The 144,179-nt window shown below is 39.5% G+C and overlaps 1 protein-coding gene across 1 annotated transcript; it reads right to left on the bottom strand.

Annotated features, from left to right (window-relative positions):
- Positions 1–27,984: 27,984 nt before the first annotated feature.
- LOC128666088 (vomeronasal type-2 receptor 26-like) lies at positions 27,985–127,118 on the bottom strand. The gene is made up of 4 exons (XM_053720484.1): positions 127,101–127,118; positions 107,801–108,019; positions 87,790–87,913; positions 27,985–28,892 (listed from the first exon to the last, which is right to left on the bottom strand). Exons 1-4 carry the CDS (start codon positions 127,116–127,118, stop codon positions 27,985–27,987), a joined length of 1,269 nt encoding a protein of 422 aa, XP_053576459.1.
- Positions 127,119–144,179: the final 17,061 nt, after the last annotated feature.

The following is a 144,179-nucleotide window of genomic DNA, read 5'->3' as shown; positions in this document are numbered from 1 at the left end:
AATGAAAAGCCTAATCAAGGGATACGGAAGAGAAAAAAGTTTGGAAACCGCTGCTCTACAGAATTAACAATTATATTAACAAATTTATTTGCAAAGGATATTAAAAATACTTAGACACATTGTGTAATATCTTCCAACTGGCTACATGTAAATAGGATTATTGTGAACTGGTGCTAGTATGAAAATACATGCATCTCTTAGCTCAACCTATCCTAATATTGGCCTGGTCTGGAATTGAAAGGGGAGAAAGACTCCCACAGATGCACTTTTTGTCTGTATTGGGGGGGCAGTTAGAACAAGTGGACAACTTCAAAACTAGCATTTAAGCTTTTGGGATAGATACAGTCCAAATGAAATATCCATTTAGATTCTGTCCTAAGCATTTTGAGTTCCATATCTCCCCCTCTCCAATCATTGGGTACTTTGCTAACACTTTTTGAAGCTGGTGTCACTGCCTCCATGTACATCTCTAAAGTGTTTGTAAATGTGTAGGTCTGCTTTCTTCCATTTAATTTGCAACAGATGTTCTCTGATTCTATCTCTGAGTCTTCATGTGGTCTGCCCAACGTATTGCAGTCCACACCCATACTCAATGAGATATATAACGCATTTATCTGTGCAACAGATGGTATTTCTGACTCTGAATGTTTCATTTGTGGTTTTAGATTTAAACATTCCAGTCTTATTATCGTGTTTTTAACCTGTAATACCCAAACTGTATGGATGAACCTTGCTAATGGCAATACTAAGAGCTAAGATATTCTTAAGATTATTCACTTTTCTGTAAATTAACCTATAGTTCACCTATAGTATCATCTTCTTTGAGTAGGTGCAAATGTTGTTTTATGATATTTTCTATAGTACTCCTTTTTTCATTGTACTCTATGATGAAAGGTACTCTCAACTCTTTCTCGTTAATGGTAGCTGTTTTGGGTTTGTAGGTCAAATATGATTTCCTTTCTATGCCACTCACTTCAATAATGGTATTATCTATAGAAGTTGCATTGTAGCCTCTCTCTAGGAATATTTCTTTCAACACTAGAGATTTTTCTTGCTAAGCTTTTTTCACTGGAGCAATTTTTCTTGATCCGTAAAAGTTGTCCTTTGGGAATGTTGGTAATCCATTTTTGTGATGACAACTAGTCTGGTGTATGTAGTTATTACAATTGACCTCTTTAAAGTAGGTCGATGTCTCAATAATCCAATTTTGTACACGTATGTCGAAATCCAAGAAAGTGTATGCTCTTTGCTTATTTGATGGATAAATTTGAGATTCACTTGGTTTTGATTCATGACCTCTTGAATATGTGCCAGGTCTTCTAAATTCCCCTTCCAAATAATAAGTATATCATCTATGTATCTTTTATATAGGACCAGGGCCGCGTTCCACTGACTCAATGCCATCTTTGTGGAAAATACAGGTGTACAGTGATGTTACATCACAGGTTACCAGTGTGTAACTATCATTCCATTCTATATTGTTCAGAAAATTCAAAACTTCAGTAGAATATCTTAGGAATGAGGATAATTCCATTATAAACTTCTGCAAATTCTTATCAATATATTCAGATAAGTTACTAGACAGAGAGTAAATTTTACATTTTTGGTATTTTTTGAATTTTGAATTTTATATATTTTTATTTTTATTTTTCATGTGTACACGTTCACTTATTTGGCATAACCTATATTATCCCTGCTGGAGGATAAATAATAATTGTATACCTCAAGTTATTATTGTTTTTATCTCCAATAATTGTTTTTATCTTCTATAATTATTTATAATTATATCTATCATTCACTATATTTGGATTGGGATTTTTATCCCAATCTGTTTGTAAATAAACTTGTTTTTAATAACACATATATGTTTAAATTGTGATAAACCCCCCTTTTCAACATAGGTTTTCCATTAGCCATTTTGGCGCTCCTATATTGCTTCTATTTGCCTTGATAACACTGCCATCCTAAGTGGTTTCAAGCGCCAAGGTGTGAAACTCGATGGCGAATTGTGCACAGTTCTATTGTCCTGGCGGAGATCCAGGAGAGAATATTAAGAGGTACGGCCAGAAGTCCCAAACACAGAAGATAAAGCAGAAATTAATTAATCAGCATCATGCAGGAGTGGAACGTTCTGTTCCAAAAGGGGAGAGATCCAGGATAGGGCCTTGTCTTTCAGTAAGGAAATGATACAGGTGACCCTTGACTGGTGAGACTGAAAGGTGTGAGGATCATTGCAGAAGTGCAGCCTGCATTGGTTAAGAAAGCCCCTGCAATCAGTAGTACCTTCATACTTGTCAGGCAACGGTATCCGGGGTATACTTCCAGAAGCAGAGGAAGAAGTCACAGTACCAGGAGTAGGGACTGGTGGTGAAACAACAGGAGCAGTATTCCTCTCTGTAACTAGTAAGGAGAGTTGAGCGGTAATAGCCTCTAGCTTGGAATCCATATTCTGCAACTGTGTGGTATGGGTTACCAACATCTGTCACTGAAGATAAACAGCTCGTGCTAACCTCTGCTGGCTCCATGGCCCAATTATAATGTAATGATCGTGGGATACTCCTCTATCAAACCAAACTCGGCCAGTAGTCTTGTTATCCCAGCGTCAAGCCGGAATGATAGGGAATATCCCAGAGGAGAGAAAGTTGGTAAGATGAGGAAGGCGGCACTCACCACAGGCAGGACAGTCCCCAGCGGCAACAGTAGAGCAGTCCAAGGACAAACCACTAGAATTGCCAGGCAGGGTTTGGCAATAGTAAAGTAGTCCAAGGGCACACCACTATAATTGTCAGGCAGGCAGGGTTCGGCAACAAAGAGGCAATCCAGAACAACAGGGGTTAATAAGCAGATTAGTCAGACAGGCAGGGTTCAGCAGCAGTATATTAGTCCAGCAATTTAGGGGTTAAACATGCAGAGTAGTCAGACAGGCAGAGTTTAGCAGCAGTATATCAATCCAGCAATTTAGGGGTATAACAGGCAGAGTAGTCTGACAGGCAGGGTTTAAACACATTAAGGCAAAACTGTAGTAATGATCTATCATACCCAGGAGCAGACAAAGTAGCACCTATACTTGGGCAGTGATAGATCGCTATTGAGGGACTTACATAGGTGCAGGATTTGCGCCACAGGAATCCAGACCGGCATCTGAGAGAGAGGAGCGTGCAGCGATGATGTCAGTGCCGCACAGCCCCTGGCAAAGAGCAGGGAAGGAGATGCAATGGCTAGAGCAGTGCAGCGTAACAATTATGCAATATACATGCATAACTGTTTAAATATTGAATATCAATGCAAGGCCTGGCTACCTTATATCTACAATCTTTGAAATACAATTTGAAATAAAACTTAAATTCTAATTATCCTTTTCTATTGGATGATTAGAATTTAAAAAAATAAATTCTGCCACTCTCGAGATTGTTTTGCTACAAGTCATGATTTGTCATGATGTAAGTTGGTTGTGTAATGACACTACAACATGATTGGCCAATAGATTTTATTTATATAGCAAGTATTCCATATCTAACTCACAGCCTGATGAAACGGCAATTATACAAAAACCGCAAATGAGAGGGTGCTAAAAGCCAAGATAAACCAACACACTTAATCAGCATTAATTAAGCATTCATAATAAAGAAAACATTACACCAAGTAATTTGAAAAGTTTACTATCAAAGATAAATTGTACAATACACGGGACGTCTCCCTGCAAAGATATATACTACAAGTAAAATAAATTAAAAGGAAAGTACTATATGGAATACCACCCTAAAAAATTAAAAAATATATAAAAATGAAAAATATCAAAAAATCAAAAAATTATGTTGCTGGGTAAGAGAATATTCAATCAAGGGAAACGTCAGATGTTCCTCTTTATTGCTGTGGGATCCAGTATGTATCAGTATTGGAAAGCAAATGTTGCTAGTTGGAAATTGTCGATGTAATAGTTACTCCATATATTTGTGTCAACTCTTCAAGTGTTAGTAACACATATTGCAATTATTTCCCATAATCTTATATGTAAGGCAAAACACTGCTTCAATATATACAGAATGTGCAGTAAGTGAAACTTTGTTTGTCAGAAGATATATTTGTATCACTTCAGATAAATGAGTATTGACTCTGTGAGCCTTGTTTGTCAGTCACTGGTTATTTGTATTGTGCACACTTCTCACCTTAACAGCCTGCTATATATCAGTTTACTCAGCAAAACAACTTATACTTTTTACCGGAACTTTTCCTCACCAAGCGCGATGACACTCTTGAACGGCTGTGTATCAGATGGTCACACTTTACAGGCAGCTTGGGGTAATACCGGAATCTTTTCCTCGCCAGGTGCGATGATACTCTTAAACGGCTGTGTACCAGATGATCTCACTTGACAGGCAGCTGGGGTAATACCGGAATATTTTCTTCGCCGAAACCGTTACCTCTCCAGTCAGCGTCTTTCTGAGATTTTCACCTCTGTTGGTTATATGCAGCTGTAGCAAAAGGGTAATCAGCTGTGCTGATAATATGAAGCAACCTCCGCTCTTAGCGTATTTCACGCGCAGGTAATCGGCTAGGTACCTAGTTACAAGTTCTTGACAGGGTCAGCAACTCTCTTTCTTCTACGCGTTTCACCCGTGTGGTTGGGCTTTCTCAAGATCTTCTGATACACAGCCGTTCAAGAGTGTCATCGCGCTTGGTGAGGAAAAGTTCCGGTAAAAAGTATAAGTTGTTTTGCTGAGTAAACTGATATATAGCAGGCTGTTAAGGTGAGAAGTGTGCACAATACAAATAACCAGTGACTGACAAACAAGGCTCACGGAGTCAATACTCATTTATCTGAAGTGATACAAATATATCTTCTGACAAACAAAGTTTCACTTACTGCACATTCTGTATATATTGAAGCAGTGTTTTGCCTTACATATAAGATTATGGGAAATAATTGCAATATGTGTTACTAACACTTGAAGAGTTGACACAAATATATGGAGTAACTATTACATCGACAATTTCCAACTAGCAACATTTGCTTTCCAATACTGATACATACTGGATCCCACAGCAATAAAGAGGAACATCTGACGTTTCCCTTGATTGAATATTCTCTTAGCCAGCAACATCATTTTTTGATTTTTTGATATTTTTCATTTTTATATATTTTTTAATTTTTTAGGGTGGTATTCCATATAGTACTTTCCTTTTAATTTATTTTACTTGTATTATATATCTTTGCAGGGAGACGTCCCGTGTATTGTACAATTTATCTTTGATAGTAAACTTTTCAAATTACTTGGTGTAATGTTTTCTTTATTATGAATGCTTAATTAATGCTGATTAAGTGTGTTGGTTTATCTTGGCTTTTAGCGCCCTCTCATTTGCGGTTTTTGTTTAGTTTTATCTTTTTGCCATCTAGGGGAGGTGGCAGGAGAGTTGCTTAGATAAACCTTCAGATTTTAGCGCTGTATTATTCTTTTTTATTATTGAAATGGCAATTATCTATGCTGAGAAACACGTTGCTGTAATCATAGTGTGTTTAATAAAGTTCTCACTTTTTAATATTACTTGCCCTTTTGGCCCGGGATACTCAGGTGTTGTTTGGCCTCTCCTCTTATCTGGTTGGTTGGACAACTGCGATACTCCGAGGGAGCCCCGCTGTGGCGGCTGGTGCTCCTATCCACGTACTCTGACGTTGGCGTGTGGGCGTTCCGCCTTAGTCCTTTGGGCGAGTCTTTGGTCCCGTACCGCTCTGTGAGGCACTCCGGCTGTGCCGCTGCGTATGTGAGTACTGGAGGGGGCTACTTGCTACAGGCATTATTGTCTCCTACATTATCACCCTATGTGGCGCCACTTCTATTTCCATTTTTCCTACAGGATCCATTCTCCACATTTACTTCTAAGAGTGCTGCCGGATCTTGTTCATCTTCTTCTCCTTCTACACACTAGCGCACCTCCTGAGAATTGACAGTTTCTAATTTCATTTGACTTGCTTGCTGTTGTTTTGGCCTTGAGGATTGCTGCTTTGTTGACTCCTATTCGATCTGGCATCTACACACTCCAACAAATGTATGGCATATACTTTAATGGGACTCTGGTAATGGTCTGATGCATTTATCTATTATTGGTTAATTCTATTTTCATTGTCAGCCTTTTTATGCACGTCTATATGCACTTCTTTATTATTAGCACAGTCAATTAGTGACAATTTGTTATTATGTTGCACTATTAATATGAAGTAACAATATCGATATGAACATTAATATGAAGTAACAATATCAACATCATCTGTTTGTTCTTTAACAACTTTTGTAGTTATACACTTTTACATTTTTTAGAAGCCTAGTATTTTCACGTTGTTTTTTTCCACGTTGGTATCTTCATTAACGAAGTCTGGCCTCGACCTTTTAGGTATAATTGCAATTTATTTTAATACCGTACCACCCATTCTCACTTTTTGTCTATCTAATTAGCACACCTTAGGGTAGATATATTAAGTTTTGATTACATATTATAAATATTTAGTCTAATTATGAGACTAATCTTATCATGATCATCATAATATTATTATTTTAATTTACACTGGTTGTCATCAATCATACCTTAATTCTTTTTTTTTCTTTTTTTTAACATGTTATCTATGAATGAAAGAAACAATAAATGACTATTATTGGTCTCCTATATTACACCTATAACTGTAAAACCTAATGAGGAATATTCTATTGAGAATCTCTCCATCCGTTACTTTAAGGATGATTTGAATCTCATTTCTTAATGGGAAAATGCACTTAATGAGCGCTCACAAACGCTCATGAAGATCTTAATAGCCCATAAGAAAATTCTGGTAGAGAAAACAGCTAAGAAGATTGATTTAATCCAAACTAGTTTAGACAAATTTAGAACTTTACAACTTTATGACGATTTGAATAAAATGGTCCTTCAAAAGACAGACTCTTATCAGGGTGAACTGATGGAGATTAAAAACCATAAAATTGCCAGGGATGAGGAGGATTATGTGAAAGGAGAGGTTTACACATTTAATAAAAACTACCCAGCTTATATATATTTGTGGCACAGGAAAATAGCAATCATAATAGTCGATTTACTCCCACCATAGAGGGTCCGATGAATAATGAATGGATCGTAGTTAACCATCATAGAAATAAAAATAAATTTTTTTTTAGGAAAAACCATAAAAACTCTTATATTACTAATCACAATACTTTATATCAAGAAAGGAAATACCAGCCTTACCCTAAGCAGTATGAGGGCACTAATGATAGGTATTTGGAATATCCTTATAATTCCCTCCCCAATTTGAAAGATGCAAGTCTGATGTAGGTCAAAATTATCCATCAAGACGTGAGTCGGAGGCAGGTTATTACTATCACCAGAGAAATAATACCCCTAGACAATTTAATCCTGCCCATAGGAACAAACAATACCACTCATTTAATAGGATTAATTATAAGTCAGGATACAGAGATATAACTTCATGTGATTATTTCCAACCTAGAGGCCCACAAAACCCTAATAAAATACCTGTAGCACATGAATCAAATCATGACTTCAATACTAACCACAAGACCTCTAATAGGTCGGCACCAGCAACTATTAGTGGCGAACGGTATTCTGAAAATAATATACCATCTAATCCTGGTTTGGGGCCATCAAATTCCAATGGGATTCATGCACATCCTTTTTTAGAGCTAGGTCCACGCCAACAATTGTGGAAACAGAAAACTATATCCAATTATCTGGAGCCTGTAGTCTCTCTGACAACCCCTCAAAAAGGAAAAAAGGCCTTACGGCCACGAGGGTGTAGAGGATGGCAAACAGTCATCAAAAAGGATAGACTACAGACACTAAATAAGGGGATTATCAATTTATTCTCACACATCTTAACAAATGATGAGGTAAGGATTTTGGGCAAAGGACTTTCTTTCAGCCCCACTAATAACCATAGTATGTTTTCCTTATTTGTAGATCTGAAACGTTTCTCTCAAAAAGTATCAATGCAAAAGCATTTTGCGGAAAAACAACTAAAGGATAAAACCACATTTCCAATTTTGACTGACAGTATGGATATTAGATTAAATCAAAATGAGGTTCCCGTTTTTGAACCCGATTCTCTGGCCGAACAGCTTTGTGAGGGTTATATCCATACTAACTTTAGAAATAAATCCAACTTTGTACCTAGGCTAACTAACAATGCACATATTGAAATTTTTAAACAGTTAGTTGGCGAGGAGTTTGATCGGATTCCTAAAAATAACAGGCTTGTTAGAGATAAATTATATACCAATGAGAAGAGAGCCTTGAAGAGTCTCAGAGGAGATAAGTCCCTTGTCATCAGACAAGCCGATAAGGGTAGTGGGATAGTGCTTCAGAATTTAGAGGATTATCTAATAGAAGCAAAAAAAATACTTCATGATACATCCTATTACATTCATTTGGGGCACGATACTACCACCCAATATAAGGCTATTTTAAAAAGTCTTGAGGCTGATGCCTTTGATGAAGGAATTATCCTTAAATAAGAAAAATAATTTTTGATTCCAGATAAACCTAATTTGGCATTTTATTATAATTTGCCAAAGGTTCATAAGAACGCTATTTGTCCTCCGGGTCGCCCAATTATAGCCGGCATAGGTAGTCTCACTGACAATGTGTCCTCTTATGTCGATAGTTTTTTGCAAAAATACGTGTTAGGGCTCGAATCATATATTTGTGACTCTTCTGATCTGATTAAGAAATTAGATTCAGAGCCTGAAAGCATAAATCAAGCTGTGACAGTCCCCAAAGCACTTTTGGATTTGCTGCCCTCAAAAAAGGACTTCTCTTCCCTAATACAACAGGTCAGAGATTGCATCCGCGAAGAAATTGCAGATATTAAGAAAGACCTCACTGAGGTGGGGGAAAGGGTAGTCAAATTGGAGGAGTTTACAGCAGCCCAACACACAGTTGCTTCCAACTTTTCAAGCAAATTCTCCCAACAAGATTCTACAATTCTTCAACTAGAAAACAAAATAGATGATTTGGAGAATAGGAGACGCAGGCATAATCTTAGGATGAGAGGGATACCAGAGGAGGTGTCCCCTCAGGACTTGGAGCCGTATGTTCAAAGTCTATTTGCCTTCTTATCAGATGAGGGCGATGATTCCTCTTATGCCCTGGACAGAGTACTTAGGTCATGGAAAACAAGGACCTCAGAGAACCAACCTCCACGGGACGTAATTGTAAAAGTTACAAGCTATCCAATTAAGGAAACACTGATGAAAAAGGCTAGATTAAAACACCCAATCAAGTTTAAAGGAACGGAGCTGCAACTTTTTGAAGATCTGTCTACAAGAACACTTCAAAAAAGAAGGGATATGATACCTCTAACAAATATGCTGCGCCAACAGAATATTCCCTACGGATGGGGCCATCCTTTTAACTTACAGATACAGTGGAAGGGTAGACGTATTCTATGTGATAATCCAGATGACATCCCATCAGTGTGTAAGGAGCTTCACTTAGAACCACCTTCATTGTCAGATACCATCAGGCCACAATTGAACAGACCCCTGCAAAAGGACCCGCCTCTACCTCAAAGGCCAGAATGGCAAAGAGTTTCATCAAAAAAGAACGATAATCCTTCTAAGCCTTTTGTGAGAGAGACAGCCACAAGAGAAGCTACTTGAAATGGACTTGAGTGTAATTTCTGTTTCTCCCTTTTTCTCGGGTAGTTTTGAAGTTGTGGCCATGTGAGTGTGCTATAGAGGGCCACATCTCTACCTTGATATAACTGGGGAAGGTGACTCCCTATCTCATTTCAGGTTGAAGATGAATAGATGGAGAGACACCGCTCTCAATATTCGATGTGGGTAAGAGGTTTGTGACTATGTATTTTTCTGCCGTAGGAAAATACAATGGGATGTAATTCAGTTTAAGTTTTATTAATATATATAGCTCCTAAATTATGTTCACCCCCAACTATTCGAAGCTTTATGCTTCTATGCTGTTGTAATGTTATTGTTATGTGTTTTTCGTTTTTATTTTGCCTATGGTGTGTCCACAAAAGCCTTTCAGACATGTTATACCTATTATACCGAGAGGGTAAGTTAACATATGCCATCTGATGCTGAATTATAGTAGTGTTCAGCAACTACGTATAGTCACTCAGAATGTTCAAGGTTTTATTTAAACAAATTTTTTATTAACGTTTCCATGGCACATTACAGCAAGGTAGAATGTATACACTCTGAGACATAGAAACTTATACAGTGTATTAATTAAGAAAAACCAGAACGGTACAACATGTACAACATAAAACAGAAAATGCACAAATTCTGCACGCTTCAATAATTTCCCTCGAGTGCCCAGATCAAATATTCATACTAGTGTTTATTACTGAGACTAATACTAATATTAATACCCCCCTCCACGCTCCCTCTTTGCAACCAGATTACCCTTTATAGTGCAAACTCTTTCCTATGGTGACCGAACTCTAATGATGCTCATCCCCGAGGTGTCAGCATCTAAGTCATACAGATCATACAAATAGTACCCCTTCTTCGGTCAGTCAGTCCTCCCACTTGGTAGCTAGACATGTGCAATGTATGTGTCCCACATAGTCTTCATCTGTATGAAAGTGTCCCCTCTACCATTTTTTAAGTATGCATATTCCTCGAGTGACAATATGAAATGAAATTGGGAACACCAGGTAGCGATATTCGGAACTCCCTGAGATTTCCAATTTGTAACAATCAATCTTTTTGTGCTGTTACTAGCTATAAAGAGCATCTTTTTCTTATGTGTTGGAAGTTTGTTAGGTATAATATTAAGCAGCCAGATACGAGGGTCTAGGGGTAAATTGAGTTCTAGCATAGAATTCGTTGCGTTAGCTATGGAGGACCATGCCGGGGCTAATATCGGACAGGACCACCAAATGTGTATCATGGACCCTCGCTCGTTTCCGCATCTCCAACACCTGTGAGACACAGAGGGGAATAATTTGTTTATCCTAACGGGGGTTAGGTACCATCTTTGGATTATTTTAAAATTTAACTCTACGAGCTTGCTAGATATGGAGACTGAATGTTCAAGGTTTTAACTGCCCGAATAAAAGATCGATGGCATTAGGGGATATATACAGGAGAGGAGGGCAGATTATCCTTTTGCAGGAAACCCATGTCAAAGCAGATAGAATCCCAAAGTATTTATCTTCGCAATATACACAATATTTTCATAGCACTAACTCTCAAAAAAAAATAATGGTGTGAGTATTCTTATACACAAGTCCATTCCCTTTAAAGCTCTGCAAACCAATAAGGACAAAGAGGGTAGATATTTGGGGATAATGGGTTTGTTATATGGTAAACCTGTCACTATTATAATTTTTATGCACTTAATAGACACCAAGGTGTCTTTGTTAACAAAGTAACTACAAACATTTTAGAAATCCTGAAGGGCCCTCTAATAGTAGGGGGGTTTAAACACCCCACTTGACCCTAGAGTACATTGCTCAAGCGCTAAAACTTGTATTCCACAGAAAGCCCTCCAATCGTTGTGGAGGTATTTTAAGTCATTAGCCTTGCATGATACGTGGAGATATCTCCATCCAGATAAAAAGGACTTTACTTTTTTTTCTGATCCGCATAATACCTATTCTAGGTTAGATTACATATTGGTAGACCATAGTGCCCTCTTTTATATTACACAGTGTCATATAAAACATACTACTTGGTCTGACCATTCTATGGTGGAATGTCTATTGAGGTGGCCATCTATGCTTGTTAGACCATTCTGCTGGAGATTGGAAGACACTTTATTATTAGACCCAAAAAATCTAGAGAATTATACTGAACACTTAAATACATATTTTAAAATAAATAATACAAAGGACACTAATCCAGATATGCTATGGGAAGCGCATAAGGAGAATTTATAAAAACTAGGGCGGTTAGACAAAGGGAAAGTAGATAAGCTTACTCGACTTTGGCTAAAGAAATCTCAGAATTAGACTATTTGGTAAAATTGAACCCAGAGAACAGCCACCAACAGCAATTACTTTCTGAAAAAAAGAAGTATATTAAATGAGCTACTACACATTGAAACCCAAAGAAAGCAATTGTTTTTAAAACAGAGGTTTTATGGGGAGGGTAACAAGACGGGGACATTTTTAGCGAAAGCCTTGAAGAAACAACAGTTGAAGTCCTATATAAACTCACTAGAATCCCCTTCGGGTAAACGGGTGGAAGATATGGTGGGTATAGCTAAGTTTTTTCACGACTTTTATCACAGACTCTATAATATCTACCATGATAGACCATCTAATTCGCATAAAGCTGCATGTGACAATTACTTGCAAAACATAGACCTCCAACACATTTCAGATGAGGAAGTGACCTTATTAGAATCACCTATACATGTAGAAGAAGTTATGGCAGCTATAGTAGACATTAAACAAAACAAAGCACCTGGCCCAGATGGCTTTACAACTCTGTACTACAAAACCTTTGAATCCCTGTTAAGCCCACACCTAGCGGCTCTATTTTCTCACATAGCTAGTGGTCATGTATTTCCTGATACTATGCTTCAGGCACATATAACGATACTTCTGAAACCTGGAAAGCCAGCCTCTACGCCGGTGAATTTTAGGCCAATATCTCTACTAAATGTAGATATCAAAATTTATGCTAAAATTCTAGCTGGTAGAGTGAATACGTTATTACCTAGTCTACTGGATGGAGATCAGGTGGGTTTTGTACAAAATCGAGAAGCCAGAGACAATATAAGTAAAGTTATTACTCTCATAGACTATATTAAATCCGTAGGGGTGCCGTCAGTCTTTCTGTTGATGGATGCTGAGAAAGCATTCAACAGATTAGATTGGACCTTTCTACATTCCACTTTGACCAAATTCGGCCTACCTTCCAAATTTATTTCTCATGTTTTTGCCCTTTATTCTGGTCCCTCAGCTCAGATTAGAGTGAATGGACATTTGTCTGAAGCGTTTGAGATCCGCAAAGGTTCAAGGCAGGGCTGCCCATTGTCACCCCTATTGTTTGTTTTTTCCCTGGAACATCTATCAGCTAGGTTGCGATGTAACCCCAATATAAAAGGGATAGAAGTCCTAGATCACTCGTATAAATTGGCTATGTTCGCGGACGACGTATTATTAACGTTATCGTCCCCCGTAGAATCCCTACATTATGTCCAGAAAGAACTTTGAGCTTATGGTGAAGTATCAAATTTTTTAGTTAACCCTTCTAAATCAGAACTATATCCAATAAACATTGCCACTGATACACTAGATGTGATAAAGGAGCAGTGTCCCTTTAAAATTAACCTTAAAGCCTTGAAATACCTTGGGGTATATTTGACCTCAGATGATGAACAATTGCGTAGCTTAAATTACGGGAAACTACTAGATGAGTTTCAACTTTTAACATCCAGATGGATGCCTAAATAGAATATATCATGGCTAGGGAAAATTGCAGCAGCAAAAATGACTCTCTTACTTAAGGCACTTTATATAATGCAGGCCCTTCCAATATCTGGAGTATCCAAATATATTCAAAGATTACAAAAGGTGCTAAATTTGTACATTTGGCAAGGGAGAAAACCCAGAATGTCACAGTATACTATATATACTCCTAGAGAAGGCGAGGGTTTGGGAGTTCCTAATTTGAATTAGTACAAATCGGCCATCTTCCTGGGTAGAGTAGTAGATTGGTGTGGTCAGGGTAAGCATGCATTCAAAAAAGTACCATTTTTGGAATCACAACTATTAAAGGTCGTACATATGAGGGGTTTGTGTTGGACGCCCATAGAGTTGGTTAAAATTAGGGAAGGTAAACCCTATACTAGACATGTGCGATTCATTTCGGATCGATTTGGAAAATTCAGAGATTCGGATCGATTCGAATTTCCGAATTAAAATACTGCCGAATCTACCGAATACATCCGAATTGAATCGAATACATCCGAATCGATTATAATACATCCAAATTGATTCGGATGTATTCGGTAGATTCGGATGGCCGTGTATTACACTAGTATTGTACAGTATATTAGGTTTTATCACTCTGCTATGGGTTAAACCTAATATACAGTACATAATACTAGTGTAATACACAGCACATCCCACCTAACACTTACCGAAATTCCGAATTTCCGAATCGATTCAAACTGAATCGAATCAAACCGAATTGAACCAAAATTTTTCCGAATCCGAAACGAATTCATTCGAATTTTTCAGAATTCGAATAGAACCGAACTGAAATTCGAATCGATCCGAATCGATCCGAACCGAAACAAATTTTTCGAAGCTGCACAAGTCTACCCTATACTATATTTAGTGAAACCTGGAATACTTTGAAGTCTCTCAGGGACAAGTTTCCTAAACTGTCTACTGCTTACTTGCCACTGACTACATTGACAGATAACAAAGAGATTGGTGCAAACTGGCTTCATGCTAGACCCATATCTGGAAAAAAGAGTGAGTTTCATGAATTGATCCCTATTTGTGCCTTGGTGGAAGGTGGAAAGATTAGTGATAGACAGAAAATGTTAGATCAGGGGTATGACGGCTTTTCCAATTGGTTTGCTCTGCACCAAGTTATATTTCAACCCATAGACACAGGGGTAATTTTTTACGTAACCTTACAGTTTTTGAAAACTTATGTTTAAAGGGTAAAACAGCAAAAAGGAGCATCATGTCCTCTATATACAAGCAACTTTTGATGTTATACCTACCGGCTAAACCAGGTTATGGATGGAAGTGGGAGGAGAAGTTGAATATACAGATCACTCCCCAACAATGGAAAAAGTGGGCTATGTATACAGCCAGATCCGCGTGTTCGTCTCTTTATTTGGAGACGAATATGAAGGTACTTACAAGGTGGTATCTCACACCCCATAAATTAAAATTTATGTTCCAGAATGCAAGCAATAAATGCTGGAGAGGATGTGGGCAGGTAGGGACATTAACTCATATATGGTGGGAGGGTCCACAACTCACCCCTTTTTGGAGGGATTTATTTGACGCAGTTAGACTTGCCACAGGGCTGGATTTGAAATTTTCCCCAACACTCCCCCTGTTTAATGATTTATCTAGCATTCCATGTAAGATAAGGCACTGTATTACTCAGATTATGTTTAATGCAGCAAAGAAGTTGGTCCCCACATTCTGGAAATCAGTAGAGGTTCCCACCATGAGTAGGTGGAGACAACAGGTTGATCATGTCATTGCTATGGAAAGATATTTTTACCTATCTAAGGGGCGATTACATTTCTATTATGATATAGTGTTTCTGTGGGAACAATATAAGTATGCAGGGAATGGGTAAAGATGAGGTTTACATCTGAGTCAATTAGGCATAACGTAAAAATGTTTGGTATACTTTTTGTTGTTTGGAGATTATACCACAGATAATATTGGTATATGGTATGTCCGATTTTGTATAGATTCAAGGCAGTGGGCACACCTTGGGGTTTTTGGTTAGATATTTGTCTCAGGTTTGGAACTGTTTTATTGTTTAATTTTCTGACAATATGGTAAATTTAGCATTTTATTGTTACTTAACAAGTGTCTGCTGACAACCAATATATTCTTCTGGTCTGCATTCTTAGAACTTTGCTGGACATTCGCTCACATGGTGAGTAGGAATCAGACTTGTATTCTTCTATATAAGAGAGTCTTGAAAAAAAATTGTTGATTGAAGTCATCCTTATATGTTGTACATTCAGATTATTATACTATACAACCTTTCTTCTCTTATGAAGTTGTTATGTATTGGAACAGACACTGATGTTTTGCTATATGTTTGTCAATATTTCAAATAAAAAATAAAATATAAAAAAAAGAAATTAGAGGGTCTGGACATCACTTCGGACATATTATGGATCACTTGTACAGGCCCTTTATTCAAATATACCTCATCATTTGGGCCTTCAAGCTATCTCATATTACCTTGAACTGGACCAATATCTACCTATCAATCAACGTGACTTTCTATTGTCACTAATTTCTTTTATTTTGAGATACAATTATTTTTTATTTCAAGATTTTATTTGCAGACCAGGGGGACGGCCATGAGCACCAGGTTCGCCCCCAGTTATGCCAATTTATATATGGGGTCATTTGAACAATATTTTGTTTACGACCCTATGTATTGGGTGAACCTGGTGCTGTATGGCCGTTATATTGATGATCTGATTTTTGTTTGGAGGCGTGACATTATTTCCGCCAATCTTTTTGTTGAACACCTAAACATGAATGATAGGGGCCTCATTTTTACAAGCACAATAGACCCCAGAACCGTGGTCTTTCTTGATCTGAAGCTTGAGTTTGTTAATGGTAGGGTTGCTAGTACTACTCACTTTAAGACAGTGGACTGTAATAGTCACCTTGATTTTACTAGCAACCATTACCTCCCATGTAAAGGGAATGTCCCGTATGATCAATTCAAGCGGGTGCGCCGCAATTTCAGCACACTTGCTGATTATGGAACTCAAAGTCTAATCCTTAAGGAGAGGTTTATTGGAAAGAAATACCCTACACACATTATTAATAGTGGTTACATGAGAGCAAGATTGGATGATAGGGAGGGTTATTTTCAGAATTCATCTAAAAAAGGAAAAATAAAGTCAAATATGACCGATAAGTGCCCGCTCTTCATTTCTCAATACAATTGTAACAATCAACAAATATGAAACATTGTTACCAAATATTGGAGTATTCTTACAAAGGATCCTATTTTGGGTGGAATGATTGGATCTAAACTTAAGATTGTCTATAAAATGGCCCCTAACCTGAGAACTATCCTGGCACCTAGGAAAGTCATTAAACACCAAAAGATAAGTGTCCCTACAGATACTAGGCTAAGATCACAATCTCATGGCTCTTTTAAATGTAGAGCAAGATATGTAAGTTGCGTGATTATATCACACATAAGAATAAGACTTTCAAATCTAATGTGACCGGCCATATTTATTCTATAATCGGTCATGTTTCATGTGCTTCCCATTACGTAGTTTATCTTCTATCTTGCATATGTGGGCTACAATACGTTGGGCGCACCTGCAGAAAATTTAGCATTAGATGGTCGGAAAATCAACGTAACATTACAAATAATTACAGGAAACATACGGCCAGATTACAAGTTTTTCGTTATGAGCTGTGCGGTGCTAACGAGCAGTTTTTTCTCAGCGCTCAATTACCTGCAGCGTTGGTATTATGGGTTTTTACAAACCCGGCGTTAACAGGCAAGAAGTGAGCGTAGAGCGAAGTTGTGCTCCGTACCACACTTCAATATCGGCGCTGCTTAAGTCAGCGGTGAGCTGGTCGTATGTGCTCGTTCACGATTTCCCCATAGACATCAGTGGGGAGAGACGGCTGAAAAAAAGTCTAAAGATGAATTCCTTTGGTAAACGCTTCTGTCAGAAATGTGTGTGCACTCACCCAGCGTGCCGCGCTGTCTTCACTGCTATCTCAGCAGCACCGCTCTGCTCTGTGTCTCCTCTTCAGCGCTCCCCACGGGAGCTAAGGCCGGGAAGGAAGGTTCCGGTTCAACAGGTGCAAACGGATAGTACAGGGAAATTTCACTGGATTCCCTGAGAAATCAACAAGGTAAGGAGTAGCCAGAATCCTTGCACTCAAATGGATCGGTCAGGGTGAAATGCCAAAAAACGAACCGGCACCAATGAGCTATAATAAAAAGCTTCTTTTATTGGATAGATAGCACATAAAAAGGCATACACGCCAGCACAAATTACAGGTCAAACGCGTTTCGTAGTTCTCACTTCTTCAGTGACCTAAAACCTGCAATAAAGCAGCATAAAGCTCCGTAACGCAGCCCCATTAATTCCTATGGGGAAACAAATTTTATGTTTACACCTAACACCCTAACATGAACCCTAAGTCTAAACACCCCTAATCTTACACTTATTAACCCTTAATCTGCTGCCCACGACATCGCAGACACCTATATTATATTTATTAACCCCTAATCTGCCGCTCCGGACATCGCCGACACCTACATTATACTTATTAACCCCTAATCTGCTGGCCCCATCGCCGACACCTACATTATATTTATTAACCCTGAATCTCCCACTCCCAATGTCGCCGCAACCTACCTACATTTATTAACCCATAATCTGCCGCCCCAACGTCGCCTACACTATATTAAATGTATTAAATATAAGTCTAACCCTAACCCCCTAACTTAAATATAATTGAAATAAATCTAAATAAAATTCCTATCATTAACTAAATTATTCCTATTTAAAACTAAATACTTACATGTAAAATAAACCCTAAGATAGCTACAATATAACTAATAGTTACATTGTAGCTAGCTTAGGGTTTATTTCTATTTTACAGGCAAATTTGTATTTATTTTAGCTAAGTAGAATAGTTACTAAATAGTTATTAACTATTTAATAACTACCTAGCTAACATAAATACAAATTGACCTGTAAAATAAAACCTAACCTAAGTTACACTAACACCTAACACTACACTACAATGAAATAAATTACCTACATTAAATACAATTAAATAAATTATATTAAATTAGCTAAATCACAAAAAACAAACACTAAATTACAAAAAAAATAAAAAAATACAGATCTTTAAACTAATTACACCTAATCTGAGAGCCTTATCAAATGAATAAAGCCCCCCCAAATAAAAACCCCTCTAGCCTAAACTAAACTACCAATAGCCCTTAAAGGGGCCTTTTGCAGGGCATTGCCCCAAATAAATCAGCTCTTTTACCTGTAAAAAATACAAACAATCCCCCAACAGTAAACCCCCCACCCACACAACCATCCCCCCAAATAAAACCCTAACTAAAAAAACCTAAGCTCCCCATTGCCCTGAAAAGGGCATTTGGATGGGCATTGCCCTTAAAAGGGCATTTAGCTCTATTGCTGCCCAAAGCCCTAACCTAAAAAATAAACCCACCCAATACACCCTTAAAAAATCCTAACACTAACCCCCGAAGATTCATCTACTGGGAAAAATCTTCATCTAAGCGGCAAGATGTCCTCAACGAAGCTGGCAGAAGTGGTCCTCCAGATGGGCAGAAGTGGTCCTCCCGACAGGCAGAAGTCTTCATCCAGACGGCATCTTCTATCTTCATCTTTCCGACTCGGAGCGGCTCCATCTTCAAGACATCCAATGCAGAGCATCCTCTTTAAACAAAGCCTTCTTCAGAATGAATATCACTTTAAGCGACGTCATCCAAGATGGCGTCCCTTAGAATCCTATTGGCTGATAGAATTCTATCAGCCAATTGGAATTAAGGTTGAAAAAGTCCTATTAGCTGATGCAATCAGCCAATAGGATTGAGCTGGCATTCTATTGGCTGTTCCAATCAGCCAATAGAATGTGAGCTCAATCCTATTGGCAGATTGGATCAGCCAACAGGATTGAAGTTCAATCCTATTGGCTGATTACATCAGCCAATAGGATTTTTTTTACCTTTATTCTGATTGGCTGATAGAATTCTATCAGCCAATTGGAATCTAAGGGATGCCATCTTGGATGACGTCACTTAAAGTAATATTCATTCAGAAGAAGACGTCGTTTGAAGAGGATGCTCCGCGCCGGATGTCTTGAAGGTGGAGCTACTCCGCGAGTCGGAAGGATGAAGATAGAAGATGCCGTCTGGATGAAGACTTCTGCCCATCTGGAAGACCACTTCTGCCGGCTTCGTTAAGGACATCTTGCCGCTTGGATGGAGACTTCTCCTGGTAAGTGAATCTTTGGGGGTTAGTGTTAGGATTTTTTAAGGGTGTATTGGGTGGGTTTTATTTTTAGGTTAGGGCTTTGGGCAGCAATAGAGCTAATTGCCCTTTTAAGGGCAATGCCCATCCAAATGCCCTTTTCAGGGCAATAGGGAGCTTAGGTTTTTTTAGTTAGGGTTTTATTTGTGGGGTTGGTTGTGTGGGTGGTGGGTTTTACTGTTGGGGGGGTTGTTTGTATTTTTTTTACAGGTAAAAGAGCTGATTTCTTTGGGGCAATACCCCGCAAAAGGCCCTTTTAAGGGCTATTAGTAGTTTATTATAGGCTAGGTTTTTTTTTTATTTGGGGGGGGGGGGCTTTTTATTTTGATAGGGCTCTTAGATTAGGTGTAATTAGTTTAAAGATCTGTAATTTGTTTTTTATTTTCTATAATTTAGTGTTTGTTTGTTTTTGTGATTTAGCTAATTTATTTTAATTTATTTAATTGTATTTAATGTAGGTAATTTATTTAATTTGAGTGTAAGGTTAGGTGTTAGTGTAACTTAGGTTACATTTTATTTTACAGGTCAATTTGTATTTATTTTAGCTAGGTAGTTATTAAATAGTTAATAACTATTAAGTAACTATTCTAACTAGTTAAAATAAATACAAACTTGCCTGTAAAATAGAAATAAACCCTAAGCTAACTACAATGTAACTATTAGTTATATTGTAGCTAGCTTAGGGTTTATTTTATAAGTAAGTATTTAGTTTTAAATAGGAATAATTTAGTTAATGATAGGAATTGTATTTAGAGTTATTTAAATTATATTTAAGTTAAGCCTTTTTATAGCTCTTGACTCCCACCTGAAAAATATATATCTGTAATCACTCATATTATATTAGGTCATTTTCTATATCAGGTTTATCTCTATATATTTACACTGGTAATCTGATTATCTTATTTTTACACCTAAATCCCTCCCTTGGTCAATGTTCATCTGTGACTTGTTACCACTTATGCAGATTAGTTTCCCTAGACTCACACATACTGCTAATATGATTAGCTCCTATACATTTACACATTTTTACAATCTCCTAATAACATAGATGTCAAGTGATGGTTACTAGGGACCAGTATATTCCTGCGTGCCACCGTAGCTAGCTGCCTGTTTGATGACGTCAGTGGGTTATCCTCGCTTTGTCACTGTATTAACAGTATGAGTTACCTTCAAGGTGACATCTATGTGTTCATTTTCTTTATTACCTAGAGATCTATAATTTAAGGGAATTACGATGCCACTTATCTTCAGAGACATCACAACTCTCTCTAATATTGTTAATAGACATGCTCATTTATTCTCACACGGGCTATTTGTAATTCCGTTCGGGGTGTTTAGTCTCTTTTAGAACACATGTTGAGTCTGTCTTTTTCCCTAGCATAGCAATGGGATTTCCAATAAGTTATTAGGTCTGATGTACAGGAGTCATCTTTTTTTTTTAATTGCTCTATGTGGTCAATGTATATTAATTTATACTCCTGTATCATCATCTTTGTATTGTCTCTTTTTATCGTTTTTATTGACATTTTTTGTTTTATGTACTGTGATCATGATTCTTTTCAATGTATCATGTACTTTTAATTTGTATTTTTTATTATGCATCTTATTTGTAGTTAGTCCCATCATAGTCAGGGTCTCATAACACACACATTGCCCTTTTTTTCTCCGCCACTCACAAGAGTGTTTCGCAACAAGTCATGATTTTTCATGATGCAAGAGGGGTGTGTAATGACACTACATGATTGGCCAATAGGTTTTATTTATAGAGCAAGTAGTCCATATCTAACTCACAGCCTGATGAAACAGCAATTATCTATGCTGAGAAACGCGTTGCTGTAATCATAGTGTGTTTAATAATGTTCACACTTTTTAATATTACTTGCTCTGTTCTTTTAATGGTCTGACCCTTTTGTCCCTGGTATACTTGGGCATTATTTGGCCTCTCCTCTCATCTCGTTGGTTGGGCGACTGCGATCCTCCGAGGGAACCCCGCTGTGGCGGCTGGTGCTCCTATCCACGTAATCTGATGTTGGCGTGTGGGCGTTCCGCCTGAGTTTTTCGGGCGACTCTTTGGTCCTGTACCGCTCTGTGAGGCACTCCGGTTGTGCCGCTGCATATATGAGTAGCCATCTGGAGGGGGTTCTATTTGTTACAGGCATTATTGTCTCCTATGTTATCACCCTATGTGGTGCCTCTTCTATTTCCTTGTTCCTACAGGATCCATTCTTCATGTTTACCATTAAGAGTGCTGCCGGATCTTGTTCATCTTCATCTCCTTCTACACACTAGCGCACCTCCTTAGAATCAACAGGTTCTAATTTAATTTACCTAATATCTAGAATCTTTGAAATAAAATCTGAAATAAAATTTTAATTTTAATTATCCTTTTCTATTGGATTAGAATTTAAATTTAAAAATGTTTTTGCTATTGGCTGATTCAAATCAGCCAACAGGGATTGACTGATTTTAAATCAGCAAATTGGAATTAAGTGGTACTTCTATATATTGGGGTTCCGCTCTTCCAGGTTTTTAGTGTGCAATGAAGTACATGAAGGGGAGGGCTCCCCAAAGAGAGCATAAGAAATGAAGATTGCAAAGCGGAGTCGGTGGAAGAGGCGGCATAAATACGCCTCTGCAAAGATGTCCTCTGGTGAATGGAACTTGGTTGAACAGGGCCCTGTCATTGATGAATATTGCGGAGTGGAGGCAGTGGAAGAGGCAGCAGAAGATGGGCCCTGGCTCCTAGACATTAGATGAATAGGGCCCAACATCAGATCAAGAGGAACCTGAGTCCCCATCAACTGTGAGTAACACCTTTGCGGTTAGAAAAGGTTTTTTTTGGAATGGGTTTTTTATTTTTATTTTACTTTCTGGGCTAGTTTTTTTACAGTTAGATTTTGTTATTTTGGGGGGTTACTTTAACGTAAGTGGGTGATTTGCAACATTGTTTCCAAGATCACTTTAGGGCAATGCCATACAAAAGGTCCATTTTAAGGGCTATTGTAATTTATTTTAGTTTTAACATTTAGGTTTTTTTATTTGGGAGGGTTATTTTATGGGACATGCAGTTTATTGTTAGGTATAATTTTTTTTTATTTTGGATAATGGAGTTTTTTTTTATTATTTTTGTATCTTAGATTTTTTTTGTAACTTAATGGGGTTAGTTTATAGGGTGGGCTTAGTTTAGATGTGGTTAGGTGTTAGGTAGAGTAGGGTTAGATTTCATTGGGGTTTGGCTGTTTAGTTTTTTTTTTCTTCATTTTTTACTTAGTTTTTTAAAATATTTCTTTATTTTTAAAGTGGGTTAGGCTTTAAGTTAATTTGTTATACAAATAACAATAAGGGTAGATGGCGCTAAAAAGCAATTGGGTAACTAAATAGTGGTATATAGTGAGGGATAATTCTCAAACCTCTCTTCTAAATTTAGACTATATCTAGATAGTCACAATTTTCCAACAAACTGATTCCCAATCTGTAGTTCAATCAAATCTATAACAACTTTTATTATCAGTATTTTTGAACAATTTTGCTCTAATAGACCAACTTGTACAGTAAAATTTCTTCAAGCTTTCATAATGCAAATAAATCTAAAATCATATATATTAACTGACTGTCAGCTTTAAAACATCTTAAAAAACGTTTGATAGACACAATATCTCTAAAATTCTTGCTACAGTGACTGCTTCGTTTCTATGCAGTTAGAAAATACAGCTCTAATGCTTCAAATGTAAAACATATTCACAGTGATAAATGACAGCGGTATCTCTTTAAATTTTTTTTTTATTATTTTTTTTTTGCCTGCAGGCTGTAACGTTTTTTCAGATAGTACAGTCTTTCCTTTGTATGCTGTACGCAGAGTTTCTCCTTTCAAGTGTCTTCAGAAAGTGTCTTCAGAAAGACACTTGAAAGGAGAAACTCTGCGTACTTGGTACTTAAGAGCAGAGCAACTTTTGCATCTTCATTCCTTGGATGGGAGTCTGATTGTGGTAAGTAAGGCTTGCGCAAGTGAAGAACCACACAAAGTTTTCCAGCAGACTGAGACGCGCAGTGCACAGCGTGTCTCAGCGGGAGAAGACCAGCCGGAAGGAAAAGCCAAAAGCAGGTGAGAGTGTATATACACCTAAAGTTTCCTGCAGACAGCAGCCAAAGAGGTGAGAAATCATCTGAACACAAAGAGGCTGAAATAGATTAAGCGTAAGGGAGCTACCTCCCATAAATCACAAGAACCAATATTTTATTATACTCTGAACTGTATAATCACCTTGTCTCAGAGCACAAAGTTTTTTAAAGAAATACACCCACACCAATTGCTAATAGAAGCAGAGACTGTAATTTGCAACTTAAAAGCACCTGCATCAATTGTCTGTGAAAACAGCATACAAAGGAAAGACTGTACTATCTGAAAAAACGTTACAGCCTGCAGGCAAAAAAAAAAAAAAAAAAAAAAATTAAAGAGATACCGCTGTCATTTATCACTGTGAATATGTTTTACATTTGAAGCATTAGAGCTGTATTTTCTAACTGCATAGAAACGAAGCAGTCACTGTAGCAAGAATTTTAGAGATATTGTGTCTATCAAACGTTTTTTAAGATGTTTTAAAGCTGACAGTCAGTTAATATATATGATTTTAGATTTATTTGCATTATGAAAGCTTGAAGAAATTTTACTGTACAAGTTGGTCTATTAGAGCAAAATTGTTCAAAAATACTGATAATAAAAGTTGTTATAGATTTGATTGAACTACAGATTGGGAATCAGTTTGTTGGAAAATTGTGACTATCTAGATATAGTCTAAATTTAGAAGAGAGGTTTGAGAATTATCCCTCACTATATACCACTATTTAGTTACCCAATTGCTTTTTAGCGCCATCTACCCTTATTGTTATTTGTATACCATATTTGAACTATCTAGGAAGGAGGTAGTATATTAAGATTGGCTAGTTGGGAGAGCAAAGCGCATCACTTCACACTAAATCTATAAAATTTAAGTCAATTTGTGTTTGGGGTTTATGGTGCCATAGGGGTAATTAGTTAGTTGACTGAGGTGGGCATAGAGGATAATAGTTAGTGACATAGGGGATTATAGTTAGTTAATTGTTGTGGTTATATGGCAGCATAGGGGTTAATAGTTAGTTGATTTTGGTGGGTATATAGTGGCATAGGGGTTAAAAGTTAGTTGATTGCGGTGGTTATATGGCGGCATAGGGGTTAACAGTTAGATACTTGTGGCAGGTATATGGCGGCATAGGGGTTTATAGTTAGTGACATAGGGGTTATTAGTTAGTGGATTGCGGTGTATGTGGAGGTTAAGAGGTTAATAGTGACTTGCGGTGGGTATGTGGTAGTTTAAATCTTTATTATTTCAGTGTTAGTTTGCGATTGTGGGGTACTTCGGTTTAGGGGTATTAGGATTAGAAGTTAGGCTGACAGCAGTTATATTCAAGGGATCCTATAACTATACATCGCCAATATGGTCAACGATGCTGGGTGTTATCTAAGCCAGCGTCGCGGACCAATGGCGTGTACAGTAAATGCCCCTCAGCAATGCTGCTATGTCAGGATCTTGGAATATTCCAACAGGCTCGCTCGACATCCCTTAGAATATTTTGATGTCTTGTGGCACTTGATCATCGCGGCCTATCTCTATTTTGTATCTGTCTTTCTCTCAATATTTATCTCTCTCTCAATATCTCACGCTAGCTAGGTTTTATTTCTCTTTCTCTCTTTTTCTCTCTTTCTATACATTTTTCTAAATTTCTTTCTCTCTCTCTCCATCTCTATCTCAGCATTTCTCTCTCCCTCTCTATCTTACTCTATCTATATTTCTCACTCTCTATTTTATATCTGTCTTTCTCTCTCTCTTTTTCTCTCTTTCTCAATATTTATCTCTCTCACTCTTGCTCACTCTCTCTTTTTCTCTCTTTCTCCCTTTCTCTCTCAATAGAAATATAAAGATAGGTAGAGAGAGAGAGAGAGATCACTATCTCTCTCTCTCTCTACCTATCTTTATATTTCTATCTATTTCTTTGTATCTCTCTCTTGCTCTTTCTCAATGTCTCTATTTTGTTTTCTCTCCCCCTCTCTAAAGAAAATAAAAAATTTCAAGTTGAAAATCAAAAATGTTCGCACGAGCACTAACCAGACACATGTAAAAAAAAAAAGTTTGAATATCGTGACCACGCTAACGTATTCCCACATAGACCTCAATAGAATGTGAAAAGTGGAAAAAGCCTAAAACTCTTATTTTATCAAATTGATTACCACTGAAAAGAATAAAGGAACAGCTCAAGATGTTACCTATTAATGGTTGAGATTGCCAGATAATACAACGTTGCCTGGGCAAGCATCCTCCTGGAACAATAAAATTTGTGCCAAGTTGTCTTTTCTTCAATTCTGCTATTGGAGATTTACAATTTGAAGATGCTGTAAAAGGTAAAAGTTTTAATAAATGTTGTAGATAGCTTTAAAAAACAATATATATTCTTTTCCTTTACTATATCTCCAAAGGATGGCTGTATGAAAAACATCCTCTATAGTTTGTTCTGACATTTCTGGTGAGTTATTTGGATAAAATAACAGCGAATGATCATTTTTTTAAACACAAAAGAGTTGTCCTCATAAAATTCTTCCAAGCAGTAATGCTAGATAGACTGATGATCCTGGATGCATAGGGGAAATATTACTAATTGTGGTATACTTATTGGAGATAAGGATGACAGTTTTTAAGATTTGCCTATAAACCAGCATGCACTTCAAAGTAATAATTATTTGTCTGTTAATGTAATAAATTAGATGGGAAAGAGGAAGGCCACTAAGTAGTTTATTGCATTAGTCAAGTTGGGAAATTACAAGGGAGTGGATTATTTGCTTTGTGATTTCAGCGCTTAGAAATGGGCAAATATTGGAAATAATACGTAGGGGGATGTGACAGGATGAAGAAAGGGAATGCATGTGGGGGGGTGAAGGAAAATTTGAGTTACGTTTAACTCCAAGGCAGTGGACTTGGACTGATTGGGAGATGGTGATGCCTCTGCCAGTGATAGAAAAGTCAGTAGTTGGGTAGAGCTAGAGGCAGAGTTAAAAAGAGCTCTGCCTTGAACATGTTTAAGTTTAGGTGATGAGAGGCCACCCAGGAAGAAATGCCAGGTAAGCAGCCACTCATGTGAGAAAGGACAGAGGGAGAGAGCAGGGGTGGAGAGGTACCGGGTATTGGATTAAAGAGCCCAGGAACACCACTATTACTTGTGGTTATTTGGAAATCTACAGGAGCGAAAGCGAAAATATCCGGTGTAAGCATCTAATTACACCATTTTGTCAACTGTTTTACTGCCTGTAAAGAGACCTTTCCTGTCTCTTTGGGCCTCTAGACATCACCAGCTCTGGAAGCATTTATTCCTGAACTTTAATTTTGAAGACTCGTTATAGAGTACTTGGCTCTATTAAGAGACATTTTATGTATGCATATCTTTTACCAAGCATTCTTCATGAAATGTTACTTCTATGTTATTAACCATCTATTTTACTCATGTTCTGTTTTATTTAACCAAATCTTTGAATGTTTTGTATTTGTTTTGATTTTTTAATAATTAAAATTGTCTTGATAAAATTTTTAGCATATGCATTTGCATTTACAATTTATTTGTGATACTGCAATTTTTAAGTTTATTAAAGGGATACTGGCTAGCAGGTTCATGGTCAGGGGAATTTTATAAACCTATTTGTGTACCAGTGCTTCCTTTTCATTGTTAAAATAGCTGTTTGTTTTTTTATCTTTTCTCTGGATCAATTATAAAGGTAGCACTGTATCTCAAAATTGCGCTAGACCCTAACCTTTTGTTTTGCTTCCCAAACACTGGCTCTCCCCCCTCCAATCTATTATGAATGCTTCAGCAAGACTCATCCACCTAAGTCGTCAAACCACATCAGCTGCTCCACTCTGCCAATCTCTACACTGGCTATCCATACAATTTAGAATGCAATTTAAAGTATTAACTCTAACCAATAAAGCACTCAACAACCTCGCTCCCAACTATATTTCCTCTCTCATATCCAAATACTCTGTCTTCTTCGATAAACCTCTGACCTATGTCCCTCAATAACCATTTGTAACATTCTAATTCTTAAAGGCTCCTGAAATTATTTGGTATGTTTATTTATTGCAAAACTTTAAAAAGGTATTTTATTTGCAAGATGTCCATTCAATAAAAAAACATTATTCAGTTTTACTTAGATTGCTTCTTAACATTAATTTGTGCTCGGCTATTTAGCTGAGGCTTCAGTATTATAATATAACATTTAGGTGCAAATATACATAACAAAACACCAGAAGTGGAGGCTAGAATGCTAAATATTTCTACAGCTATAACATATTTGCCTTTAGTACTAAGGTATGATGGGATAAAGGAGACCCAGATACTGCAAAACACTAACATGCTAAAGGTAATGTATTTCGACTCATTGAAGCTGTCTGGCAATTTCCGTGCTAAAAAGGCAATAATGAAGCTAAATAACGCTAATATTCCAACGTATGAAACCACCAGAAAGAATGCAATGACGTGACCTTCATTACACAGCAGGATTATTGATCCAGGTGAAGTCTTTATATCAATATCCACAAATGGTGGGTAACATGATAACCAAGTAAAACATATCACAAGTTCCCCCAAGGAGCAGACAAAAACCAGTGCAGTTGACATCTTAGATCCCATCAGTTTCTTTAATTTACTTCCAGGCTTTGTGGCATTAAAGGCAATTACAACTGTCATTGTTTTCCCAAGAATAGCAGAAATTGCAACAGTGGAAACAAATCCAAAGGTCGGTTGTCTCAGACGACACAATAGCTGCACAGGTTTTCCAATAAACAAAAATGTACAGACATAAGATAAAATAAGGGCCACAAGCAGGATGTAGGTGAGGTTACGATTATTAACTCTAACTATGGGAGTGTCCCTGTGTTTAATAAAAATCCACAACACTACAATTGTGATCAGAAGAAAAAGGGAAGCAAAGCACGCTAAACTCATGCCCAATGTATCTTCATAGGATAGAAAGTCTATAGTGCGTCTGATGCATTCATTTCTTGCGGGATTAGACCAGTGATCTTCAGGGCACTTCTCACAGTTCTCCATACCTGAAAGTAATTGGCATTATTTTATTATCACTCTAAAGAACATTGTCTCAAGTAAAAAACAAACTAACGCCTAGATTTAGAGTTTTGCAGCCAAAGGGGTGCGTTAGCTACGCGTGCTTTTTTCTGGCCGCACCTTTTAAATACCTCTGGTATTGAGAGTTCACAGAATGGCTGCGTTAGGCTCCAAAAAAGGAGCGTAGAGCATATTTAACGCAACTTCAACTCTCGATACCAACGGTGCTTACGGATGCGGCCAGCTTCAAAAAAACGTGCTCGTGCACGATTCCCCCATAGGAAACAATGGGGCTGTTTGAGCTGAAAAAAAAACTAACACCTGCAAAAAAGCCGCGTTCAGCTCCTAACGCAGCCCCATTGTTTGCTATGGGGAAACACTTCCTACGTCTGCACCTAACACTCTAACATGAACCCCGAGTCTAAACACCCCTAACCTTACACTTATTAACCCCTATTCTGCCGCCCCCGCTATCGCTGACCCCTGCATATTATTATTAACCCCTAATCTGCCGCTCCGTAAACCGCCGCTAATTACATTATCCCTATGTACCCCTAATCTGCTGCCTCTAACACCGCTGAACCCTATATTATATTTATTAACCCCAAATCTGCCCCCCACAACGTCGCCTCCACCTGCCTACACTTATTAACCCCTAATCTGCCGAGCGGACCGCACCGCTATTATAATAAAGTTATTAACCCCTAATCCGCCTCACTAACCCTATAATAAATAGTATTAACCCCTAATCTGCCCTCCCTAACATCGCCGACACCTAACTTCAAACATTAACCCCTAATCTGCCGACTGGAGCTCACCGCTATTCTAATAAATGTATTAACCCCTAAAGCTAAGTCTAACCCTAACACCCCCCTAAGTTAAATATAATTTAAATCTAACGAAATTAATTAACTCTTATTAAATAAATTATTCCTATTTAAAGCTAAATACTTATCTGTAAAATAAATCCTAATATAGCTACAATATAAATTATATTTATATTATAGCTATTTTAGGATTTATATTTATTTTACAGGTAACTTTGTATTTATTTTAACCAGGTACAATAGCTATTAAATAGTTAAGAACAATTTAATAGCTAAAATAGTTAAAATAATTACAAAATTACCTGTAAAATAAATCCTAACCTAAGTTACAATTAAACCTAACACTACACTATCAATAAATTAATTAAATAAAATACCTACAATTACCTACAATTAAACCTAACACTACACTATCAATAAATTAATTAAATACAATATCTACAAATAAATACAATGAAATAAACTAACTAAAGTACAAAAAATAAAAAAGAACTAAGTTACAAAAAATAAAAAAATATTTACAAACATTAGAAAAATATTACAACACCGATCGATCCAGAGCTCTTCTGGATCGATCGGTGAACCTGGTATGGTGAAGATAAGGTAGGAAGATCTTCAGGGGCTTAGTGTTAGGTTTATTTAAGGGGGGTTTGGGTTAGATTAGGGGTATGTGGGTGGTGGGTTGTAATGTTGGGGGGGGGGGTATTGTATGTGTTTTTTTTACAGGCAAAAGAGCTGAATTCTTTGGGGCATGCCCCGCAAAGGGACCTGTTCAGGGCTGTTAAGGTAAAAGGGCATTTTTTTTATTTTGGGGGTCTTTGTTATTTTATTAGGGGGCTTAGATTAGGTGTAATTAGTTTAAAATTGTTGTAATATTTTTCTGATGTTTGTAAATATTTTTTTATTTTTTGTAACTTAGTTCTTTTTTATTTTTTGTACTTTAGTTAGTTTATTTCATTGTAGTTATTTGTAGATATTGTATTTAATTAATTTATTGATAGTGCAGTGTTAGGTTTAATTGTAACTTAGGTTAGGATTTATTTTACAGGTAATTTTGTAATTATTTTAACTATTTTAGCTATTAAATAGTTCTTAACTATTTAATAGCTATTGTACCTGGTTAAAATAAATACAAAGTTACCTGTAAAATAAATATAAATCCTAAAATAGCTATAATATAATTATAATTTATATTGTAGCTATATTAGGATTTATTTTACAGGTAAGTATTTAGCTTTAAATAGGAATCATTTATTTAATAAGAATTAATTTATTTTGTTAGATTTAAATTATATTTAATTTAGGGGGGTGTTAGGGTTAGATTTAGCTTTAGGGGTTAATACATTTATTAGAATAGAGGTGAGCTCCAGTCGGCAGATTAGGGGTTAATGTTTGAAGTTAGGTGTCGGCGATGTTAGGGAGGGCCGATTAGGGGTTAATACTATTTATTATAGGGTTATTGAGGCGGGAGTGAGGCGGATTAGGGGTTAATAACTTTATTATAATAGCGGTGCGGTCCGTTCGGCAGATTAGGGGTTAATAAGTGTAGGCAGGTGGAGGCGACGTTGAGGGGGGCAGGTTAGGGGTTAATAAATATAATGTAGGGGTCGGCGGTGTTAGGGGCAGCAGATTAGGGGTACATAAGTATAACGTAGGTGGCGGTCAGCAGATTAGGGGTTAATTATTGTAGGTAGCTGGCGGCGACGTTGTGGGGGGCAGGTTAGGGATTAATAAATATAATATAGGGTTCGGCGGTGTTAGGGGCAGCAGATTATGGGTACATAAGGATAACGTAGGTGGCGTTCGGCAGATTAGGGGTTAATTATTGTAGGTAGCTGGCGGCGACGTTGTGGAGGGCAGGTTGGGGTTAATAAATATAATATAGGGGTCGGCGGTGTTAGGGGCAGCAGATTAGGGGTACATAAGGATAACGTAGGTGGCGGTCGGCAGATTAGGGGTTAAAAAAATTTAATCGAGTGGCGGCGATGTGGGGGGACCTCGGTTTAGGGGTACATAGGTAGTTTATGGGTGTTAGTGTACTTTAGAGCACAGTAGTTAAGAGCTTTATAAACCGGCGTTAGCCCAGAAAGCTCTTAACTACTGACTTTTTTCTGCGGCTGGAGTCTTGTCGTTAGATTTCTAACGCTCACTTCAGCCACGACTCTAAATACCGGAGTTAGAAAGATCCCATTGAAAAGATAGGATACGCAATTGACGTAAGGGGATCTGCGGTATGGAAAAGTCGTGGCTGGAAAGTGAGCGTTAGACCCTTTCCTGACTGACTCCAAATACCGGCGGTAGCCTAAAACCAGCGTTAGGAGCCTCTAACGCTGGTTTTGACGGCTACCGCCAAACTCTAAATCTAGGCCTAAGTAAATGAAAATATTGCACAATCCAAACAATACAATACATATTAAAGAAATAATAATAATTATGAGGAAAAAAAATAACTATCTGTGGGTTTATCAATATCTATCAGTTGAGGCTTTTTCAGCTCTTTTTTCAGAAAAAAAGGCCATGTTTCTATTTGACATGATCACAGTAGCGTGTTTTGTCCTATTTCCTAAATCTAAGTTTGCATGTTCAGCAACTTGATAAAAGCTGTATTTTTACTATGGGGCCGGAATCTTCTTGATGATCACAATTCCTTTTCAAAAGACTTTTCAACACCTTTTTGAAACCAATGTTGGCTTTTCAAGTTTAACACTTTAAGGCACTTGATAAAGCCCCCAAATTGTATTTCAACACTAGTTAGATTGATTATATTGTGATGCACATGTGCAAGACACTCCAAAATGGCAAAAGAAGACATTTTAGAGGTGTATTATCATACATTGTATTGATTCATTAAAGATCTATTCATCACTATTGTACAATACTTCACAAAAGTGTGCATGAGTGAAAGATTTGGTCCGGCCAAATGTTTTGTACCGAATATTCAACAAACTTTTTGAATATTCGGCTACTGTGCAATTTTGTATTTGCGTGATCTAAAAACAATATGAAGACTAACGGCTAGATTACGAGTTTTTCGTTAGAGGCTATGCAGTGCTAACAAGCAGTTTATTCTCACCGCTCACTTACATACAGCGCTGGTATTACAGGTTTTTACAAACCCGGCGTTAAAAGACAAAAAGTGAGCGTAGAGCAAAATTTAGCTCCACACTTCAATTCAATACCAGCGCTGCTTAAGTCAGCGGTGAGCTGGTCGTACGTGCTCGTGCACGATTTCCCAATAGGGATCAACGGGGAGAGCTGGCTGAGAAAAAATCTAACACCTGCAAAAAAGCAGAGTGAAATTCAGTAACGCAGCCCTATTGGTTCCTATGGGGAAATTAAAATTTATGTCTACACCTAACACCCTAACATGAACCCCGAGTCTAAACACCCCTAATTTTACACTTATTAACCCCTAATCTACCCCCCCCCGAAATCGCCGCCACCTACATTATACTAATTAACTATTAATCTGCCGCTCCGGACATCGCCGCCACCTATATTTTACTTATGAACCTCTAATCTGCTGCCCCCAACATCGCCGACACCTACATTATTTTTATTAACCCCTAATCTGCCGCCCCCGAGATCGTCGCCACCTACCTACACTTATTAACCCCTAATCTACTGCCCCAATGTCGCTGCCACTATTATAAATTTATTAACCCCTAAACCTAAGTCTAACCCTAAAGCTAACACCACCTAACTTAAATATAATTTAAATATAATTTAAATAAATCTAAATAAAATTCCTATCATTAACTAAATAATTCCTATTTAAAACTAAATACTAATAGTTACATTGTATCTATCTTAGGGTTTATTTTTATTTTACAGGCAAGTTTGTATTTATTTTAACTAGGTAGAATAGTTATTAACTATTTAATAACTACATAGCTAAAATAAAGACAAATTTACCTGTAAAATAAAACCTAACCTAAGTTATACTAACACCTAACACTACCCTACAATTAAATAAATTAACTAAATTAAAAACAATTAAATAAATTAAATTAGCTAATTCACAAAAAAACCCCACTAAATTACAGAAAATAATAAACAAATTACAGATCTTTAAACTAATTACACCTAATCTAAGAGCCCTATCAAAATAAAAAAAGACCCCCAAAATAAAAAAAAAACCTTGCCTAAACTAAATTATCAATAGCCCTTAAATGTGCCTTTTGCAAGGCATTGTCCCATCAGCTCTTTTACCTGTAAAAAAAAAATACAAACACCCCCCCAACAGTAAAGCCCACCACCCACACAACCAACCCCCCAAATAAAATACTATATACTAAAAAAAACTAAGCTCCCCATTGCCCTGAAAAGGGCATTTGGATGGGCATTGCCCTGAAAAGGCAGAACCCTAATCAAAAAAATAAAACCCACCCAATACACCCAGTCAATAGGATTGAGCTCGCATTCTATTGGCTGATTGGATCAGCCAAAAGGATTGAAGTTAAATCCTATTGACTGATTGCATCAGCCAAAAGGATTTTTCTACCTTAATTCTGATTGGCTGATAGAATTCTCTCAGCCAATTGGAATCTAAGGGACGCCATCTTGGATGATGTGACTTAAAGGAACCGTCACTCAGTAAGAAGACTCCGGATGAAGAGGATGCTCCGCGTCGTATGTCTTGAAGATGGAGCCGCTCTGCGTCGGATGGATAAAGATAGAAGATGCAGTCTGGATAAATAGTAAACTATTGGGTGACATCCCCTTTTTAAGGTCCCAGTACAGGGGAGGGAATGGTCTCTGATGAAGCGCATTTACGCATGCGCGAAACACGTCAGGTATTAGGGAGCACCGTATTGTCCATCACTGGCTCTGTTCCAATAAACCTTTGGATCTACGTTACATCGGGACTCAGTGTTTGATTTTTTCCTCACTACATGTGCAACTAGTGCTTTGAAGCGCCGCTTTATGCTGAGTCCCCTCTATTACTCTAGTTCTAAGTACTCACAGTTTCATCCACATATGGTTCTGGTCTATAAGTAACAGCCGGGGGTTTCCTAGGAGCCATGTACCAGCACGAACGTGACAGACGTGATTGGAGATTTGGCTTAGACTTAGAGATGCTGGCGCATACTGATGGCATCAACCACCAATGCCTAACCTCACTGTCAGTACAGGAGAGCGAACACCGACCAGCCATTACTTCACAGAGGATGACTGAACTGCTTGAAATCTACAGGGGGTCCTACTCTGGATCAGAAGCATCAGTCATCCACCTCAGCACCAATACAAGATAAGTGGCGTAGTGACACCGTCAGCTCCATAATCGGTACCCCACAACTAAGGCTGACTACGGACACCACCATAAGACCACCAACTGTTAGTACTATCTTGCACATAAAGGTCACTATAGAGACCCAAAACATATGTACTGCTCTCCCTGTGACATACAGAGGAGTTTCCCATAAAAACTAATTTCAGCGTTTTAGACTACCAATGACCAGGCAGTGTGAAAAACACACCAAGCACTGAGTTTAACATCAAATGCACCTATATGACAAATGGACATTGTTCCTAATACACTGAACTGTAATGAGATGGGACAGTAATTGAACACAAAACACTGGTCTAAAGGATTGTGGGTACATTGTGAAATACAACTCACCTGAGGGAGTAACCAGACCTCTTCTCTCATATGGACTACAAAACTAACTTCAACTACCAATAGTTATATACTATTTACTGTTTCATTGTGCATTATAACACAATTTTTTTTCTTTGTGCATTATAACACAATTTTTTTTCTTTGTGCATTATAACACTGATTTTCATATGTTGCATATGCTATTACACAATACATGATTTAACAACATATGCTAGCGTTAGCTAATAGAAGGAAGTTTTTCATATTTTGAGAGTAATTAAAATTCTTCTTTTCCCTCTACTTTGCTTTGAGACTATACTACTTTTATAATATATCACTTTACATTTTTTGTTTCTTGACTTTAATGGGGTATTTATACCCTATCTTAAATATATTTTTAGGAAAAGTAGTTTCTAGCTGCATTGTGATCATTATGGCTGAAAGTAACAATCCCACTGGGGTATTAGATATTGATAGAAGAAAGTACATAATTAATGTAGCCTTTAAAGGTGACTCCCTTCCAACAGATAATATAGCAGAAGGGGATTTGACATCTATATTCTCTAATTCAGAGAATAAAAATGATAAGGAAACTAATCTTTGGTGGGACATTGAGTTCCTAGATCTATACATTCAAGAAAATAAAGTTCCTAGAGAACTTAGGAGGAAGAAGTACCCATCAATTGTACTACATATCCCGGAATTCATGGAAGAGTGGAATGATAATCTTACTAGTTGCTCCATTATCCTCATGATAATGGACATAACGAAGAAGAAAGGGAAAACATTTTAGTGCAGATTGATGCCTTACTTACCACCCTTAAGCCCTTTCAAAATACCAAAAAAGTGCAACACTTATACAGATTCCTAGTGATCTGATAGTTGTATGGCAACAACCCTTTTGAATATATAATAGTTTCGTGTAGCTACTATGTATTAAATACAGTTCACACTGAGAACTATGGAAAGCTACTATGCAGCACAAATAAATAAATAAATAAATATATATATATATATATATATATATATATATATATATATATATAGTGGGGCAAAAAAGTATTTAGTCAGCCACCAATTGTGCAAGTTCTCCCACTTAAGAAGATGTGAAAGGTTAGAATTTTCATCATAGGTATATCTCAACTATGAGAGACAAAATGTGGAAACAAATCCAGACAGTCACATTGTCTGATTTGGAAATAATTTATTTGCAAATTATGGTGGAAAATAAGTATTTGGTCAATATCAAAAGTTCATCTCAGTACTTTGTTATATATCCTTTGTTGGCAATGACAGAGGTCAAACGTTTTCTGTAAGTCTTCACAAGGTTGTCACACACTGTTGCTGGTATGTTGGCCCATTCCTGCATGCAGATCTTCTCTAGAGCAGTGATGTTTTGGGGCTGTCGCTGGGCAACACAGACTTTCAACTCCCTCCAAAGGTTTTCTATGGGGTTGAGATCTGGAGACTGGCTGGGTCACTCCAGGACCTTGAAATGCTTATTACGAAGCCATTCCTTCATTGCCCGGGCGGTGTGTTTGGGATCATTGTCATGCTGAAAGACCCAGCCACGTTTCATCTTCAATGTCCTTGCTGATGGAAGGAGGTTTGCACTCAAAATCTCTCAATACATGGTTCCATTCATTCTTTCATGTACACGGATCAGTTGTCCTGTTCCCTTTGCAGAGAAACAGCCCCAAAGCATGATGTTGCCACCTCCATGCTTCACAGTAGGTATGGTGTTCTTTGGTTGCAACTCAGCATTTTCTCTCCTCCAAACACGACAAGTTGTGTTTCTACCAAACAGTTCTACTTTGGTTTCATCTGACCATATGACATTCTCCCAATCCGCTTCTGGATCATCCAAATGTTCTCTAGCATACTTCAGATGGACCCGGACATGTACTGGCTTAAGCAGGATCACATCTGGCACTGTAGGATCTGAGTCCCTGGCGGCGTAGTGTGTTACTGATGGTAGCCTTTGTTACATTGGTCCCAGCTCTCTGCAGGTCATTCAATAGGTCCCCCGTGTGGTTCTGGGATGTTTGCTCACTGTTCTTGTGATGATTTTGACTCCACGGGTTGAGATCCTGCATGGAGCCCCAGATCGATGGAGATTATCAGTGATCTTGTATGTCTTCCATTTTCTAATTATTGCTCCCACAGTTGATTTCTTCACACTAAGCTTCTTGCCTATTGCAGATTCAGTCTTCCCAGCCTGGTGCAGGTCTACAATTTTGTTTCTGGTGTCCTTCGACAGCTCTTTGGTCTTCACCATAGTGGAGTTTGGAGTGTAACTGTTTGAGATTGTGGACAGGTGTCTTTTATACTGATAACAAGTTCAAACAGGTTCCATTAATACAGGTAATGAGTGGAAGACAGAGGAGCCTGTTAAAGAAGAAGATACAGGTCTGTGAGAGCTAGAAATCTTGCTTGTTTGTAGGTGACCAAATACTTATTTTCCACCATAATATGCAAATAAATTCTTTCCAAATCAGACAATGTGATTGTCTGGATTTGTTTCTACATTTTGTCTATCATAGTTGAGGTATACCTATGATGAAGATTACAGGCCTCTCTCTCTTCTTCTTAAGTGGGAGAACTTGCACAATTGGTGGCTGACTAAATACTTTTTTGCCCCACTGTATATATATATATATATATATATATATATAAAATAAATTCACTTTTAGGAAAAAAAAACTAATTTCCTTAATGCAATAATGACTTGTACACTAAGGAAAAAAGTAAATAAACCATAATGCAATAATGACTTGCACATTAAAGGGAAAAGTAAAATAATCCTTTATACTAGCAAAAAGATTTTAGGCAGAGGTTTGAATGATACTTGAAGTTTTAGTTGAATTTCTCTGAATTCTGTGCTACTGTAAAAAAGGGTTAAGATTCTTGTGCAGCTGCATTCTGAATGAAAGCTGGAGGAGGGATCTCTGGATTGCATTTCAGGAGTGATTGAAGAGATTTAAAAGATATCCTTGTGCAGCATGCAAAAATAGTCCCAAAGGCTGTGTACTGTTATCAAGAAACAGAGCATTCCCAGACTGGCAGTTGTTTTTCTCACTGTAGCAATGGATCAGAATATAACTCAATAAAGTTATACCAAAACGTACATGAAATTAACATACAATCCTACAGAGAAATATAAAACATAACCCACTTGATACATCGGTAGAAGAGGGCTTACTTACAAAGGAATTAGCAGAGTTTTGCCTTATTGATTATCCCACTATACCCACCTTTCACCTAGTCCCTAAGATTCACAATACCTTGCTGAACGTACCTGGCAGACCCATTGTGGCCCGTAGAGGGTCACTATGCGAAAGAGTGGGAGACTGGTTGGATAATGTTCTCCAACCAATAGTGAAGTCCTTACCAGGATACATTCGAGACAGAACACACATAGGGGCCTAGTTATCAAGCCGTCAACCTCAAATACGCTGGAATTCCACAGCGTATTTGTGGCGAGGCTGATTCGCCTTAGTTATCAAAGGCTCGAGACCGGCAAAAGTAGAATTTTGTGACGTAAACTTCGATCCGCCGGACTCAGTCTGACACAGATCGATTCTTACGTCACTCCAGATGTTCCGCACACAAGTGCGGCACAATCTCACTAATTTTGCTAGTTATCAAAAAACTAGCAGGTACGCTCGGCACTTTTACGGCCCAGCGTACCTGGTTTTCAAAGCGCCAGCCTGGAGGCAGCGGATCCCATAGGAATCAATGGGAGTCTGACCATAGCGAAAGTACAAGTTCGCTGCTGACAGACATCCCATTGATTCCTATGGGAGCTGTCTACACCTAACACCCTTACATGTACCCCGAGTCTAAACACCACTAATCTGTCCCCCCTACACCGCCGCAACTAAATAAAGTTATTACCCCCTAAACCGCCGCTCCCGGAGCCCACCGCAACTATAATAAATGTATTAACCCCTAAACCGCCGCTCCCGGAGCCCACCGCAACTATAATAAATGTATTAACCCCTAAACCGCCGCTCCCGGAGCCCACCGCCACCTACATTATACCTATTAACCCCTATCCTGCCCACCTATACCGCCGCCCTCTATAATAACGTTATTAACCCCTAAACCTAAGTCTAACACTAACCCTAATGCCCCCTTTACTTAAATATTAATTAAATAAATCTAAATAATATTTCTATTATTAACTAAATTAATCCTATTTAAAACTAAATGCTTACCTGTAAAATAAACCCTAATATAGCTACAATATAAATAATAATTATATTGTAGCTATCTTAGGATTTATTTTTATTTTACAGGCAACTTTCAATTTATTTTAACTAGGTCCAATAGCTATTAAATAGTTATTAACTATTTAATAGCTTACCTAGCTAAAATAAAGAGAAATTTACCTGTAAAATAAAAACTAACCTAAGTTACAATTACACCTAACACTACACTATACTTTAATATATTAATCCTATTTAAAACTAAATACTTACCTATAAAATAAACCCTAAGATAGCTGCAATATAATTAATAATTACATTGTAGCTTGGAATTACATCTTGGAATCAGCCAATCAGATTGAGCTCGCATTCTATTGGCTGTTCCGATCAGCCAATAGAATGCGAGCTCAATCTGATTGGCTGATTGGATCAGCCAATCGGATTGAACTTGAATCTGATTGGCTGATTCCATCAGCCAATCAGATTTTTCCTTCCTTAATTCCGATTGGCTGATAGAATCCTATCAGCCAATCGGAATTGAGGGGACGCCATCTTGGATGACGTCCCTTAAAGGAGCCTTCATTCATCGTAGTCCGTCGGTGAAGAAGGAGGTTCCGCGTCGGCGGAAGGAAGATTCAAGACCCGGCTTGGAAGATGACATCGCCCGGATCGAAGACTTCTTCAGCGCCGCCTGGATGATGACTTCATCGGATGGAAGATTTCTTCAGCGCCCCTTGGATGATCACTTCTGCCGGTCCGGATGTCCACTTGGGTTCCATCGCTGCTCGGCTGAGTGAAGACGACTCAAGGTAGGATGATCTTCAGGGGATTAGTGTCAGGTTTTTGTAAGGGGGGTTTGGGTTAGATTAGGGGTATGTGGGTGGTGGGTTTTAATGTTGGGGGGGTTGTATTTTTCATTTACAGGCAAAAGAGCTGAACTTTTGGGGGCATGCCCCCACAAATGGCCATTTTAAGGGCTGGTAAGGTAAAAGAGCTTTGAACTTTATTTAATTTACAATAGGGTAGGGCATTTTTTTTATTTTGGGGGGGTTTGTTATTTTATTAGGGGGCTTAGATTAGGTGTAAGTAGCTTAAAATTGTTGTAATATTTGTAAAATGTTTGTAACTTATTTTTTTATTTTCTGTAACTTAGCTTTTTTTATTTTTTGTACTTTAGTTAGTTTATGTAATTGTATTTAATTGTAGTTATTTGTAGGTAGTTTATTTAATTAATTTAATGATAGTGTAGTGTTAGGTTTAATTGTAACTTAGGTTAGGATTTATTTTACAGGTAATTTTGTATTTCTTTTAGCTAGGTAGCTATTAAATAGTTAATAACTATTTAATAACTATTCTAACTAGCTAAAATAAATACAAAGTTACCTGTAAAATAAATATAAATCCTAAGATAGCTACAATATAATTATTATTTATATTGTAGCTATCTTAGGGTTTATTTTACAGGTAAGTATTTAGTTTTAAATAGGAATAATTTATTTAATGATAGTGTAGTGTTAGGTGTAATTGTAACTTAGGTTAGTTGTTATTTTACAGGTTAATTTCTCTTTATTTTAGATAGGTAAGCTATTAAATAGTTAATAACTATTTAATAACTATTGTACCTAGTTAAAATAAATTGAAAGTTGCCTGTTAAATAAAAATAAATCCTAAGATAGCTACAATATAATTATTATTTATATTGTAGCTATATTAGGGTTTATTTTAAAGGTAAGTATTTCGTTTTAAATAGGATTAATTTAGTTCATAATATAAATATTATTTAGATTTATTTAATTAATATTTAAGTTAGGGGGCGTTAGGGTTAGTGTTAGACATCAGTTTAGGGGTTAATAAATTTATTACAGTGGTGGCGTCGTAGTGGGGGGCAGGATAGGGTTTAATAAATTTATTATAGGTGGCGACGGTGTAGGGGGGCAGGATAGGGGTTAATAGGTTTAATATAGGTTGCGGCGGGTTCAGGGAGCGGCGGTTTAGGGGTTAAACTATTTATTTAGTTGTGGCGAGGTGCGGGATCAGCAGGATAGGGGTTAATAATTTTATTATAGAGGGCGACGGTATAGGGGGGGCAGGATAGGGGTTACTAGGTATATTGTAGGTGGCGGTGGGCTCCGGGAGCGGCGGTTTAGGGGTTAATACATTTATAAGAGTTGTGGCAGGGTCTAGGAGCGGCGGTTTAGGGGTTAGTAACTATATTGAGTTGCGGGAGGCTCCTGGGGCGCCGGTATAGGGGGTAGAACAGTGCAGTTTAGTGTGGGTGCTTAGTGACAGGCTAGCAATAGCTGGGAAAAAGCCGAAGAGCAGCGAGATTGGATGAGTGATAACTCTCACAGTCCGCTGCTCATCGCCCCGCGGCTTTTTGACAGCTTTATTTGATAACTTAGGCGAACGTATTCAAGGTCCGCGGCGGCGAAGGTAGGCGAGCTTAGGCGGATGTATTGGGCCGGCGAAGCCAGAAAAGTAGACGGCTTGATAACTACCCCCATAATTCAACAACTGAGTGAAGTCAAATGGCATAGTAATTACAAATGGCTTGCCATAGACGTATCCGCATTATATTCAAATATACCTCATGAGGAAGGACTGAAAGCACTTGAACACATGCTCAAACTTTACACCAGTTTCCCAGACACATTTATAATCTTTCTTGTACAATTAACACAGTTTCTGCTTACCCATAACTACTTTGTCTTCAAGGGCCATTATTACCTTCAACAATGTGGTACGGCGATGGGGGCTAAATTTGCCCCTCATATGCCAAGATATATATGGGATACTTTGAAACCCTATATGTGTTTGGTGGCTGCCTAGCCCTAGAAGACAAAGTAGTTATACATGGTTGATTCATTGATGAGCTCATACTTATCTACAAAGATGATGGTAACTTATCCATAGAAGATATGATACAATATTTTAATAACAATGAGCTCAAATTAGAGTTCACATTTAAGATGAGTGACACATCAATAAAATGTTTGGACTTAAGATTGGATCATGATCAAAAGGACAAAATCATTACCAGTACATTCAGGAAGCCCCTAGCTAGAAATACCATACTAAGAGCTGACTCCTACCATGCCCCTAATATGAGAAGAGACATTCCTAAGGTACAATAGTTTCGCATTTGGGGAAACTGCACTACCTTAACACGATATATTAAACAAGCAGACGAGTTAACAAAAAGATTAATAGCTAGAGGCTATAATAAAAACACACTCAATAACATCAAACTGCAAGTAGCTAGGCTTGATAGACAAACTCTTCTTAATAACACTACCAGAAGAAACAAAAATAAAACAAAACACACCCAGATACCAAGATGAGAGACATGACAAAAGATAACATATATTTGTTTATGAAATATAGCAACCAATTTTATGCCATTTCCAATCTTATCAGAAACTATTTACTAGTTCTCAATAGGGACATTTCCCTAAAAAACATACTTGAAAATGGTATAAAACATGTGGCAAAAAGAGCTCCTACTATAGGTGACATGTCACTAAAAAATTCCATAAAAAGGTGAACATCACCACCAACAGATTGTCATTTATTAAGGGCAACTATAGGTGTATGCGAGTTCCATGCAGAATCTGTTCCCATACAAAGAAGAGCCTTACATTCACCTCTACACAAACTAACAAAACATATTACATCAAACAGAGAATAGACTGCACGTCTAAGTATGTGATATACCTGATTACATGTAAACATTGTCTAAAACAGTATGTAGGCATCACAACTCGACCTCTCAAAGACAGAATTAGAGAGCACTTGAACTAAATTAAAGACACACCCAGAACTCCAGTAGTGAAACACTTTCACTTACATGAACAAGGTATATCCAACTTTTCTTACATTAAACTCCCTCCTTGACCCACTGCAATCTGGATTTCACCCCATCACTCCATAGAGACAGCAATTGTTAAGGTTGTCAACAACCTACTTACAGCAAAATCCAAAGGCCACTTCTCTCTGCTTATCCTCCTTGATCTGTCTGCAGCCTTTGATACTGTCAACCACCCTCTTTTGCTGCAAACCCTCCAATCCTATCTGTCTTACCGTACCTTTAGTGTAGCCTTCTCTGGGGCATTCTCTTTTCAATTATCACTTTCTGTTGAGGTACCGCAAGGCTCTGTCCTCAGTCCCCTACTCTTATAAATCTACACATCATCATTAGGTTCCTTAATAAAGTCCCACAGGTTTCAATATAATTTTTATGCTGATGACACCAAAATCTACCTCTCTGCACCAGACCTATCTCCTTCCTTGCTAACCCGTGTCAATAACTGTCTTTCTCAAATCTCATCTTGGATATCCTCTCACTACCTTAAGCTAAATCTCTCCAAAACTGAGCTCCTTATTTTGCCTCCTTCTTCCAAAATCTCCACCACCCATTTCTCTATAACTGTCAATAACTCCATCTTTACGCTACCCTACATGCCCAATGTCTTAGGGTCACACTTGACTCAGATCTTTTTTTTTACTCCTCACATTCCACCTTAAAAACATCTCTAAAATTAGACATTTCCTTACACAAGACACAACTAAGATTTTAAACCACTCTCTCATCCTTTTCCGCCTCAACTACTGCAACTCCATCCTCTCTGCCACCTAGCTCCTTTACAATCCATTATAAATGCCTCTGCCAGGCTCATCTTCCTTACACATTGCTCTTTATCTGCTGCACCTCTCTATCAATCCCTTCACTGGCTTTCTCTTTTCTCCAGATTTAAACACAAAATTCTCACTCTGACATACAAAGCCCTCAACTACCCTGCCCACCACCTACCTTGTCTCCAGTCCTCTTCTCTTGTTACCTCCTAAAATTTTCGTTTACAAGACTTCTCCAGACTGACTCCCATCTTATGGAACTCTCTACCTCGCTATTGCTCCCACTAGTTTTGAAAACTTCAGTTCCCTAGAGATTCTACTATTCAGAGGTGCATACAACCTACACTAACCTTTCTTAACTCCATCGCTATCCCATCAGTGGCGTATTCTGCTGTCCACCCCCCACCCCAAATATTTTTTGGGGTCAGCGTGTATTTTTTTTTCTTTCTTAACTATTCAAAAGAAAATGGTCTAGCAAAAAAAAAGCATACAGGTGGGTTGAACTGCATGCATCTCATACCATTTTCTCCCTGAGAGAAAAGAAAGGGAGGGGAGAAAATGGAGGGAAAGGAAAGAAGGAAGGGAGGGAGAGAAGAGAAAAATGGTGAGGGAGAGGAGAAAAGGGGGAGGGAAAAAAGGGAGATAAAGAAAGAAAGAAAGAAAGAAAGAAAGGAGTGAAAAAAGGGAGCAAGGGAGGGAGTTGAGAGACAGAAGGAAGTGAGAGAGTTGAGGCAGGGAGTTGAGGGAGGGAGAAAGGGAAAGAAAGGAGAGAGGAAGGGAGGGAAATAAGAAAACACTTTCAAACAATCACTTGCAACAGCATACAGTAATTACCACTATTTAAGTAATGAAACTTTTTAAGTGTCAATTTACTATTTACTCCGTGGGTTCATGAATGCAGAGAAAGCTAGCTATTAGTAGCTAATATACATTAGCATTGAGAGTTTCATCACAAACTGATCTAAGCAGTGCACAGACGCATCCAGTCTGTTAGTTACTAAGACCTGCAATAAGCAGTACGCTCACAGACCCACCACAACTGACAAGAGAAGGCAGCATATTGGCACAAGGTCTTCTCATCCAGCCTTACCTTGTAATCATATCAAGTTTCTCACCAAGAACGCTTCCACTGCAAAAATGCTGGCTGCTCTAAATGAAGCAACTGTTTAAAGGAGCACTGCCTGTGAAGAGCGACCTTAGTCAGCACACATGCCTTGTCTTTTCTGTAAAAGCCTCCACTTTATCGCTCACTGTACTGTGTGCTGGCTTTTAGAGAGAGGATGGGGCAGATGTGCTGCCCCTCCCAAATCTGCTGCCCTAGGCACCGGCCTTGTTGGTCTAGGCCATCATACACCCTTGCCATAATCCCCTTGAACCCTTAGTATGTAAGCCTATGAGCCCAGCTGTTTGTAGAACACCTTCATAAAAGCTGACTACAGCAGTGCAACTCTCGGCAGGGCCCTTTACCTATTTGATCCCTATAAATGTTATCTTGTATACCAACCTATGTTTATAGCGCTGCAGAATCTGTTGGTGCTCTACAAATATCTGATAATAATAAATAATAATATAACAGGTACCTTGGTTTTACAAGTAATTTTAAGGATATTTATCAGAAACATTAAATAACTTTACATAATACAAAAGTGTGAAGGGAGTTGGAAATACTACTGGTGGATTATGAGAGAAGCAATGGCGGTTTTTATGACCCCAATCTGAAAGACTGTGTATGTAGTTATAGAAGTGTGGTCCTAGACAGTGAATGCATACTAAACTTTTCATCACATCTTATAAGCTACCTTAGTAGCGTGACCAACTAGAAATACCATCTTGTGCTCTTTTCAGTCTAAGATCAGTTTGGTAGGGTTATCTACCTTTAGGGTTGGAGGCCCATCCCATTGGGGGAGAAACAGAAAGAGAGAAAAAATTATATAGAAAGGAAGGGGGGGGGATTTATTTGCCTAAGAAATCCTTTGTAGTGTCCACTTTGGGTTTGATCTTATCTAATGGGTTCCAAGCTAGCTTGCCTAGTAGAGTGTAGTGTAGGGCATTCCATCGTTCCCAGGGATCTTGCAATGGAGGTCTGGGTTTCCCCTATTTAGAAATACACTTTTCTCCATGGATTTGATGTAGTCAATAATTTCTCGTACATTAAGCATTGCTGGGGCTGAATTATGTTTCCAATATCTAGCTAGGGATAGCTTTGCTGCTATCATTATGTATATAAATAAGTATTTCTTGGGTTTGACCATTTTTGAAAGATTTAGGGGCAGGGGATATTGGTCTGAGCTAAAGCTAGTCAGGATGCCTAATATCATGCAGAGAGTCACTATCTGGAACCAAAGGCTTCTTAATTGAGGACACTCCCACCAAATATGGAGGTCTGTGCCTTTGGCTATACAATTTCTGCAACAAGTAGGAGGATGGTTTTTAGAGATCTTGTGCAACCTGGAAGGGATACAGTGTCAATGGGTTAGTCTTTTTAAGTATAACTCATACAGCGTAATGCAGTGTTTCACATTTTTAAAGGTATTAATGGATATGCTCCATTGTTTACCATCGATTTCTCTTCCTAAATCCCTTTCCCATGCTAATAAATTATGATTCTTTTGTACGTTTGGACAGTCTAAGAGACACTGGTAATGTGTTGAGAGAGGTCTCCCACCCTTCACTCCCACGTGCCAATGGGCATCACAGATAGAGAGTGGTCTTGGGTTGTCCTTAAACTTTCCCCAGCTGTTTAATAGCACCTTGAAGTGGGGGGCCTTGAAATGAAGCCAGGGGTGCATGTTATAGGTGTGTTAGATCTTAGTGTGGGAGAGCCAAGTAGATCCTCTATAGAGATATGAGATGAGGTTGCAATCAACATTTTCCCAAGCCTTTGGATTCAATTCCGGGAGGCCTATTAATGGTCCTCTAATACCATGGATTGGTGAAGGATGGTGATTAACTAATTGAGAATGGTGTAATTTATGCCAAGAGTCTAGACCATCATTAATGATTGTATTTGTGATGAACAGAGAGGGAATGCATTGCTTTGGGATCCAGATCAAGTCTTTGAGGTAGATACTATGTGGGAGTGAGGCCTGTTCTAGCTTGTACCATTTGGGTTTCTCTTTTGAGGTTCACCAATTGGATACATATGTTAACATAGCTGCTTCATAGTAGAGCTTGATGATCGGGAGCCCTAACCCTCCTTTGCTAATTGATTTTTTTAGAATGAATCTAAATATTGTAGGTTTATGGTCCGCCCAGACATAGTTGTTGAGTAGGGACTGATAAGAGTCTAAAAAAAACATGGGGAGTTTAAAGTGAATGTAAATTTTGATGCTAAAGTGCCCGGTTTTTAAAAATTTGATTAAAAACAGGGGCATTTTAAAGGGACATTAACCCCTTAACGACCGAGGACGTGCAGGGTACGTCCTCAAAAAAAAGGCAGTTAACGCCTGAGGACTTACCCTGCACGTCCTCGGTGTGGAAAGCAGCTGGAAGCGATCCTGCTTGCTTCCAGCTGCTTTCCGGTTATTGCAGTGATGCCTCGATATGGAGGCATCCTGCAATAACTCTAGATGGCCACCCGATGCAGAGAGAGCCACTCTGTGGCCCTCTCTGCACCGGAGATCGGTGACTTACTCCGTTGGTGGGTGGGAGCAGGACCGGGAGGCGGGTGGCGGCCATCGATGGCCCTGGTTGATGCGGAGGGGGCGGGATCGTGGGCGGCGATGTCAGGGCGCGCGCACAGACGCGCGCACGTGCACGGGGAGGCGGGGGCGGGAGCGTGCACGGGGAGGGAGCGGGTGGGAACCGCTACACTACAGAAATATTTTATGTAGAAGTGGGGGAAAAGGGGGATATTATTTAAAATTTAGCAAGATCGGGTAGCAAGATCGGTATGGTGGGGTGTTAGTCTGTGGGGGGGAAGCTACACTACAGAAAAAAATTAAATAAAAATAATAAAACCCTTTTTTTTGTTGCAAACTGGGTACTGGCAGACAGCTGCCAGTACCCAAGATGGCCCCCAATAAGGCAGAGAGGGGGGGTTAGAGAGCTGTTTTGGGGGGGATCAGGGAGGTTGGGGCTAAGGGGGGATCCTACATAGCAGCATATGTAAATATGCTCAATTTTTTTAAAAGAATATTCAAAGATGCCTTTTATTTTAGTACTGGCAGACTTTCTGCCAGTACTTAAGATGGCGGGGACAATTGTGGGGTGGGGGAGGGAAGGGAGCTGTTTGGGAGGGATCAGGGGGTGTGATGTGTCAGGTGGGAGGCTGATCTCTACACTAAAACTAAAATTAACCCTGCAAGCTCCCTACAAACTACCTAATTAACCCCTTCACTGCTAGCCATAATACACGTGTGATGTGCAGCAGCATTTAACGGCCTTCTTATTACCAAAAAGCAACGCCAAAGCCATGTATGTCTGCTATTTCTGAACAAAGGGGATCCCAGAGAAGCATTTACAAACATTTGTGCCATAATTGCACAAGCTGTTTGTAAATAATTTCAGTGAGAAACCTAAAATTGTGAAAAAAGCAGCTGTCAAGTTTAAAAGGTAAGTATTTTTTCACAACACAAGTGAAATGTAAATTTTGATTAATTAAAGTGCCCCTGTTTTTAATCAAATTTTTACGAACCGGGCACTTTAGCATAAAAAATTACATTCACTTTAAGTGGGAGTCATCTGAAAAGATAAGTGATCTTGGATAGCAATATCATCTTAAGGCCGATATTCTACCCATCCAAGAGACTTCTCTAAAAGTGGATAACGAGATACGACTCCTAAGTACAGTTAGCAGCGCTGCATAGTTTTTCTCAATTATCCATTTGCAATCATGTGAGAGTGCAACCCCTAAGTGTTTAATACTGTATCAGCTCCATTTAAAGGAATAGAAGGCATTTAGGCTCTGCAATTGACTTTCAGTGAAACTTATTGTGAAAATCTCAATCTTCTCTATATTTAAATTATAATGTGAAAGAGTACTGAAGAAGTGAAATAGTTTAAAAAGGGCTGGGAGGGATTTATTTGGATTAATGAGAAATACTTTGAGGTAATCTGCACATAAACTTAGCTTTTGGTACATGCCATGTATGTGTATTCCTCTAATTCTCTGACTATTGCAGATTGCTGTAGATAAGGGTTCAATAGAAAGAGCAAACAGTAATGGATAGAGGGGGCAACCCTGTTGGGTTCCATTACTGATAGAGAATGGCTAGCAGCAGAATCCCACAGCTCTAACTCTAGCAGTAGGGTTAGAATATAAAGCTCCAACTGCTCTACGGAAGTTCTCTGGGAGGCCAAAGGCCTCCATGGTCACATGCATGTAGTCCTATCTAACTCTGTCAAAAGCCTTTGGACAATATATTGATCCAAGCCCGGTCCTTTTCTCTAGCATCCTCTAATACTGAAAAGGTAATTTCCTCCCTTCATGATCAGGGATGGAACATCAATGTTCATAAGAGTTCTTTATCCCCAGCTACAAAGGTAGTCTTTCTGGGAATGATAACGGACAAAGTACCTATTGCTCAGTTTCATCTTCGATCCCTTCTGCTATCCATGCTTCATCAGTTGTCAAAATATTACTTTCATCTAGAACAGGAAATAGAGCTCAGTTCATGAGGCAAGGTTACCTATTAGAAATTTGTATGATCCTTCAGGCTCTTCATTCTTGGCCCCTTCTCAGGCAGGAAAAATTCAATTATTTTGAGTCAGATGTTACTGTTGAAGCATACATGAATCTTCAGGGAGGAATTCGGAGGTCTGCTTGCCATGCAAAAAGTTTCTCTCATTCTGTCTTGGGCAGGGGAGTGAATCTGCTATTCACATTCTGGGAGTGAACAACTGTGAAACAGACTTCTTAAACCATCAGTCAATACATCCAGGAGAATGGTCTCTTCATTAGGATATGTTCGATCAGCTAGTCCTAAAATGGGGTCTTCCAGAAATTGACCCTTTGGCATCCAAACTGAACCAAAAACTTCTGGTTTATTGTGCAAGTTCAAGAGATCCAAGAGCTTAAATGATTGGAGCTCTAGAATGATCGATGCTCTAATCTCTCCTTTCAAATTTCAATTGACTTATATATTTCCCCTGTTTTTTCTTGTTCCAAGAGTCATTGTGAGAATCAAACAGGAATTGGCTTCAGTAATTCTCATAGCTCTGGCTTGGACATGCAGAACTTGGAATGCGGATCTCATCCAGATGTCATCCTCCCCTCCTTGAATTATTCCTCCCAGGGAAGATCTGTTGTCTCAATGTCCATTATATCATCATGACCTTAGATCTCTGCATTTGATGGCATGGAGGTTGAATGCCTAGTTCTCAAGAGTAGAGGTTTCTCAGATTCTGTAATCTCTACTCTTTTGCAAGACAGGAAACCAGTCACACAGAAGATTTACCATAACATTTGGAAATCTTATTTTTTGGGGTGTTTTTGTAGAGTTTTGTTTGGAAATCATTTCAAATATTTCTTCAGTTTCTCCAGGATGGTCAGGACAAAGGTTTATCAGCTAGCTGTTTAAAAAGTCAGATTTTCAGCCTAGTCTGTTTTGTTTCATAAAAAGTTGGCTTGCCTGATGTTCAAACTTTTGTCTAAGCCTTGGTGAGAATTCACCCTCTTATTAGGCCTATTTCTCCACCTTGGAATCTTAATCTTGTTCTATCTGTTATGCAAGACCCTCCCTTTGAAACTATGCAAAATTTGGACCTACAATTTTTGTCTTGGAAGGTTCTTTTTCTACTAGCCATCTCTTCAGGTAGTCAAGTTTCTGAACTCGCAGCCCTTTTTCTGACCCCCTTTTAAGGTTTTTCATCAAGATAAATTGGTCCTTAGAACTAAGTATGATTTTCTTACGAAGGTTGTGTCTTCTGCAAAAAATAATCAGGAAATTGTTGTTCCCTCTTTGTGCCCAAATCCTTCTTATTCTAAGTAACGTCTACTACACAATTTGAATGTTGTTAGAGCTTTACAATGTTATATTCAGGCTACTAAAGTTTTAGACAGGCCTCTAGCTTGTTTGTCCACTTTTCAGGTAACAGAAAGGGTCACAAGGCTACAGTAGTGACTTTAGCATCATGGATGCAGCAAATTTGTAAAACTTACTTAGTTGTGCAAAACCACCTCCAAAATGAGTTACTGCACACTCTACTGGAACTGTAGTAGTATCTAGATTGTAAGTTCCCATTGCAACAGGGCCCCCAGTTCCCCCTGTATTTGTTTGCTAAATTTTGTCTGGTGTCTCATATTATAATGTACTTTTATCTTTTTTACCTATGGACAGCGCTGCAGAATCTGTTGGATCTTTATAAATAAAGAATAATAATAATAAATAATTACTCTATCTACTTCTTGGGCCTTAAAGAATTATGCTACCTTGGAACAGATTTGCAAGGCAGCTACTTGGTCTTCTCGTCTAAATTTTAACATTTTGATTTTTTATGCTTCTTCTGAAGCTGCTTTTGGCAGGAAAGTCCTTCAAGTCGCAGTGTCCAGCAAATAGGAACTGTCTTTTCTTTGTCTCACCCATCCTTGACATGGACTCTCAGCTTGGATATTTTATCCCACTTGTTTTGGACACCTGGGACTCTCCTCATCTTAGGAAGAAAAACAGAATTTATACTTACCGATACATTTCTTTTGGGATAAGGAGAGTCCATAGGACCCATCCTATTTTTTGTTGAATCTAAAGTGTGACTGTTTTTATTTGCACCTCTAAACCCTGCTTTTGGTTTTTCATTCCATTTTTTTCTTCCTCTCTCCTTTGCTCTTTTATTCTTTAACTGGAGAGGAAGTGGAGCTGGGAGGGATTGAAAGCTATTGTGAGGTTTATTGACCTTTACCTAGTGGTGGTAAGTATATCCCACATGTTATGTACACCTATGGAATTCTCATCCCGAAGGAAATTTATCGGTAAGTATAAATCCTGCTTTTTTCCCTTTTACTTGTAATACCAGACTGTGTGATTATTGGTGCTCCAATTTCAATCTGGGTTTATGCTATTCTATTAAATATAATTTTGATTGTCCTAGATTTGTGTTGGAATAATCTCAATTTTATTAAAGACACATAAACAAATATGTTGCTTACTTTTATGTACTACTCAATGCAGCTTTTTAAAGCTTTTTTTTTGTTTTTATATAACATTACAATAAGATACATATTACAAAAATAAATGCAAGAAAACGGTGACCAATGAAAACGGTGACCAATTACAGTACAAGTGAGCAGATGACAGCGGCCAATTAGTATTTTTGTAGTGACCATAAACTGTCCATATCTGGGTATATCCTTAGTGAGAAAAGTAAAAATATCTTTAACCCAGTAGTTGTTATGATGACTGTTAGACATAGCAAAATAATCAATCATGTGAGGCTGGAAAATATAAAATAAGTTATTTATGAAAAATAATAGAGCATTTTTTTCTGGGTTATGGATTTAGTCATTAATTTCCCACATAGTTGGCCTCCTAACATTATTTTTCTCAAACTGCTTTCTGTTAAACTTTCTACTTTTCTCTATTTTTTTTGTATAGTTTTTGATGTTAAGGCCATAGATTAAAATTCCAAAATAGTTTCTTCCTTTGGTGTCACTTTTGTTAGTAAAGTATAACAATGTATATCCCATTTTATATCCTTACTTTTCTGACCTGTCTAATCCCTGTGTGGTTAACTAACTTAAAAAATATGAATGTGGAACTGAGAACATTCAACTGTCTTGCCATATTATTATCACAATACATGAGTATTGAGAATTTTAAAGTCAGTGATTAACCATTATTTTTTAGCACCAATCCACTTTATACACACATATATACAAACAAACACACACAGGGACACACACAGAAGGACATGCAGTAATAGCCTTGTCTTGCTTTTGTGACTGCTGCCTCTTTTAAGTCTGAGATCCAGCTCACTTGGTATGGACTCCTGCTCAATCACAGTTACAGTGGAAGCCAGATGGCTGAGGGAGGAAGAATAAGGAACCTATCTCTCCCTGGTGCCAGTGGAGCGTGCAAACAATTCCTTTTTTTTTTTATTTCCACCACTTTACAGCTAGGCCAGTTGTTAAAACTTACACCAGCACCACTGCTTCACTGCCAGATGGCATTGTCTCTCCTTAGAGCTGGTAAACCCATAGTTAAATCACTCCCATCCTCTACCAGAAGTCTGCATGTTGTACTTGGTTATAGTCTCTGTGCAGGCAACTTTTAAAGGGACAGTAAAGTAAAAATTAAACATTTATGATTCAGATAGAGCTTGCAATTTAAAAAAAACCCTTTTCAATTCACTTTTATTGTGAAATGTATTTTATTCCCTTGGTTTCCTTGTTAAAGAGTAAACCTAGGGAGGCGTATAGCAGCTAAGAAGCATGCACAACCGTGTCTTTAGCATTCTATGGCAGCAATGTTTGCAATTATGTATAACATTGCTATAAACACTGTTGCAAACACTGCTGACAGATAGCTAAAGACATATGCACACTCCTGAGCTCACCAATAACACTGTATTACAATTATTATTTCTGAAATACCATTTGGAAAAACGTGTATTTTTAATCAATGCATTGGCCTCTAGTTATCAACGTGTCTACTTACCTGCCTTTGCCGGCCCAATACGAAGCTCGCCTACCATCGTCGCCACGGACCTGAAAAATCTTGCCAAAGTTATCAATAAATCTGTCAAAAATCCGTGCACAAAGTACGGGGCGATGAGCAGCGGACTGTGATAGTTATCACTCATCCGATCTCGCTGCTCTTCGACTTTTTGACAGCTTTATTGACAAGCTTTCACTAAGCACCCACACTAAACTACACTGTTCTACCCCCTATACCGGCGCCCCCAGAGCCCCCTGAACTAAAAAAAGTTATTAACCCCTAAACCGCCGCTCCCGGACACCGCCGCAACTATAATAAATGTATTAACCCCTAAACTGCCACTCCCAGAGCCCACCGCCACCTACATTATACCTAGTAACCCCTATCCTGTCCCCCTATACCGCCGCCACTTATAATAAATTTATTAACCCCTATCCTGCCAATCCCGGACCCCGCCGCAACTAAATAAATTGTTTAACCCCTAAACCGCCGCTCCCGGACCCCGCTGCCACCTATATTAAACTTATTAACCCCTATCCTGCCCCCCCTACACCGTCGCCACCTATAATACATTTATTAACCCCTATCCTGCCCCCCTACACCGCCGCCACTATAATAAAATTATTAACCCCTAAACCTAAGTCTAACCCTAGCACCCCCCTAACTTAAATATTAATTAAATACATCTAAATAAAGTTAACTCTTATTAAATTAATTATTCCTATTTAAAACTAAATACTTACCTTTAAAATAAACCCTAATATAGCTACAATATAAATAATAATTTTATTGTAGCTATCTTAGGATTTATTTTTATTTAACAGGCAAATTTCAATTTATTTTAACTAGGTACAATAGCTATTAAATAGTTATTAACTATTTAATAGCTACCTAGTTAAAATAAAGAGAAATTAACCTGTAAAATAAAAACTAACCTAAGTTACAATTACACCTAACACTACACTATACTTAACTAAATTATTCCTATTTAAAACTAAATACTTACCTGTAAAATAAACCCTAAGATAGCTACAATGTAATTAATAATTACATTGTAGCTATTTTAGGATTTATATTTATTTTACAGGTAACTTTGTATTTATTTTAGCTAGTTAGAATAGTTATTAAATAGTTATTAACTATTTAATAACTACCTAGCTAAAATAAATACAAAATTACCTGTAAAACAAATCCTAACCTAAATTATAATTAAACCTAACACTAAACTATCATTAAATGAATTAAATAAATTACCTACAAATAACTACAATTAAATACAATTAAATAAACTAACTAAAGTACAAAAAATAAAAAAGCTAAGTTACAAAAAAGAAAAAAAATAAGTTACAAACATTTAAAAAATATTACAACAATTTTAAGCTACTTACACCTAATCTTAGCTCCATAATAAAATAACAAAGCCCCCCAAAATAAAAAAATGCCCTACCCTATTCTACATTAAAAAGTTAACAGCTCAATTACCCTACCAGCCCTTAAAAGGGACAGCCAATAGAATGCAAGCTCAATCTGATTGGCTGATTGGATCAGCCAATCAGATTTTTCCTACCTTAATTCCGATTGGCTGATAGAATCCTATCAGCCAATCGGAATTCGAGGGACGCCATCTTGGATGAGGTCACTTAAAGGAACCGTCATTCATCGTTCAGTCGTCGGTGGAAGAAGATGGCTCCGTGTAGGCTCGTCTGAAGATGGCTCCGCTCCGGATGGATGAAGATTGAAGACACCGCCTGGATGATGGCTTCAATCGGATGGAAGACTTCTTCAGCGCCCCTTGTATGATGACTTCTGCCGCTCCGGATCTCCTCTTCGGTTCCATCGGTGATGGGCTGGCTGAAGACGGCTAAAGGTAGGATGATCTTCAGGGGGGTAGTGTTAGGTTTATTTAAGGGGGGTTTGGGTTAGAGTAGGGGTATGTGGGCGATGGGTTTTAATGTTGGGGGGGTTGTATTTTTATTTTACAGGCAAAAGAGCTGTTTTCTTTGGGGCATGCCCCGCAAAAGGCCCTTTTAAGGGCTGGTAAGGTAATTGAGCTGTTAACTTTTTAATGTAGAATAGGGTAGGGCATTTTTTTTTATTTGGGGGGGGCTTTGTTATTTTATTAGGGGGCTTAGATTAGGTTAAGTAGTTTAAAATTGTTGTAATATTTTTAAAATGTTTGTAACTTATTTTTTTTATTTTTTTTTACTTAGCTATTTTTATTTTTTGTACTTTAGTTAGTTTATTTAATTGTATTTAATTGTAGTTATTTGTAGGTAATTTATTTAATTCATTTAATGATAGTGTAGTGTTAGGTTTAATTGTAACTTAGGTTAGGATTTATTTTACAGGTAATTTTGTATTTATTTTAGCTAGGTAGTTATTAAATAGTTAATAACTTTTTAATAACTATTCTAACTAGCTAAAATAAATACAAAGTTACCTGTAAAATAAACATAAATCCTAAGATAGCTACAATATAATTATTATTTATATTGTAGCTATATTAGGGTTTATTTTAAAGGTAAGCATTTAGTTTTAAATAGGATTAATTTAGTTAATAAGAGTTATAATATTTAGATTGATTTAATTAATATTTAAGTTAGGCTGGTGTTAGGGTTACGGTTAGACTTAGGTTTAGGGGTTAATAATTTTATTATAGTTGCGGCGGTGTGGGGGGGGCAGGATAGGGGTTAATAAATGTATTATAGGTTGCGGCGGTGTAGGGGGCCAGGATAGGGGTTAATAAATGTATTATAGGTGGCGATGGTGTAGGGGGGGCAGATTAGGGGTTAATAAGTTTAATATAGGTGGCGGCTGGGTCCGGGAGTGACGGTTTAGGGGTTAATACATTTATTATAGTTGCGGCGGTGTCCGGGAGCTGCGGTTTAGGGGTTAATAACTTTATTTAGTTGCGGCGGTGTAGGGGGGGACAGATTAGGGGTTAATATGTATAATGTAGCTTGCGGTGGGCTCCGGGAGTGGCGGTTTAGGGGGTAATAAATTTATTTAGTTGCAGCGGTATAGGGGGGGCAGATTAGGGGTGTTTAGACTCGGGGTACATTTTAGGGTGTTAGGTGTAGACAGCTCCCATAGGAATCAATGGGATGTCGGGCAGCAGCGAACATGCACTTTCGCTATGTTCAGACTACCATTGATTCTTATGGGATCCGCCGCCTCCAGGGCGGCGGTTTGAAAACCAGGTACGCTGGGCCGGAAAAGTGCAGAGCGTACCTGCTAGTCATTTGATAACTAGCAAAAGTAGTCAGATTGTGCCGAACTTGTGTGCGGAACATCTGGAGTGACGTAAGAATCGATCTGTGTCGGACTGAGTCCGGCGGATCGAAGCTTACGTCACAAAATTCTACTTTTGCCGGTGTAAAGGGCTTGATTACTTAGGCGAATCAGCCTCGCCACAAATACGCTGCGGAATTTCAGCATATTTGAGGTTGACGGCTTGATAACTAGGGGTTATTGTATCTGATATGCTATTGTATTACATATATCTGTCTAATGACAGTAGCCTCATCTCTATGTCCCTCCCATGCCCTTGTAGACGCTCACTCTTCTCTCTATAGTGTGTATAGTCCAGTTATTGGTGCCCTGGTTTGTCTGTATGTCTCCTTGCAATAGGTGTCTTAGGAATTCTATGTGCTACAATGTAAAATTTATCCATGTAGGATGCATATTTCCAGTCAAGATTTTGGTTGAGATCTAAATCATTATAATGATCTCCATACTGCAGCAAGTCACACACGGCTAGATTACGAGTTGTGCATTAGGGTTAAAAAGCAGCGTTGAGAGGTCCCAATGCTGCTTTTTAATGCCCGCTGGTATTATGAGTCTTGAAATGACAGGCTCAACGCTTACTTTTTTGGCCAGACTCGAAAATACAGCAAATCCACTTAAGTAAATTGCGTATCCTATATTTTCAATGGGACTTGCACAACGGCGGTATTACGAGTCTAACCAAAAGTGAGCGGTACGCCCTCTCCTGTCAAGACTGATACCGCATTTAAAAGTCAGTAGTTACAAGTTTTACACTACAACGCCATAGCATAAAACTCTTAACTAAAGTGCTAAAAAGTACACTAACACCCATAAACTACCTATTAACCCCTAAAACGAGCCCCCCACATCACAAACACTAAAATAAATATTTTAACCCCTAATCTGCCAAAACGGACATCGCCGCCAATATTATTAACCCCTAATCTGCCTGCCCTAACACCGCCAACACCTACGTAAATGTATTAACCCCAATCTGCTGCCCCCAACGTCACCACCACTATATTAAATGTATAAACCCCTAAACCTAAGTCTAACCCTAAACCTAACACCCCCCTAACTGAAATATAATTTTAATAAATCTAAATAAATATAACTATCATTAACTAAATTATTCCTATTTAAAACTAAATACTTACCTGTAAAATAAACCCTAAGATAGCTACAATATAACTATCTATCTTAGGGTTTATTTTTATTTTACAAGGGGTGAGTGTTAGGTTTTTTAAGGGGGGTTGGGTGGGTTTTAGAGTAGGGTTGGTTGAGTGGGTGGTGGGTTTTAATGTTGTGGGGGTATTTGTACCTTTTTTTTTTCAGGTAAAAGAGCTGATTACTTTGGGGCAATGCCCTGCAAAAGGCCCTTTTAAGGGCTATTTGTAATTTAGTGTAGGGTAGGGCTTTTTTTATTTTGGGCTTTTTTATTTTGTTAGGGGGATTAGAGTAGGTGTAATTAGTTTAAAAATCTTGTAATTATTTTATTATTTTCTGTAATTTAGTGGGGGGGTTTTCCGTTAATAAGTGTAATATTAGGGGTGTTTAGACTCGGGGTTCATGTTAGGGTGTTAGATGTAGACATAAAATGTATTTCCCTATAGGAATCAATGGGGCTGCGTTAAAAGCTGAACGCTGCTTTTTAGCAGGTGTTAGATTTTTTTTCAGCCGGCTCTCCCCCATTAATTCCTATTGGGAAATCGTGCACGAACACGTTACACCAGTTCACTACTAGTGATGTCGCGAATAGTTCGCCGGCGAACATAGCTTGTTCGCGTTTGCCGCGCCGGGCGAACATCTGCAATGTTCAATCCGCCCCCTATTCGTCATCATTGAGTAAACTTTGACCCTGTATCTCACAGTCTGCAGACACATTTCAGCCAATCAGCAGCAGACACTTCCTCTCAGACCCTCCCAGCTCCTGGACAGCAGCCATTTTAGATTCATTCTGATCCTGCATTCTTAGTGAGAGGAGGGATAGTGTAGCTGCTGCTAATTTTATAGGGAAATTGATAGCTAGGCTAGTGTATTCAGTGTCCACTACAGTCCTGAAGGACTCATCTGATTGCTGCTGTATGGACAGCACCCCAAAAAGCCCTTTTTAGGGCTAGAACATCTTTTTTTTTTTTTTTGCCTGTATAATTTTGACTGTGAAACATCAGTCTGCTAGTGTAATCTAATTGCAGTTGCCTGCCTGCCAGCGTGTGTGCCAGGCCCACTTGCCAACTAGTGCCACCACTCATATTTGTTGTAACAGTAGTGTAAATTTAAAAAAAAAAAAAACTTTTTTGACTGTGAAACATCAGTCTGCTAGTGTAATCTAATTGCAGTTGCCTGCCTGCCAGTGTGTGTGCCAGGTTCACTTGCCAACTAGTGCCACCACTCATATCTGTTGTAACAGTTGTGTAAATGTAAAAAAAAAACTTTTTGACTGTGAAACATCAGTCTGCTAGTGTAATCTAACTGCAGTTGCCTACCAGCCAGCGTGTGTGCCAGGCACACTTGCCAACTAGTGCCACCACTCATATCTGTTGTAACAGTAGTGTACATTTTTTAAAAAATACTTTTTTGACTGTGAAACATCAGTCTGCTAGTGTAATCTAATTGCAGTTGCCTGCCTGCCTGCCAGCGTGTGTGCCAGGCCCACTTGCCAACTATTGACACCACTCATATCTGTTGTAACAGTAGGGTAAATTTAAAAAAAAATAAAAAATTGACTGTGAAACATCAGTCTGCTAGTTTAATCTAACTGCAGTTGCCTACCTGCCAGTGTGTGTGCCAGGCCCACTTGCCAACTAGTGCCACCACTCATATCTGTTGTAACAGTAGTGTAAATTAAAAAAAAATAAAAAATTTTGACTGTGAAACATCAGTCTGCTAGTGTAATCTAATTGCAGTTGCCTGCCTGCCAGCGTGTGTGCCAGGCCCACTTGCCAACTAGTGCCACCACTCATATCTGTTGTAACAGTAGTGTAAATTAAAAAAAAAAAACTTTTTTGACTGTGAAACATCAGTCTGCTAGTGTAATCTAATAGCAGTTGCCTGCCTGCCAGCGTGTGTGCCAGGCCCACTTGCCAACTAGTGCCACCAATCATATTTGTTATAACAGTAGTGTAAATATTTAAAATAAAAACTTTTTTGACTGTGAAACATCAGTCTGTTAGTGTAATCTAATTGCAGTTGCCTGCCTGCCAGTGTGTGTGCCAGGCCCACTTGACAACTAGTGCCACTAATCATATTTGTTATAACAGTAGTGTAAATATTTAAAATAAAAACTTTTTTTGACTGTGAAACATCAGTCTGCTAGTGTAATCTAATTGCAGTTGCCTGCCTGTCAGTGTGTGTGCCAGGCCCACTTGCCAACTAGTGCCACCACTCACATCTGTTGTAACAGTAGTGTAAATTTTGTAAAAAAAAACTTTTTTGACTGTGAAACATCAGTCTGCTAGTGTAATTTAATTCTAGTTGCCTGCCTGCCAGCGTGTGTGCCAGGCCCAATTGCCAACTAGTGCCACCACTCATATCTATTGTAACAGTAGTGTAAAAAATTTTTAAAAAAACTTTTTTGACTGTGAAACATCAGTCTGCTAGTGTAATCTAATTGCAGTTGCCTGCCTGCCTGCCAGCGTGTGTGCCAGGCCCACTTGCCAACTATTGCCACCACTCATATCTGTTGTAACAGTAGGGTAAATTTAAAAAAAAATAAAAAATTGACTGTGAAACATCAGTCTGCTAGTTTAATCTAACTGCAGTTGCCTACCTGCCAGTGTGTGTGCCAGGCCCACTTGCCAACTAGTGCCACCACTCATATCTGTTGTAACAGTAGTGTAAATTAAAAAAAAAAAAAAATTTGACTGTGAAACATCAGTCTGCTAGTGTAATCTAATTGCAGTTGCCTGCCTGCCAGCGTGTGTGCCAGGCCCACTTGCCAACTAGTGCCACCACTCATATCTGTTGTAACAGTAGTATAAATTTAAAAAAAAAAACTTTTTTGACTGTGAAACATCAGTCTGCTAGTGTAATCTAATAGCAGTTGCCTGCCTGCCAGCGTGTGTGCCAGGCCCACTTGCCAACTAGTGCCACCAATCATATTTGTTATAACAGTAGTGTAAATATTTAAAATAAAAACTTTTTTGACTGTGAAACATCAGTCTGTTAGTGTAATCTAATTGCAGTTGCCTGCCTGCCAGTGTGTGTGCCAGGCCCACTTGACAACTAGTGCCACTAATCATATTTGTTATAACAGTAGTGTAAATATTTAAAATAAAAACTTTTTTTGACTGTGAAACATCAGTCTGCTAGTGTAATCTAATTGCAGTTGCCTGCCTGTCAGTGTGTGTGCCAGGCCCACTTGCCAACTAGTGCCACCACTCACATCTGTTGTAACAGTAGTGTAAATTTTGTAAAAAAAAAACTTTTTTGACTGTGAAACATCAGTCTGCTAGTGTAATTTAATTCTAGTTGCCTGCCTGCCAGCGTGTGTGCCAGGCCCAATTGCCAACTAGTGCCACCACTCATATCTATTGTAACAGTAGTGTAAAAAATTTTTAAAAAAACTTTTTTGACTGTGAAACATCAGTCTGCTAGTGTAATCTAATTGCAGTTGCCTGCCTGCCTGCCAGCGTGTGTGCCAGGCCCACTTGCCAACTATTGCCACCACTCATATCTGTTGTAACAGTAGGGTAAATTTAAAAAAAAATAAAAAATTGACTGTGAAACATCAGTCTGCTAGTTTAATCTAACTACAGTTGCCTACCTGCCAGTGTGTGTGCCAGGCCCACTTGCCAACTAGTGCCACCACTCATATCTGTTGTAACAGTAGTGTAAATTAAAAAAAAAAAAAAAATTTGACTGTGAAACATCAGTCTGCTAGTGTAATCTAATTGCAGTTGCCTGCCTGCCAGCGTGTGTGCCAGGCCCACTTGCCAACTAGTGCCACCACTCATATCTGTTGTAACAGTAGTGTAAATTAAAAAAAAAAAACTTTTTTGACTGTGAAACATCAGTCTGCTAGTGTAATCTAATAGCAGTTGCCTGCCTGCCAGCGTGTGTGCCAGGCCCACTTGCCAACTAGTGCCACCAATCATATTTGTTATAACAGTAGTGTAAATATTTAAAATAAAAACTTTTTTGACTGTGAAACATCAGTCTGTTAGTGTAATCTAATTGCAGTTGCCTGCCTGCCAGTGTGTGTGCCAGGCCCACTTGACAACTAGTGCCACTAATCATATTTGTTATAACAGTAGTGTAAATATTTAAAATAAAAACTTTTTTTGACTGTGAAACATCAGTCTGCTAGTGTAATCTAATTGCAGTTGCCTGCCTGTCAGTGTGTGTGCCAGGCCCACTTGCCAATTAGTGCCACCACTCACATCTGTTGTAACAGTAGTGTAAATTTTGTAAAAAAAAACTTTTTTGACTGTGAAACATCAGTCTGCTAGTGTAATTTAATTCTAGTTGCCTGCCTGCCAGCGTGTGTGCCAGGCCCAATTGCCAACTAGTGCCACCACTCATATCTATTGTAACAGTAGTGTAAAAAAATTTTAAAAAAACTTTTTTGACTGTGAAACATCAGTCTGCTAGTGTAATCTAATTGCAGTTGCCTGCCTGCCTGCCAGCGTGTGTGCCAGGCCCACTTGCCAACTATTGCCACCACTCATATCTGTTGTAACAGTAGGGTAAATTTAAAAAAAAATAAAAAATTGACTGTGAAACATCAGTCTGCTAGTTTAATCTAACTGCAGTTGCCTACCTGCCAGTGTGTGTGCCAGGCCCACTTGCCAACTAGTGCCACCACTCATATCTGTTGTAACAGTAGTGTAAATTAAAAAAAAAAAAAAATTTGACTGTGAAACATCAGTCTGCTAGTGTAATCTAATTGCAGTTGCCTGCCTGCCAGCGTGTGTGCCAGGCCCACTTGCCAACTAGTGCCACCACTCATATCTGTTGTAACAGTAGTGTAAATTTAAAAAAAAAAACTTTTTTGACTGTGAAACATCAGTCTGCTAGTGTAATCTAATAGCAGTTGCCTGCCTGCCAGCGTGTGTGCCAGGCCCACTTGCCAACTAGTGCCACCAATCATATTTGTTATAACAGTAGTGTAAATATTTAAAAAAAAAACTTTTTTGACTGTGAAACATCAGTCTGTTAGTGTAATCTAATTGCAGTTGCCTGCCTGCCAGTGTGTGTGCCAGGCCCACTTGACAACTAGTGCCACTAATCATATTTGTTATAACAGTAGTGTAAATATTTAAAATAAAAACTTTTTTTGACTGTGAAACATCAGTCTGCTAGTGTAATCTAATTGCAGTTGCCTGCCTGTCAGTGTGTGTGCCAGGCCCACTTGCCAACTAGTGCCACCACTCACATCTGTTGTAACAGTAGTGTAAATTTTGTAAAAAAAAACTTTTTTGACTGTGAAACATCAGTCTGCTAGTGTAATTTAATTCTAGTTGCCTGCCTGCCAGCGTGTGTGCCAGGCCCAATTGCCAACTAGTGCCACCACTCATATCTATTGTAACAGTAGTGTAAACATTTTTTAAAAAAACTTTTTTGACTGTGAAACATCAGTCTGCTAGTGTAATCTAATTGCAGTTGCCTGCCTGCCAGCGTGTGTGCCAGGCCCACTTGCTAAGTGCCACCACTCATATCTGTTGTAACAGTAGTGTAAATTTTTTAAAAAAAACTTTTTTGACTGTGAAACATCAGTCTGCTAGTGCAATCTAATTGCAGTTGCCTGCCTGCCAGTGTGTGTGCCAGGCCCACTTGCCAACTAGTGCCACCTTTCATATCTGTTGTAACAGTAATGTAATTTTTTAAAAAAAAAACTTTTTTGACTGTGAAACATCAGTCTGCTAGTGTAATTGAATTGCAGTTGCCTGCCAGAGTGTGTGCCAGTCCCACTTACCAACTAGTGCCACCACTCATATCTGTTGTAACAGTAGAGTACATTTTTTTAAAAAAAACTTTTTTGACTGTGAAACATCAGTCTGCTAGTGTAATCTAATTGAAGTTGCCTGCCTGCCAGCGTGTGTGCCAGGCCCACTTGCCAACTAGTGCCACCACTCATATATGTTGTAACAGTAGTGTAAATTTTGTAAAAAAAAACTTTTTTGACTGTGAAACATCAGTCTGCTAGTGTAATCTAATTGCAGTTGCCTGACTGCCAGCGTGTGTGCCAGGACCACTTGCTAAGTGCCACCACTCATATCTGTTGTAACAGTAGTGTAAATTTTGTAAAAAAAAAACTTTTTTGACTGTGAAACATCAGTCTGCTAGTGTAATCTAATTGCAGTTGCCTGCCTGCCAGTAGTGATGTCCCGAACTGTTCGCCCGCGAACGGTTCACAGCGAACATAGGTTGTTTGCGTTCGCATTTGTGGGCGAACACATTGCGATGCTTGATCCGCCCCTATGTGTCATCATTGTGGAAACTTTGACCCTTTATGTCACAGCTGCCTGACACATTAGAGCCAATCAACATCAGACACTCCCTCACAGACACTCCCAGCTACTCGGAATCCGCCATTTTAGACTCATAACGACCTTGCTTTTTTAATGAGAGGACGTGTTGTGTTTTTGCTCCTGACATTAATAGGAAAAACATAGCTAGGCTAGTGTATTTACAGTCCAGAAGGACTCCACTCATCTCTGCTGCAAGCACAGCACCCCAAAAAGCCCTTTTTAGGGCTATATTTCGTGCCGTTTTTTTTTTTTTTTTTCGTTTTTTTTTTATTAGCATTTGCCTGGCTTTCAGCTGTGTGTTTAAGGCTCACAGCATATGCTGTGACTACTGCCACCACTGATATCTCCCTAACAACATTAGTTTAAATTTAACTAACCCAAAAATATAATTATTTTTCTAGTGTAATTTTTTTTCATTTTCTATTAGGCCAGTGTCACACAGCATATACTCTGGTTCATTGCTCTGTGCCAGCCAGCAGCCACCAGTGTTAATATCCGTTTATACAAAAAAATAGACTTAAGTGACCAGCGCCAAAAAATATAAATTACTACAAACTCCAACTAGAAAAAATAGGTTACCCTCAAAGACCTACAGGACTAATCAATACAAAATACAAAGCACTAGGGAGTGCTGAAACCAGCTTAAGAGTAAGGATATATAGAATATATATAATAATAAAAAACACCTAACCTGATACTAATATGATACTACTATAATAGGCAATATGTATAATACATGTAAATTGTGAATTATGAATTATGTGTGAAAAAAATCTTTTCAAAATTGGAAAAAATTATATATGAAAAAAATTCAATTCTATAGAAGATGCCAGCAACAAATATTAGAATTGCATATCTATATATAAAAAACTTTATTACAATATAGGTCGACCTATTCAAGACATACAATAATAAATCACAAAATTAAGAAAAAAAATATAGAAAAAAATAAAATTAGTATAAAAAACTCCTTAAACCAAAAAACAGAAGTTCATGCATAAGAAACAGTTCCCAGGAATGGACGATTTTTCGGCTTGTTACTATGTGGACCCACGCTCATACAAGGATGCTGTTCTGTGTATAGTTGTAAGAGGAGCGTTCCCAGGACAAAAGAGGCAGTCGCAGCCAATGATGGTATTTCCCCTACGGACAAGGAATCCTCTTAGTAAATGTCACACAGCAAATAGCATGTAACTTCCCCTGCTATTTGCTGTGTGACATTTACTAAGAGGATTCCTTGTCCGTAGGGGAAATACCATCATTGGCTGTGACTGCCTCTTTTGTCCTGGGAACGCTCCTCTTACAACTATACACAGAACAGCATCCTTGTATGAGCGTGGGTCCACATAGTAACAAGCCGAAAAATCGTCCACTCCTGGGAACTGTTTCTTATGCATGAACTTCTGGTTTTTGGTTTAAGGAGTTTTTTATACTAATTTTATTTTTTTCTATATTTTTATTTTTTTTTCTTAATTTTGTGATTTATTATTGTATGTCTTGAATAGGTCGACCTATATTGTAATAAAGTTTTTTATATATAGATATGCAATTCTAATATTTGTTGCTGGCATCTTCTATAGAATTGAATTTTTTCATATATAATTTTTTCCAATTTTGAAAAGATTTTTTTCACACATAATTCATAATTCACAATTTACATGTATTATACATATTGCCTATTATAGTAGTATCATATTAGTATCAGGTTAGGTGTTTTATATTATTATATATATTCTATATATCCTTACTCTTAAGCTGGTTTCAGCGCTCCCTAGTGCTTTGTATTTTGTATTAATATCTGTTTATAACATTATTTTAAATTAAAAAAAAAATAAAAAAAATATTTTGCTAGTGTAATCTAATTACATTTACTATGCCTGTGTCTGTCAGGCTCACTCAGCATTAATATACCTCTTTTTTTTCAGTCTTTTGGTTAATTGGTCTGTGCCAGGCAGCCACCCAGCACTCATATCTATTTTTCTTTCACCTTAATTTTAATATAAAAAAAAAGTTTAAATTTGTTTGCTAGTGTAATCTAATATAATTTTCTATCCGGCCTGTGTGTTTTGCTGACATAGAGAGCCTACTGTGTTTACTTGCTGCCATCCCTAGTCTATGAGCCACGACTCATATGTGTTTAATCTTTTTTTAATTCCCCCCCCAAAAAAATAATTTCAATCATTTTTCTAGTGTAATCTAATAGTATTTTCTATCAGGCGTGTGTGTATCTGACATACAGAGCCTACTGTTTTTAATAGCTGCCCTTCCAAGGCTATCAGCCACGACTCATATGTATGTGCTTAACCTTTTTCTTAAAATTTCCAAAAAAAAGTCTTTAAATCATTATGCTAGTGTAATCTAATTGTATTTTCTATCAGGCCTGTGTCTAACTGTCTATCTGACTTACACAGCATACTGTTGTTATAATTGCTGCCCTACGTAGCAGCCAGCCAGTGCGACCACTCATAGAGTCATATGTGCATTGCACTTATTAACATAATTTTAATATTAAAATCTAAAATTTTCAAATATTTTGCTAGTGTAATGTAACTTAATTTTCTATCAGTCCTGTGTTTTTGTCACTTACACAGCATACTGTGTTAAATTGCTGCCCTACCTACCATCCACAACTCATATCTGCCAGCCTGTCTGCCAGGCCCAAGTAGCCAATTAGTGGCACCAATCACAATTCTTGTAACAGTAATAAAAAAATAAAAAAAACATAATTTTTTGGACTGCAAATATTCAGTCTCCTAGTGCCATTGAATTTCATTTACCTCCTGCCTGCCACTGCCAGCCTTTTGTGCCAGGCCGTCTTGCCAACTATTTACACCAATCATAATTGTTGTCATAGTCAGACAGTATAGTTATTAATTTAAATAAAAACTATTGCCACCACTCATATCTGTTGTAACAGTAGGGTAAATTTAAAAAAAAATAAAAAATTGACTGTGAAACATCAGTCTGCTAGTTTAATCTAACTGCAGTTGCCTACCTGCCAGTGTGTGTGCCAGGCCCACTTGCCAACTAGTGCCACCACTCATATCTGTTGTAACAGTAGTGTAAATTAAAAAAAAAAAAAAATTTGACTGTGAAACATCAGTCTGCTAGTGTAATCTAATTGCAGTTGCCTGCCTGCCAGCGTGTGTGCCAGGCCCACTTGCCAACTAGTGCCACCACTCATATCTGTTGTAACAGTAGTGTAAATTTAAAAAAAAAAACTTTTTTGACTGTGAAACATCAGTCTGCTAGTGTAATCTAATAGCAGTTGCCTGCCTGCCAGCGTGTGTGCCAGGCCCACTTGCCAACTAGTGCCACCAATCATATTTGTTATAACAGTAGTGTAAATATTTAAAATAAAAACTTTTTTGACTGTGAAACATCAGTCTGTTAGTGTAATCTAATTGCAGTTGCCTGCCTGCCAGTGTGTGTGCCAGGCCCACTTGACAACTAGTGCCACTAATCATATTTGTTATAACAGTAGTGTAAATATTTAAAATAAAAACTTTTTTTGACTGTGAAACATCAGTCTGCTAGTGTAATCTAATTGCAGTTGCCTGCCTGTCAGTGTGTGTGCCAGGCCCACTTGCCAACTAGTGCCACCACTCACATCTGTTGTAACAGTAGTGTAAATTTTGTAAAAAAAAACTTTTTTGACTGTGAAACATCAGTCTGCTAGTGTAATTTAATTCTAGTTGCCTGCCTGCCAGCGTGTGTGCCAGGCCCAATTGCCAACTAGTGCCACCACTCATATCTATTGTAACAGTAGTGTAAACATTTTTTAAAAAAACTTTTTTGACTGTGAAACATCAGTCTGCTAGTGTAATCTAATTGCAGTTGCCTGCCTGCCAGCGTGTGTGCCAGGCCCACTTGCTAAGTGCCACCACTCATATCTGTTGTAACAGTAGTGTAAATTTTTTAAAAAAAACTTTTTTGACTGTGAAACATCAGTCTGCTAGTGTAATCTAATTGCAGTTGCCTGCCTGCCAGTGTGTGTGCCAGGCCCACTTGCCAACTAGTGCCACCTTTCATATCTGTTGTAACAGTAATGTAATTTTTTAAAAAAAAAACTTTTTTGACTGTGAAACATCAGTCTGCTAGTGTAATTGAATTGCAGTTGCCTGCCAGAGTGTGTGCCAGTCCCACTTACCAACTAGTGCCACCACTCATATCTGTTGTAACAGTAGAGTACATTTTTTTAAAAAAAACTTTTTTGACTGTGAAACATCAGTCTGCTAGTGTAATCTAATTGAAGTTGCCTGCCTGCCAGCGTGTGTGCCAGGCCCACTTGCCAACTAGTGCCACCACTCATATATGTTGTAACAGTAGTGTAAATTTTGTAAAAAAAAACTTTTTTGACTGTGAAACATCAGTCTGCTAGTGTAATCTAATTGCAGTTGCCTGACTGCCAGCGTGTGTGCCAGGACCACTTGCTAAGTGCCACCACTCATATCTGTTGTAACAGTAGTGTAAATTTTGTAAAAAAAAAACTTTTTTGACTGTGAAACATCAGTCTGCTAGTGTAATCTAATTGCAGTTGCCTGCCTGCCAGTAGTGATGTCCCGAACTGTTCGCCCGCGAACGGTTCACAGCGAACATAGGTTGTTTGCGTTCGCATTTGTGGGCGAACACATTGCGATGCTTGATCCGCCCCTATGTGTCATCATTGTGGAAACTTTGACCCTTTATGTCACAGCTGCCTGACACATTAGAGCCAATCAACATCAGACACTCCCTCACAGACACTCCCAGCTACTCGGAATCCGCCATTTTAGACTCATAACGACCTTGCTTTTTTAATGAGAGGACGTGTTGTGTTTTTGCTCCTGACATTAATAGGAAAAACATAGCTAGGCTAGTGTATTTACAGTCCAGAAGGACTCCACTCATCTCTGCTGCAAGCACAGCACCCCAAAAAGCCCTTTTTAGGGCTATATTTCGTGCCGTTTTTTTTTTTTTTTTTTCGTTTTTTTTTTATTAGCATTTGCCTGGCTTTCAGCTGTGTGTTTAAGGCTCACAGCATATGCTGTGACTACTGCCACCACTGATATCTCCCTAACAACATTAGTTTAAATTTAACTAACCCAAAAATATAATTATTTTTCTAGTGTAATTTTTTTTCATTTTCTATTAGGCCAGTGTCACACAGCATATACTCTGGTTCATTGCTCTGTGCCAGCCAGCAGCCACCAGTGTTAATATCCGTTTATACAAAAAAATAGACTTAAGTGACCAGCGCCAAAAAATATAAATTACTACAAACTCCAACTAGAAAAAATAGGTTACCCTCAAAGACCTACAGGACTAATCAATACAAAATACAAAGCACTAGGGAGTGCTGAAACCAGCTTAAGAGTAAGGATATATAGAATATATATAATAATAAAAAACACCTAACCTGATACTAATATGATACTACTATAATAGGCAATATGTATAATACATGTAAATTGTGAATTATGAATTATGTGTGAAAAAAATCTTTTCAAAATTGGAAAAAATTATATATGAAAAAAATTCAATTCTATAGAAGATGCCAGCAACAAATATTAGAATTGCATATCTATATATAAAAAACTTTATTACAATATAGGTCGACCTATTCAAGACATACAATAATAAATCACAAAATTAAGAAAAAAAATATAGAAAAAAATAAAATTAGTATAAAAAACTCCTTAAACCAAAAAACAGAAGTTCATGCATAAGAAACAGTTCCCAGGAATGGACGATTTTTCGGCTTGTTACTATGTGGACCCACGCTCATACAAGGATGCTGTTCTGTGTATAGTTGTAAGAGGAGCGTTCCCAGGACAAAAGAGGCAGTCGCAGCCAATGATGGTATTTCCCCTACGGACAAGGAATCCTCTTAGTAAATGTCACACAGCAAATAGCATGTAACTTCCCCTGCTATTTGCTGTGTGACATTTACTAAGAGGATTCCTTGTCCGTAGGGGAAATACCATCATTGGCTGTGACTGCCTCTTTTGTCCTGGGAACGCTCCTCTTACAACTATACACAGAACAGCATCCTTGTATGAGCGTGGGTCCACATAGTAACAAGCCGAAAAATCGTCCACTCCTGGGAACTGTTTCTTATGCATGAACTTCTGGTTTTTGGTTTAAGGAGTTTTTTATACTAATTTTATTTTTTTCTATATTTTTATTTTTTTTTCTTAATTTTGTGATTTATTATTGTATGTCTTGAATAGGTCGACCTATATTGTAATAAAGTTTTTTATATATAGATATGCAATTCTAATATTTGTTGCTGGCATCTTCTATAGAATTGAATTTTTTCATATATAATTTTTTCCAATTTTGAAAAGATTTTTTTCACACATAATTCATAATTCACAATTTACATGTATTATACATATTGCCTATTATAGTAGTATCATATTAGTATCAGGTTAGGTGTTTTATATTATTATATATATTCTATATATCCTTACTCTTAAGCTGGTTTCAGCGCTCCCTAGTGCTTTGTATTTTGTATTAATATCTGTTTATAACATTATTTTAAATTAAAAAAAAAATAAAAAAAATATTTTGCTAGTGTAATCTAATTACATTTACTATGCCTGTGTCTGTCAGGCTCACTCAGCATTAATATACCTCTTTTTTTTCAGTCTTTTGGTTAATTGGTCTGTGCCAGGCAGCCACCCAGCACTCATATCTATTTTTCTTTCACCTTAATTTTAATATAAAAAAAAAGTTTAAATTTGTTTGCTAGTGTAATCTAATATAATTTTCTATCCGGCCTGTGTGTTTTGCTGACATAGAGAGCCTACTGTGTTTACTTGCTGCCATCCCTAGTCTATGAGCCACGACTCATATGTGTTTAATCTTTTTTTAATTCCCCCCCCAAAAAAATAATTTCAATCATTTTTCTAGTGTAATCTAATAGTATTTTCTATCAGGCGTGTGTGTATCTGACATACAGAGCCTACTGTTTTTAATAGCTGCCCTTCCAAGGCTATCAGCCACGACTCATATGTATGTGCTTAACCTTTTTCTTAAAATTTCCAAAAAAAAGTCTTTAAATCATTATGCTAGTGTAATCTAATTGTATTTTCTATCAGGCCTGTGTCTAACTGTCTATCTGACTTACACAGCATACTGTTGTTATAATTGCTGCCCTACGTAGCAGCCAGCCAGTGCGACCACTCATAGAGTCATATGTGCATTGCACTTATTAACATAATTTTAATATTAAAATCTAAAATTTTCAAATATTTTGCTAGTGTAATGTAACTTAATTTTCTATCAGTCCTGTGTTTTTGTCACTTACACAGCATACTGTGTTAAATTGCTGCCCTACCTACCATCCACAACTCATATCTGCCAGCCTGTCTGCCAGGCCCAAGTAGCCAATTAGTGGCACCAATCACAATTCTTGTAACAGTAATAAAAAAATAAAAAAAACATAATTTTTTGGACTGCAAATATTCAGTCTCCTAGTGCCATTGAATTTCATTTACCTCCTGCCTGCCACTGCCAGCCTTTTGTGCCAGGCCGTCTTGCCAACTATTTACACCAATCATAATTGTTGTCATAGTCAGACAGTATAGTTATTAATTTAAATAAAAAAATTTTTTAGTGTTGATCTTAATCCTCAGTTTGCTCGTGCCTTTGAATTTCACTTTTCTACAGCCTTCCAAGCCTGTGTGCCAGGCCTACTTAAAAAATATTTACACCAATCATATTTGTTGTGACAGTATTCTAATATTTAAAAATTAAAATTTTTGGTAATATTTGCTGTAATTTAAATCCTCAGTTTGCTGGTGCCATTGAATAGCACTTTCCTCCTGCCTTGCAGCCTGCTGTGAGCCAGGCCCACCTAGCCAATTGTTGTCAGCAATCATATTTCTGTTAACAGTATTCCAAAAATTGTCAATCATCACTGTTTAGACTGTCAGTAATCAGTCTCCTAGTGTCCTTGAATTGCATCTACCTCCTGCCTGCCATCCTTTTGTGCCAGGCCGTCTTGCCAACTATTTACACCAATCCTAATTTTTGTCACAGTATAGTTACTAATTACAATTAAAAAAATCTATATTGTTGATTATCTTAACCCTCAGTTTGCTCGTGCCTTTGAATTGCACTTTTCTACAGCCTTCCAAGCCTGTGTGCCAGGCCTACTTAAAAAATATTTACACCAATCATATTTGTTGTGACAGTATTCTAATAATTAAAAATTAAAATTTTTGGTAATAGTTGCTGTGATTTGAATCCTCAGTTTGCTGGTGCCATTGAATAGCACTTTCCTCCTGCTTTGCAGCCTGCTGTGAGCCAGGCCCACCTAGCCAATTGTTGTCAGCAATCATATTTCTGTTAACAGTATTCCAAAAATTGTCAATCATCACTGTTTAGACTGTCAGTAATCAGTCTCCTAGTTTCCTTGAATTGCATCTACCTCCTGCCTGCCATCCTTTTGTGCCAGGCCGTCTTGCCAACTATTTACACTATTTACAACTATTTTTTCTAATTTCACGGTTGCAAATAATAATCTGTGGGTTTCTAAAATCAATGCCTTTACTGTAATCTTTTATTCAAAAGGATGACATATCTCCTCTTTCATGCTGTTGTTTCGGTTGAGGCTCCGGGACCCTTGTATTAAAAAGGCCTGAGCATAAATAAGTGTCACGGGTGTGTAATCAATGTTTTTTTTCTAATTTCACGGTTGCAAATAATGATCTGTGGGTTTCTAAAATCAATGCCTTTACTGTAATCTTTTATTCAAAAGGATGACATATCTCCTCTTTCATGCTGTTGTTTGGTTGAGGCTCCTTGACCCTCGTATTAAAATGGACTGAGCATAAATAAGTGTCACGGGTGTCTAATCAATGTTTTTTTCTAATTTCACGGTTGCAAATAATGATCTGTGGGTTTCTAAAATCAATGCCTTTCCTGTAATCTATTATTCAAAAGGATGACATATCTCCTCTTTCATGCTGTTGTTTCATTTGAGGCTCAGTTACCCTCATATTAAAAAGGCCTGAGGATAAATAATTGTGTAACGGGTATCAAATGAATTTTTTTTTTATTTCACGGGTCATATAAATGATCTCTGGGATTCTAAAATCAATGCCTTTCCTGTAATCTATTATTCAAAAGGATGACAGTACTACCAAAATACAGCCAATGAATGGCCTTAGGAAGACTGAGCCAAGGTTGGATTGTAGTATTTGGTTAGGCTAATCATGATGGCCATGTAGACCACCACCACCGAGAGTCCTGGAAGTAACAGGGATGATGAGATGAAAGAGCTAAGAATAGTAGAACTTGAAACAACAGAGTTAGCCATGGGTGTTAGTGCAAAACCGCTTGGCTTTTTTTTTGGCTTTGGGTGCGGCTATTCCTGCAGGCCATATAGAGCTGACAACATTCGGTGTCGTATCAGCTATTAAACTAATAAGAACAGTACTACCAAAATAGATAACAAAAGATATAAGGAGGGTGGTGCATATAGAACATACACCACACTCCTAGGGGGCGCTAACAATAAGCAGCAAACAGTAGGCAGATATATACAGATAATTAAGAGAATATACAATAAACCTAGCACACTTATATCAGATTATTAGAGATGATATGCTCACAAGTGGACCCAGATGATATTGGTATAATCAAATAACAAAATGTCCACACAAAGAATAATCCAAAAGAAAGAAGGCAGCTCTCTGTCATAGGACGGTCATCCTGGTGTGGCGTGATCTATAAGAGAAAGAAGCACAGAGGCTACGCTTGTGAGTATATTTCCTATCCTGCTGATGTTTTGTATCCGACTGCCGTGACGTTACTAGGCCATGTTGGCGCCTCTGTGCTTCTTTCTCTTATAGACTACCAAAATAGAGCCAATGAAGGGCCTTAGGAATACTGAGCCAAGGTTGGATTGTAGTATTTGGTTAGGCTAATCATGATGGCCATGTAGACCACCACCACCGAGAGTCCTGGAAGTAACAGTGATGATGAGATGAAAGAGTTAAGAATAGTAGAACTTGAAACAACAGAGTTAGCAATGGGTGTTAGTGCAAAATCGCTTGGCTTTTTTTGGCTTTGGGTGCGGCTATTCATGCAGGCCATATAGAGCTGACAACATTCGGTGTCGTATCAGCTATTAAACTAATAAGAACAGTACTACCAAAATACAGCCAATGAAGGGCCTTAGGAAGACTGAGCCAAGGTTGGATTGTAGTATTTGGTTAGGCTAATCATGATGGCCATGTAGACCACCACCACCGAGAGTCCTGGAAGTAACAGGGATGATGAGATGAAAGAGCTAAGAATAGTAGAACTTGAAACAACAGAGTTAGCCATGGGTGTTAGTGCAGAACCGCTTGGCTTTTTTTTGGCTTTGGGTGCGGCTATTCATGCAGGCAATATAGAGCTGACAACATTCGGTGTCGTATCAGCTATTAAACTAATAAGAACAGTACTACCAAAATACAGCCAATGAAGGGCCTTAGGAAGACTGAGCCAAGGTTGGATTGTAGTATTTGGTTAGGCTAATCATGATGGCCATGTAGACCACCACCACCGAGAGTCCTGGAAGTAACAGGGATGATGAGATGAAAGAGCTAAGAATAGTAGAACTTGAAACAACAGAGTTAGCCATGGGTGTTATTGCAAAACCGCTTGGCTTTTTTTTGGCTTTGGGTGCGGCTATTCATGCAGGCCATATAGAGCTGACAACATTCGGTGTCGTATCAGCTATTCAACTAATAAGAACAGTACTACCAAAATACAGCCAATGAAGGGCCTTAGGAAGACTGAGCCAAGGTTGGATTGTAGTTTTTGGTTAGGCTAATCATGATGGCCATGTAGACCACCACCACAGAGAGTCCTGGAAGTAACAGGGATGATGAGATGAAAGTGCTAAGAATAGTACTAATTGAAACAACAGAGTTAGCAATGGGTGTTAATCCAAGACCGCTTGGATTTATTTTTGTATTGGGTGCGGCTAATCATGCAGGCCATATAGAGCTGCCACCATTCGGTGTTGTATCTGCTATAAAAATAATAAGAACTGTACTATCAAAATACAGAGAATGAAGGGCCTATGAAGACTGAGCAAAGGTTGGATTGTAGTATTTTGTTTGGCTAATCATGATGGCCATGTAGACCGCCCGTAACAGGGATGAAAGTGCTAAGAATAGTACTAATTGAAACAACCGAGTTAGCCATGGGTGTTAGTCTAAGACCACTCGGCTTTTTTTTGGGTTTGGGTGCAGCTAATCATGAAGGCCAGATAGACCTGCCACCATTTGGTGTTGTAACACGTATGAAAATGCAAAGAACAGTACTACTTAACACAACCTACTTACCATGGGTCCCAGAGCATATGTTTGGTTGTTATATTTTGTAAGGGTAATCATGCAGGCCATATAGACCTCCACCGATAGGGTGAGTATGAGTAACAGCTATCAAAATGCGAAGGAAATTACTAATTAACACAACATAGTTACCATGGGTCGAAGACCAAGAGCAGATGTCTTATTATTATATTTTGTATGGGTAATCATCCAGGCCGTATAGACCTCACCAAATAGGGGGAGTTACAGAGATTAAAGTGCTAAGAATGGTAGTACTTAAAACACAACCTCGTTAAAATAGGTAGCAGACCACATGTCTTATTATTATAATTTTTCAGGGTAATCTGGCAGGCCATATATAACTCCCACGATAGGGGGGGGGGACAGGGATTAAAGTGCTAAGAAAAGTACTAATTGACACAAGCTAGTTGGGTCCAAGAACGCATGTTTGATTATTAGAATTTATTAGGGTAATTATATATCTAACAAATCTATCTATTTCTCTTCTATCGATTCTATCTAACTATCAATCTATGTATATCTATCTATCCTATCTATCACTATCAATCTATCTTCTGTCCGGGATGTTTTGAGACAGCCACTTTGGGAATGTTAGTTGATTTAGACCCATTATGGCTTAAAAGCAGACTCTGCATAAACTATGTAATTTTCCATGGGAGTTTTGCCAGGGATCCCCCTCCAGCATGCAACAGTCCAGGTGTTAGTACCCTTGAAAAAACTTTTCCATCACTACAGTATTGTGGCCAGAAAGTGTCCTTGTAGGTTTTAAAGTTCGCCTGCCTATTGAATTCAGTGGCGGTTCGCGCGTTCGCGAACAATACCGGAAGTTCGAGTCCGCGGTTCGCGAACAGAAAATTTTAGGTTCGCGACATCACTACCTGCCAGCGTGTGTGCCAGGCCCACTTGCTAAGTGCCACCACTCATATCTGTTGTAACAGTAGCGTAAATTCCAAAAAAAAAAAACTTTTTTGACTGTGAAACATCAGTCTGTTAGTGTAATCTAATTGCAGTTGCCTGCCTGCCAGCGTGTGTGCCAGGCCCACTTGCCAACTAGTGCCACCACTCATATCTGTTGTAACAGTAGTGTAAATTTTATAAAAAAAAACTTTTTTGACTGTGAAACATCAGTCTGCTAGTGTAATCTAATTGCAGTTGCCTGACTGCCAGCGTGTGTGCCAGGACCACTTGCTAAGTGCCACCACTCATATCTGTTGTAACAGTAGTGTAAATTTAAAAAATAAAAAAATTAACTGTGAAACATCAGTCTGCTAGTGTAATCTAATTGAAGTTGCCTGTCTGCCAGCGTGTGTGCCAGGCCCACTTGCCAACTAGTGCCACCACTCATATCAGTTGTAACAGTAGTGTAAATTTAAAAAAAACAAAAACTTTTTTGACTGTGAAACATCAGTCTGCTAGCGTAATATAATTCTAGTTGCCTGCCTGCCAGCGTGTGTGCCAGGCCCACTTGCCAACTAGTGCCACCACTCATATCTGTTGTAACAGTAGTGTAAATTTTAAAAAAAAACTTTTTTGACTGTGAAACATTAGTCTGCTTGTGTAATCTAATTGCAGTTGCCTGCCTGCCAGCGTGTGTACCAGGCTCACAGCGTATACTGTGCCCACTTGCTTACTAGTAGTGTAAGTGTACATTTAAAGAAATAAAAAAATTTTGGACTGTGAAACATCAGTCTGCTTTTTTGTGTCAGGCTCACAGCGTATACTGTGCCCACTTGCCCAGTGCCACCACTCATATCTTGTTTAATAGTAGTGTAAGTGTACATTTAAAAAAAAATGACAGGCAGAGGCAGGCCACCCCGCAGGTGCCGTCGTGGTCGTGGTGCTGTGATTCCCTTTGGCGATAGAATAATGCCCAATGTTCAGAGGCTACGTCCCATGAACTCGAAAAGTTCTGAGGAGGACATAGTTGACTTTTTAACCCAGGACACCCAATCTTCTATAGCTTCTGCTCCGAACCTTGACGCACCATCCTCCTCCAGCTTAGCTTCGGGCACCTCTCAAGTTACCACCACTCGCCCGCCTGCCACCACCACCAACACTAGCACCACAGCGGCTTCACTTGATGTATCAGAGGAGTTTTGAAATGAGTGATGCGCAACCATCATTGACAGAGGATGTAGATAACAGTAGATAACAGTGATATGTCTCAGTCAGGCAGCATTACAGACATGGATGTACGGTGTGATGATGATGATGTTGTACCCACTGCTGCTTCATTTGTTGATTTGTCAGATACAAGTGAAGCGGCTGATGATGACAATGCGTCCGTGGATGTCACGTGGGTGCCTGCTAGAAGCGAAGAAGAACAGGGGGAAAGTTAAGATGGGGAGACAGAGAGGAGGAGGAGGAGACGAGTTGGAAGCAGAGGGAGGTCATCGCAAGGAGCTAGTGGCACAGTCAGACAGCATGCATCATCACCAGGGGTCAGCCAGACAGCATGCCAATCAATGCATGCTGTTGCCACCACCAGAATGCCATCATCACAGAGCTGAACAGTGTGGCATTTTTTTGTGTGTCTGCCTCTGACAACAGCGATGCCATTTGCAACCTGTGCCAAAAGAAACTGAGTCTTGGGAAGTGCAACACCCACCTAGGTACAACTGCTTTGCGAAGGCACATGATTGCACATCACAAACGCCTATGGGATCAACACATGAGTAGAAGCAGCACACAAACTCAAAGCCGCCATCCTCCTCCTGGTCCAGCATTTTCAGCCACATCAACCACTGCTGTCCTCCATGCCCCATCTCAACCATCCACCACTCCGTCTCTCTTCTGGAGCAGTTCCTGCTCATCTGCCCACAGTCAGGTGTCTGTCAAGGACATGTTTGAGCGTAAGAAGCCAATGTCACAAAGTCACCCGCTTGCCCGGCGTCTGACAGCTGCCCGGCGTCTGACAGCTGGCTTGTCTGAACTCTTAGCCCACCAGCTTTTACCATACAAGCTGGTGGAGTCTGAGGCTTTCAAAAAAATTGTAGCTATTGGGACACTGCAGTGGAAGATACCCGGCTGAAATTTCTTTTCACAAAAGGCAATCCCCAACCTGTACTCGATTGTGCAAAAGGACCACTGATAGCTGGTCTGCAAAGCATGGTCAGGGCAGGTATATCACCTACACTGCGCATTGGGTAAACCTGCTGACGGCTGCAAAGCATGGAATGCATGGCACTGCAGAGGAGGAGTTGGTGACACCGCCACGACTTGCACCTCCTCTACTCCTCCTACTCCATCCTCTTCCATAACCTCCTCGGCTGAGTCCTCTTCTGCTGCTGCGTCTTGCTCCACATCAACAGCACCCCCCCAGCTCCGCAGGTACTATTCCACATCCCGGATATGGAAGTGTCACGCCGTCTTGGGGTTGACTTGCCTGAAAGCAGAGGGTCACACCGGACCAGCACTCCTGTCCGCCCTGAACGCACAGGTGGATCAGTGGCTGACTCCGCATCAACTGGAGATTGGCAAAGTGGTTTCTGACAACGGAAGTAATTTGGTGGCGGCATTGAAATTGGGCAAGTTGACACATGTGCCGTACATGGCACATGTGTGTAATCTGATTGTACAATGCTTTGTGCATAAGTACCCAGGCTTACAGGACATCCTGAAGCAGGCCAGGAAGGTGTGTGGCCATTTGAGGCGTTCCTACATGGCCATGGCACACTTTTTCGATATCCAGCGACAAAAAAACATGCCAGTGAGGCGCTTGATTTGCAACAGCCCCACACGTTGGAATTCAACACAACTAATGTTCGACCGCCTGCTCCAACAAGAAAAAGCCATTAACGAGTATTTGTATGACTGGGGTGCTAGGACAGCCTCTGCGGAGCTGTGATTTTTTTGCCACGTTACTGGGCGCTCATGCGCAATGCCTGTAGGCTCATGCTTCCTTTTGAGGAGGTGACAAACCTAGTCAGTTGCACCGAAGGCACCATCAGAGACATCATACCATTTGTTTTCTTCCTGGAGCATGCCCTGCGAAGAGTGCTGTATCAAGCCTTAGATGAGCATGAAGAGGAAGAGTTGTGGTCACCATCACCACCAGAAACAGCCTTATCAGCATTGCTTGCTGGACCTGCAGCAACGCTGGAAGAGGATTGTGAGGAAGAGGAGTCAGAGTAGGAATGTGGCTTTGAGGAGGAGGAGGAAGACCAACCACAACAGGCATCCCAGGGTGCTCGTTGTCACCTATCTGGTACCCGTGGTGTTGTACGTGGCTTGGGGTTAGAAGATACCTTCAGTGACATCACTGAGGATGAGGAACGGGACATGAGTAGCTCGGCATCCAACCTTGTGCAAATGGGGTCTTTCATGCTGTCGTGCCTGTTGAGGGACCCTCGTATAAAAAAGCTGAAGGAGAACAACCTGTACTGGGTTTCCACGCTACTAGACCCCCGGTATAAGCATAGAGTGCCAGAAATATTATCGAATTACAACAAGTCGGAAAGGATGCAGCATTTCCAAAATAAATTAAAAAGTATGCTTTACACAGCGTATAAGGGTGATGTCACAGCACAACGTGAATCTAACAGGGGAAGAGCTGAAAGTAATCCTCCAACTCCCACGACCACGCCAGCAAGGACAGGACGCTTTACAGACGTGTTGTTGATGGAGGACATGCAGAGCTTTTTAACTCCTATGCATCGCCACAGCCCTTCGGGGTCCACCCTCACGACTCGACCGACAGGTAGCAGACTACCTCGCCTTAACTGCAGAACTCGACACTCTGAGGAGCGATGCACCCCTTGACTACTGGGTGTTCAGGCTTGACCTGTGGCCTGAGCTATCCCAATTTGCAATAGAACTTCTGGCCTGCCCCGCTTCAAGTGTCCTGTCAGAAAGGACCTTCAGTGCAGCAGGAGAGGAGGTATTGTCACTGAGAAGAGAAGTCGCCTAGGTCAAAAAAGTCTAGATTACCTCACCTTTATTAAGATGAATGAGGGATGGATCCCGAAGGGACTGACATTGGGCCATACATTCGAGTAAAAAAGGCCTGATGACATGAGCTGCCTTGGGCTAAAAATGGTCCACACGCTGCTGTATTTTATCTTCAAATGCCGGATGACTTGCGTGACTTATCCGCCACCAACTAGGGTTCAAGCCGCAATGTTTTAGGGCACTTTCTGCATGGGAAAAAAAACATCAATTTTTCTGGCCACTGCTACAGCAGCGGCTGCAACAATACCTAATTTTTCAGGCATGTGTACATGCCAAATTTTTCTGGCCTCTGGTGCTGCACTGTGGCTTCAAAAACAAAAACAAAAAAAAGACACTTAACAAGATTAAACTGATAGGAATAGTACTACTTAACACACCACTCCTATCTGGTGGCACATTACATTGCTCGCGCAGTGCACCAAATTTGAAGTAGGAGGACCGACCAAGCATCTTTTTCCATCTCCCCATTCCTAAAATCCATGCCATATACACATCCCTTGATAGGGGACAACGCAGTGGAAGGTACCCGGCCGAAATTTCTTTGCACAAAAGGCAATCCCCAACCTGTACTCGATTGTGCAAAAGGAAGTAATCTTACCATGGGTCCCAGACCGCACGTCTTGTAATTCTCTGTCTGGGAAACTATATATCTATCAAATCTATCTATTTATCTATCAAATCTATCTAACTATCACTCGTATCTATCAAATGTATATTGCATCTATTGATCTATGTAATCTATGTATCTATCTATCAAATCTATCCATCTCGTGGCCAGACAGTTTTGTGACAGCCACTTGTGTTTCGGCCAAATGTCCGTTGGCCAAATATCCATCGGCTAAAAGTCCAGCCATGATTGCATGCGCAGTGCCCCAAATTTGAAGTAGGAGGGCCGACCAAGAGTCTTTTTCCATCTCCCGATTCCTAAAATCCATGCCATATACACATCCCCTGATAAGGGACACCGCAGTGGAGGGTACCCGGCCGAAATTTCTTTGCACAAAAGGCAATCCCCAACCTGTACTCGATTGTGCAAAAGGAAGTAACCTTACCATGGGTCCCAGACCGCACGTCTATTTATCTATCAAATCTATCTAACTATCAATCGTATCTATCAAATGTATATTGCATCTATTGATCTATGTAATCTATGTATCTATCTATCAAATCTATCTATCTTGTGGATGGACTGTTTTGTGACAGCCACTTGTGTTTCGGCCAAATGTCCGTCGGCCAAATGTCCGTCGGCCAAATGTCCGGCGGCTAAAAGTCCTGCCACGATTGCACGCGCAGTGCCCCAAATTTGAAGTTGGAGGACCGACCAAGCATCTTTTTCCATCTCCCGGTTCCTAAAATCCATGCCATATACACGTCCCCTGGCACCGCAACTGCCTCTGGGAACCTTACCATGGGTCCCAGCCCGAACGTCTTGTAATTCTCTGTCTGGGAAATTATATATCTATCAAATCTATCTATTTATCTATCAAAATTATCTAACTATCAATTGTATCTATCAAATATATATTGCATCTATTGATCTATGAAATCTAAGTATCTATCTATCTATCTATCTATCTATCAAATCTATCTATCTCGTGGCCAAATTTTTCTGGCCTCTGGTGCTGCACTGTGGCTTCAAAAACAAAAACAAAAAAAAGACACTTAATGTCAGGTTAGGAAATATCCAGAAGTAGACCCAAATGCAAGGGCGAACTTAAACAACACCCTTGCACTCTGAGTTTAATCCAGGACGTGACCCCACGACAACCTCCAAAAAACTAAGTACTCACGATATGGAGCAGGGTTAGCCTGTGCCAAAGTAATTCATGATATCAGCCAGATAGACTTCTGAATAAGGAACTGGTTTCAGGAAATGCCTTCCACAGAATCAGGAGAGCAGGGATAGTCACTTATACTCAGACAGAAGAAGGGTAAAACAGGAAACAGTTAATAATGCAGGAGTAGGTAATTTGTTATCAGGCAGTCTGAAGGTTAACACCGTGTAGACAGTCTTTGCAGAGTATGCAACAGGTAATCAGGCAGTTTGAGGGTTAACACTGTGTTGTCAGAACTTGCAGTGATAGCAACAGGTAAGCTGGTAGTTTGAAGGTTAACACAGATTAATCAGTACTTGTGGAGATTGGCAACAGGATATCCAGCAGTTTGAAGGTTTACACTGAATAATTGTATTTGCAGAGTTTGGAAACAGGTAAACATGCAGATTGAAGGATTCACAGAAATAACAGTATTTGAATAGTTTGCACTACACAGAGTAGTCTGAATATGCAGGGTTTGCAGCAGGTAAACAGGAAGTTTGAAAGTTTCACAAAACAAACAGTAATTGCATTGTTTGGAGACAGGTATTCAGGAGGTTGAAGGTTAATCCAGCATAGTAAGTCCTTGAAGAGATTGGCAACAGAAAAGCAGCAGTTAGAGAGATTCCTCAGCGAAATCCTAACAGAAGCCTCAAAGTTAACAAACAAACGGACACTGGAGAAACAGGAAGCCAGAATAAAAAGCCTGGTTGTGACATCATCAGGAAGGGGTGGCTCAGACACCTGTCAATCAAGCACACAGAGGGGACTGCAGAGCTTCCCAGCAGCTGAGCGTGACACTTAACAGGATTAAACTGATAGGAATAGTACTACTTAACACACCACTCCTATCTGGTGGCACATTACATTGCACGCGCAGTGCCCCAAATTTGAAGTAGGAGGACCGACCAAGCATCTTTTTCCATCTCTCCGTTCCTAAAATCCATGCCATATACACATCCCATGATAGGGGACAACGCAGTGGAAGGTACCCGGCCGAAATTTCTTTGCACAAAAGGCAATCCCCAACCTGTACTCGATTGTGCAAAAGGAAGTAATCTTACCATGGGTCCCAGACCGCACGTCTTGTAATTCTCTGTCTGGGAAACTATATATCTATGAAATCTATCTATTTATCTATCAAATCTATCTAACTATCACTCGTATCTATCAAATGTATATTGCATCTATTGATCTATGTATCTATCTATCAAATCTATCTATCTCGTGGCCGGACTGTTTTGTTACAGCCACTTGTGTTTCGGCCAAATGTCCGTCGGCCAAATATCCATTGGCTAAAAGTCCAGCCATGATTGCATGCACAGTGCCCCAAATTTGAAGTAGGAGGACCGACCAAGAGTCTTTTTCCATCTCCCGGTTCCTAAAATCCATGCCATATACACATCCCCTGATAGGGTACACCGCAGTGGAGGGTACCCGGCCGAAATTTCTTTGCACAAAAGGCAATCCCCAACCTGTACTCGATTGTGCAAAAGGAAGTAACCTTACCATGGGTCCCAGACCGCACGTCTATTTATCTATCAAATCTATCTAACTATCAATCGTATCTATCAAATGTATATTGCATCTATTGATCTATGTAATCTATGTATCTATCTATCAAATCTATCTATCTTGTGGCTGGACTGTTTTGTGACAGCCACTTGTGTTTCGGCCAAATGTCCGTCAGCCAAATGTCCGTCGGCCAAATGTCCAGCGGCTAAAAGTCCGGCCACGATTGCATGCGCAGTGCCCCAAATTTGAAGTTGGAGGACCGACAAAGCATCTTTTTCCATCTCCCGGTTCCTAAAATCCATGCCATATACACGTCCCCTGGCACCACAACTGCCTCTGGGAACCTTACCATGGGTCCCAGCCCGCACGTCTTGTAATTCTCTGTCTGGGAAATTATATATCTATCAAATCTATCTATTTATCTATCAAAATTATCTAACTATCGATTGTATCTATCAAATGTATATTGCATCTATTGATCTATGTAATCTATGTATCTATCTATCAAATCTATCTATCTCGTGGCCGGACTGTTTTGTGACAGTCACTTGTGTTTCGGCCAAATGTCCGTCGGACAAACGTCCGTCGGCTAAAAGTCTGGCCACGATTGCACGCGTAGTGCCCCAAATTTGAAGTAGGAGGGCCAACCAAGCATCTTTTTCCATCTCCCGGGTTCCTAAAATCCATGCCATATACATGTCCCCTGGCGCCGCAACTGCCTCTGGGAACCTTACCATGGGTCCCAGCCCGCACGTCTTGTAATTCTCTGTCTGGGAAATTATATATCTATCAAATCTATCTATTTATCTATCAAATCTATCTAACTATCAATCGTATCTATCAAATGTATATTGCATCTATTGATCTATGTAATCTATGTATCTATCAAATCTATCTCGTGGCTGGACTGTTTTGTGACAGCCACTTGTGTTTCGGCCAAATGTCCGTCGGACAAATGTCCATCGGCCAAATGGCCTTCGGCTAAAAGTCCGGCCACAATTGCACGCGCAGTGCCCCAAATTTGAAGTAGGAGGACTGACCAAGCATCTTTTTCCATCTCCCGGTTCCTAAAATCCATGCCATATACACGTCCCCTGGCACAGCAACTGCCTCTGGGAACCTTACCATGGGTCCCAGACCGCACGTCTTGTAATTCTCTGTCTGGGAAATTATATATCTATCAAATCTATCTATTTATCTATCAAATCTATCTAACTGTCAATAATATCTATCAAATGTATATTGCATCTATTGATCTATGTAATCTATGTATTCTATGTATCTATCTATCAAATCTATCTCGTGGCCGGACTGTTTTGTGACAGCCACTTGTGTTTCGGCCAAATGTTCGTCAGACAAATGTCCATCGTCCAAATGGCCGTTGGCTAAAAGTCCGGCCACGATTGCACGCGCAGTGCCCCAAATTTGAAGTAGGAGGACCGACCAAGCATCTTTTTCCATCTCCCAGTTCCTAAAATCCATGCCATATACACGTCCCCTTGCACCGCAACTGCCTCTGGGAACCTTACCATGGGTGTCAGACCGCACATCTTGTAATTCTCTGTTTGGGAAATTATATATCTATCAAATCTATCTATTTATCTATCAAATCTATCTATCAATCCTATCTATCTCGTGGCCGGACTGTTTTTTGACAGCCACTTGTGTTTCGGACAAATGTCCGTCGTCCAAATGGCCGTCGGCTAAAAGTCTGGCCACAATTGCATGCGCAGTGCCCCAAATTTGAAGTAGGAGGACCGACCAAGCATCTTTTTCCATCTCGCGGTTCCTAAAATCCATGCCATATACAACTCCCCTGATAGGGGGAGTAACAGGTATTAAACTGCTAAGAATAGTACTACTTTACACACCACTCATATCTGGTGCCACAGTATTTGAAGTAGGAGGACTGACCAAGCATCTTTTTCCATCTCCCGGTTCCTAAAATCCATGCCATATACAACTCCCCCAATAGGGGAAATAACAGGTATTAAACTGATCAGACTAGTACTACTTAACACACCACTCATATCTGGTGCCACAGTAGATTGCACGCGCAGTGCCCCAAATTTGAAATAGGAGGACCGACCAAGCATCTTTTTCCATCTCCCGGTTCCTAAAATCCATGCCATATACACCTCCCCTGGCGCCGCAACTGCCTCTGGGAACCTTACCATGGGTCCCATACCGCACGTCTTGTAATTCTCTGTCTGGGAAATTATAAATCTATCAAATCTATCTATTTATCTATCAAATCTATCTATCGTATCTATCAAATGTATATTGCATCTATTAATCTATCTATCTAATCTATGTATCTATGTATCTATCAAATCTATCTTGTGGTTGTGCAAATGGACTGTTTGCGGTTGTTTGCGTTGTTTTAAAGCACATTATTCCAAACAATTTAGGAATGTTATGTGATTTATGCCCTTTATGGCTTAAAAACAGACTCTGCATCAACTATGTAATTTTCCGTGGGAGTTTTGCCATGGATCCCCCTCCGGCATGCCACAGTCCAGGTGTTAGTCCCCTTGAAACAACTTTTCCATCACTATTGCAGCCAGAAAGAGTCCCTGTGGGTTTTAAAATTTGCCTGCCTATTGAAGTCAATGGCGGTCCGCCCGGTTCTCCTGTTCGCGAACAGTTGTGGAAGTTTGAGTCCGCCATTCGCGAACGGAAAATTTTAAGTTCGTGACATCACTACTCACCACTGACTTAAGCAGCGCTGGTATTGAGGTGAGATGTGGAGTTAAATTTTGCTCTACGCTCACTGTGAGCATAAACTGCTCATTAGCACCGCACCCCTGTTAACGCAAAACTCATAATCTAGGTGACAGTTTGTATACTGACATATTTATGAAGCCTGTCACAATTGTTTAACTGCATTTATTTTATAACATCAGCTAAGGCCAGTTAGAGACACGTATATTGCAGAGTTAGGCTTGTAAATTTCTTAGACCTGGAAACTTAGAATTGTCAAAGTGCAGGAATAAAATATAAAATTATGACAATGTATTTTTACTAGACATAATGATTTTATATTAAAAACTCGATGTGTCCAATGTCCCTTAAATCAAATCAATCTTATATAAAAGATAGTAGTATATGAGACTGTGTCTTTGTCTTTCTCTCTGTTTTGTATTTTCACTCCATCTGTCTCTCCCAGTCTCTCTCTCTCTCTCTCTGTTTCTCTTGGTTTCTGTCAGTATACTTTCTTCCTGCCTGCTGTCTCTCTGTTTCACTGTATTTTTCTCTCTCTTTTTCGCTTTCTTTCATTCGTTCTCTCTTACCACAATGGTGAGAAGCAATAGAAAGAGGAAGCCTGGTTTATGGTCACTCTAACAATGTTTATTGGCTGCTGTTATCTGACCACCTGACCTCTGCTTTGTCAATGGTCACCATTTTAATTGTATTTCCATTTATCATGAATCCTCTATTGGCACATGGCTATTTTTAAAAAAAAAAAAGCTGCATTGAGTAATAATAGATAGGAAAGCAAAAGCCTTAATGGAAGATAACATACAACAACATACAAATAGGAGAAATTAAGTGCCTTTACATTTAATGGAAATGAAGTAGGAATGTGTTAACTTCTCCAAGCAGTATAAAGAAACAGACTACCTCAAGAATACGATATAAGAAGGTGAAAATGTGGTTACCTGATGAGTTTGCAATTTCACCATCAGAACATGGTACACAATAAAAACAGCAAGATGGTTTTCCAGTCTGAGGAATTTTCCTATGACCAGAAGAGCAGATCTCACTGCATATTGAAGTAGGAGTCTAAAATCAAAATAAAAAGTCAAATGCGGTCTTGTATGGTTAAATGAAACATTACAGGAACTATAATTTATATACATGTATGTATGTGTATTCATTATAATTATATTTTAATAAGATTGTGTTAAACACAGTAAAAACAACATAACTGTTATCTATATTTGTTTTGCAAAATTGATTGAATCCAGCTGTTAATGCTTATTAATGGGACATTAAATTCAACACTTAATCCCCCCTTACATTGCACAATTAAGGAAAATAAATAATCATTGCAATATGTCTATTTATTTTTGCCTGCATTTGTTTTAAAATGCCTCTGTAACATGTTCCAGCTACACAACCTCCATAGAGGAATCTGCCAGAGTCTGCACTATTCTATGCAGTAGTTGGTTAGCACAGAGCATATGTTCTTAATTGTCTGCAGGAGACAAGTTACATGGATTCCAGCAGGTTTTTACAAGGTTTGAAAAAACTTGAGAATTGTGATAACAAAATTACATTGTTATTTTAAAAAAACAAACAAAACATTTAGGGCCAGATTACAGCGTTTTCGTTAAATCTTTGCTAGAAGTATTTATTATTAGTATTATTATTATTATTATTATTATAATCAGGAATTTGGAGAGTGGCAACAGATTCCACAGTGCTAAGTAAGAAGTAAGCTTTCTGTGCATGTCAGGTAGCGCACGTATTACAAGTTGAAAGTAAAAGATTTGTGCGTGAGCAAAATCCTAAGCGGGCTTCCCAAATATAGTGACCGCGTTAATGTATTCTCCCCAAAGAAGTCAATAGAAAGCGTACAAGAAAAAAACTAACACCTATCGCTCGCACACTAACCTGAAAGCAGTTGTGAATATTTTATATTCCAATGTTCCTAACATACAGAACAATGTAATTTTTATTGTCAATACAAAAATAATAATTCTAGAGATATCTATTTTACATTAACATTGTATATATATGTATATGTATATAAGTTGGAGCTTGTTGGTGAGAGTGCACATACTACAAAACCTGGTTCTATATATATATATATATATATATATATACTGTATATATATATATATATATATATATATATATGTATATAAATATATATATATATATATATATATAGATATATCCATATCCAAAGTCCAAGCTACAGTATTGCCCTCCTAAGGTCATCCGCCTGGGTGCAAAGATGTAATAAATGTTTTGTGGAATATAGCTCAAATCGTTTAACCTAGGAATGTGAAATTTGGAAGTTGCGTTGTTTTTATGACATAGGCACCCACTACTAAAGGATTATTGGAAATTACGTCCCTAAGGGGGTGAAAAAGGGAGGTGAACTTTTTTATAAGGATACCTAGATCTCAAAATCCAACGATGTTACAGACGTGAAAATTGGTATTTAGATTCTCCTTGAAAAATAAAGAAACACATGTTTTATCATATCACAAAATCGACTTAAGGTGGGTCAAAAGAGGGGGGGGGCTGATTTATGAGGATACCTATATCTCAAAAACCAACAATGTTACAGACGGGAAACTTTGTATTTAGATTCTCCTTGAAAAATAAAGAAACACATGTTTTATCATTTCCCCAAAATCCACTTAAGGGGGGTCAAAAGAGGGGGGGGGGCTGATATATGAGGATACATATATCTGAAATAGCAAAGATGTTACAGACGTGAAAATTGGTATTTAGTTTCTCCTTGAAAAATAAAGAAACACGTGTTTTACCATTTCCCAAAAATCTACTTAAGGGCATCAAAAGGGCGGGCTTATTTATGAAGATATCTATATGTCAAAAAACTAAATTGGTATTTAGATTACAAGAAACACAGAGAATTAACAAAAACTCAAAAAGTTCATGTCGGTGAGTGTGCAACCCGAACTGGCACACACGTGAGGGCACATGTCGCTGGGAGTGGTCGTATTTTTTCTCTATTTTTTACAATTCACAAAATTCACGCGAGCAACAGCTAGTATATATATATATATATATATATATATATACATATATATATATATGCATATATATATATACATATATATATATATATATATATATATATACTGTATATATATAAATAAATAATACAAAGGTTTCTTTGTGAAGAACATGGGAATGTAAAATATGCATAAATATGCATAATGTCCATTGGGGTTTGCAAATTAGGTCTAATGCAGTGTCAGGTTAGCGCACATGAAGAATTGATAACTTTAATATGTGTTAAATATTAAAAAATATTATTAGAAAATATTAATAATTATTATACATACTGTAAAAAGTATAAATATATATAATGCCAAACAAAACAGCAACAAATCAGGATTTGCATCAAAATAAAGGTCAAATGTATTTTTATGCAAATACTGGTTTGTTGCTGTTTTGTTTGGCATTATTATTATTCACAGACCTACCAGATGTTTATATATATATCCTGTGGTTTATTTTGAATTTTTTTACATTATTTATAATAATTTTTAATAATTTGTATTAATATTTTATATTTAATATTTCAACAATGCCCAATTAAATATATATATATATATATATATATACACACGCACACAAGATGAGGTACAGCACTGTATTGCCACAAAGTCTTACTTATTCAAGTGCACATAGACTGCTAACCCCATTGTTTATCCAATCCAAGAAAATAGAAGTAGTCTCAGCACTGCTTAATCAAAATAAATCCTATATTGAGGTGAAGAGGGTAAAACGCAGCGACGTTTCGGGCCTACATTGCCCCTACTCATGCTGTAATACACAGGTAACTATTTCCTTTTAAAGCACCTGAAACCTTAAAGGACCAGTCAACACAATAGATTTGCATAATCAACCAATGCAAGATAACAAGACAATGCAATAGCACTTAGTCTGAACTTTAAATGAGTAGTAGATTTTTTTATAACAAATTTCAAAGTTATGTATATTTCCACTCCCCTTCTACCATGTGATGGCAATCAGTCAATCACAAATGCATATACGTATAGTCTGTGAATTCTTGCACATGCTCAGTAGGATCTGGTGACTCAAAAATAGTAAATATAAAAGACTGTACACATTTTTTTTAATGGAAGTAAATTGGAAAATTGTTTAAAATTACTTGGATCAAGACTTCATTCCAATGATGGACTTCTTCAGCCGCCGCTTGAATCAAGACTTCAGCTGGAGGATGGACGTCACTCTTCAGCCCCCGCTTGGGCTTAGATCAAGACTTTGGACCCTCTTCTGGACCGATCGGTGAACCCGGTGAGGTGAAGACAAATTAGGGAGATCTTCAGGGGCTTAGTGTTAAGTTTATTTAAGGGGGGTTTGGGTTAGATTAGGGGTATGTGGGTGGTGGGTTGTAATGTTGGGGGGGTATTGTATGGGTTTTTTTTACAGGCAAAAGAGCTGAATTCTTTGGGGCATGCCCCGCAAAGGGCCCTTTTAAGGGCTGGTAAGGTAAAAGAGCTTTTCTATTTTAATTTTAGAATAGGGTAGGGCATTTTTTTTATTTTGGGGGGCTTTGTTATTTTATTAGGGGGCTTAGAGTAGGTGTAATTAGTTTAAAATTGTTGTAATATTTTTCAAATGTTTGTAAATATTTTTTTATTTTTTGTAACTTAGTTCTTTTTTATTTTTTGTACTTTAGTTAGTTTATTTAATTGTATTTATTTGTAGGTATTGTATTTAATTTATTTATTGATAGTGTAGTGTTAGGTTTCATTGTAGATAATTGTAGGTATTTTATTTAATTAATTTATTGATAGTGTAGTGTTAGGTTTAATTGTAACTTAGGTTAGGATTTATTTTACAGGTAATTTTGTAATTATTTTAACTAGGTAGCTATTAAATAGTTATTAACTATTTAATAGCTATTGTACCTGGTTAAAATAATTACAAAGTTGCCTGTAAAATAAATATTAATCCTAAAATAGCTACAATATAATTATTATTTATATTGTAGCTATATTAGGGTTTATTTTACAGGTAAGTATTTAGCTTTAAATAGGAATAATTTATTTAATAAGAGTTAATTTATTTCGTTAGATTTAAATTATATTTAACTTAGGGGAGTTTTAGGGTTAAGGTTAGACTTAGCTTTAGGGGTTAATAAATTTATTAGAGTAGCGGTGAGCTCCGGTCGGCAGATTAGGGGTTAATACTTGAAGTTAGGTGTCAGCGATGTTAGGGAGGGCAGATTAGGGGTTAATACTATTTATTATAGGGTTATTGAGGCGGGAGTGAGGCGGATTAGGGGTTAATACATTTATTATAGTAGCGGTGAGGTCCGGTCGGCAGATTAGGGGTTAATAATTGAAGGTAGATGGAGGCGATGTTGGGGGCCGCAGATTAGGGGTTAATAAATATAATATAGGGGTCGGCAGTGTTAGGGGCAGCAGATTAGGGGTACATAGGGAAAACGTAGGTTGCTGCGGTGTATGGAGCGGCAGATTAGGGGTTAAAAAATAAATGCAGGGGTCCGCGATAGCGGGGGCGGCAGATTAGGGGTCAATAAGTGTAAGGCTAGGGGTGTTTAGACTCGGGGTACATGTTAGGGTGTTAGGTGCAGACGTAGGAAGTGTTTCCCCATAGGAAACAATGGGGCTGCGTTAGAAACATAGAAACATAGATATTGACGGCAGATAAGAACCATAGGCCCAGCAAGTCTGCCCGACCTTACCTAACAGTATAAACTTATCTAGTTCGTAGGATAGCCCTATGCTTGTCCCATGCATTTTTAAAGTCCCCCACAGTGTTTGTTGCTACTACCTCTTGAGGAAGTTTATTCCATAAATCAATCACTCTTTCTGTAAAGAAGTGCTTCCTCAAATTACTTCTGAATCTACTACCCTTTAGCTTAAGCTCATGACCCCTTGTTCTTGAATTTTCCATTTTATGTAAAATATCCACAGCCTCAGTTTTACTAAACCCTTTAATGTACTTGAAAGTTGCTATCATATCACCTCTTTCCCTTCTCTCCTCTAAGCTATACATATTTAGGTCATTGAGCCTATCCTGGTAAGTTTTATTTTTTAGACCATGTACCATTTTGGTAGCCCTCCTTTGCACAGATTCAAGTTTGTTAATATCCTTCTGAAGATATGGTCTCCAGAACTGCACACAATACTCAAGATGAGGCCTAACTAATGATCTATAAAGTGGCATAAGAACCTTACTATTTCTGCTGCAAATACCTCTACCAATACATCCAAGCATTCTGCTAGCCTTACTCGCTGCATTACTACATTGTTTACTAAGTTTTAAATCATCTGAAATAATAATTCCCAAGTCCTGTTCCTCGTCTGTAACAGTCAGTAAAGTGTCATTGAGTCTGTAATTAACATTTGGATTTTTCTTCCCTAAATGCATTATTTTACACTTTGCTGTGTTAAACTTTAGACCCCAGTCATTTGTCCAATCCTCCAATTGTTGTATATCACTTCTCATTTTGTCTACCCCCCCTGGAACATCCACTCTGTTGCAAATTTTTGTATCATCTGCAAAGAGACATACTTTCCCCTGTAGCCCTTTGCTGATATCGCAGATAAATATGTTAAACAAAACAGGCCCCAGAACTGACCCCTGAGGAACACCACTAGTAACAGCCCCCTCTGCTGAATGAACTCCATTTACTAAGACACTTTGTTTTCTGTCCTTAAGCCAGCATTCCACCCAGTTCACAATTTTTGAATCTAGACCAAGGAGATATAGTTTGTGAATAAGTTTATTGTGTGGGACGGTGAACGTTGCTTTTTTTGCAGGTGTTAGGTTTTTTTTTTCAGCTCAAACTGCCCCATTGTTTTCTATGGGGGAATTGTGCACAAGCACGTTTTTGAAGCTGGCCGCGTCCGTAAGCACCGCTGGTATTGAGAGTTGCAGTGGCGGTCAATATGCCTGTACGCTCCCTTTTTGGAGCCTAACGCAGCCCTTCTGTGAACTCTAAATACCAGCGGTATTTAAAAGGTGCGGACGACAAAAAGCCAGCGTTAGATACGCGGATCGTTACCGACAAAACTCTAAGGCCTAGATTTGGAGTTCGGCGGTAGCCGTCAAAACCAGCGTTAGAGGCTCCTAACGCTGGTTTTGGCCGCCCTCTGGTATTTGGAGTCAGTGATTAAAGGGTCTAACGCTCACTTTTCAGCCGCGACTTTTCCATACCGCAGATCCCCCTACGCCATTTGCGTATCCTATCTTTTCAATGGGATCTTTCTAACGCCAGTATTTAGAGTTGTTTCTGAAGTGAGCGTTAGAGCTCTAACGACAAAATTCCAGCCGCCTGAAAATAGCAGGAGTTAAGAGCTTTCTGGCTAACGCCGGTTCATAAAGCTCTTAACTACTGTACCCTAAAGTACACTAACACCCATAAACTACCTATGTACCCCTAAACCGAGGCCCCCCCCACATCGCCGCCACTCGATTAAAAATTTTAACCCCTAATCTGCCGACCGCCACCTACGTTATACTTATGTACCCCTAATCTGCTGCCCCTAACCCCGCCGACCCCTGTATTACATTTATTAACCCCTAACCTGCCCCCCACAACGTCGCCGCCAGCTACTTAAAATAATTAACCCAATTAACCCCTAATCTTCCGACCGCAAAGCGCCGCCACCTACGTTATCCCTATGTACCCCTAATCTGCTACCCCTAACACCGCCGACCCCTATATTATATTTATTAACCCCTAATCTGCCCCCCTCAACGTCGCCGACACCTGCCTACACTTATTAACCCCTAATCTGCTGAGCGGACCTGAGCGCTACTATAATAAAGTTATTAACCCCTAATCCGCCTCACTAACCCTATCATAAATAGTATTAACCCCTAATCTGCCCTCCCTAACATCGCCGACACCTACCTTCAATTATTAACCCCTAATCTTCCGAGCGGAGCTCACCGCTATTCTAATAAATGTATTAACCCCTAACGCTAAGTCTAATCCTAACACTAACACCCCCATAACTTAAATATAATTTACATCTAACGAAATTAATTAACTCTTATTAAATAAATGATTCCTATTTAAAGCTAAATACTTACCTGTAAAATAAATCCTAATATAGCTACAATATAAATTATAATTACATTGTAGCTATTTTAGGATTAATATTTATTTTACAGGCAACTTTGTAATTATTTTAACCAGGTACAATAGCTATTAAATAGTTAAGAACTATTTAATAGTTACCTAGTTAAAATAATAACAAATTTACCTGTAAAATAAATCCTAACCTAAGATATAATTAAACCTAACACTACCCTATCAATAAAATAATTAAATAAACTACCTACAATTACCTACAATTAACCTAACACTACACTATCAATAAATTAATTAAACACAATTGCTACAAATAAATACAATTAAATAAACTAGCTAAAGTACAAAAAATAAAAAAGAACTAAGTTACAAAAAATAAAAAAATATTTCTGATTGGCTTATCGGAACAGCCAATAGAATACGAGCTCAATCTGATTGGCTGATTGGATCAGCCAATCGGATTGAACTTGATTCTGATTGGCTGATTCCATCAGCCAATCAGAAAATTCCTACCTTAATTCCGATTGGCTGATAGAATCCTATCAGCCAATCGGAATTCGAGGGACGCCATCTTGGATGACGTCCCTTAAAGGAACCGTCATTAGTCGGGAGACAACGGAAGAAGAGGATGGATCCGCGTCGCCTGCTTCAAGATGGACCCGCTCCGCACCGGATGGAAGAAGATCGAAGATGCCGCTTGGAGAAGATGTTTGCCGGTCCGGATGTCCTCTTCTTGCCGGATAGGAGGAAGACTTTGGAGCCTCTTCTGGACCTCTTCAGCACCGGATGATGGATCGCCAACCCCCGCTTGGGTTGGATGAAGATGTTGGAGCCAGGACGGATCGGTGAACCTGGTATGGTGAAGACAAGGTAGGAAGATCTTCAGGGGCTTAGTGTTAGGTTTATTTAAGGGGGGTTTGGGTTAGATTAGGGGTATGTGGGTGGTGGGTTGTAATGTTGGGGGGGGGTATTGTATTTATTCTTTTACAGGCAAAAGAGCTGAAATTCTTGGGGCATGCCCCGCAAAGGGCCCTGTTCAGGGCTGGTAAGGTAAAAGAGCTTGTAACTTTTTTAATTTAGAATAGGGTAGGGAATTTTTTATTTGGGGGGGCTTTGTTATTTTATTAGGGGGCTTAGAGTAGGTGTAATTAGTTTAAAATTGTTGTAATATTTTTCTTATGTTTGTAAATATTTTTTTATTTTTTGTAACTTAGTTCTTTTTTATTTTTTGTACTTTAGCTAGTTTATTTAATTGTATTTATTTGTAGCAATTGTGTTTAATTAATTTATTGATAGTGTAGTGTTAGGTTAATTGTAGGTAATTGTAGGTAGTTTATTTAATTATTTTATTGATAGGGTAGTGTTAGGTTTAATTATATCTTAGGTTAGGATTTATTTTACAGGTAAATTTGTTATTATTTTAACTAGGTAACTATTAAATAGTTCTTAACTATTTAATAGCTATTGTACCTGGTTAAAATAATTACAAAGTTGCCTGTAAAATAAATATTAATCCTAAAATAGCTACAATGTAATTATAATTTATATTGTAGCTATATTAGGATTTATTTTACAGGTAAGTATTTAGCTTTAAATAGGAATCATTTATTTAATAAGAGTTAATTAATTTCGTTAGATGTAAATTATATTTAAGTTATGGGGGTGTTAGTGTTAGGGTTAGACTTAGCGTTAGGGGTTAATACATTTATTAGAATAGCGGTGAGCTCCGCTCGGAAGATTAGGGGTTAATAATTGAAGGTAGGTGTCGGCGATGTTAGGGGGGGCAGATTAGGGGTTAATACTATTTATGATAGGGTTAGTGAGGCGGATTAGGGGTTAATAACTTTATTATAGTAGCGCTCAGGTCCGCTCGGCAGATTAGGGGTTAATAAGTGTAGGCAGGTGTCGGCGACGTTGAGGGGGGCAGATTAGGGGTTAATAAATATAATATAGGGGTCGTCGATGTTAGGGCAGCAGATTAGGGGTACATAGGGATAACGTAGGTTGCGGCGGTTTACGGAGCGGCAGATTAGGGGTTAAAAAAAATATGCAGGGGTCAGCGATAGCGGGGGCGGCAGATTAGGGGTTAATAAGTGTAAGGTTAGGGGTGTTTAGACTTGGGGTACATGTTAGAGTGTTAGGTGCAGACGTAGGAAGTGTTTCCCCATAGGAAACAATGGGGCTGCGTTAGGAGCTGAACGCTGCTTTTTTACAGGTGTTAGGTTTTTTTTCAGCTCAAACAGTCCCATTGTTTCCTATGGGGGAATCGTGCACGAGCACGTTTTTGAGGCTGGCCGCGTCCGTAAGCAACTCTGGTATCGAGAGTTGCATTTGCGGTAAAAATGCTCTACGCTCCTTTTTTGGAGCCTAACGCAGCATTTGTTTGAACTCTCGATACCAGAGTTAATTTTATGGTGCGGCCAGAAAAAAGCCCGCGAATCGTTAACAGCCCTTTTACCGCCAAACTCCAAATCTAGGCCTAAATCTAGCCGTTTGTTTTTAATCAGGTTTCCAATTCAGCAATTGGGTGTAAACGGTTAAATATTTTGTATGTAATTAATTGTTGTACACAATGAAATGGCATGTGATGATGTCACCTTTCTAATCCCTCCCACGCCTGCTGATTGGTTACCAGTTTTACTAGTGTGCCTATATAATGTGTGTTGTTTGTAATAGTGATTATCTTAAGAAAGGGGTAGGTGCCTTAAAACGTTACTCTTAATAAAGGTATAGCCTTCATACCATGTGCCACCTTGCTTTCTGTTATAGCATATATTTATATACATATTTGTTAGACCTGTTAGATTATATTTACAACAATTATTACCATTACTACCCACAACTTCATTGTATACGTTTATATTATTTATTTTTATTAAAAACAATCTATTAAAGATTTAAAAACATTAAAGAAATTTGGTTGATTCAAAAATTAGGGACTCTACACCCAGTAGGTTTATATAAAGATTCCGATTTACATTTATTTTTGTAATGTTTTTTAATATTTCTTAGATTGTTTTTAATAAAAAAAATAATATAAACATATACAATGAAGTTCTATGTAGTAATTGTTGTAAATATAATCTAATAGGTATAACAAATATGTATATAAATGTATGTTAACCACTAGATGGCATCTTTGTACAAGCATAGACATAGTTTGGCAATGTATTAGTTAACTAATTAAGGTTTCAGGTCCTTTAAAAAGAAGTAGTTACCTGTGTAGGCCCGAAATGTTGCTGTGTTTTACCCTCTTCACCTCAATAAAGGATTTATTTTAATTAAGCAGTGCTGAGACTACTTCTATTGTCTTGGAATATATATATATATATATATATATATATATATATATATATATATATATATATATATATATATAGTATTCCAAATGGATCCCACACTCACTATTACAACACAGCTTCCGGGGTGCACTTTAAATAATGTGATATAGAAATAAAGCAAGAAAGGCACTCTCCGTGTTAATCACCAAACTTTACTGAGGACGGTGGCAACACCGAAAACGTTCACCTAAATTAAAGTTTGGTGATTAACACGGAGAGTGCCTTTCTTGCTTTATTTATATATATATATATATATATATATATATATATATATAAAACATAGAAACACCCAGCACTCACCAGCTAGCTCACAGCTAAGATAAAATCACAACTGGAAAGGTTAGTCACTGCATCTGGCCAAATGGGAAAGCTCAGGCACCACGTCAAGGTCCTTTCCATTGCCTGAATCCCTAACACAGCCACACCATCATGCAAGCTCACCAAGCCAAACAGACTGAGAACAAAGAAGGGGTGCACAGGTGGATGTAATCACCCAGAGAAAATACAAAACATGGAAGGGAACTGCACTCCAAGACCGGACCAGGTACACATCCTGTGAATCAGCAACATCCAGCCCTGGTTGCTAAATAGCACTCCAAAAAAGCTGTGAGGTCACCAGAGCCACAGGCAGTTAACCCCAGTCCGGAATGGGTGCAAGAAACAAGGGGGATTACAAACAAAAAGTAAAACAACACATAGAAACACCCAGCACTCACCAGCTAGCTCACAGCTAAGATAAAATCACAACTGGAAAAGTTAGTCACCGCATCTGGCCAAATGGGAAAGCTCAGGAACCACGTCAAGGTCCTTTCCATTGCCTGAGTCCCTAACACAGCCACACTATCATGCGAGCTCACAAAGCCAAACAGACTGAGAAAAAAGAAGGGGTGCACAGGTGGATGTAATCACCCAGAGAAAATACAAAACATGGAAGGGAACTGCACTCCAAGACCGGACCAGGTACACATCCTGTGACTCAGCAACATCCAGCCCTGGGTGCTAAATAGCACTCCAAAAAAGCTGTGATGTCACCAGAGCCACAGGCAGTTAACCCCAGTCCGGAATGGGTGCAAGAAACAAGGGGGATTACAAACAAAAAGTAATACAACACATAGAAACACCCAGCACTCACCAGCTAGCTCACAGCTAAGATAAAATCACAACTGGAAAGGTTAGTCACCACATCTGGCCAAATGGGAAAGCTCAGGCACCATGTCAAGGTCCTTTCCATTGCCTGAATCCCTAACACAGCCACACCATCATCCGAGCTCACAAAGCCAAACAGACTGAGAACAAAGAAGGGGTGCACAGGTGAATGTAATCACCCAGAGAAAATACAAAACATGGAAGGGAACTGCACTCCAAAACCGGACCAGGTACACATCCTGTGACTCAGCAACATCCAGCCCAGGCTGCTAAATAGCACTCCAAAAAAGATGTGATGTCACCAGAGCCACAGGCAGTTAACCCCAGTCCGGAATGGGTGCAAGAAACAAGGGGGATTACAAACAAAAAGTAAAACAACACATATAAACACCCAGCACTCACCAGCTAGCTCACAGCTAAGATAAAATCACAACTGGAAAAGTTAGTCACCGCATCTGGCCAAATGGGAAAGCTCAGGCACCACATCAAGGTCCTTTCCATTGCCTGAGTCCCTAACAGAGCCACACCATCATGCGAGCTCACAAAGCCAAAAAGACTGAGAGCAAAGAAGGGGTGCACAGGTGGATGTAATCACCCAGAGAAAATACAAAACATGGAAGGTAACTGCACTCCAAGACCGGACCAGGTACACATCCTGTGACTAAGCAACATCCAGCCCTGGGTGCTAAATAGCACTCCAAAAAAGCTGTAATGTCACCAGAGCCACAGGCAGTTAACCCCAGTCTGGAATGGGTGCAAGAAACAAGGGGGATTACAAACAAAAAGTAATACAACAGATAGAAACACCCAGCACTCACCAGCTAGCTCACAGCTAAGATAAAATCACAACTGGAAAGGTTAGTCACCGCATCTGGCCAAATGGGAAAGCTCAGGCACCACGTCAAGGTCCTTTCCATTGCCTGAGTCCCTAACACAGCCACACCATCATGCAAGCTCACAAAACCAAACAGACTGAGAACAAAGAAGGGGTGCACAGGTGGATGTAATCACCCAGAGAAAATACAAAACATGGAAGGGAACTGCACTCCAAGACCGGACCAGGTACACATCCTGTGACTCAGCAACACCCAGCCCTGGCTGCTAAATAGCACTCCAAAAAAGCTGTGATGTCACCAGAGCAACAGGCAGTTAACCCCAGTCCGGAATGGGTGCAAGAAACAAGGGGGATTACAAACAAAAAGTAATACAACACATAGAAACACCCAGCACTCACCAGCTAGCTCACAGCTAAGATAAAATCACAACTGGAAAGGTTAGTCACCGCATCTGGCCAAATGGGAAAGCTCAGGCACCACATCAAGGTCCATTCCATTGCCTGAGTCCCTAACACAGCCACACCATCATGCGAGCTCACAAAGCCAAACAGACTGAGAACAAAGAAGGGGTGCACAGGTGGATGTAATCACCCAGAGAAAATACAAAACATGGAAGGGAACTACACTCCAAGACCGGACCAGGTACACATCCTGTGACTCAGCAACATCCAGCCCTAGGTGCTAAATAGCACTCCAAAAAAGCTGTGATGTCACCAGAGCCACAGGCAGTTAACCCCTTGTTTCTTGCACCCATTCCGGACTGGGGTTAACTGCCTGTGGCTCTGGTGACATCACAGCTTTTTTGGAGTGCTATTTAGCACCCAGGGCTGGATGTTGCTGAGTCACAGGATGTGTACCTGGTCCGGTCTTGGAGTGTAGTTCCCTTCCATGTTTTATATATATATATATATATATATATATATATATATATAAATATATATATGATAATGTAAAATAGGAACCTATACCTATATATCTATGGAAATAGATATATAGGTATAGGTATATACATATAAATATAGAAATATGTATTTACAATAAAAATTACATTATCCTGTAAGTGAAGAACATTGGAATGTTAAATATGTACAGTAAATATATAGTAAAACACATAAATACTTAAATACATATGTAAACACACACACATGTGTGTATATATATATATATATATATATATATATATATATATATATATAAATATATACACATATGCATGTACTGTATATGTGCAATATATCCCTTTGCAGTCAAATACCTTGTCATATACCACATACCTTTTTACCATTATAACTGTTTTCTTTTAATATTTCTAAGAATATTTTTTTTAGATAGTGTTGATTTGAGTGTAACTGCAATTTTAAATGTATTTATGTTGTGTTTTAAACAACTTTTTTTAACTCACTATCCGTTACGCAAGGATTTCAGTTGCGCTATTCTTATGAGTGCAAAATGCGATTGTGCTCTCACGATATTCTTCACTTTCAACTTGTAATAAGTGTGATATTTCAGACGTGCGCAAAAAATCTGATATCGCTTGTGGGCCACTTGTAATCTTGCCCTTATATTACAGTGCAGTGGTGAATTAATGATTTATGATATGAGTTTAATTTCTATTTAAGCCTAGTTACAAATCATGACATCCCAGTGCAAGCAGAATTGCTTTTTTAGATAAATCATTCTGAACTAATACAATATTTAAATAAACTAAAAATACCCCATTTAAGTTTGTTGTACTCATAGATAGATACACTTAAGTTTTTGTGCAGCAATACATTGTCTGATCACTGGGGATTATTATGTTAAATGCCTTTAAATTATGATATAATGCATATAAATTCTGTGTTCCTGAAATAAATATCTTATTGAAAAAAAATGAAGAATTCATTAAAATGTATACTCTCTCCTCATCACGAGGTGCAATATCTGCACCGTTATATGCCTAGATTACAAATGGAACAGTATTTTGTGCAAGATTGCGCCGTAAACGTGTTACTATGAGTATATCATGAGCATCTGTGCTCTTGTATTGCAAGTTTAAAGTAGTTTTCCTGCTAGAGTGTTAGTATTTCTCGAGTGAAAACTTACCAGAGTTGAAAGGGAACCATGATTGTCATTGTGAAGTTACCAGAAAACTAGAAACCTACTAGTTACACCTTATACAAATGCATCTTCATCACCGCAAGTTTTTGGTCATCAGGCCCCAAATCAATAATGGAGTTTCCATTTTTTTCTTTTGAAGCTATGTACGATTTACCATTTGTTGGACTGACTTGATACGCTGCAGTGATCATGTCTGCCTGACATTGCTTGTGCACTGCTTGTGCAATGCTGCCCCCTGCAGATTTGTAGCTAATTGGTCGCTAGAAGGGGTGTCAATCAACCTGATCATATCTGATCAGGTTGATTGCTGTCCGCCACTCAGAGGCGGCGAATCAGTTAAGGAGCAGCAGTCTTAAAACCGCTGCTACTTAACTGTTGTTTCCGGCGAGCCTGAAGGAAACATTCGGCCCTTTATAATTCGGCTCCATTGTACTTAAATTATCTGTAATTCATTTAAAATCAGGCTATAAACATGCTGGTATTTTGTATTTTCCTGAAATAAATGTGAAACAAAAGCTTTTCATATTTAAATTGAACCAAACTGTGCAGTGTCAGTACTACTCCTCATTGTTGTATAAGTTCAAATGCTCATCCAACCTGTCAGAAAATGACCATTTTTAGGAAGTGCCTATCACCCAATGCACATTAGTAGTAAGTGTCATGAGATGCAGGACATATGCAGGACACAGCAATGATGGTACAACTCTATTTTATTACAGAGCATAGCAATACACATCCAGACAGGTTGATTGTACTAAACTAACTGCGACACAGACACAGACCTCAGCCCCGCCCACCAGCTAGTGACATCACATCCTGCTATCATCACATCTTCCCCTTTTTCAAAGGCAAAGCATACATTCGCATATATTAAATAACAAGGTACACCAACAGGGTATACAACAACATTTTGTTTTAGAACATTATAAGAACAGATGGATTAGAAAACATGAACAAATAAATTACATCCTGACTTGGACATCGGGGTAGACTACCCTAGTCCACAGTGACCATGGGATTATTCTGCCCATACTTCCGGTCACTGTTCTAGCTAAAGTCAGTCCCTGTATCGGGCCGGAAGCCTCACCACTCTTCCGCTTGATGTAACTTTGCATGAACTGTCCTCTGATACAGAGGATGGTGAACAAGAGTCTGCTGGAGGCAAAGATATATCCCCGCTATGATCTTGCTGAGGGGAAGGCACCTCTCTTAGAACAGGAGATCCCACCGGCGGTGGTACTGAGGTATCCGGTTCCAGACTCTCAGGTACAGGCTGAAGATGTCTTCGGTTACGGCGTGTAACCGTCCCTCCCTCTGTAAGGACTGTGTAAGACCTTGGTTCTGGAGAGCGGCCCACTACCATAGCAGGCGTCTTCCATTTCTTCTCATCATCCAGTTTAATTCTGACACTTTGGCCCGCTTTCAGTTCCTGTAAAGGCCTGACAGAATGTCTCCTGTCGTAGAAGAAACGATAACCCTTTTTGGCCTCTTCATCCCTCCTAAGGACTTCGTCCCGAGGAACAGGGCCAGGCGGCTTGAAGACACCCACTGAGGGTAAAGTGGTGCGAATCTGGCGTCCTAGCATCAGCTGTGCCGGGCTAAACCCGGTGGCTTGAATGGGCGTCGCCCTGTATGACAAGAGGGCTAGGTACGGTTCAGATTGCTTTAGGATGAATTTTGTTGTTTGAACTGCCCTTTCAGCCATTCCGTTGGCCTGCGGATAATGTGGACTTGACGTGGAATGTACAAAATCATATTCCCTGCTGAAAGCACTGAACTCTGTAGAAGCGAACTGCATGCCATTATCACTCACCAGCTCCATTGGAATGCCCCAGCGGGCGAACAAGCTCTTCAGGCGAATGATAACGGCCTGACTTGTGATATCATTCAGGGGTGCTATTTCCAAATACCTGGAATAGTAGTCGATAACAACAAGAAACTTTTTCCCGTGCAGTTCACACAAATCAGCAGCTATTTTCTGCCACGGCCCCGCAGGCAGCGGAGTAGACATTAAGGGCTCCCTTCTCTGAGTAGGCCGGCGTTCCCGGCAAAAGGCACATTTAGACACGTGATTTGCAATGTCGGAGCTGATCCCAGGCCACCACACAGCTGTAGCTGCTCTTTCTCTGCACTTTGTAATGCCTAAGTGGCCATCATGAATCCTGTTTAACATCTCCTTCCTCATGCTGACAGGAATTACAATACGGTCTTGGAACAGTACCAACCCCTCCAGCTCCGTGAGCTGTGACCTCTCTGGCTGGTAAGCATTTAAAGACATCCAGGCTGCCCGGCTCTCGGGCCAGCCATCTCTTATGTACTTTATAACTTCTTGCAGATCTGTGTCCAAATATGTCTCTTTCTTTATCTCTTCCAGTTTCCTTGAAGAAATGGACTTAGAGGCCAGAACTGAATCAACATACACTTTTACATCCGACTCTGTGGAGGATTCTTCAGCAGCAGCCAGCGGGAGCCTGGACAGTGTATCTGCCACAACCAGCTGCTTCCCCGGCACATGCACTGCCTGAACATTGAACCTGAGTAGTCTCATTAAAAGTCTCTGGCATCTCAAGGGTGTTTTGTCGATGTCATAAGAATTGATAAGAGGGACTAGCGGTTTGTGGTCAGTTTCCAGACTAAATTTCTCCAAACCCACTAGATAACGCTGAAAGCGCTCACAGGCCCAAACTGCAGCCAGGCACTCTTTCTCAATTTGAGCGTATTTTGACTCCGCAGCCGTCAGTGTGCGGGAACAGTAGGCGATGGGCTGTAGTTTGTTGTCATTCAGCTGCAGGAGTGCAGCCCCCAACCCATAACTGCTTGCATCAGCACTAACCACAGTCTTTTTTGAAGGGTCGTAGAACCCCAGCACTGGGGCAGACCCCAGCAGGGACTTAGCATGCAGGAACGCTTTTTCTTGTGAGGGTCCCCAGACCCAGGCAACATCTTTCTTAAGCAACTCTGTGATAGGGTGCAAAACTGTAGATAAATCTGGAAGAAACTTGCCCACGTAATTTACTAGGCCCAATATCTGTCTCAGCTCATGTACATCAGAAGGGCTTTTCATCTGTTCGATAGCCCGAATTTTCTCGGGGTCCGGCTTGATGCCATCCCCGTTGATGATATGCCCAAAGTAGCATAATTCAGTTTTCCTAAAATGACATTTTTCTTTATTCAGCTTCAGCCCAGACTCTTTGATAGCCTGCAGCACACAACTCAAACGCTGATCATGCTCCTCCACTGTAGACCCATACACTAGAATGTCGTCCATGACGACTGCTGTGCCCACGTGGCCACTCAGGAGAGAACTCATTTCCCTCTGAAAGATCTCAGGAGCGGAGGATATCCCAAAGGGAAGTCTGCAGAAACAGAACCGACCTACCGGAGTGATAAAGGTAGTCAGTTTGCGGCACTTTGGATCCAGGGGGATCTGCCAAAAGCCGCTAGAAGCGTCTAATGTGGAAAAGAACTTCGCCCCAGCCAACTTCGGGGCTATATCTTCCAGTGTCGGCAGCACAAATCTCTCCCTCTTCACTGCCTCATTCAACCTTTTCAGGTCCACACAGATGCGCACCTTTCCGTTTTTCTTTGCAACTGGAACAATGGGGGCACACCAATCAGTTGCTTCAACAACCTCTTCAATAACCCCCATAGACTTCATGCGCATGAGCTCTTTCTCCACTTGAGGCATGAGCGGGAACGGAATTCTACGAGGAGTAGAAATACTGTACGGGACTGCATCACTTTTAAGTGCTATACGGACAGGTTTGCAGCTCAGTAGGCCCAACTCGCCAAACATATCTTCAGAGATCTCATTCACTCTGGCCACGAGGCCCAAGTCACAGGCTGCTTTTCTGCTCAATAAACTGTTAACACACTGACCTCGGATCACATGCACCCACATGGTGAACTTCCTTTGTTTGTACTCACAGCTGGCAAGAAATTTCCCCACACAATCAATGCGGCCACCAGGACTATGAACATTTGTAGTAACCTTCGCCAGCTGGGGCTGTCGAGGCAGTTTCATAAATTCAGCAAAAGACATTACAGTGATATCAGCTCCTGTGTCAATCTTAAAATCAACATTGGCTCCCATTACAGTAAAGGTAACTTTCCAATCTTCCTCTGAGCTTGTCCGTTCCACAACAGACCCCACAAAAGACACTTCCTGACCCTCCTGGTCACTGTCCACCTGCATCTCCTTAATGTATTCAGTTTTACACACAACTTCAAAATGGCCTATTCTGTTACATTTTCTGCATCTTTTATCTCTGGCCGGGCATATAGCACTCTGATCATGAGCCCGGTAGCACCGTGTGCATCGGCCATGTTGCGCCCATCCACTTCTAGGCCTTTCCAGTACTTTAGATCTACCGCTCACACTGTGCCTTTCACTAGTAATTTTCCTAGACTGTTGCACTTCATCCACAATACTCTCAGACCTCAGATCAGCACTTTGCTTTTTCACCAGTTCACTCTGGCGGGCCATCCTAATAGCCCCGTCTAACGTTAAATCAGGCTCTAACTGCAGCTTCAGGGAGACTTCAGCATCTGCAATTCCAATAACTATTCTGTCTCTGATTTGCTCTTCTTTAGCAACACCAAACTCACAGAATTCAGCTAATTCATACAGGCTGCGCACAAATGACTCCACAGATTCTCCCACACGCTGATTACGTTTGTGAAAACAAGCTCTCTCATGAATCACATTTCTTTTGGGCACAAAGTGGGCACTGAGTTTATCCATAACTATATCAAAGTTAACTTCTTCCCCTTCTTGGAAAGTAAAAGCATTGAACACTGGCTCTACATCTTTCCCCATAGAGTATAAAAGAGAATTAACTTGTACTTCACCACTCTCCTTGTTCAGTTTGGATGCAATCCTGAAGCGCTGAAACCGCTGACGCCATGTGGGCCAAGCTGCAGGCTGAGAAAAGTCAAAAGGCTCAGGTGGGGTAAACTTTGACATTGCAATCGATCAGGAACAGAAGCGCAGTCCAGAACTTCTGACACCATGTCATGAGATGCAGGACATATGCAGGACACAGCAATGATGGTACAACTCTATTTTATTACAGAGCATAGCAATACACATCCAGACAGGTTGATTGTACTAAACTAACTGCGACACAGACACAGACCTCAGCCCCGCCCACCAGCTAGTGACATCACATCCTGCTATCATCACAGTAAGTATTAAAATGATAATGATGTGCAAGTTTATTTTTAAATTTTAACAGCTTTTACTTATTATTTTTTAAAGGCAAAAGAAAAACAAAGAAGTTTAATTCTGGTATTTTGTATGGATGAAACATCTCTGAGTACAATATTCCTTTAAGGTTTAGTGGGTGGACATTTAGAATCCACCTTTGCCATGCGTATCTGAGCAAAAACTAGGGTTTTTTGTTATGATAGTAACAAGCAAAATAAAAAAAATAAGTTGTACCTGATTAAAATAAGGATTCCAGGTTATAGCATTATCATAAATAAGGTATTTATGATCAATGGAGGAAAAACTACCAATAATGGTTTTCTTGATAGTTCCATTTGTATGAATCACCCAGTTAAAGATATCAAATCTTCCTGGAACGTATCCTTTTTCGTTGAAGAAAATCTCTTCCCCAGAGGTCGTTTTAAAGTAAACATTTTTCAAGTAATCATCAAGCTGAAGAAAAAATCAATAAAAAGATAATGCAATTATTGTTTATTCAAAAGACATAAGAATTATTTCCCTTTTTCCACCCTCAGAAGTGATCAATTAATGGATATTGTGTACTGAAGTATCTGATATAACAGTAGATATAGTTGTCTGGTCTAAACACTATTTAAACATCTAGGAGTAGTGATGTTGCGAATAGCTCACCGGCGAATAGTTCCCGGCGAACATAGCAAGTTTGCGTTCGCCGCGGCGGGCGAACATATGCAATGTTCGATCCGCCCCCTATTCATCATCATTGAGTAATACTTTGACCCTGTACCTTACAGTCAGCAGACACATTCCAGCCAATCAGCAGCAGACCCTCCTTCCCAGAACCTCCTACCTCCTGGACAGCATCCATTTTAGATTCATTCGGAAGCTGCATTCTTAGTGAGAGGAGGGACAGTGTAGCTGCTGCTGAGTTAATAGGGAAATAGATAGCTAGGCTAGTGTATTCAGTGTCCACTACAGTCCTGAAGGACTCATCTGATCTCTGCTGTAAGGAAAGCACCCCAAAAAAGCAATTTTTAGGGCTAGAACATCAGTCTGCTGTTTTTTTTTTCCCTGTGTAATCTAATTGCAGTTGCCTGCCTGCCAGCGTGTGTGTCAGGCTCACAGTGTATACTGTGCCCAGTGCCACCACTCATATCTGGTATAACAGTAGTGTAGATATAAAAAAAACAACACTTTTTTGACTGTGTTAAATAATATCAGTCAGTTTCCTTCACACGTGTGCGTTTCAGTGCCTGCCTGCCAGGGCACAGTGTCACCCCAGTGCAACTCATATCTGGTGTAACAGTAGTGTAGATTTTAAAAAAACAACACTTTTTTGACTGTGTTAAATAATAGCAGTCAGTTTCCTTCACACGTGTGCGTTTCAGTGCCTGCCTGCCAGGGCACAGTGTCACCCCAGTGCAACTCATATCTGGTGTAACAGTAGTGTAGATTTTAAAAAAACAACACTTTTTTGACTGTGTTAAATAATAGCAGTCAGTTTCCTTCACACGTGTGCGTTTCAGTGCCTGCCAGGGCACAGTGTCACCCCAGTGCAACGCTTATCTGGTGTAACAGTAGTGTAGATTTAAAAAAAACAACACTTTTTTGACAGTGTTAAATAATAGCAGTCAGTTTCCTTCACACGTGTGCGTTTCAGTTCCTGCCTGCCAGGACACAGTGTCACCCCAGTGCAACTCATATCTGGTATAACAGTAGTGTAGATTTAAAAACAACAACACTTTTTTGACTGTGTTAAATAATAGCAGTCAGTTTCCTTCAAACGTGTGCGTTTCAGGGCCTGCCTGCCAGGGCACAGTGTCACCCCAGTGCAACTCATATCTGGTGTAACAGTAGTGTAGATTTAAAAAAAAAAAAACTTTTTTGACTGTGTTAAATAATAGCAGTCAGTTTCCTTCACACGTGTGCGTTTCAGTGCCTGCCTGCCAGGGCACAGTGTCACCCCAGTGCAACTCATATCTGGTGTAACAGTAGTGTAGGTTTAAAAACAACAACACTTTTTTGACTGTGTTAAATAATAGCAGTCAGTTTCCTTCACACGTGTGCGTTTCAGGGCCTAGCTGCAAGGGCACAGTGTCACCCCAGTGCAACTCATATCTGGTGTAACAGTAGTGTAGATTTAAAAAAAAAAAACACTTTTATGACTGTGTTAAATAATAGCAGTCAGTTTCCTTCACACGTGTGCGTTTCAGTGCCTGCCTGCCAGGGCACAGTGTCACCCCAGTGCAACTCATATCTGGTATAACAGTAGTGTAGATTTAAAAAAAAAAAAAACACTTTTTTGACTGTTAAATAATAGCAGTCAGTTTCCTTCACACGTGTGCGTTTCAGTGCCTGCCTGCCAGGTCACAGTGTCACCCCAGTGCAACTCATATCTGGTGTAACAGTAGTGTAGATTTAAAAAAAACAACACTTTTTTGACTGTGTTAAATAATAGCAGTCAGTTTCCTTCACACGTGTGCATTTCAGGGCCTGCCAGGGCACAGTGTCACCCCAGTGCAACTCATATCTGGTGTAACAGTAGTGTACATTTAAAAAAAAAAAACACTTTTTTGACTGTGTTAAATAATAGCTGTCAGTTTCTTTCACACGTGTGCTTTTCAGTGCCTGCCTGCCAGGGCACAGTGTCGCCCCAGTGCAACTCATAACTGGTGTAACAGTAGTGTAGATTTAAAAAAAAAATACTTTTTTGACTGTTTTAAATAATAGCAGTCAGTTTCCTTCACACGTATGCGTTTCAGTGCCTGCCTGCCTGCCAGGGCACAGTGTCACCCCAGTGCAACTCATATCTGGTGTAACAGTAGTATAGATTTAAAAAACAACAACACTTTTTTGACTGTGTTAAATAATAGCAGTCAGTTTCCTTCAAACGTGTGCGTTTCAGGGCTTGCCTGCCAGGACACAGTGTCACCCCAGTGCAACTCATATCTGGTGTAACAGTAGTGTAGATTTAAAAAAAAAACACTTTTTTGACTGTGTTAAATAATAGCAGTCAGTTTCCTTCACACGTGTGCGTTTCATTGTCTGCCTGCCAGGGCACAGTGTCACCCCAGTGCAACTCATATCTGGTGTAACAGTAGTGTAGTTTAAAAAAAACAACACTTTTTTGACTGTGTTAAATAATAGCAGTCAGTTTCCTTCACACGTGTGCGTTTCAGTGCCTGCCAGGGCACAGTGTCAACCCAGTGCAACTCATATCTGGTGTAACAGTAGTGTATATTTAAAAAACAAACCACAACACTTTTTTGACTGTGTTAAATAATAGCTGTCAGTTTCCATCACACGTGTGCTTTTCAGTGCCTGCCTGCCAGGGCACAGTGTCAACCCAGTGCAACTCATATCTGGTGTAACAGTAGTGTAAATTTAAAAAAAAAAAAAAAACACTTTTTGACTGTGTTAAATAATAGCAGTCAGTTTCCTTCACACATGTGCGTTTCAGGGCCTGCCTGCCAGGGCACAGTGTCACCCCAGTGCAACTCATATCTGGTATAACAGTAGTGTAGATTTAAAAAAAAAACACTTTTTTGACTGTGTTAAATAATAGCAGTCAGTTTCCTTCACACGTGTGCGTTTCAGTTCCTGCCTGCCAGGACACAGTGTCACCCCAGTGCAACTCATATCTGGTATAACAGTAGTGTAGATTTAAAAACAACAACACTTTTTTGACTGTGTTAAATAATAGCAGTCAGTTTCCTTCACACGTGTGCGTTTCAGGGCCTGCCTGCCAGGGCACAGTGTCACCCCAGTGCAACTCATATCTGGTGTAACAGTAGTGTAGATTTAAAAAAAAAAAAACTTTTTTGACTGTGTTAAATAATAGCAGTCAGTTTCCTTCACACGTGTGCGTTTCAGTGCATGCCTGCCAGGGCACAGTGTCACCCCAGTGCAACTCATATCTGGTGTAACAGTAGTGTAGGTTTAAAAACAACAACACTTTTTTGACTGTGTTAAATAATAGCAGTCAGTTTCCTTCACACGTGTGCGTTTCAGGGCCTAGCTGCAAGGGCACAGTGTCACCCCAGTGCAACTCATATCTGGTGTAACAGTAGTGTAGATTTAAAAAAAAAAAAACACTTTTATGACTGTGTTAAATAATAGCAGTCAGTTTCCTTCACACGTGTGCGTTTCAGTGCCTGCCTGCCAGGGCACAGTGTCACCCCAGTGCAACTCATATCTGGTATAACAGTAGTGTAGATTTAAAAAAAAAAAAACACTTTTTTGACTGTTAAATAATAGCAGTCAGTTAACTTCACACGTGTGTGTTTCAGTGCCTGCCTGCCAGGGCACGGTGTCACCCCAGTGCAACTCATATCTGGTGTAACAGTAGTGTAGATTAAAAAAAACAAAAAAACTTTTTTGACTGTGTTAAATAATAGCAATCAGTTTCCTTCACACGTGTGCGTTTCAGTGCCTGCCTGCCAGGTCACAGTGTCACCCCAGTGCAACTCATATCTGGTGTAACAGTAGGGTAGATTTTAAAAAAAACAACACTTTTTTGACTGTGTTAAATAATAGCAGTCAGTTTCCTTCACACGTGTGCATTTCAGGGCCTGCCAGGGCACAGTGTCACCCCAGTGCAACTCATATCTGGTGTAACAGTAGTGTACATTTAAAAAAAAAAACACTTTTTTGACTGTGTTAAATAATAGCTGTCAGTTTCTTTCACACGTGTGCTTTTCAGTGCCTGCCTGCCAGGGCACAGTGTCGCCCCAGTGCAACTCATAACTGGTGTAACAGTAGTGTAGATTTAAAAAAAAAAAACTTTTTTGACTGTTTTAAATAATAGCAGTCAGTTTCCTTCACACGTATGCGTTTCAGTGCCTGCCTGCCTGCCAGGGCACAGTGTCACCCCAGTGCAACTCATATCTGGTGTAACAGTAGTATAGATTTAAAAAACAACAACACTTTTTTGACTGTGTTAAAAAATAGCAGTCAGTTTCCTTCAAACGTGTGCGTTTCAGGGCTTGCCTGCCAGGGCACAGTGTCACCCCAGTGCAACTCATATCTGGTGTAACAGTAGTGTAGATTTAAAAAAAAAACACTTTTTTGACTGTGTTAAATAATAGCAGTCAGTTTCCTTCACACGTGTGCGTTTCATTGTCTGCCTGCCAGGGCACAGTGTCACCCCAGTGCAACTCATATCTGGTGTAACAGTAGTGTAGTTTAAAAAAAACAACACTTTTTTGACTGTGTTAAATAATAGCAGTCAGTTTCCTTCACACGTGTGCGTTTCAGTGCCTGCCAGGGCACAGTGTCAACCCAGTGCAACTCATATCTGGTGTAACAGTAGTGTATATTTAAAAAACAAACCACAACACTTTTTTGACTGTGTTAAATAATAGCTGTCAGTTTCCATCACACGTGTGCTTTTCAGTGCCTGCCTGCCAGGGCACAGTGTCAACCCAGTGCAACTCATATCTGGTGTAACAGTAGTGTAAATTTAAAAAAAAAAAAAAAACACTTTTTGACTGTGTTAAATAATAGCAGTCAGTTTCCTTCACACATGTGCGTTTCAGGGCCTGCCTGCCAGGGCACAGTGTCACCCCAGTGCAACTCATATCTGGTGTAACAGTAGTGTATATTTAAAAAAAAAACACTTTTTTGACTGTGTTAAATAATAGCAGTCAGTTTCCTTCACACGTGTGCGTTTCAGTGCCTGCCTGCCAGGGCACAGTGTCACCCCAGTGCAACTCATATCTGGTGTAACAGTAGTATAGATTTAAAAAAAAAAAAAAAATTTTGACTGTGTTAAATAATAGCAGTCAGTTTCCTTCACACGGTGCGTTTCAGTGCCTGCCTGCCAGGGCACTGTGTCACCCCAGTGCAACTCATATCTGGTGTAACAGTAGTGTAGATTTAAAAAAAACAACACTTTTTTGACTGTGTTAAATAATAGCAGTCAGTTTCCTTCACATGTGTGCATTTCAGGGCCTGCCAGGGCACAGTGTCACCTCAGTGCAACTCATATCTGGTGTAACAGTAGTGTACATTTAAAAAAAAACAACACTTTTTTGACTGTGTTAAATAATAGCTGTCAGTTTCCTTCACACGTGTGCTTTTCAGGGCCTGCCTGCCAGGGCACAGTGTCACCCCAGTGCAACTCATATCTGGTGTAACAGTAGTGTAGATTTAAAAAAAACAACACTTTTTGACTGTGTTAAATAATAGCAGTCAGTTTTCTTCACACGTATGCGTTTCAGTGCCTGCCTGCCAGGGCACAGTGTCACCCCAGTGCAACTCATATCTGGTGTAACAGAAGTGTAGATTTAAAAAAAAAACACTTTTTTGACTGTGTTAAATAATAGCAGTCAGTTTCCTTCACACGTGTGCGTTTCAGTGCCTGCCAGGGCACAGTGTCACCCCAGTGCAACTCATATCTGGTGTAACAGTAGTGTAGATTTAAAAACAACAACACTTTTTTGACTGTGTTAAATAATAGCAGTCAGTTTCCTTCACACGTGTGCGTTTCAGGGCCTAGCTGCAAGGGCACAGTGTCACCCCAGTGCAACTCATATCTGGTGTAACAGTAGTGTAGATTTAAAAAAAAACCACTTTTTTGACTGTGTTAAATAATAGCAGTCAGTTTCCTTCACACGTGTGCGCTTCAGTGCCAGCCTGCCAGGGCACAGTGTCATCCCAGTGCAACTCATATCTGGTATAACAGTAGTGTAGATTTAAAAAAAAAAAAAAAAATTTTGACTGTTAAATAATAACAGTCCGTTTCCTTCACACGTGTGCGTTTCAGTGCCTGCCTGCCAGGGCACAGTGTCACCCCAGTGCAACTCATATCTGGTGTAACAGTAGTGTAGATTAAAAAAAACAAAAGAACTTTTTTGACTGTGTTAAATAATAGCAGTCAGTTTCCTTCACACGTGTGCGTTTCAGTGCCTGCCTGCCAGGGCACAGTGTCACCCCAGTGCAACTTATATCTGGTGTAACAGTAGTGTAGATTTTAAAAAAACAACACTTTTTTGACTGTGTTAAATAATAGCAGTCAGTTTCCTTCACACGTGTGCATTTCAGGGCCTGCCAGGGCACAGTGTCACCCCAGTGCAACTCATATCTGGTGTAACAGTAGTGTACATTTAAAAAAAAAAAACATTTTTTTGACTGTGTTAAATAATAGCTGTCAGTTTCCTTCACACGTGTGCTTTTCAGTGCCTGCCTGCTAGGGCACAGTGTCGCCCCAGTGCAACTCATAACTGGTGTAACAGTAGTGTAGATTTAAAAGAAAAATGACTTTTTTGACTGTGTTAAATAATAGCAGTCAGTTTCCTTTACACGTATGCGTTTCAGTGCCTGCCGGCCAGAGCACAGTGTCACCCCAGTGCAACTCATATCTGGTGTAACAGTAGTGTAGATTTAAAAAACAACAACACTTTTTTGACTGTGTTAAATAATAGCAGTCAGTTTCCTTCAAACGTGTGCATTTCAGGGCCTGCCTGCCAGGACACAGTGTCACCCCAGTGCAACTCATATCTGGTGTAACAGTAGTGTAGATTTAAAAAAAAAACACTTTTTTGACTGTGTTAAATAATAGCAGTCAGTTTCCTTCACACGTGTGCGTTTCATTGCCTGCCTGCCAGGGCACAGTGTCACCCCAGTGCAACTCATATCTGGTGTAACAGTAGTGTAGTTTAAAAAAAAACAAAAAAAAACACTTTTTTGACTGTGTTAAATAATAGCAGTCAGTTTCCTTCACACGTGTGCGTTTCAGTGCCTGCCTGCCAGGGCACAGTGTCACCCCATTGCAACTCATATTTGGTGTAACAGTAGTGTAGATTTAAAAAAAACAACACTTTTTTGAATGTGTTAAATAATAGCAGTCAGTTTCCTTCACACGTGTGCATTTCAGGGCCTGCCAGGGCACAGTGTCACCCCAGTGCAACTCATATCTGGTGTAACAGTAGTGTACATTTAAAAAAAAAAACAACACTTTTTTGACTGTGTTAAATAATAGCTGTCAGTTTCCATCACACGTGTGCTTTTCAGTGCCTGCCTGCCAGGGCACAGTGTCACCCCAGTGCAACTCATATCTGGTGTAACAGTAGTGTAGATTTAAAAAAAAACAACACTTTTTCACTGTGTTAAATAATAGCAGTCAGTTTCCTTCACACGTGTGCGTTTCAGGGCCTGCCTGCCAGGCCACAGTGTCACCCCAGTGCAACTCATATCTGGTGTAACAGTAGTGTAGATTTAAAAAAAAAAAAAAACCACTTTTTTGACTGTGTTAAATAATAGCAGTCAGTTTCCTTCACACGTGTGCGTTTCAGTGCCTGCCTGCCAGGGCACTGTGTCACCCCAGTGCAATTCATATCTGGTGTAACAGTAGTGTAGATTTAAAAAAAACAACACTTTTTTGACCGTGTTAAATAATAGCAGTCAGTTTCCTTCACACGTGTGCGTTTCAGTGCCTGCCAGGGCACAGTGTCACCCCAGTGCAACTCATATCTGGTGTAACAGTAGTGTACATTTAAAAAAAACAACACTTTTTTGACTGTGTTAAATAATAGCTGTCAGTTTCCTTCACACGTGTGCTTTTCAGGGCCTGCCTGCCAGGGCACAGTGTCACCCCAGTGCAACTCATATCTGGTGTAACAGTAGTGTAGATTTAAAAAAAACAACACTTTTTTGACTGTGTTAAATAATAGCAGTCAGTTTTCTTCACACGTATGCGTTTCAGTGCCTGCCTGCCAGGGCACAGTGTCACCCCAGTGCAACTCATATCTGGTGTAACAGAAGTGTAGATTTAAAAAAACAACACTTTTTTGACTGTGTTAAATAATAGCAGTCAGTTTCCTTCACACGTGTGCGTTTCAGTGCCTGCCTGCCAGGGCACAGTGTCACCCCAGTGCAACTCATATCTGGTGTAACAGTAGTGTAGATTTAAAAAAAACAACACTTTTTTGACCGTGTTAAATAATAGCAGTCAGTTTCCTTCACACGTGTGCGTTTCAGTGCCTGCCAGGGCACAGTGTCACCCCAGTGCAACTCATATCTGGTGTAACAGTAGTGTAGATTTAAAAAAAAAACACTTTTTTGACTGTGTTAAATAATAGCAGTCAGTTTCCTTCACACGTGTGCGCTTCAGTGCCAGCCTGCCAGGGCACAGTGTCATCCCAGTGCAACTCATATCTGGTATAACAGTAGTGTAGATTTAAAAAAAAAAAACACTTTTTTGACTGTTAAATAATAACAGTCCGTTTCCTTCACACGTGTGCGTTTCAGTGCCTGCCTGCCAGGGCACAGTGTCACCCCAGTGCAACTCATATCTGGTGTAACAGTAGTGTAGATTAAAAAAAACAAAAGAACTTTTTTGACTGTGTTAAATAATAGCAGTCAGTTTCCTTCACACGTGTGCGTTTCAGTGCCTGCCTGCCAGGGCACAGTGTCACCCCAGTGCAACTCATATCTGGTGTAACAGAAGTGTAGATTTAAAAAAACAACACTTTTTTGACTGTGTTAAATAATAGCAGTCAGTTTCCTTCACACGTGTGCGTTTCAGTGCCTGCCTGCCAGGGCACAGTGTCACCCCAGTGCAACTCATATCTGGTGTAACAGTAGTGTAGATTTAAAAAAAACAACACTTTTTTGACCGTGTTAAATAATAGCAGTCAGTTTCCTTCACACGTGTGCGTTTCAGTGCCTGCCAGGGCACAGTGTCACCCCAGTGCAACTCATATCTGGTGTAACAGTAGTGTAGATTTAAAAAAAAAACACTTTTTTGACTGTGTTAAATAATAGCAGTCAGTTTCCTTCACACGTGTGCGCTTCAGTGCCAGCCTGCCAGGGCACAGTGTCATCCCAGTGCAACTCATATCTGGTATAACAGTAGTGTAGATTTAAAAAAAAAAAAACACTTTTTTGACTGTTAAATAATAACAGTCCGTTTCCTTCACACGTGTGCGTTTCAGTGCCTGCCTGCCAGGGCACAGTGTCACCCCAGTGCAACTCATATCTGGTGTAACAGTAGTGTAGATTAAAAAAAACAAAAGAACTTTTTTGACTGTGTTAAATAATAGCAGTCAGTTTCCTTCACACGTGTGCGTTTCAGTGCCTGCCTGCCAGGGCACAGTGTCACCCCAGTGCAACTCATATCTGGTGTAACAGTAGTGTAGATTTTAAAAAAACAACACTTTTTTGACTGTGTTAAATAATAGCAGTCAGTTTCCTTCACACGTGTGCATTTCAGGGCCTGCCAGGGCACAGTGTCACCCCAGTGCAACTCATATCTGGTGTAACAGTAGTGTACATTTAAAAAAAAAAAAACATTTTTTTGACTGTGTTAAATAATAGCTGTCAGTTTCCTTCACACGTGTGCTTTTCAGTGCCTGCCTGCTAGGGCACAGTGTCGCCCCAGTGCAACTCATAACTGGTGTAACAATAGTGTAGATTTAAAAGAAAAATGACTTTTTTGACTGTGTTAAATAATAGCAGTCAGTTTCCTTCACACGTATGCGTTTCAGTGCCTGCCGGCCAGGGCACAGTGTCACCCCAGTGCAACTCATATCTGGTGTAACAGTAGTGTACATTTAAAAAAACAACAACACTTTTTTGACTGTGTTAAATAATAGCTGTCAGTTTCCATCACACGTGTGCTTTTCAGTGCCTGCCTGCCAGGGCACAGTGTCACCCCAGTGCAACTCATATCTGGTGTAACAGTAGTGTAGATTTAAAAAAAAACAACACTTTTTCACTGTGTTAAATAATAGCAGTCAGTTTCCTTCACACGTGTGCGTTTCAGGGCCTGCCTGCCAGGCCACAGTGTCACCCCAGTGCAACTCATATCTGGTGTAACAGTAGTGTAGATTTAAAAAAAAAAAAAAAACACTTTTTTGACTGTGTTAAATAATAGCAGTCAGTTTCCTTCACACGTGTGCGTTTCAGTGCCTGCCTGCCAGGGCACTGTGTCACCCCAGTGCAATTCATATCTGGTGTAACAGTAGTGTAGATTTAAAAAAAACAACACTTTTTTGACCGTGTTAAATAATAGCAGTCAGTTTCCTTCACACGTGTGCGTTTCAGTGCCTGCCAGGGCACAGTGTCACCCCAGTGCAACTCATATCTGGTGTAACAGTAGTGTACATTTAAAAAAAACAACACTTTTTTGACTGTGTTAAATAATAGCTGTCAGTTTCCTTCACACGTGTGCTTTTCAGGGCCTGCCTGCCAGGGCACAGTGTCACCCCAGTGCAACTCATATCTGGTGTAACAGTAGTGTAGATTTAAAAAAAACAACACTTTTTTGACTGTGTTAAATAATAGCAGTCAGTTTTCTTCACACGTATGCGTTTCAGTGCCTGCCTGCCAGGGCACAGTGTCACCCCAGTGCAACTCATATCTGGTGTAACAGAAGTGTAGATTTAAAAAAACAACACTTTTTTGACTGTGTTAAATAATAGCAGTCAGTTTCCTTCACACGTGTGCGTTTCAGTGCCTGCCTGCCAGGGCACAGTGTCACCCCAGTGCAACTCATATCTGGTGTAACAGTAGTGTAGATTTAAAAAAAACAACACTTTTTTGACCGTGTTAAATAATAGCAGTCAGTTTCCTTCACACGTGTGCGTTTCAGTGCCTGCCAGGGCACAGTGTCACCCCAGTGCAACTCATATCTGGTGTAACAGTAGTGTAGATTTAAAAAAAAAACACTTTTTTGACTGTGTTAAATAATAGCAGTCAGTTTCCTTCACACGTGTGCGCTTCAGTGCCAGCCTGCCAGGGCACAGTGTCATCCCAGTGCAACTCATATCTGGTATAACAGTAGTGTAGATTTAAAAAAAACAAACACTTTTTTGACTGTTAAATAATAACAGTCCGTTTCCTTCACACGTGTGCGTTTCAGTGCCTGCCTGCCAGGGCACAGTGTCACCCCAGTGCAACTCATATCTGGTGTAACAGTAGTGTAGATTAAAAAAAACAAAAGAACTTTTTTGACTGTGTTAAATAATAGCAGTCAGTTTCCTTCACACGTGTGCGTTTCAGTGCCTGCCTGCCAGGGCACAGTGTCACCCCAGTGCAACTCATATCTGGTGTAACAGTAGTGCAGATTTTAAAAAATCAACACTTTTTTGACTGTGTTAAATAATAGCAGTCAGTTTCCTTCACACGTGTGCATTTCAGGGCCTGCCAGGGCACAGTGTCACCCCAGTGCAACTCATATCTGGTGTAACAGTAGTGTACATTTAAAAAAAACAAACATTTTTTTGACTGTGTTAAATAATAGCTGTCAGTTTCCTTCACACGTGTGCTTTTCAGTGCCTGCCTGCTAGGGCACAGTGTCGCCCCAGTGCAACTCATAACTGGTGTAACAGTAGTGTAGATTTAAAAGAAAAATTACTTTTTGACTGTGTTTAATAATAGCAGTCAGTTTCCTTCACACGTATGCGTTTCAGTGCCTGCCGGCCAGGGCACAGTGTCACCCCAGTGCAACTCATATCTGGTGTAACAGTAGTGTAGATTTAAAAAACAACAACACTTTTTTGACTGTGTTAAATAATAGCAGTCAGTTTCCTTCAAACGTGTGCGTTTCAGGGCCTGCCTGCCAGGACACAGTGTCACCCCAGTGCAACTCATATCTGGTGTAACAGTAGTGTAGATTTAAAAAAAAAACACTTTTTTGACTGTGTTAAATAATAGCAGTCAGTTTCCTTCACACGTGTGCGTTTCATTGCCTGCCTGCCAGGGCACAGTGTCACCCCAGTGCAACTCATATCTGGTGTAACAGTAGTGTAGTTTAAAAAAAAAAAAAAAAAAAACACTTTTTTGACTGTGTTAAATAATAGCAGTCAGTTTCCTTCACACGTGTGCGTTTCAGTGCCTGCCTGCCAGGGCACAGTGTCACCCCAGTGCAACTCATATTTGGTGTAACAGTAGTGTAGATTTAAAAAAAACAACACTTTTTTGACTGTGTTAAATAATAGCAGTCAGTTTCCTTCACACGTGTGCATTTCAGGGCCTGCCAGGGCACAGTGTCACCCCAGTGCAACTCATATCTGGTGTAACAGTAGTGTACATTTAAAAAAAAAAAACAACACTTTTTTGACTGTGTTAAATAATAGCTGTCAGTTTCCATCACACGTGTGCTTTTCAGTGCCTGCCTGCCAGGGCACAGTGTCACCCCAGTGCAACTCATATCTGGTGTAACAGTAGTGTAGATTTAAAAAAAAACAACACTTTTTCACTGTGTTAAATAATAGCAGTCAGTTTCCTTCACACGTGTGCGTTTCAGGGCCTGCCTGCCAGGCCACAGTGTCACCCCAGTGCAACTCATATCTGGTGTAACAGTAGTGTAGATTTAAAAAAAAAAAAAAACCACTTTTTTGACTGTGTTAAATAATAGCAGTCAGTTTCCTTCACACGTGTGCGTTTCAGTGCCTGCCTGCCAGGGCACTGTGTCACCCCAGTGCAATTCATATCTGGTGTAACAGTAGTGTAGATTTAAAAAAAACAACACTTTTTTGACCGTGTTAAATAATAGCAGTCAGTTTCCTTCACACGTGTGCGTTTCAGTGCCTGCCAGGGCACAGTGTCACCCCAGTGCAACTCATATCTGGTGTAACAGTAGTGTACATTTAAAAAAAACAACACTTTTTTGACTGTGTTAAATAATAGCTGTCAGTTTCCTTCACACGTGTGCTTTTCAGGGCCTGCCTGCCAGGGCACAGTGTCACCCCAGTGCAACTCATATCTGGTGTAACAGTAGTGTAGATTTAAAAAAAACAACACTTTTTTGACTGTGTTAAATAATAGCAGTCAGTTTTCTTCACACGTATGCGTTTCAGTGCCTGCCTGCCAGGGCACAGTGTCACCCCAGTGCAACTCATATCTGGTGTAACAGAAGTGTAGATTTAAAAAAACAACACTTTTTTGACTGTGTTAAATAATAGCAGTCAGTTTCCTTCACACGTGTGCGTTTCAGTGCCTGCCTGCCAGGGCACAGTGTTACCCCAGTGCAACTCATATCTGGTGTAACAGTAGTGTAGATTTAAAAAAAACAACACTTTTTTGACCGTGTTAAATAATAGCAGTCAGTTTCCTTCACACGTGTGCGTTTCAGTGCCTGCCAGGGCACAGTGTCACCCCAGTGCAACTCATATCTGGTGTAACAGTAGTGTACATTTAAAAAAAACAACACTTTTTTGACTGTGTTAAATAATAGCTGTCAGTTTCCTTCACACGTGTGCTTTTCAGGGCCTGCCTGCCAGGGCACAGTGTCACCCCAGTGCAACTCATATCTGGTGTAACAGTAGTGTAGATTTAAAAAAAACAACACTTTTTTGACTGTGTTAAATAATAGCAGTCAGTTTCCTTCACACGTGTGCGTTTCAGTGCCAGCCTGCCAGGGCACAGTGTCACCCCAGTGCAACTCATATCTGGTATAACAGTAGTGTAGATTTAAAAAAACAAAACACTTTTTTGACTGTTAAATAATAACAGTCAGTTTCCTTCACACGTGTGCGTTTCAGTGCCTGCCTGCCAGGGCACAGTGTCACCCCAGTGCAACTCATATCTGGTGTAACAGTAGTGTAGATTAAAAAAAACAAAAAAACTTTTTTGACTGTGTTAAATAATAGCAGTCAGTTTCCTTCACACGTGGGCGTTTCAGTGCCTGCCTGCCAGGGCACAGTGTCACCCCAGTGCAACTCATATCTGGTGTAACAGTAGTGTAGATTTTAAAAAAAACAACACTTTTTTGACTGTGTTAAATAATAGCAGTCAGTTTCCTTCACACGTGTGCATTTCAGGGCCTGCCAGGGCACAGTGTCACCCCAGTGCAATTCATATCTGGTGTAACAGTAGTGTACATTTAAAAGAAAAATGACTTTTTTGACTGTGTTAAATAATAGCAGTCAGTTTCCTTCACACGTATGCGTTTCAGTGCCTGCCGGCCAGGGCACAGTGTCACCCCAGTGCAACTCATATCTGGTGTAACAGTAGTGTAGATTTAAAAAACAACAACAATTTTTTGACTGTGTTAAATAATAGCAGTCAGTTTCCTTCAAACGTGTGCGTTTCAGGGCCTGCCTGCCAGGACACAGTGTCACCCCAGTGCAACTCATATCTGGTGTAACAGTAGTGTAGATTTAAAAAAAAAAAACTTTTCTGTCTGTGTTAAATAATAGCAGTCAGTTTCCTTCACACGTGTGCGTTTCATTGCCTGCCTGCCAGGGCACAGTGTCACCCCAGTGCAACTCATATCTGGTGTAACAGTAGTGTAGTTTAAAAAAAAAAAAAAACACTTTTTTGACTGTGTTAAATAATAGCAGTCAGTTTCCTTCACACGTGTGCGTTTCAGTGCCTGCCTGCCAGGGCACAGTGTCACCCCAGTGCAACTCATATCTGGTGTAACAGTAGTGTAGATTTTAAAAAAACAACACTTTTTTGACTGTGTTAAATAATAGCAGTCAGTTTCCTTCACACGTGTGCATTTCAGGGCCTGCCAGGGCACAGTGTCACCCCAGTGCAACTCATATCTGGTGTAACAGTAGTGTACATTTAAAAAAAAAAACAACACTTTTTTGACTGTGTTAAATAATAGCTGTCAGTTTCCATCACACGTGTGCTTTTCAGTGCCTGCCTGCCAGGGCACAGTGTCACCCCAGTGCAACTCATATCTGGTGTAACAGTAGTGTAGATTTAAAAAAAAACAACACTTTTTCACTGTGTTAAATAATAGCAATCAGTTTCCTTCACACGTGTGCGTTTCAGGGCCTGCCTGCCAGGCCACAGTGTCACCCCAGTGCAACTCATATCTGGTGTAACAGTAGTGTAGATTTAAAAAAAAAAAAAACACTTTTTTGACTGTGTTAAATAATAGCAGTCAGTTTCCTTCACACGTGTGCGTTTCAGTGCCTGCCTGCCAGGGCACTGTGTCACCCCAGTGCAATTCATATCTGGTGTAACAGTAGTGTAGATTTAAAAAAAACAACACTTTTTTGACCGTGTTAAATAATAGCAGTCAGTTTCCTTCACACGTGTGCGTTTCAGTGCCTGCCAGGGCACAGTGTCACCCCAGGGCAACTCATATCTGGTGTAACAGTAGTGTACATTTAAAAAAAAACAACACTTTTTTGACTGTGTTAAATAATAGCTGTCAGTTTCCTTCACACGTGTGCTTTTCAGGGCCTGCCTGCCAGGGCACAGTGTCACCCCAGTGCAACTCATATCTGATGTAACAGTAGTGTAGATTTAAAAAAAAACAACACTTTTTTGACTGTGTTAAATAATAGCAGTCAGTTTTCTTCACACGTATGCGTTTTAGTGCCTGCCTGCCAGGGCACAGTGTCACCCCAGTGCAACTCATATCTGGTGTAACAGAAGTGTAGATTTAAAAAAACAACACTTTTTTGACTGTGTTAAATAATAGCAGTCAGTTTCCTTCACACGTGTGCGTTTCAGTGCCTGCCTGCCAGGGCACAGTGTCACCCCAGTGCAACTCATATCTGGTGTAACAGTAGTGTAGATTTAAAAAAACAAACACTTTTTTGACTGTGTTAAATAATAGCAGTCAGTTTCCTTCACACGTGTGCGTTTCAGTGCCTGCCAGGGCACAGTGTCACACCAGTGCAACTCATATCTGGTGTAACAGTACTGTACATTTAAAAAAAAAATACAATTTTGACTGTAATAGATTGTATAGCAGTTAGTTGTCTGCAAGCGTGTGTGTCAGGCCTACAGCATCTACTCTGTCAACTTCTGTCAGTGCACAGTGCTACTCATATCTGTTGTCACAGTAGCTTGCACGCATAGTACCACTAATCCAAAAAAAAAAATGACAGGCAGAAGCAGGCCACCCCGCAGGAGCCGTCGTGTTCGTGGTGCTGTGATTCCCTTTGGCCCTAGAATAATTCCCAGTGTTCAGAGGCCACGTACCCTGAACTCGAACATTTCTGAGGACATATTTGACTGGCTAACACAGGACACCCAATCTTCTACAGCTTCCGCTCGGAACCTTGACGCACCATCCTCCTCCAGCTTAGCTTTGGCACATCTCAAGTTACCACTCGCCCGCCTGCCGCCACCACCAACACTAGCACCACAGCCGCTTCACTTGATCTGTCAGAGGAGTTATTTACACATGAGTTGGAAGAAATGAGTGATAGTGATGCGCAACCATTATTGCCAGAGGATGTAGATAACAGGGATATGTCTCAGTCAGGCTGCATTACACACATGGACGTACGGTGTGATGATGATGTTGTACCCGCTGCTGCTTCCTTTGCTGAGTTGTCAGATACAAGTGAAGAGAGAGAGAGGGGAGAGAGAGAGGAGGGGAGAGAGAGAGAGGAGGCGAGAGGAGAGGAGGGGAGAGAGAGAGGAGAGGGAGCACAAAAGAGAGGGGGAAGAAAGAGAGAGAGGGGAGAGAGAGAGAGGGGGAGAGAGAGAGAGGATGATGACGATGCGTCCGTGGATGTCACGTGGGTGCCCACTAGAAGAGAAGAAGAAGAGGGGGAAGTTCAGATGGGGAGACAGAGAGGAGGAGGAGGAGGAGACGAGTTGGATGCAGGGGGAGGTCGTCACAAGGAGCTAGTGGCACAGTAAGACAGCATGCATTGGCACCCGGGGTCAGCCAGACAGCACGCCAATCAAGGCATGCTGTTGCCACCACCAGAAAGTCATCATTGCAGAGCTCAGCAGTGTGGCAGTTTTTTTGTGTGTCTGCCTCTGACAACAGCGATGCTATTTGCAACCTGTGCCAAAAGAAACTGAGTCGTGGGAAGTCCAACACCCACCTAGGTACAACTGCTTTGCGAAGGCACATGATCGCACATCACAAACGCCTACAGGATCAACACATGAGTACAAGCAGCACACAAACTCAAAGCCGCCATCCTCCTCCTGGTCCAGCATCTTCAGCCACATCAACCACTGCTGTCCTCCTTGCCCCCTCTCAACCATCCGCCACTCCGTGTCTCGCCTTGAGCAGTTCCTGCTAATCTGCCCACAGTCAGGTGTCTGTCAAGGACATGTTTGAGCGTAAAAAGCCAATGTCACAAAGTCACCCCCTTGCCCGGCATCTGACAGCTGGCTTAATTGAACTCTTAGCCTGCCAGCTTTTACCATACAAGCTGGTGGAGTCTAAGGCGTTCAAAAAATTTGTAGCTATTGGGACACCGCAGTGGAAGGTACCCGGCCAAAATTTCTTTGCACAAAAGGCAATCCCCAACCTGTACTCGATTGTGCAAAAGGAAGTAATGGCATGTCTGGCACACAGTGATGGGGCAAGGGTCCATCTGACCACTGATACCTGGTCTGCAAAGCATGGTCAGGGCAGGTATATCACCTACACTGCGCATTGTTCAAACTTGTTGATGGCTGCCAAGCATGGAATGTGTGGCTCTGCAGAGGAGTTGGTGACACTGCCACGACTTGCAGGCAGGCCTGCTGCCACCTCCTCTACTCCTCCTACTCCATCCTCTTCCATAACCTCCTCTTCTGCTGCTGCATCTTGCTCCACATCAACGGCAACCCCCCAGCTCCACAGGTACTATTCCACAACCCGGATATGGCAGTGTCATGCCGTCTTGGGGTTGACTTGCCTGAAAGCAGAGAGTCACACCAGACCAGAACTCCTGTCCGCCCTGAATGCACAGGTGGATCAGTGGCTGACTCCGCACCAACTGGAGATTGGCAAAGTGGTTAGTGAAAATGGAAGAAATTTGGTGGCAGCATTGAATTTGGGCAAGTTGACACATGTGCCGTGCATGGCACATGTGTGTAATCTGATCGTACAACACTTTGTGCATAAGTACCCAGGCTTTCAGGACGTCCTGAAGCAGGCCAGGTGTCATATATATTACCCCTCTATTAGTGTATTCGTGGTAATATCTATCCCTTTAAGTATCACAAAGTAGAAAAAGGCAACACCTATTTAAGGAGGGATTCAAGCACTTTTCAATTGCTTGTTAATTGCAAACGTATTGTGAGACTTACTGAAATATAGTTTTACCTTACTCCTATTATAACCCTTTTCTACTTGAAATTCAACTTACCTAGCAGGAACCTATTGGGAGACTGTCATAACTTTTCCATGCCAAGCCATATTTGAGATTAATAATTTTTTCTCACTTGCTCTTTTCATCCAATCTAAGTTACAGTCCGGACGGCTCTCACTAACATTCATACAACCCGATGACATCATCCGCCTAACAGCGTGTGGAACCGGAAGCCTGGAAATGCTACATTCGAACAAACAGTCTCCAGCCAGTAACGCTGTTCCAGCACCCCATCTGAGACTGAATTCTCTAGTTTCGGGACTCCAGGTGAACCACTACCGGATTGAACACTCCACGCAAGTAAACTGTATATAATCAATATATGTCTGCATTGAAACTAGAGACTCATTTACTCTAAAGTGCCTATCTGAACTGTTGATACAAACTAACAACTGAACATTAACTGTGTTGCATCTAACCACCTTAAACTAGCCTGTTTACTGTTTTTCATCTACTGCTAAACCATATATACTTATCCTTTGAACTCTGTCTGCATTCAACTATTAAGTGGAAACTATATTATACATATCACAACTAACCTCAAACTCTGAAGGCATACCTACAATCTATTCACTGACCTATTCATCTAAGTGAGAGTCCTTTGTCCAAGTGAATATTAACCTGAGCACTTGTGACAATTTAACTCACTCCAATCCTTACTAACTTAACGTGTTATTCCTTAGAGGTATCAGTTTACATCTCCCATTGCAAACTGTATAAGAAGGAATAACTACAAACAAATATATATAATCTTTCCAAGAGGGTAGTAGGGTTATTGCAGAATTAACAAGCCTTTAAAATTTGGTAAAAAATGGATCCTGCACAAATGACCAATGAGATTGGTACTCTTAACCAAAAAGTTGAATTACTCGCACAAGGTTTAAATGAATTAAAGACTGAGAACAATACACTTAAACGTTTAATGAACGATTACTTCACACAGAAACCTAGTGACCACCCAGAACCACAAATTAACCCACCAATCCCATTCTCTGGGGTTCGCTCAAAATACCGAGAATTTAAGAATTCATGCATGTTACTTTTCACAATGAAACCTAAAACATACAGTACGGAAAGAGTTAAAGTATGCACGACCATCTCATACCTAAGTGGGGAACCCAGAGCTTGGGCCGATAGATTTTTCGAGTCTGGGGATCCAATATTAGACTCACTAGAAAATTTCTTTGCTGCCATGTCCACACTATACGAAGATACCAATAAACAAAGTACCGCAGAAAACAATCTGAGATCTCTGAAACAAGGGAAACGTGCGGTAGAGGATTACATAGCCGAATTCCAACTCTGGGCTACAGACTCGCAATGGAATGTAATCAGCCTGAAAAATCAATTCAGGCTGGGGTTATCCAAATACCTTAAAGACGAACTCTCTCGTATAGATCTACCGGAAACTTTAGAAGCCCTAATAAAAGTTTGTATCTCAATGGACCGCCGCTATAGAGAACGAAAATTAGAAAGACAACACCCAGAATCTTATGCCAAAAAATCTTACCCAGTTCACTATGAAAGACCCAGCTCCACAGCGGTACCTATGGAAATAGGAACCATAAAGGGTCCTTTAACCCAGGAAGAAAAAACAAGACGCCGCTTATCGAATTTATGTATGTACTGAGCCAACAAGGATCATGAAGTATCAGCATGTCCTCTCCTACATCGTCAAAAGAAGGGTAAGATAAGGCATATAGTAATCAATAATCTATCTAAAACAAATACCCATTTGACCATATCTATGTCTTTGCAGTGGGATCAACACCTCTACCAGAGCGAGGCCATGATTGACTCCGGAGCTTTCGGAATGTTCATAGATCAAAACATTGTAAATATGAATAAAATACCAAGTGTGTTGAAAGACATATCAGTCTATGTTAAGGTTATTGATGGGTCTAACTATTTAAAGGGCCCTATTACACACCACACCATTCCACTACTCACTACAACACAAACTGGACACAAGGAATACATCACATATGACATTATTCCAGGCTCCATACATCCCATTATCCTCGGATACCCATGGTTACTTAAACATAACCCAACGATTGATTGGTCACTAAACAAGATAAACTTCACCTCTTCATATTGCTCATCCACCTGTTTTCCTTATAATCAGATCGCTCACAAGCGCAGAACAAAACTATTCCGTGGGAGATAAGGAATTGTTAGCCATTAAGTGTGCCCTGGAACATTGGAGACATTTACTTGAAGGCACCTCAAAACCATTTTACATTTACACTGATCATAAAAATCTCCAATATCTTAAGAATAACAAAACACTTTCTTCCAGACAGGTCCGTTGGGCTTTATTCCTTGACAGGTTTGATTTCCTTATAACTTACCGACCTGGATCCAAGAATGTAAAGGCAGACGCTCTCTCCAGATCCCTTGAAACTGTCATTGAAAAACCAGAGGAGAAGTACATCATTGCTCCTCAAAAAATTATAGCCTCAGCTACCACGCTTCTTATGGACATCCTAAACGCTACAAAAACAGATACGGATATCCCATCAAACTGTGAAATAGATGAAAAAACAGGATTACTGATTCACAACAACAGGACATATATACCCTCTTCTCTACGACAAGAACTCATACATCATTACCATGACACACCCCTGTCAGGTCACCCTGGTATCCTGAAAACAAAGGAACTTCTTAAAAGGACCTTCTGGTGGCCACTACTCGATCAAGACGTTGCTGAATTCGTAAAGAAGTGTACTATATGCGCCAGAAACAAGAAAGACCATCATAAGCCATTTGGTCTCATGTGTCCGTTACCCATACCTGAAGTCCCATGGTCTATGATAGCTATGGACTTCATAGTAGACCTACCACCCTCCAATCAATTCACCACCATTCTAGTGGTAATAGACCATCTCACCAAACTAGCACATTTTATACCACTAAAATCAATACCAAATGCCATCACCACAGCTAAAATTTTCCTTTCACACATAGTGAAACTACATGGCCTACCCACCTCCATCATGTCAGATCGTGGGACACAATTCACCTCCAAATTCTGGAAAGAGTTATGTCGAATTCTTCAAATTTCATCAAGACTTTTAACGGCATTCCACCCTCAATCCAATGGTTTAACAGAACGCACCAACCAAACACTGGAACAATATCTCCGTTGTTATATTTCTCATCTTCAAGATGACTGGGTCGAATGGTTGCCACTAGCTGAATTCGCATATAATAACTCGATAAACACATCTACCAAAACCTCACCATTCCATGCAACATACGGATATCATCCTAAATCACTTCCAGGACGGGATCTTGTTTCCACTAATCCTACCGTCTCTGACTATATCCAGAACATCAGGCATTCTATTGCTCTATTAAAAAAACATCTCGAAGAAGCCAAAAATACTCAAAAGAAGTATTACGATACCAAGAGATGTACACCTCCAACCTTTAAAGTTGGAGACCGGGTTTTACTTTCCACGAAAAATCTAAGGCTTGCTGTACCCAGTAAAAAACTTGCAAATCAATTCATAGGACCGTATACCATAACTAAAATAATCAACTCTAACGCCGTCACTCTCAAACTTTCTCCTAATCTAAAGATACATCCCTCATTTCATGTTTCTTTATTGAAACCTTTCTTAGGAAACGACTACGGGCATCCACAGGTTGACATCCCTCCTGTAGAAACCTTACCAGATGACTCTGAATACGAGATTGAAAGCATCCTTGATTCTCGTATCCGCTGGAGAAGAGTTGAATACCTGGTGCATTGGAAAGGATATGGTCCAGAAGAAGATTCTTGGGTGCATCACTCTAATCTCCATGCTCCACAACTACTTTCAGAGTTTCATGCAAAACATCCGACTAAACCAGTTGCTTCTGGAGACGGGGGGCATCCGGAGGAGAGGGATCTGTCATATATATTACCCCTCTATTAGTGTATTTGTGGTAATATCTATCCCTTTAAGTATCACAAAGTAGAAAAAGGCAACACCTATTTAAGGAGGGATTCAAGCACTTTTCAATTGCTTGTTAATTGCAAACGTATTGTGAGACTTACTGAAATATAGTTTTACCTTACTCCTATTATAACCCTTTTCTACTTGAAATTCAACTTACCTAGCAGGAACCTATTGGGAGACTGTCAAAACTTTTCCATGCCAAGCCATATTTGAGATTAATACCTTTTTCTCACTTGCTCTTTTCATCCAATCTAAGTTACAGTCCGGACGGCTCTCACTAACATTCACACAACCCGATGACGTCATCCGCCTAACAGCGTGTGGAACTGGAAGCCTGGAAACGCTACATTCGAACAAACAGTCTCCAGCCAGTAACGCTGTTCCAGCACCCCATCTGAGACTGAATTCTCTAGTTTCGGGACTCCAGGTGAACCACTACCGGATTGAACACTCCACGCAAGTAAACTGTATATAATCAATATATGTCTGCATTGAAACTAGAGACTCATTTACTCTAAAGTGCCTATCTGAACTGTTGATACAAACTAACAACTGAACATTAACTGTGTTGCATCTAACCACCTTAAACTAGCCTGTTTACTGTTTTTCATCTACTGCTAAACCATATATACTTATCCTTTGAACTCTGTCTGCATTCAACTATTAAGTGGAAACTATATTATACATATCACAACTAACCTCAAACTCTGAAGGCATACCTACAATCTATTCACTGACCTATTCATCTAAGTGAGAGTCCTTTGTCCAAGTGAATATTAACCTGAGCACTTGTGACAATTTAACTCACTCCAATCCTTACTAACTTAACGTGTTATTCCTTAGAGGTATCAGTTTACATCTCCCATTGCAAACTGTATAAGAAGGAATAACTACAAACAAATATATATAATCTTTCCAAGAGGGTAGTAGGGTTATTGCACCAGGAAGGTGTGTGGCCATTTCAGGCATTCCTACACGGCCATGGCGCACTTTTCAGATATCCAGCGGCGAAACAACATGCCAGTGAGGCGCTTGATTTGCGACAGCCCGACACGTTGGAATTCAACACTCCTAATGTTCGACTGCCTGATCCAACAAGAAAAAGCTGTTAACGACTATTTTTATGATCGGGGTGCTAGGACAGCCTCTGCGGAGCTGGGGAATTTTTTGCCACGTTTCTGGACGCTCATGCGCAATGCCTGTAGGCTCATGCGTCCTTTTGAGGAGGTGACAAACCTAGTCAGTCGCAAGGAAGGCACCATCAGCGACATCATACCATTTGTTTCCTTCCTGGAGCGTGCCCTGCGAAGAGTGCTGGATCAGTCCGTAGATGAGCATGAAGAGGAAGAGTTGTGGTCACCATCACCACCAGAAACAGCCTTATCAGCATCACTTGCTGGACCTGCGGAAACGCAGGAAGAGGATTGTGAGGAAAAGGAGTCAGAGGAGGAATGTGGCTTTGAGGAGGAGGAGGAAGACCAACTACAACAGGCATCCCAAGGTGCTCGTTGTCACCTATCTGGTACCCGTGGTGTTGTATGTGGCTGGGGGAAAGAAGATACCTTCAGTGAGATCACTGAGGACGAGGAACGGGACATGAGTAGCTCGGCATCCAACCTTGTGCAAATGGGGTCTTTAATGCTGTCGTGCCTGTTGAGGGACCCTTGTATAAAAAGGCTGAAGGAGAACGACCTGTACTGGGTGCCCACACTACTAGACCCCCGGTATAAGCATAAAGTGCCTGAAATGTTACCGAATTACCGCAAGTCGGAAAGGATGCAGCAGTTCCAAAATAAATTAAAAAGTATGCTTTACACAGCGTATAAGGGTGATGTCACAGAACAATGTGAATCTAACAGGGGAAGAGCTGTAAGTAATCCTCCTCCTCCCACGACCACCCCGGCAAGGACAGGATGCTTTACAGACGTGTTGTTAATGGAGGACATGCAGAGCTTTTTAAGTCCTATGCATCACCACAGCCCTTCGGGGTCCACCCTCAGAGAACGACTCGACCGACAGGTAGCAGACTACCTTGCCTTAACTGCAGATATCGACACTCTGAGGAGCGATGAACCCCTTGACTACTGGGTGTGCAGGCTTGACCTGTGGCCTGAGCTATCCCAATTTGCGATAGAACTTCTGGCCTGCCCCACTTCAAGTGTCCTGTCAGAAAGGACCTTCAGTGCAGCAGGAGGTATTGTCACTGAGAAGAGAAGTCGCCTAGGTCAAAAAAGTCTAGATTACCTCACCTTTAAATGAGGGATGGATCCCGAAGGGACTGACAGTGGGCGATACATTCGACTAAAAAAGGCCTGATGAGATGAGCTGCCTTGGGCTAAAAATGGTCCACACGCTGCTGTATTTTATCTCTGAATGCCGGGTGACTTGCGTGATTTATCCGCCACCAACTAGGGTTCAAGCCGCAGTGTTTTAGGGCACTTCTGCCTGGGAAACAAACATCAATATTTCTGGCCGCTGCTACAGCAGCGGCTGCAACAATACCTAATTTTTCAGGCATGTGTACATGCCTAATTTTTCTGGCCTCTGGTGCTGCACTGTGGCTTCAAAAACCAAACCAAAAAAAAGGCACATAACAGGGATTAAACTGATAGGAATAGTACTACTTAACACACCACTCCTATCTGGTGGCACATTAGATTGCACGCGCAGTGCCCCAAATTTGAAGTAGGAGGACCGACCAAGCATCTTTTTCCATCTCCCGGTTCCTAAGATCGATGCCATATACACGTCCCCTGATAGGGGACGTAACAGGGATTAAACTAATAAGAATAGAACTACTTAACACACCACTCCTATCTGGTGGCACATTAGATTGCACGCACAGTGCCCCAAATTTGAAGTAGGAGGACCGACCAAGCATCTTTTTCCATCTCCCGGTTCCTAAAATCGATGCCATATACACGTGCCCAGATAGGGGACGTAAAAGGGATTAAACTGATAGGAATAGTACTACTTAACACACCTTATAATAACGCAGAGAGAGGCAATGCAGAGAGAGGAGTCTGAAGAAGAGGAGTCAGAGGAGGAAGGTCGCTTTGAGAAGGTGGAAGACCAAACACAGCAGGCATCCCAGGGGGTTTGTTGCCACCTTTCGGGGACCCTTGGTGTTGTACGTGGCTGGGTGGAGGAAGAGACCTTCAATGACATCAGTGAGGACAAGGAACGCGACATGGCTAGCTTGGTATCCAACCTTGTGCAAATGGGGAGTTTGCGGTTGTGCAAATGGACTGTTTGTGGTTGTTTGCGGTGCGTTAAAGGGACAGTCTAGGCCAAAATAAACTTTCACGATTCAGATAGAGCATGTAATTTTAAATAATTTTCCAATTTACTTTTAACACCAATTTTGCTTTGTTCTCTTGGTTTTCTTAGTTGAAAGCTTAACCTAGGAGGTTCATATGCTAATTTCTTAGACCTTGAAGCCCACCTCTTTCAGATTGCATTTTAACAGTTTTTCACCACCAGAGGGTGTTAGTTCGCGTATTTCATATAGATAACACTGTGCTTGTGCACAAGAAGTTATCTGGGAGCAGGCACTGATTGGCTAGACTGCAAGTCTGTCAAAAGAACTGAAAAAAGGGGCAGTTTGCAGAGGCTTAGATACAAATAATCACAGAGGTTAAAAGTATATTATTATAAATGTGTTAGTTATGCAAAACTGGGAAATGGGTAATAAAGGGATTATCTATCTTTTAAAACAATAAAAATTCTGGTGTAGACTGTCCCTTTAAACGGGGAGTTTGGTCTGTCACTGTGAAGCGAGCGTAACCCTTACACTACCTGATCGATACAACATCATACCTGATGTTTTAAAGCACGTTATTCCAAACAATTTAGGAATGTTAGGTGATTTATGCCCTTTATGGATTAAAACCAGACTCTGCATCAACTATGTAATTTTCCATGGGAGTTTTGCCATGGATCCCCCTCCGGCATGCCACAGTCCAGGTGTTAGTCCCCTTGAAACAACTTTTCCATCACTATTGTGGCCAGAAAGAGTCCCTGTGGGTTTTAAAATTCACCTGCCCATTGAAGTCAATGGCGGTTCGACCGTTCGTGAACTTTTGCGGAAGTTCGCGTTCGCCGTTTGCGAAACCCAAATTTTTATGTTCACAACATCACTATCTAGGAGCCATTTTTTTTTTAAAAAAATTACCCTCATGGAAAGAACTGATTGGCTTATTTTATAAAGAAGGTGTCTCTCCTTTACATAACGCGTGTTAGTGAGATACCCATAATGAGATACACAATTCCCAAGTTAAAATTTGCCTTTAAAACAATACCTGAGGGGCCTTGCAATAATGACGAGGCATCTTATAGAATCTCATCAGACCACAGAGTTTTTCAGAATCAGATCCATAGTAACTTTAATAGCTTACACCATATAGATATGACTAATTAGACAGATTACTATTCAGTAATAGGACCTATTCAGTCCATGATTTATTTATTTTCTTGTGATGAACAACTTTGAGAATATTTGAACTCTGACTAATTATTTTAACATCAAAATAAACAGTTCAGGGTCCTAGTGCCCAAATGAATGTACATCACTTGACCATTCATCAAAGAACACTTTGTGTTATAGATACAAATGAAAGGCTGTGTTCTTTAACCCCTTAATGACCGGACCATTTTTCAATTTTCTTACCCTTAATGACAATGGCTATTTTTACATTTCTGCAGTGTTTATGTTTAGCTGTAATTTTCCTCTTACTCATTTACTGTACCCACACATATTATATACCGTTTTTCTCGCCATTAAATGGACTTTCTAAAGATACCATTATTTTCATCATGTCTTATAAGTTACTAAAAAAAAATAATAAAATATGAGGAAAAAATGGAAAAAAACACACTTTTTCTAACTTTGATCCCCAAAATATGTTACACATCTACAATCACCAAAAAACACCCATGCTAAATAGTTTCTAAATTTTGTCCTGAGTTTAGAAATACCCAATGTTTACACTTTTTTTGCAATTTATGGGGCAATAAATACAAGTAGCACTTCGCTATTTCCAAACCACTTTTTTTTCAAAATTAGCGCTAGTTACATTGGAACCCTGATATCTGTCAGGAATACCTGAATATCCCTTGACATGTATATATTTTTTTTTAGAAGACAACCCAAAGTATTGATCTAGGCCCATTTTGGTATATTTCATGCCACCATTTCACCGCCAAATGCAATCAAATAAAAAAAAAAGTTCACTTTTTCACAAAATTTGTCACAAACTTTAGGTTTCCCACTGAAATTATTTACAAACAGCTTCTGCAATTATGGCACAAATGGTTGTAAATGCTTCTCTGGGATCCCCTTTTTTCAGAAATAGCAGACTTATATGGCTTTGGGGTTGCTTTTTGGTAATTAGAAGGCCACTAAATGCCGCTGCGCACCACACGTGTTTTATGCCCAGGAGTGAAGGGGTTAATTAGGGAGCTTGTAGGGAGCTTGTAGGGTTAATTTTAGCTTTAGTGTAGTGTAGTAGACAACCCCAAGTACTGATCTAGGCCCATTTTGGTATATTTTATGCCACCATTTCACCGCCAAATGCGAGCAAATAAAAAAAAAACTTAACATTTTTCACAATTTTAGGTTTCTCACTGAAATTATTTACAAACAGCTTGTGCAATTATGGCAGAAATTGTTGTAAAAGCTTCTCTGGGATCCCCTTTGTTCAGAAATAGCAGACTTATATGGCTTTGGCGTTGCTTTTTGGTAATTAGAAGGCCGCTAAATGCTGCTGCGCACCACACGTTAATTATGCCCAACAGTGAAGGGGTTAAATTAGGTAGCTTGTAGGGAGCTTGCAGGGTTAATTTTAGAAATCAGCCTCCCACCTGACACATCCCACCCCCTGATCCCTCCCAAACAGCTCTCTTCCCTCCCCCACCCCACAATTGTTCCCGCCATCTTAAGTACTGGCAGAAAGTCTGCCAGTACTAAATAAAAGAGGTTTTTTTTTTTTTTAAATAAAAATAATAAAGTATTTTAGCTGTGATGGACCCCTGCCTTAGCCCCAACCTCCCTGATCCCCCCTCCAGCTCTCTAACCCTCTCCCCTACCTAATTACCGCCATCTTGGGTACTGGCAGCTGTCTGCCAGTACCCAGTTTGGCCCCAAAACCCCCCCAAAAAGTATTTTTATTTTATTTTTTACTTAAAAAACTATTTCTGTAGTGTAGCAGCCCCCACAATACCCCCACCCCCACCCCCTCCCAGATCCTTTTATATTTTTTTTTAAAAAAATCCCTTTTTTTTCCCCTTTCTGCCCTCATTCATTGGTGTCAGTGTGGCTAATGGGTGCACGTGCACGCGCACGTGCACCCCGTGCACACGCACATGCACGCTCACGTGCACACTCGCGCATCGTGCACGTGCATCGTACACGCGTATCGTGCACCCGGCGGACACTGGCACTATCGCTACCGGTGCAGAGAGGGCCACAGAGTGGCTCTCTCTGCATCGGAGGCTTGTAAAGTGGTATTGCAGGATGCCTCCATATCGAGGCATCACTGCAATACCCTCAGAGCTGCTGGAAGCATTTGTGATCGCTTCCAGCACTCTGTTAGACAACTGACGTACCAGGTACGTCCATTGTCATTAACTGCTTGTTAATGCATGACGTACCTGGTACGTCAGTTGTCATTAAGGGGTTAAAGGAAGAAAACTGATACAGTTTTCTTGCTGAACCGACATGAAAATATGAATATTTCACATTCCAATGTCCTTCACATAGAATATGTTCAATTTATTCATAAATATCAAAAGTTACATATATCTGATTTTTTTTTGTAATATATTTATCTTTATCTACATATATACATGATTTTATATTGGTATAGATATATACAGATATATGCAGGAATATCTATTTAAAAATTCTTAGAACATAGTCCCCTATGCGATGAACATTGGAATGTAAAATATTTCCAGTACAAAAACAGTTAAACACTTTTAAATATGAATATTGCATAAATATGATTTTCATATTTTTAGCTTCTTGACAGCAAAGGGCTCCGATGCACTATTTGTATTTATACATGTATATATGTATTTACAGACATATATACACATATAAACACATAAATACATATGTGCTTACATATAGACATCTATATATATATATGTAATTGTGGAAAAACCAGCGAGACCTCAAGGCGTTAAATTAAATTGACTTTATTGGAGAAAATAATAAAATAGCATAAAAGCTTATTGCCCTTGCATAAGGGGTACACAGAACAGGTCCTACGCGTTTCGGCAGCCCTCTGCCTTATTCATGGACTGATAAGTTCACATAAAAATGCTACTTAAATACACCTGAGTCCCCAGGTATAGGAAACCCCGTATATGCTTATTTAAAGGGACAGGACATTATCTAATAGTCTTGTTATTGAATGATGTGGAATTATAACAAATGACTTTGTTTAAATAATAACTAATGAATCACATTTTTATCCAGTGCATTTTAACTATAATTTAGAACATTAACATTGTCACATATCCATTTAATCCAAAACTAGTGAATACATGGAAAAGCAGTCATTAGTATAAACAAAGTCAAACAACATATTTTAATCATGATTCCCAAAACAAAGGAAAGAGAAAAAGGACAGGAATAATGCAAACTTACTGCTAAGGGAATGGTTACTAAATGGGGTCGGCATTACCATAATAATCACAATAGGATCTAAATAATTATTAATGTGTGTGTGCCTAACCATAAATATAAATATATTTACTTTATATTGTCTATATGTGTGCACATTAGGGATGGGTGAATGTTTCTAAAAATTCGAAATTTAAAATGAATTTTGATACATTCGTTCATTCAAATCGAATTTCAAAATAGTGTTTCTAGTCTACAATTGTGTTTTATAAATGTAATATTCAAAATTCGAAGGTGACATTCGAAAACTGTAAATAACATTCGAAAATAGAATTTTTAAGAATATTCGTTCTTATCAACATTCTATTATGTAAATCGAATTTCTACAATTTCTACAATAACATTCGTTCTAACATTCGAATTCGAATATAAACACATTTGCCCATCCCTAGTGCACATATGTATTTATGTGTTTATACAGTATGTGTATATATGTCTGTAAATACATTTATATACATGTATAAATACATATGTACACACATATATATATATATATATATATATATATATATATATATATATATACATACATACATACATATATAAACATATATACACATATATACACATATATATAAATAAATACATATTCAGACATGTATATGTATGTATCTCTATTTTAAAGCCCACCTGAGATCTCATATCTTTGAGCCCTTATAACTTTTGTGTGCATTTTATTTTTAAATACATTTTATTAGATGGTGTTAAAATGAGTTTAACTGTACTTTGTAATGTACTTTTGTACAACTTTTTTGTTTTGTAAAACAGTTAACCAGAGCTCTGAGGACACGGTAGTCATTGTAATGTAATTTGCGATTGCGCTCAAATGAAGGCATTTATTTTCAACTCATAATACCAGCGTTAAGCCTGATGGGTGCAAATATCCGTGATAAACCATTTATTACTCACACGCAAACCTTTGTGCTCCACTCATAATTAGAAGACATAAGGGTTAAAACCACTATACTTTCAATTACCACCTTACTTAATTTCAAAAGTCAAAGGGATTCAAATAGTAATTTCAAATTCATTTCAAAAATCAAAGGGACCCTTCAAGAATCCCCATTAGTTTCAAGACTATAACCACAAGTTATTGTCTCCCTAAGCCAATGACCCCAAACACACAGAGATCACAGGCCCTATTGGATTTAATAGAGACAGTCACAGTCCATTAAGAGTTTGCTGGCCAGCAAACACTCTGGAAGAGGTGCTCTCGGCTCCGACCTGGAGCATCATGACCCTCTCATTAGCTCGACCACACCTATATGGACTCGCTCATTGATCTGGGTACTACTTACCCTTGCTGCGCCAGGCAGAACAAAACCAAAATTTGCATCTTTGGACTTACAAAAGCTAGGTATCACCATGAATAACCATGCCCACGCCAAAGTAACTCAAGCATCTACAAACGGCATCTGCAACAAAACAATGGACAGTTAGAAACAAGGGAGTGGGTGGGGATTTTTTTTTCTCAGCAGTCCAAGAGGCTAAAAGAGGAACAGAAGGCCAAACCTAATATAAAGAAGACAAATCCAACCGCACCACTCAAATAATATTGCCAAACACCACAGCTTCTTATTTCAGAAGGTAAGTTAACAGGGATAGGCAAGGTGTCCATACACAGACACTGGTGTCCGTGACTAGCCCTTGCAGTGTCCGCCACAACCTTAGTATATATTTCTGATTAAAAAAATAGGAATAAAAAAAATATGTAGTGCGAATAAAGTTAGTGGCTTGTCAAGAGACTACTAGTGATATTGGGTGATAAGTTATGGAATAAATAAAGTCTGAGTGAAATACTGGATGTGTATCTGCATTTGTATAATAATACCCAGCACTATACAAAGACACAGTAGTGACACTGGCACATCCGTATAGCCAGACAAGGGCTGGTTATAAGCTCAGTGGTATCTGCATCAGTATAATAACACCCAGCGCTATATAATTACACAGTAGTGACACTGTCACATGGGTATATCCAGATGAGGGCTAGTTATAGAATCAGTGGTATCTGCATCAGTATAATAACACCAAGCACTATGCAAAGACACAGTAGTGACACTGGCACATGGGTATAACCAGAGGAGGGCTGGTTATAGGATCAGTGGTATCTGCATCAGTATAATAGCACCCAGAACTATATAATGACACAGTAGTGTAGTGACACTGGCTCATGGGTATAGCCAGTGGAGGGCTGGTTATAGGATCAGTGGTATCTGCATCAGTATAATAACACCCAGCACTATATAATAACACAGTAGTGACACTGACTCATGGGTATAGCCAGAGTAGGGCTGGTTATAGGATCAGTGGTGTCTACATCAGTATAATAACACCAAGCACTATACAAAGAAACAGTAGTGACACTGGCACATGGGTATAACCAGAGGAAGGCTGGTTATAGGATCAGTGGTCTCTGCATCAGTATAATAACTCCCAGAACTGTATAATGACACAGTACTGTAGTGACACTGGCTCATGGGTATAGCCAGAGGAGGGCTGGTTATAGGATCAGTGATGTCTACATCAGTATAATAACACCAAGCACTATACAAAGACACAGTAGTGACACTGGCTCATGAGAATAGCCAGAGAAGGACCAGTTATAGGATCAGTGGTGTCTGCATCAGTATAATAACACCAAGAACTATACAAAGACACAGTAGTGACATTGGCTCATGGGTATAGCAAGTGGAGGGCTAGTTATAGGATCAGTGGTGTCTGCATCAGTATAATAACACCAAGCACGATACAAAGACACAGTAGTGACACTGGCTCATGAGTATAGCCAGATGAGGACTGGTTATAGGATCAGTGGTGTCTGCATCAGTATAATAACACCAAGCATTATATAATGACACAGTAGTGACACTGGCTCATGGGTATAGCCAGAGGAGGGCTGGTTATAGGATCAGTAGTATCTGCATCAGTATAATAACACCCAGCACTATATAACGACACAGTAGTGACACTGGCACATGGGTATAGTCAGAGGAGGGCCGGTTATAGGATCAGTGGTGTCTGCATCAGTATCATAACACCAAGCACTATAAAATAATGTTTTTTGTACTTTCAAAAATGTCTGCCACAGCCTTTGTCTGTGCCTATCCCTGTAAGTTAACCCAGGAACAATTTTGCCTTACACTATCATTTCTGTTGAGTTGCTAAACAATAACAAATTAGCCAATATTAACATTTTTAATACTATTTAAACCACAGACAGCAAAGATAGCCACTGTCATAAAGTTATAAAATGCAATCACCTAGATTACGAGTTTTGCGCTAAACAGGGTGCAAAACTAATGCAATTTTTCACCCTCCATAGCGCTGCCATTACGAGTTTCTGAAAAGCCTCCTTGTGCGTGTGATATGGTTGCATCAAGCTCCATAACACACAAAATCCAAGGGCTGAATTTACATGCTCATGCATGCTTTCTCCCATAGACATCAATGGGGAGAGAGTGTTAGAAAAAATAACCTAATACCTGAAGTGTGAAAAATCTCTGTAGCACAACCCCAAATTATGTTTAAACACCCTAACATAAACCCCAAATCTAAATAAAAACTTATCTGTGAAATAAATATAAACCTAACATTAAACTATAAATTAACCTAACATAATTAATCTAATAAAATAAAAAAAAATCCTACCAATTAAAATATCTAAATTACAAATGTAAAAAACCTAACACTAAAAAGAAAAATTCAAAATCTAAATTACAACAAAAAAAATCCTACAAAAAATTTAAAAAATGTAAGTTTACCAAAAATAATTAACACTAAAATCAAGAAAAATAAAAAAACACTAAGATTACAAAAAATAAACAAAATGATCAAAAATAAAAACACACCTAATCTAATAGCCCTATAAAAATACCCCCCCCACCCCAAATAAAAACACCCCCTAGCCTACAATAAACTACCAATAGCCCTTAAAAGGGCCTTTTGTAGGGCATTGCCCTTAATAAATCAGCTCTTTTACTTGTAAAAAATACAAAGTCCGACCAACAGTAAACTCCCCTACCCAACCAACCCCAAAATAAAAAACTCTAACTCTAAAAAAAAACTTAGCTACCCATTGCCCCTAAAGGTGAATTTGAATAGTAATTCCCCTAAAAGGACATTTAGCTCTCTTGAATTGTCCTTAAAAGGGCATTTAGCTTTTCTTCAAAGCCCAAAGCCCTAATCTAAAATAAAAAATACCCCAAAAAATAAAAAAAAACCTAACACTAACCCCAGAAGATCTTCTCACAGTTTCTGAAGTCAGGACATCCATCCCCATCCAGGCGGCGAGGTCTTCATCCAGGTGGCTAGGTGTTTATCCATCCCGGGGGTGTTTTCTATTTTCATCCCGGCAGAGCGGAGCGGAGCCATCCTGGAAGCCGAAGACATCCTGTGCGAAGCATCCTCTTCATACGGTCACCACTGTACACTGAAGTTGAATACAAGGTAGCCGTTTCAAAATGACGTACCTTGTATTCCTATTGGCTGATTTGATTCTTCAAATTCAAATCAGCCAATAGGATGAGAGCTTCTGAAATCTTATTGGCTGTTCAAATCTGAACACCTATTTAGTTGAATACCAAGTTTAATTTTCTGTTTAAATCACCTATCACTAGACACATTTTAACCAGCTTACATTATGGCCTTATCCACAATCTATTGACTGAGGTCTTTTCAACTCTTTTTTTTGGCCCAAAAAGACAGTTTTCGACATAACGTGATTGCAAAAGCACATTTTTGGCTCGTTTCCATACTTGCAAGTGTGTTTTTGGATCCTTGCTAAAACCCCTATTTTTCTTGTGCTGTTGAAAACTTATTGGTGATCACACCATTTTTCATTAACTTTTAACCTTTTTGAGGCCAGTTTTAACTTTTGAAATTCATACCTCAGGGCACTTGATATGTCCTTGAACGGGGATTTTGGACATCTTTGCAAGTATTTCACTGCTATTTGAAAACAGTCTATTATTTTGCACATGTTCATAACACTCTGAAATGGTAACAGGAAACATTATAGAGGTCTATAAAAATACATTATATTGATTCATTAAAGTGATATTAAACTGCTGTTCACAACTGCAAAAGAATAGTAACTACTCACTATGCTATTGCATTTCATCCAAGAAAATCCCTTTTCTTGTATTTATAGTTTAATGTTGCCAGATACTGAAGCTCTGCCTCTTCATACTGGGGGCCGCCATTTTGTTCAGGTATTCTCACAGCCTGTGATTGAAGCAGTGCACACTCACAGATCAGTAATATAGCCAACTTTATTACATTTGTGTCATTTGCTTGAAGATAATGAGGGGTAGTTATGAAAGTGTCTACTTCGAATCCACCGGAAATCCGCGTCGTACACGTCGTGAAAATGCTTTGCCTCAGTTATCAAAGTGTCTAAATCGGAAGAAGTAGATTTTTGTGACGTAACATACGATTCGGCGCTCTCAATTCCACTCAGATCGGTTCGAGTCGAAAACCTCTGGAAAACTTGCGGAATTCATTGCTTTCGCCCTGCTCTTCGACACAATTAGAAGCTTTCCGATAGTTATCAAAAAATTACCACTTACGCTCGCGTCTTCTCCGATTCAGCGTACGCCCTTTTCAATCCGCCGCCTCAGAGGTCGCGTAACTACTATATTCGGTGCTGCTAGAGTCGATCATGTCACCTAATAAAACTCTATGGAAAAAAAATATGTATTTATTTTTCAATTGTTACTGTTTTGTAAAATGAAAAACACATTTACACAAAGGAGAGGAAAAGAATGAAAACACTGCACAGCAATTGTTACAGTTTGGATAATGAAAAACACATGCACACAAAGGAGAGGAAAAGAATGAAAACACTGCACAGCAATTGTCACAGTTTGGAAAAAGAAAAACATGCACACAAAGGATAGGAAAAGAATGAAAACACTGCACAGCAATTGTTACAGTTTGGATAATGAAAAACACATGCACACAAAGGAGAGGAG

Source organism: Bombina bombina, chromosome 1 (assembly GCF_027579735.1).
Source record: "Bombina bombina isolate aBomBom1 chromosome 1, aBomBom1.pri, whole genome shotgun sequence".
Lineage (NCBI taxonomy): Eukaryota > Metazoa > Chordata > Amphibia > Anura > Bombinatoridae > Bombina > Bombina bombina.
This window is presented reverse-complemented; position numbering and strand designations above follow the sequence as displayed.

Excerpts from the sequence above, each read along its gene's own strand:
- LOC128666088 (XM_053720484.1), bottom strand. Across the intron at positions 87,914-107,800 it reads GGAATCCTTATTTTAATCAG|ACTCCTACTTCAATATGCAG; the intron begins GTACAACTTATT and ends TTTTGATTTTAG. Across the intron at positions 28,893-87,789 it reads TGAAATTGCAAACTCATCAG|GTATGGAGAACTGTGAGAAG; the intron begins GTAACCACATTT and ends AATTACTTTCAG.